Raw genomic sequence first — 136,977 nt, forward strand, 5'->3', positions numbered from 1 at the left:
CTGATTTGGGTTTGTAATAAACGACGCGGCCGCGCATCGCATGGCGCCTCTGTTGGTCCATTTAGGGATTTTCTTTACCGCGTCGCGCTTATGCTTCGGGCAGGGAGGGAGAGAAAAAGAGCGAGAGACAGAGAGAGAGAGAGAGAGAGAGAGAGAGAGAGGGGGGAGAGGAAAGGAGAAAGAGAGAAGAGGAAGATGAGTAGCTTGCGGATTATTGGACTTGGAAGTGGGAAAATTGCCTCGAATCAATTGGCAGATCGAACTCGTGAACTCGATCGAGAGATCGAGATGCACACATTTCGCTGTCTGCGTGAAAAGTCGCAGCGCAGAATTGAACGGCCGAAATGCAGATTTAAACGAGCAGAAGGCAGCGAAGATTTTGGAACACGTAATCTCTATTTTTAAGAATGTGGGCTTTTAGAACAGCTTGAAAGCAACTCTTCGGTTTGGTCGTGTATTTTCACGGAATCACGTCAACTCCCCGGTTGACATTGTTAAATTTATGTAACAAATTTCTCCTGCAGAAGCGTCTTTCGTTAATTTATTTGAGAATGATTCAGTCAAGTCGCTTCATCAATCATAAGTCGAACCGTTTGCAAGAACTCACCATTGTTCCACTCGGTATATTGTCTCCTCCGTATTTGTTTCAATCAGCAATCGTCTTGGCGCGAGAGTTCTGAAAAGAAACAATTAATAGGTGTCGTTATTAAATTATTCACGATTTTACACGAACCTGTCGCGTATTTTAGATCGGCATGCTGCCATCTAGGAAGGCTCCTTTGCGTCGTGGAGTGAAACCTATGCGAACTATTTTACCACCGCCGGGTCAGTAATAAAGCCTTTGAACAATAATATGAGAGTACAGATTGCAAGTAAATTCTTTTTCAAACTAGTAGTTTGATTTTGTCTCCTCATTCTTAATTCCCCTCCATGGATGATTTCCTCCTTTCCTTTTCATTAGAGAATTTTGTTGCGTCCTTTTGAAACCTTTTCATGTTAAATCTTACTAAATTCTAGGAATATCATTATCATAAATTGTTATGAAAAGCTACCGCGTCAACAAAATATATATGTCTTTGATTTTTTATCCAACTAGCAATTTATCATAGGAACTTTCCTCGTTCTCACGTCGAGCTGTTACTTGCTGAGCAAATCATAACAGATGTCCAGTCTTTATCTATTCAGTTCCCAAAGCGTAACCGTAGTTCGTTAAGCAAATATCACTCGTTTGATAAAAATGTCGCAAACTATACATCGATACTTTATCGCTCGCTAATAAAACATCAAACTAAGAAGATTGCAAACAAAAGTTATACCGTTACCTTTGCAATTTTAATCTCGGTAATAGAAATTTTTAATTCAGCATATATATATATATATATATATATAAGAATTTCAACCTAATTTCATATTTCAGTTCGATCGGTGACACCTAATGTTACGTGAGAAATTCAAATTCTAACGTCAATTTCAGCAACCTTCTTGTTAAGCGATCAATTTTACCGTTTGCTTTAAACAGATTTGCATTGGCAAGTGAAAGTGCGATATATGTAAGCGACTTGTAATATTAATCGATACAATGTCGATAATAATAGAACGATATCTTTCTCTAACAACAAACCTTTTTCTTTCCTCCGTCTGCATCATCAAGCCAGGTTTGTTTTACACAATCACGTGAGAAAAGAAATACGGGTTTCCCGAATAGCGGTAAAGTGCAATACCCTTTCAGAGCTTCCATTCGTATCCACGGCAACCTTTTCCAATTGCATGCCCACTGCGGAAAACCTGTGTTTAGCGCAACCCTTTACCCGCCCATTTACCCGAGCGCGATTGCACCCTGCTGCGTCAACAGCGATATCGCAACTTCGGGGTCATTTCGAACTGTGAGGCCAAAAGGGTCAATTATTCATTCAGTCAGCTGGCTAACTTTCCGCGCTCGAAAGCGCGCGTATTCAGGAACGTAGCGGTGGATTCACTGGAATTCACCTCGAAGCCTACGTGGCCTCGAGATTCTTTCCATCATGGACAGGATCTGTTTCGAGGATAACTACGAGGCGCGCGCTACTGTCGCAAACTCTCTTGACATCCCACTCGCAAGAGCGGCGGCTGTCATGCGGCACGCATGAGAACGAGAAGAGGAGACGGCGCGAGGCGCATTAAATCAGCAACGAATTTCAAATATTCATGACCGCGCGATCGCATCGAGAGAAACTTTGGATAATCGCCCGCACGAAAGCGCCTACGAATCGCGCAGGTGCGAATCCTACAGGTCTTCGGTCATCCTACCGTCCACGTCCACGAGCGCCCGTAATCTTTTCGTAAGCGTAAAGAAACACGACGTCCGCCTCGCATCGCCGATTTCGATCATTCCGACATCCGACCGAAAAGACCGACACATCGGTCGATCTTCGATCCAACGCGAGATCGAAAATGGCATCGGACAAGTCCTTCGCGAGTGTCATCCGCGTGAACATCGCGCTGCTGCGGCTGACAGACCTGGTGTCCTGCAGAGGACACGCGAGGAACTCTCAGCTATCGCGGACCCTGCGGAACGCCCTGAGCGTGACCTCTTATGGTTGTCTATTTATTAGAGATGTGCGAACTATTCGAATTCGAATCGAATCGAATCGAATCTAATGTAATTCGATTCGATTCGAATCTGAATCCTTATGATTCGAATCCGAATAATTCGAAAATTTCGAATCGAAGATTCAATTACGAATCAAATATATTAGCGTGCATTATATTTGCATGCATCAAGTACAAAACGAGACATCTGGGCCTGTATGTTTGAATCCTTAACTTGTAATTAACTTAACTTATAATTAATAACTTAATTATAAATTATTTTAAATATTTAAATATATATTTTACTTTAAGATGATATTACAATATCAATATCCCCTTTCATATTAAAACCTTCCATCATTATGTGCATGTTTAATAGTCATGTTAAATTTTTTAATGATTTGATTCGATTCGACATAAAAATTCTTGATTCGCACATCTCTACTATTTATCTACTTGCTCTTGTACATCAACGAATTTATCCTGTACACCGTCCACCTCGACACCTGGATAGACTCGTTGACGATGATCTTGTCTGTCCTAAGGGTATGAACACAAAGGAAGCAGGTTTTCTGCTTTCCGATAAGCAGTGCCGATAAGCGCGGGCTATTGGTGCACTTGAGAAGGGCACACTAGATGCGTGTTAGAGCAGGAAACCTGCCAATTTCTGAGTTGATGTCTTGCAGTAACGATGTCTTCATCCGATGAAGATCTTTTTTTATTGGATAATATTATACCAAAAATACAAAGAAACAGATTTGGTATACACGAAATAAATAAAAGCAGAAGAAATAATAGTGAATACCATAAATTTATTTGATGATCTCAAGAGAGACGAAGAAAAATTTTTCCACTACACAAGGATGACTCTGGAAACTTTTAATTGCTATGATTTTTACTTCTTTTATCCCAAATGGGAGATCTTACTACAAATATTGTTGAAATTAAATTATCGATGTCCAGCGTTGCAGCGTTTCAGGAGTCAGCTTACAATCGGAAAGAAGGGTACGAACACGAAGGAAGCAGGTTTTCTGCTTTCCGACAGCCAGCGCCGATAAGCGCCGATCGGCATTAAGAATGTATACGTGTCATCATATGAGACCGCGCATAATAAAAACAGATTCGGACTTGTACGCGCGTGTCATCGGCGCGAGCGAAATTTACCGGGACGAATTTTTAGTTCCTTCTTTCTCTTCGGTATTTATTCAGAATCAACCTCATCCATTGGTGTCGATGATCGGTTGGAAATTCAGGTCTCTGGAGAATTTTCAACCAAAGAATGTCTCATCTGGCTCCACTGTGCGCCGGCTACATCGTGCCATTATCCCTGCAAACTCTCGCATCCGTACGTACGTCTTTCCGCGCGAGCGAGTCAGCCGTCGAGCGGAAGACACTCTGCGACGATAAGCGATAAGACGTCATGTTCCAGATGGTGTCGACCGCGGGGCGTCCTTCTTCACCATGATGCGCAGCATGAATTAATGTTACCTTCTATCGACGTAGAACGCGACACTTTTGCACTCCGAGTCATTGTTACAGCGTTAATGTTTACAAACGTATTAAAGACAGCGCTCATCGAAAGTGAGTAACAACGAGCTACAAACGAGAGCTACAAACTCTAACGCAGTCTTTCCTTCGGCATTTCGTCTCCCTTGAGATTGCTCATGAAGGATTACACGTCGAAGGAGCACAGTACTACTCCTGAAAAAGACGGAGGATCACCGGCTAATTAATGCTCAACGACCGCACGTCAGCAAGGGAAAAGAAGAAGAAAAGGGAACACACAGTGAAACACACGACGAAAGCAGCAACGAAGAGCTCATCAGGCACGAGACCGGCTTTTTCCCGGATTAGCTTCGAACACTATACGGTATTCGTAACGTTGACAACGTCGGAAGATTTAGCCACGGAGAGACACTCCGCGGAGCTCTGCTACGATTGCTTAAAGTAACGAGGCAGGCGTTAACCTCCGTGGAAACTAATCCAAAGAAAATGTCGGAGAGAGAAAGGCTTTCGATGTAACTCTTGGCTTAAGCCGGGGGCATCGATCATTTCCTTTTTCCGTTGCACCCTCGGCTCGTACGTGTCGGGAGTCGCTACCTTGCCGCATCGCGAGAAATACGGCTAACAGAGCGCTGTCCATCGCCACGGCGAGAGCCACGTGGCGCAAGCATGAATTACGAATCCGAAGCTGGCACCGTCGAAAATGCTCTTGAAGACGCGTGTCCGCGTGGAAATGTGCGGTAAAGAAGAGAATAACGCGATGATGAAACGATTCGGCGGTTCAAAGTGTCCAAAGTATGGGAGTCGATTTGGGAGCGCGTTATTTTGCGATCGACTCGTGCCTTTACATGCACGAATGAGGCAAATCGCTAACAAAGTTACATCCCTTTATCGCTCGTACTGTTTCTTACGTTCACGTTGCTTGGTTGAGTTAAGGGGACTGGAGGGTCAGATTGCTGAAAAATCGTGCTTGTTTTTGACAATATTCTGCGATGAACTGAATAAATGTGCAAGAATGTAAATTTTAGGTATATTTATACAACATGTGAAGAGTAGAAAAATTTTGTTTATTAACAAATACTCGTATAAATATACGATATATATAGCTGAAATATACTCTCCTTTTTTTTTCAAGTTGTCGTTTTTGCGGTAATATCTCGGCTCTCGGTGGTCCGATCAGAGCGAATTTTAGCTAGAAATCTTAAGGAGGCTTATCATTATCCGGTGAAGCATTATGAAAAAAAAAATCGAACAAAATTAACAAAATAGCAGCTATTATTAGGAAAAAATTCAAATTTTTCAGTTCTTTTACAATAAAAACATTAATATCTCGAAATGAAATATTTTGACGGAGTTGTCTATGGTTCACCTGAGAGCCAGATGAACAAATATTGCTTTAAAATTTCAAATCGATACGAAGCTCAGTTTCGGAGAAATCACTGCAAAAAGTTGAACAATAAAATTTCGAGAGAAACGCGTTTAAAATTTAAGTGGACGTATATTGATATGAATATTTGTTAATAAACAAAATTTTTCTACTCTTCATATGTTATATAAATATATAAAAATTCTCATTCTTGCACATTTATTCAGTTCGTCACAAAGTATTATGAAAAAACAAGCACGATTTTTCAGTAATTTGACTCCTCCAGTCCCCTTAACGCGACGTTGAAAAACGGACCAAACGCCTTTTGTCGAAGGAGACGAGATTTCTGGTTCCTCGGATGGAATTTTCATAAGAGAGCCGGAGAATCTTTTTGTTTGTTTTTTGGACGAAAATGTCCGAAAATAAGTACAGGTCGACATGTAATCGGAGATTCACGAGGTCGTGATTATTCGCTACCCGAATGACAACCAAGTGCGAATGCCGGCCGAAATTTCGACTCGGTGTATCCCTGACACCGTAATCCCAGGCGCACGTATCGAGGACATCAACGCGCGGACATGAACGTGACATGAAAATCAGAAGGGCACGGCGTTGAAGATGCGTCAGGTAAGAAGGTCAACGTGTACTCTTCCACTCTTTTCTCTTCTCTCTTGTCTTTCTTTATATAAATTCGAAAATATTAAACGCGCGTCTCTCGCAGTGAAAGGACAGTCCTCGGCAGCTTGGCGAGGCTGGAGAGAGCCGGCGGAAGAAGGAAATACGTGATAGTCGATAGCGAGGGCAATCGAACGCCTTCGATGCAACATTATTGTACTAACGAGCGAGCCTAGCAACTTCTCGCAGGAACGTGGCTTCTTTACTTTTCGGCCAATGAGCCTTCCGTCTCTCTGTCGCACAGACAGCGAAACTTTCGGCTTATGTACGAAAAGTCATATATTTACAGGGAGAAATACAGCTCGATGCAGTATTCTATTTTTACTCTGGCATAAAGAGGAAATAAAGCCGACGGAAGGTGACGATCTCACACGCCGTATTTATTCCTGTGCCTTTTATATTCGCCGATCTTTCATTCATGTTTATTTCACGTGAAAGCGAGAGACGCTGTGTTGTGCGTTGTACTCGGCTGATTAAATAAGTCCACGAGGACGTGAACTAAAATCGCCGCTTGCGGGATCACGTGTGTGCAGTTGACCCCGCACTTTTCGAATTTTGTATTTTTTCGAATTGTCCTGCCACATTGTGTGCTATGTTTGTGTCGTATCGTGTCGCAATCCGCAATTCTGTAACTCAAGGTGTACTCAAGAAAATTAAGAAAAACTAAATTTTTGGTAGCCCCGCACTTTTCGAGTTTTGACGTTTTCTTTATTGTGCCGTATTGTGCTGTATATGTTTGTGCGCTGATTTGTGCTGACAACTTTCGAAGTTGCGAAAATGTGAAAAATTTTTTTTGCGTCACCAATTTTTGCAAATTTTTTTTGTAATCTGAGTAGTTTTCGATACATCTCTGTAGTGGTTTCTTATTCTTATGTACTCGATTAGCACAATTCAGCACAACTTGCAGATTTGCGATAAATGCATTGTAGAAAAAGTTATTTGTTAATTTTTATTTTAATTTTAACATTTTTTTCTACCGAACGAAAGGAGATACATTCAAACGGCACAATGCGGCTCAAATTAGTAGGAATTCACAAACAAAAATTGGGTTCATTCGGACAAAAGTGCGGGACTGGCAAATTTTCGTTTTTATTTTTTTTTCTCAAATGTCATTGAAGTTATCGGCCTCGCGTTTGCGACAAAAATCAGCACAGACATAGTACAATACGACACAATAAAGAAAAATTCGGAAAGTGCGGGGCTATAAAAAAAATTTAGTTTTTCTTAATTTTTTTGAATACGCTTTGAGTTATAGAGTTGCGAATTGCAGCACAATACGGCACAAACACAAGCACACTGCAGCACAATTCGAAAAAGAATACAAAATTCGAAAAGTGCGGGGCCAACTTCACACACATTGTGGAATCTTGCGACAGGACGATCCGAGATGGAAATGATGAAATATAAGTCCTTTTCCTAAAGAGAGAAAGAGAGAGAGAGAGGGAGAAGCAGCGGGTGGTGAGTGTCGACAAAAGCGGAGGAAGCAAAGGGAAAAAACGTGTGAAATGATGCGGTAGATAAACGACAGGACCGTAGATTCGCCGTAGGATATCGCACGGACTCATTGCCTTTCATGAAGGCGGCAAGAGTATTTCCAAGACCGATGGTCAATTCCGGATCTCATCCAATTCTTTTCGTAAAGTACACCGCCCCGAGCCCCGGACAGATTATAAATAAAGATGAGGAACAGAGGGAATAAATGTAACCGAGTGGCGATACGCTCTCGGAACTAGTTTCTTAATTTTCACCAAGCGCGACCTAGCGTCGGCTGATACGCAAGCAAACGGCGTCCCGTTGTAAACGTGGGGAGGAAAGTTTTGACCCCCAAAGAGCATGATCTCCATTGAGAACGATGCACGAATGCGTCGCGCGCGAGTGAAATTTAAATTCGGCGTGACGTTATTCTAATAGAGATTGAAGCTACTTCGGGTCCAACGTCGCTATTAGCCAACGATGAAACACGTCCACTTTTGCCAGTCGCTAGATAAGTGAGTTAGCTGGTGGTGAGACGAAAAGAATCATCAAATGAAGAAGCATAAGCAGCTGCCAGCCAGTAAATCCTAATCCACATGGCCGTAGCAAGCGTTTTGCTTTAAGCCTACTAACTATAACGTAATTTTCGACTAAAAGTGTTTCCCACTGTCCAAAGTCGTAATCCTTAAGCTTTAAGCGAGCTGATTTCAGCTTCTCTGAGATTGTTATGAAACAACGTAACCCCTTCATTTCGACTCGCTAAATAATTTTACAATGCTACTGGCAATATATGGCAGTTAGTTTCACAGCATAAATAGCGCCACCTACTCTGTCATATCTAATGTGTAATGGCTGGATCATATTGTACGCTTCGACCAGTCGATGGCAATCGGCCAGCGACGTCGAAATGATGTAACGAGCTGGAAAATTTATAATTTAGTCTAGCGTCTCTAGTTACTAGCTTTTCACTCCAGCCGATTAGTTACATCGCTGCTCGGACATTCTATATACCAAGGGCTCTGTCAAACTCTTCTGTCCCTTCGCACCCCTTACATCTCATCGCGCGCGGAAGAGCGACCTGGGGTCGCTAGGTTTCGCGCGAATTGAATAAACCTTACGACTGCGTTTCCAGGGGAGGTTCGCTTCCGTATTAATTATAGCGCAGGTTGAGAGCAGCATCTGCCGGTGACGGCATCGTCTCGTACGACGAGAAGGTGTGCGCAAGGAGATGGGGTGTCGGAAAAGGGCGAGAACGAGAAGGGGTAGAGGCAAAGGAAGTAGAAGATGCGGAAAAGCGCTTCTGGAGGAAGGATGGTAAGGAAGAGAGAGAGAGAGAGAGAGAGAGAGAGAGAGAGAGCGAGAGAGAGAGAGAGAGAGAGAGAGAGAGAGAGAGCCAGGACCCTCGATGCGGTGGCGCACAATAAAGAAATTCCACGATTTCCAGCGGGATGATACCGGACGCGAGCGCGTTGTCATCTTCGCATACCACCACCACCGTTCGGTCGCTCGCTCGCTCGTTCGCTCGTTCGACGTTCAACGAAATGCGAGCTCTTCGATTTAATGAAATCCATCGGCGCCAAGCCACCCCGGCGAATCGACATCATCTCGCGCGTGGGAGATACCCCGTTATCGCCTGAAAAATTAAAAATTGCCATCCGAAGCGCCTGTCTCTCTCTCTCTCTCTCTCTCTCTCTCTCTCTCTCTCTCTCTCTCTCTCTCTCTCTCTCTCCTCTCCCCTCTTCCTCTCTACCTTTCTTATACTCTCTTTTTTTCTACACCAAGCGAATCGAACTCGACCGAGCTCTCCTCAGGAAAGGCACTCACACGTGTGCGACAGCAAATTATATTTTGCCGAGAATACTCAGAAATCAGTTGATTCTCGCGTAAAAATCTCAAGAGACACGATCTTATTCCGATCCGCGATTCCGCAGATGAATTCGCGCTCGATATTGATCGAACTGCGAGCAGCGCGACAGACGCGACGATGGTGGATGATGGGGGGTTAATGATTTTGCGGGATGACGCGATTAAACGCGGCTGAAGCTTCTCGCGAGAGCACTTCGAGATCGATCGTCAGTTGCCACGAGCAACGTCGCTCGATCAGGCTAACTATTTCGAAAAAATCGCAGTGGGCGGAAGGTCGCGACGCGAGTCGAGCGGCCTGCGTCCACCCGGGCCGAAAAATAATCATGTCCTCGTGGTAAAACAAATTCTAATAATTCGTGGAGCACGACGACGATGTTCCTCGCGCGCGGCTAAGTCGCGCGCCATCGCTTCTTAATCCATTGCTCGCTCAGCTTTTCGGCGTCTGAGCGACGAGAGGACAACGAGACTCATAAAACTGATCGGCGTGAATGCGGAAAGGCGATTTGCGGAATCGCCGCGCTACAGAAGACGACGGCCGATATCGAGTTGGACTCGCGAGAGGGAGGCCTACGTCGGCGGGATGGAGAGAGCTTCCCTTGAACGAAAGACGAAGGAGAGATGCTGAAACGGACGAAGCCACCCCGTAGTTGCTACGTCGTCGCACGAATTAAATTGCGACTACCGAACGAAGCATGTCGACTGTCTTCGTGGCCTCGGCGAGAAGACGCCGCGCGCGACTCTGGCGAGAGAGACCGTGCGGGTCGTAACTCGCGACTCCCCCGTCGTATTTGCAGGTAGTGTTGACTCATTGAATTCTATTCATCGAGCATCCGAGTTGCGCGTCACTCAATTACGCGTTTTCTCAGCCTCGCGCTTTCTCTCTCTCTCTCTCTCTCTCTCTCTCTCTCTCTCTCTCTCTCTCTCTCTCTCTCTCTCTCTCTCTGTCTCTCTCTCTTTCGCTCCCTCTCTTGCCCTCTCTTGCTTCCTCTCTAGCTACGTATATTCGGGGGACGAGTCTTTCATGGCCCCTCGATTTCCGCACAATGCATGCTATTTGGCATCCTATTGTGCTCGCTGACTCGCTCGTACATCTGCGACACCGGTTATCAGAGATTATCGACATCTTTTTGCGACTTTAAAATCACGCTCGGTGAAACACTGGAATTCTTTTGTCCTTGTCGGAGCAAGCGAAAGCTCAAGTGCGTCGAAATTAATTCCTCCGATTTCACACCCGTGGTATTATCTAAGCGAAATTATTAATTATTAAATTATCTGAGCACATGGTATTATCTGGCGAATATCTAAGTTTTTACAATTACAAAACGTTAGAATTAAAATGCATCAGTAAAATTTCTGTTAGTATTGATTAATTGGTAAAATTAATATTTCTCTGTCTACAGATGTCATCTCTCTCGCGTGAAAGCGAGATTCGATCGTAAAACTCAGTCGCAAGCGGCAACAGGATGGACGCAATGAACATCAGGCAGGATTTCCATCGCCGACGGGATAACGATAAAGATATCCGAGGTGGCACGTGGGGAACATGGTCGTCCGCTCCTCGCCATCATTCATCGTGAAATTAGATCGTAACAAAGTGAAACCCTCCTAGAAGAAAACTTCAAGTTGATTATCAAGATTATCAAGTCAATAAACCCCAAAACGGAACAACTCCCAGGGGGCTTTAACTTCCTTTAACACTCTCCTCTACACATTAACTTGTACTCTTTTGGTCCTAAAAATCTTACAACGTACTCCCGGAAAAATGCTCCTTATCTCTTCTATTTCTCTCATATCTTAGTCACTAAACTCATGGAAATAAAAGAAGGAAAAAGAACACTCGCAGCAAGCGACTTTTAACGGCATATTATGCTCGACGTAATAACGCAACGAGCGATTACGTAAACGCCGATTAAGTCTAACGACGAGCGATTGATTCGCCTGGCCTCATCTAGTCGCAAGAATCGCTAATCAAAATAATCCGACCCGGATTGCCGATGAAGGGGCTGGCCCTGGGCGATCTCAACGCGACCTCTCCAGGTAACAACGCGTTGTCATCCCGATGATGAGCTTCGGGCCAGCTCTGTCCGGGCGTTACTCGGGCGCTAATCGTCCGTCGCGTGCGAGAAAAAGCCGCGCGGCTGAAACCGATTAGCGGCGACTCCTTTAGCAACAAGTTGCACCTCGTGTGTTTTCCCCGGAGTTTCCTAAAATCAACAAGTGAACTCGCTTCCTGCCTGGAATTTCTATATTGCTTTCTCGTTCGACTCCACAGGTGGCAAACTGGCAACCAGGACGACTTGCTGAGAAGCCGCGCGTCGCGTCGGTCCGTCGTTATTTGCCTGCCTCGGCGAGTCGTGACGGAGAACTCGCGTGACGGAGGAAACGCGCGCGTTCTATCTCTCTCTCTCTCTCTCCTGTTGCTGCACTCGGCCGTTGTCGAAAATTTCAGCGGGCCGATGTCGAGGGTAGCTGCGCGCCGCCACGCCCACGTAACCCGCGACGCGACAAAATGCACGGCGCTATCCTTATCCGCGGAATGTGTTAAGCGCCGTTTTAATAAAGAGCCGACGACCGAGCGATGAGGACTCATATAAAGAATTCTTCGCGATCTTTGCATTCCTGTGTAGCCTCGAAGTAAATTCCGCGTGGCTCCCGCGGATTCCTAGGTCGACCGTGGCCGGGGAATCTTGATTACGTTCGTGTGCGCCGTGTTAGACCGAAAATTACGAAACGACTCGGCTCTCATTCAGCATTTATGCCTCCCCGCGCGCACCTTGACTCGGCGCAGGACAGGCTCGAAGTGCAGGGCGGGGAATTGTCTCGATTTTCGCTCAGCACCGCGAGATCATTCGGACTCGAAGATTTCGGATTTCTAAGCGATTCTGGGGTATAGAGAAAAACGAACAGTCGCGAGTGACCAGTGCCGATTCTGCAGAAGATCGACCGATTCGTAAAAAGGGTTGAAAAGAAAGCCAGAGGGAGAGAGAGAGAGAGAGAGAGAGAGAGAGAGAGAGAGAGAGAGAGAGAGAGAGAGAGAGAGAGAGAGAGAGAGAGAGAGAGAGAGAGAGAGAGAGAGAGAGAGAGAGAGAGAGAGAGAGAGAGAGAAGAAAAAAAGAGAGTTGGCCAAAAAAGCGGTAGTAACAGAGGGCGTCGACTTGCAGCTCGATGAAGGGAGACAAACGGCCAGAATAATGTCGAAATGAACCGCGCGAAAGAGGAACTCCCTGACTGCCGGGTGGGGAACACCGAGAGGGGAAGAAACAACAAGCGGGGAGGTAGGGCGAAACGTTCATTAACTTATTCATTATTTTCAAGGGGAAAAAAGGAGGCGCGGTGACAAAGAGCGAGATGAAGGGGAGGGCAAGTACAAAACAGAAGTATCACATTGTTGTTACGTTATGTCAATGTGCGCGTTACGTGCGCGATGCGTACATGTGGGTGGGCGTGTATGCCTCTGTGTGTGTATGTGTGTGTGTCTGTGTGTGTGGGTATGTAGTCGCGTGTGTAATAGTCGTATGCGTATATGCGGAGAACAAAGAGAGACGGATAGAGAGAGCCGAGAGGATGGCGACAGGCAGCGCGAGAGGGAGGGAGGCAGCGGGAGCGAGAGAGCGAGGATAAGAGAGAGAGAGACAGAGAGAGAGAGAGAGGGGCGCAAAGTGCCGGGGTGAAAAGCGGGGAACCCAGTGACCATGCGCCCTGTGGCGGCTGGGGGCTTCTGGATCTTTTCGAGGATCAAGAAGAGGACGTCGAAGAAGCACGGGAGACGCAGACGGTGGTGGACAGAGAGAGCGACGGCTCCGGGCCGGTAGAGCGAGGTGAGATGCACCCTTATCGCCTTTATCGCTCTCAATCGTCCGTGCAGTTTCTATCGGGGTGCCCCGACGCTCCTCGCCAGCCGGGACGCGGCCTCGACGACTAGCAACGATAGCGGCGATACAGGAGGACCGGAGAACGCTCGCTCCGAGAGAACCGGCCGACACACCGGTGAGTATACCTTGACGGAAAAACGTTAACGTTACGCAGTGAGCGATCTCCCGGACCCGGAAGCGCGCGATAGTCTCGCGAAAATTCGAGCTGAGGAGGGCGTGTGACTTTCGGAAATGTTTTACCGGACGTCGCGGATGTCCGCCGCGGTGACAATCGCGATGCGTCGAACCGCGCGCCGAGAATGTTTTTACATTTATTTATCTGTGCATTTTCGCGTTATGTGCTGTGCCAGCGCCGATTAAACCTTTGCAATGTTGCACCTGTGACTAAAAATACAAGATGACGCTGAGAGAAAGAAGCTGAAGAAAATTCAGAGTACTTTTTACGTCGACGTTAAATCCTTCCGAAACGACGACAGTCGTTTCTGTTGATTTTGCACGGCTACTCAAAACAGCGTATATTATATGTATTTATTATGTACTCGTTCACAGACGTGTCGCATAGAGCAGCCTAATTGTTTCGAATGACAGAGGGCGGCGGGGGGAGGAGGTTAAACGGCCACATAGAAGAGTTACCACATTGTTAAATGTTAATAATTCGTGTTGCGGTACTGCGCGTTTAAATTGTTCGGTGGAAGTATTAGATTTGACTGAATTACCAATTACCAGATGATCAATAATTCTGACTTATAAATAACCCGCTGTGACAAATTACTTATTAATTAGAACGATGGTTATTGCGTGTAACGTAAATTTGATTGTAAAAGGCCAACTTGTACGCGCAAGCGGACGTCCTCATTTCCCGGGTTAAACGAGTGAACTTCAATTTTGGACCAATTTTCATATTCTCGAACAATAGTAAAAAAAAAAAAAAATATGTGTCTCGACGCAGTGCAAAAATATCTCTCCACACTCCATTTTCTGATAGCATAAATGTTACGATATTATTTGAAGGCAGAGTACCACATTGATTTAGCGTGTGTCAAATCTTGCTCATCTGAATCCATTCAATTAACGGTTCGAGGCACCCGTTTTAGGAAAAAACAACACCGAAACTCGCGCGTATCAAACGCAGCATGCGGATGTCGTGTACTGATTCCTTAACGATTCCTTAAGTCTTCTCTATGTAACTCAAATAACTCATTATTAAATATCAAAATAACATCGCGATTCTCTCGCTCCCCCCCTCTCTCTCTCTCTTTCTCTCATACTCATACACTTCCAGTACTTCAGCGTGACCGTTCAATTACGAGCTCGAATTATCCCGTCGCGAGGCTACCGTTCAGCAACGTTAGTCCGAACCAGGAATTCGGTAATCGCGCTTAGCGTTCAAGTCACCACGGTATTAATCGCGCTCTCGCACTCGGTACTCGACATACGTATGTGTTGTGCGCACGGGGTGTCTACGGGACACCGCTATTCATCCTGGCTGAATTTTCGCCAGTGTCTTTGACTCGTTGACACGTCTCCGAGGCACGACCGGGACACTCGTGCTGATCCCTTGGTCTCGTAAAACCGGATTTCCCGATCGCGATCCACGGCCGAGAACAAACGCTCTCATTTCCACGTGTCAGCCGCAGCCACGGGGCTGATCTTTCCCTTCGCGAGTTCACGTGAAAGCGTAGTCGAACGACCAAGCGCGGGAGGGTCGTCGACAGACGCGGAAGACGCGAGACGTCATCGCACCAACGGCTGCTTGGAGAGAGAGAGAGAGAGAGAGAGAGAGAGAGAGAGAGAGAGAGAGAGAGAGATCGTTCTTCCTCCGCAGACTGCACTAGCCCCGTCAGCCGCGTCTCGTTTCGCGGAGAGAAACGTTGTTTTCTCGATATCGCGGTACTTCGGGAGGTTGAATTTGATGAAGACGATCGCGGGGTAGGATAACGTTGCTCGGACAATGCTGATAACGAACAATGAAGTCTCGCGTCGCGTAAGTTGTCGTCAAGTTCAATCGTGCCATTTACACGGACTTGGGCAAGGTAGACTCTTTCGGGAAGCCTCGCTGGGACTTTGAGCAGGATGAGAAGGCGATTTTCGTCCCTTCATATCTTCTCGTTGCCGGCCGGCTCCTGAGACGGGAACACAGTGATAGAGAGTGAGTGTGTGCGTGAGAGGAAAGAAAGAGAGAGAGAGAGAGAGAGAGAGAGACAGAGAGACAGAGAGAGAGAGAGAGAGAGAGAGAGAGAGAGAGAGAGAGAAGAGGGTCGCTCCAACCTCGTAAGGTTAATAGAGTGATCGGTAACAAGGTTATAAAGCAATCTGCATAACCCTGTCCAGTACTTTACCCGACCTACGGGTTTCACGTTACTACGAGCGGTGTCGTAATTACCAGCTTTAATGCGATTACCGGATCGACAAGGCCGGTAACCGTGAAACTCCGTCAAGTCTCTCTCTCTCTCTCTCTCTCTCTCTCTGTGTCCCCCTCTTACCACCCGGTTTTTAATTACCTCGTTTTTTTCTCGTAATTAATTCTCGCGTGAGTCTCGCTAAAAATCTCAGTACGACAGAAAATACAAAGTGGTTCGAAGTATGACGTGTTCAGTCGTCTTCGTAGATTTTAACCCTTTCACATATTTTCACATACACACACACACACACATACACACATGCGCGCGCGTGCGCGCGCAAACGTAAAACTTCGTTTAGGAGAAAATAAAATTTGAGGGAAATCGACGGAGAAGCGCGGTGCGATTATTATTTCGGATCGGTATAACTGTAGCGATGCAACGAAACGCACGGCGTGCTTCGCTCCGCTCGCGTTTCGTGCGATCGGCAGAAACGCGTGAAGAAAGAGGCGATAGGCAGGACAGCGGCAAATTCGTTTACGCACGATCGAAGACGTAATTCTATTTCAGGATTGCGTGTCTGACCTAAAGTCTCGTTTCACGGCTATCCGAGTTTGATTTACACCCGATCCCTTCCTCGTAGTCGCGCGTTTCGACGCGCGAGAAGCGGAAGAAACGTAACGCATTGCCCGGACTCGAATGGCTTCTAATTTCGCGAACAACCCGGCGTGTGCTGAATTGAAATTTATCTATGAAGCCGAATGCGCGATATGGGGAGGAAAGTCTGCAGCGCTATTACAAACTGAGCGTAAACGGATGCGCCTCTTTCGCACACTATTCATACCCTGACGCTCCGAAATGCGTCGACATCCGATCGTAGAAATGTCTTCCGGAAACGAACGTGATTTTTGCATTCAGCGCGCGAAGGAGACTGATCGAGTTAACGTGACAACAAACGGACCGAACGCGTTCTGACCGAATGGAGGGGAATTTCTGGTTCGTGGAACCGAATTTACTTCGTAAGAACTTGAAATTCTGTCTCCCTCAAGCGGAACGCATTCGGCTCGTTTATTGCGACGTTAATTCAAGCAAAGCTTCTTCGCCGTGAGTGTTACGTTTAACAAACTTCTAATTTTCTACGCGGCTATCATAATAGCCGCGTGACACATAATGTCATAACGTAACAAAATACCGCGAGGTACGCGAGGAAATATTGTAATCGCGCTAATAAATATCTGACTCACGTCCTAGTCAAGATCTCATCGACCTTGGAGACGTAATCCTTATTTAGCTTCTGAAGACACGTATGTTATGCCTGAATGAAAGCGTATAGTTTAGAGAAAACAATGGTGCACACCATAGAGAAAGGCAACACACGTTCGTCACGAGTAACAAAATACTTCGCATGTACCGATTTGTACCTCGCAGCGTAATGTCGCTTCATTGAACGGCTGAAATACCTTCGTCCGGCGATCTATCCCAATCTGCTGTATCGAGCAGTTCGACTATATTTTTTCGTCGTGAGCTTCCGCCGAGCCATTTCGCCGATGGAAACGCACGGGGAGCGAGCCTAGTGTGTAAATATGTTTTTCATTTGATACGAAATTGTAGATCGTATACGCGCGTATGTCGTATAAATAAAAGTCGCGGACAAGAATAGCGTTTCTCCCGTCGAGTCGGTGCGACTTGATTTCTCCCTCCGAAGCAATGATCCAATATTCCGTGTGTCTCAATCGAGACATCGAATAAATCAATTCCATCGCGTCGCTGCGAGCTCAACTCTCGTTTTTCCCAAATTCGGATTGACTGGTAAAAAGAAATCACTCGATGACACGGGAAATTACTCGTAACGTAATTGCCAGCCAAGTCACGCACACGTTCGTGCGTGTAATCGGGACAAATTTACATTTAAAAAGAAGAAATTAGTCGCAGTGGCCGCGAAAGCGGTAAATTTCGACGAGAAAGATCACGACGTCAATAAATAGCTTTAACGACGCCGTGATTAAGATGCGAATTAACGAAAGCGAAAGAATATTTGATCGTATAGACTGTGCGGCGCCATGCAATCTCGTATAATAAGTATATACGGCGTGTCTCCTTTTAATTGCGTTCAAAACACGCTGAATTCCGCTCCGTTCTCAGAATAGCCTGGGGACGGAAATGTTGTCAATTTATCGGCACGTCCGCCTTCGTCCGGCAAAATTCACCAAGCGCCCGGGGAATAAACGGAGCTTCGAAATCGAGAGGACGAGCATCCCCGATTTTTCCTTCGCGGAACATCCCGTATAAAGGCATCGTTCTCCAATCATCTCGCGGCTCGACTTCTCCGCGTCTCGTACTGAGTTAATGAACAGATGGTGGCGTTATTATAATGTAGAGAGGACAGTAGTGCGTCGCGAGATAGCCGGCGGCGTGCACGCGGAACGTCGTCGCTGAAACGTTAACGTTAACGTACGATACCCTCCTCTACTTAATGTGTCGAAGCAAACTCGATTACTTGCGACAATGAAGACGCAAGTGTATCTCGTAATTCAAAATACCGAAATACGCGTAGCGCACGTGTCGTCGATTGCACGATCATTGACTGTAACGAGCGACGCGCGTCGGTTATTTTGTTTACTCAACGTGCTACATGTTGTATAATTTTTGTCTACCTGAACGTGTCGAGAGAAAGAGAGACAGAAAGAACTGAGCGTAGGAAAAGACTATTTGATATGTATCATTATTCATATCATCATGTATTATTATTTTTTGTTGCGTTCTCTCTCTCTCTCTCTCTCTCTCTCTCTCTCTCTCTCTCTCTCTCTCTCTCTCTCTCTCTCTGTCTGTCTGTCGTTGCAACGACAGACACGCAAGTTAATTCTGCACGAAGTTCGAGATATTCCCGAATCGAGACCATAGTGTCCCACGATCAGACTGACGACGACGGCGGCGGAACTTCGTAACACACTGATTTTATATAGAGGTAATGTGATTTCACGACGAGACGTAATTCGCTTATCATGCAATATCGCGCGACAAAGAGAGGAGTCGCCCCATCTACCGTCTTCGGCATAATTGCTCCGGGTTACGATAAAGCGTCATGTGAGGCACGACAGAGAGAATGACAGCGAGGATTAGCGCGTACGTTATGCATGCGTGCATCTATCTACATTGGAAAATAATCATGTTTTACATACAAATTTTACATACAAATTATTTACACCTAAAAAGTCAGTGGTATACTATACGAAACAGCCGTTTTCTACGTTCAGTTCTATCTGTCTCTCTTTCACTCGACACGAAAAAAAAAACAAAAACTGAGAATAATCTCAGCAAAGTGAGAGTTTTACTAATTTTAGAGGAATCTCACAAGAATTTATATATATTATTATTAGTATATATCATATTATTATTATATCGTTAATCTTCGTGTATATACATAAAATAAATAGCTAATAATTAATATAACAAACATTTACAAAGATAAAACCGATATGCCGCGCAGATATCTAGAAATTTGTTCTCCAAAACGATAAGTACCATTAGAAAAGAAAATGAACAAGTGAACGCGAAAAATTGTCCCTCGCGAAGCTTCACAACAGTAAAGACACCAAAATCTCCATTCAAGGTTTCGGTCATTGACCTACTTGTTGAGACCCAAAGCAACAGTTTGCCCTTTAAGCTATCTGCATCTCTCTCCCCTCACAGCGGCATCTCGTCTCTCCTTTCAAAGCTTCTTATCGATAGTCTCTCCCCATGTATTTTCTTATTCGTAATTAATCGGCTATTCTTAGGTACTCTTTTCCCTCCCTCCGGCCCCTACATGGAGATTTTATCATATAAAGAACTAAAATTACACGTATATCCTTACGCAAAGCCATTGATTATTGAAATGTATTATTATCGCAATATTAAAGCTTCTAACAATGATGTAAAATATTCAAATGTTTTCATGCAACTTCACGGAAACTTCCCATGCGACAGAATGGAGATACCAAAGGGAAAACTCGGTGACGCGGAACTATGTTTCTATTATTGCGATCGGAAATTCGCTTGAATATTTGGCTGCGTGAAACTCGCTTGAGATAATTGCGAACAATTGGTCGAATAAAAATCCGCTATAGGAATCTTCCTGTTCTTACAATCCCAGACAATAGAAAAATAGATTACGCAAATTGAGATTCTTCTCCCCCGAATGATCGAGCCTCTTTAATCAACGTCGTTCAACAGCGATATTGTCGAACGGAGATTCACGAGTGAGTGACAGACGATGACCTCACATTAACCAAGGGAAAAAGTCAGTTCCGAGCTCGTCAAAGAATCGGTGAATAATACGAACGACGATGGAAACGGTACAACGAGACGTGCAGCAACTGGAACTAATTGGTTCTTAAAGTAGGAACTAACCCTACGCGGACCGCAACTTCGTCTACGGAACAGCGACAGAAACTTAAAGGACACTTCCCTCCCATTCCTCCCGTCATCGCCTTGCCTATACCTTCGCTATTGTACGTATTGTACGAGAATCAACCTAATGTCCGTAATTAGGATCAAATAACGTAGTCGAATGCTCAATCACAACTAGCGAAACGCGATAATTAAAAAAGCGTGCGAGCATTATGTAGAAATTTCTATTCATAATATCAAATTTGTTAAATTCAGGGAGAGAGAGAGGGAGAGAGAAGGGAATATATATCAGTCCTCAGTATTAATTCAAATAATTTTCACTTCTGCGCGCACAGATTGTTTCGGGCAATGTTTTTTCAACAATAACGCGGAAATTTGCCCGAACGAGCTATCCACCGAATAATTAAATCGGATATAACGATTATTACGCTAATTACTACTCTACGGAAGCAACACTCCTGTCAATTTTCGCTTTTAATTACGTAATTTTAATTACGTAATTAAAATGTTAATTACGCGTAGCAAAAAATAATTTCTATCGACACCTCGCGCACCGAAACTCGTCTATATGAGAGACTCAATCGCCTGTTTTACTTTTAAACTGTTCGCAGTAGAGTAAACTCAATTTCGGAGCGTATTACTGCGTTCGGGAGAAAAAGAGAGGGGGAGGGGGGAGGGGGCGGCAGGATCGGCAGCACTTTCTATTTTCGTCATTATATGAAAAATCCTGACGATCGCGAGGCCGCGAGAGCGCGGAAACGGCCGGCTACGCGGAGTGGTCACGTTTTACAATAAATTTCGCTCGCTGACGGCGCGACACGGCTTTTCTATTAGCTCAAACGACAAAACTTTGGCCAGTTGATTTCGTGTAGGCGATACGAGCGTAATCTCATAACTCCCGTATATGTGTGTGTGTGTGTGTGTGTGTGTGTGTGCATGTGTGTACACACACGCGCGCGCATATCATCACACCGCTGCGCGGTGCCGCTTGACATAACGAGCGTCGATGAGTCGGCGGATCCGCGAGCCACTTCATCAAGCGGCGTTACCGAGGAGCTGTCAATCGCAAAACGATCACCCTGTCAAACCCTTTCAATGACTCGTGAACTCGCTTGTCAATGCCTCTCCAGAGCTTCGCGAGCTCGAGTCGCCGGCACCCATATCCTGTAGGCTTTACATCGCGCTTCAGTCGGTCTCCGAAATTCAAAGCTCGTCGTTGCGTAATTACGCGCCAGCGAGTCGAGTTTATTGGCTGTAACACAGCGTCGAGCGAGTGTCGCTGTCGGCGAGAGGGGATGCTAAAAAAGATACACTGTGTACATTCGCTATAAATATCTCGATCGTGCGATCGGAGCACCCCGATCCGGTTCACTTTTGAGCTTGTTCCAGCGCTACGAGGGAAAAATAGCGCGGATGCGATCGTAAAGAAACCCAAGTGTCTCTTTCCGTATTATGTTCTTCTCTTTTCCTCTCTTTTTCTTTTTTTCTTTTTGAGCAATCAACGGGAGAATGAGACGGCCGATTAAAAGAGTCGCGCAGTTCTGGGACGAAGAGGGATCAAGTCGAGTCGCTTGGGTGTGCACCTCGAGTGCCTCGACGCGCTTTCTACGCGAATCGACAATCACAGGCGGACGGATAACAAATTAGCGCGTGGTCGCGCGCGCACGAGGGAGAGAGAGAGAGAGAGAGAGGTCTTCGGAGGACCGCAATATTTAGCGCGACGCGATGTAGCTCGAGATCGATCGACGTTTCCGGAGGGAATAACCAGTTGCGGAGACGCGAAACGTCCGACATCCCGGCGAGTACGCATCGAGCACCGAAAGCTCCGGCACAAACAGAATCGCCTTGCGGTCATTCTTCGTCGTAATTACCGGCAAGATAAGAGAAAGAGAAGAAGAAGCAGAAGAACACGAGAGAAGGACGAAGAAGAAGAAGAAGAAGAAGAAGAGGGGTCGAGGGGGGAGGGAGTCGGAAGGGAGTCAGTCATGGCGGAAGGTAGCGGAGCTTATAAGTGGCACGAGTGGAAGCGGTCTTTCCCGAGAATAATGCGCGGACCCCGGGGAGTTGGCTTTCAGGGAAAATGCTGATTGCTTCCCCGCTCACGCTCCTTTTCCTTTCATACCAATTCTCCATCCGCCTATCCTAGCCGCCATCCCCCTCGCGTACGTATACCCTCTTCTGCCCCTTCCCCTCCTCGTCATCCTTCTGCGCGCCTCATCCTTCTCCTCCCATGCTATCAATCTTCGACTTCGTCAGCAGCGGAGACGTATATCGCCGTGTGGCCATCTCGCGCGTAATGCGTGCGTGTAGGCTTCGTACTCTCTTCTCTTACCGGACCTTAAACGTCTCTTATCTCGCGATACCAACCGCCTCGCTCTCTTTCTCTCCCTCTCGCTCTCTTTCTCTCCCTCTCTCTCTCTCTCTCTCTCTCTCTCTCTCTCTCTCTCTCTCTCTCTCTCTCTCTCTCTCTCTCGCTCTCTCTCTCTCTCTCTCTCTCTCTCTCTCTCTCTCTCTCTCTCTCTCGCTCTCTCGCTCTCTCTCTCGCTCTCTTGCTCTCTCGCTCTCTCTCTCTCGCTTTCTCGCTCTCTCGCTCTCTCGCTCTTTCTCTCCCTTTCTATCGTATGCGTGTCTCGTCGAAATCGGACGTAGGGGTGCGCTCGTCGGGCTTATCGTCTGATAATTTCTCTCGCTGTGAGACGCGCGATTATCCGTTTCGTCATTGCGTGCTCCACTTTGCAAATATTGCACGTCGCCTCTACAATTTTTACATACTGTTGACCGGACACAATCTTTTCTCGGCGAAGATGTCGCGGCCATTGCACCATATCAATTTCATGAGATTGATGTGTGATTTTCATTTCGTACACGGTATATATTTAGCTTAGTAATGGAATTTCTATCTATAGAATAGAACTCACGTGAAATTAACTTGAGGACGCAAATTCGTCGTCTCTGTCTTCCTCTGAAACTTCGCCCGCCAGGAGCCCCTCGCGAACAGGAAATCGAAGTCAAATATATGTACTTGAATCTTTTACTTAAATCACATCTACTTCGTTAATAAATTAAGCCAGGTACGCGACGGAGATGTGACGCGCTAAAATAACGTTTGAATTCGTCCCGGGGATTCCGTCGGATCCTTGCGCTCAGCTCTCCTTAATAAAAATAGGGCAGAGCAATAGCGAGCGCGAGACAGTGCTGAAAGTCGCAATAGCCTTTGATGCTTTGCCTTTTCAGAGGACGAGCGTGAAAATTAGGTGGGCTAAAAGCGTGGGGTAACCGAGTTATTACGAATAAAAGAGGAACAGGCATCGTGCGCGCGCGCACACCGAGCGTCGAGCGGGCGAGTGGCAGAGGGTGGTGGAGGCATTAAAAGCCTGTAATTAATGCGGTTAATTGTATTGCGCTAAACGAACGCCGAGTCGATAGCGAGCGTCAGCGAGACGAAACGGAAGCGACCTTTCTGAAAAACCTTGGCAATTAAGACTGCACTCGATACCATCGTCCGGCTGTCACGCGTTACCGAGGCTGTTTGAGGACTCGGCGTCAAAAGGATCGCGAGAACGGTAGAAATAGAAATCTAAGGAGTAATTTCGCCCCCGAGCACGAGAAATTACTTTCTGCGCTAGCGTTGTTACGCGCACAGCGTTTTATAATATTATTAAACTTTCCCGGATAGGTTCCTCTCTCGGACGAAACATGATCCGCCAGGAACAACTGTCTCTTTTTTTTCAACATTAACATCATGTCAAGTACTCGCCGATCTTGTAAAAGTAATGTCACATATGTATTCCCACGAGTACTTAATCCGGCGCAAGCTGGCATTACTCGGGGAAATTAGATTTTGTCTACAGCATCTTCCTCCCCTTCTAACCCGAAGAATTCTCTTATTCTTTCTCCCTCTTTCTCTCTCCCTGCCGTCTCAATAAGAAAGATATTTCTGTCCCAATAGAGAAAATCATGCGAGAGAATCAGAGTCAAAATTGCTGATATTAATGTCCCTGACGACACTGCCGAAATAAATGTGTCATAACGTCACTCGTTATCGTGTTATCGTGTAAAATTCACGGATAATGGCGTCACTTTTGGAACTTGCATGGCGTCTAGGAAAATACGCAGACGAATACGACGGAATCTGACGTTGTTTCGGTCAAAGATGATTCGGCGCAAGATAGTGGAGTGGAAGCGAAATTGCAAAGGAGAGTGGATCGTAATTCTGACCACTTTCCGCAATTGACAGTTTTCAGCGAGAGCGATTTTGCCTTCTGTTAAGGCAGATGCGCCCTCGCCGACGTTCAGACTATTTCCGCGCCATTCAAGATTTCTTCCAACGGAAGTGACTCGGTTCTATCCCAGAATGTTGCTTGTGACTCTTAGATGCGACAGTAATGGGGAGAAAGGACATTTTATCTCTCGCGGCAATTTTGTGTGTGTGTGTGTGTGTGATCGTCGAAAAGCGTCATTAGTTACTTTATAAATTACGCACGTGTGTCCCGAGTGGAAATTTAAAAGCTCGTCATCACATGGCAATTTCTGGTTATTCGTTTCACGCGTTTAATTAACGAACCAAAACGTTCACTCGGGGCGTCTCTCGACATTTTGAGCATCTGCAGAATGCAATTAGGACTTACGAGGTGTCTCGGTTAAAGAACACGCTTTCCTCTTCTAGTCGCGATCGACGTTTAGTCGGTGTTTAACGAAAACCCGATCAAGGAGAGCCTCCTCGTGGTGCGCGAACACGCGCGGTCAAGTGTTGACGCAGCGCGACCCGATTCTTCGTCCTCGCAAAGGGAGCTTTTCACCGAAGAAGTCACCACGGGTGGCTTCGCGTAATTTCTGTTTGTCCGTCGTAATTTCTGCCGCGGAAACGACGTCAATGAAAAAGGCGGCGCGATGGCGAGTGCGTGTGTGTAAGTGTGTGTGTGTGTGTGTGTGTGTGTGTGTTTATCCGTGTGTGTGCTCAACCGCGCGAAATGTTTGTCCACGCGATGTCGACTTCGCACGAATTTAACGAGACGAAGTAACCGATCGATTGTCTCGTCGATTATGTCGTAGAACATCAACGGTGGGATAAAATTCGAGGATGGGAGGCGGGGAATGGAGCGGTTGGTTGCAACGATGCCGGGAATCCCGTAGGCTGGTCCTCATCATCGTTGCCATCGCACTGCTGCTGGACAATATGCTGCTGACGACTGTGGGTAAGTGCTTGTCTTTGCCAAATGCCACGGCACTGATTAAAACTAAGCGCAGTATTAATTAGCCATCCGTCGCGTTCATACCTTGACGATCAATAAAGGTGATAATGTCGGCTTGTTGCTTCGCTGATTTTAATGCGGCGAACGCAGCTTCACAGCAAGCGTATTGATTACAATAGTTTCAATAATTTCTCTCTCTCTCTCTCTCTCTCTCTCTCTCTCTCTCTCTCTCTCTCTCTCTCTCTCTCATATTGAAATTATAAATATAATTTCTTATATCTCAGGTATATTCCTTCCTGAGTTCTGGCGCGTCAACCTCGTATGGAAAAAGTTGAAGGTTGAACCAACGTGACGATAAACGAAACAAGCGCCTTTTGATCGAAAGAAATTTCTTACAAACCGAATTCGCGAGGAATAAAAAATTGTGTCTTCTTCAAGCGTTTGTTTCATATTAATTCAACAAATCCTTCTTCTCTATACAGGAATTTGTCGATAGTTTTTTTTCGTAATAATTGCACGATCTGAGCCACAATGAGACAACGCATGTTCATTACTGTTACTTATTCCTATTTGTATCACACAGCGTTAGATTGAAGTTAGATATCGTGTTCTCTGGCAATTCCTTTTCAGCCGAGTCGCGGAGCTGCCTCTTTAGGCTTACAACTTTAAGTTCCAGTGGGTCAAGTAGCGAGAACTATTAGCTTCATCACTTTCTCTCGACCGTCACGTGTGGTCGTAAGATCGACGGCTTTTAGAAGTTAAATCATCATCAGGACGAAAGATCCTTTGCGCAGTTTCGATCAACTTACCGAACGAATCAGATTATTCACTTCCCGAAGTTAACGCGCGAGGAAACGCGCGAGGAAACGCGCGAACGATCGACGCGTGCAAAATACAGAGATGGTATTTCGCGGGGACTTTTATCGTACCTCGGACATTTGACGTTTAATCCGTATTATCGCGCGGTTAACTCAGCTTTTAACACCCTCGCCATTCCGCCGGCATCCTATCGACAGCCGCCACCTCTCTGCGATCGTGCGAGATCTTATGTTTAATTCAGAAAACGTTCGTTTATCGCGCCAAGTCCGGTCTCGGAATCTCGGTGGAACGTATGGACCTCCGTGTATCGCGCCGCCAATCCGGATAAGTGGTCATGCATTTATGCAGCATCCTGTAGACCCGTGTGATCGTAACGTACAAACTCGCGCAAACGTCGCCCGCGCTTATCGAACAAATCGCGAGAGATCCACTTTCAATCGTTACCTGCATCGGTCTAAATGAATAAAATCCACACACACACACACACACACACACACACACACACACACATACACACACACACAAATACATACATACATATGTGGGACGCTACCATAAATTCTCGTGAAACGCGCGTCCTACTTTATACATGCTCACGAAACAAAAAGTTCATAAATCCTCATAAAATTCTCTAAATTCGGCCATTTTTAACGTTTAGCATAACGATTACTTGAGTTTCCCACGGTTTTATCGGGGTCAAAACGTATACCATGGTATGTATGTATTTTCATAAATAATTCGCCAATCGAATTTAAGATCGCGAAAGTATGAGTCTTAATGATGATAATTCTCAAGACGTTGGAGGAAGCATCGCGGCGAGAAAAAAAAATTAGGGTTGGAGGTGCTGGGATTTGAACCCAGGACTTTCAGCATGCGAAGCAGACACTCTACCACTGAGTTACACCCCCTGTTGGTAAAGAGTGTTTCAAATTTACTCTAGAATGATTAGAATATACTATCCTTAAATTTATTAATAATTTATTATTCATCTCCTACTACGATATTATGCAAAATAAGATGGCGTGTTATCGTCCATCATTGAAAGTCCGACTTACAGTGACTGGATAGGAGATTTAGTTTCAACGAAAATTTTTCCCCGCGGCAGAAATAAAAATTCTCTAGTAAATTAATCTCGGATCGCTTCTTCAATTTACACACACACGTTACTTGGATTTTTACAGTCCCAATAATACCGGAATTTCTCTATGACATCAAACACCCCAACGCAACGCTGGACAAAGACCTGGAAGGAAGCGCACCTCGTCAAACTACAGTCGCCACTACCGTCTCACCGACAACTACAACGACAGAAACGGCAATGTCAACGACGCCAAAATGCCCCTGCGCCCCGAACATATCAGTTCCTAACGGATTAATATTTCGACAACCCACCACGATAGACAACCCCGCAATAGACTTAGGTGAGGCATCCCTCGTTATTGATCTATTGTATTAACCTATTCATGTCGCAGTTATATACGTTTACACGAAATGTTTGCGGAGAGAGACAAGTCTTTTTTTTCTTTTCTACCTTTCTCACGCAACAATACGTTCTCTATGTTCGTTATTTTTAATTTCAGAAACTACTACGGCCAATCTCACGTTGTCAGAAATAAAGAAAAAAGAGCAGAGACACCGGGAATTACTGGAGGAAACTGTGGCAGTGGGAATGATGTTCGCTTCCAAGGCCTTTGTCCAATTGTTGGCTAACCCTATAGTTGGGCCGTTGACCCACAAGTAAGCCCTCTCATTTGTCAAATATACGAGGATACTTTTCAGTCCTCGAATGTATCAGATTGGCGTAAAAAAAAAATTCACCTAAATTCAAATAAAATTGGAAACGAAGTGACTCATGTCGGTCAAAGTAATTCTTATTGATCAAAACATAAAATATTGACGAAGCATTTTATAAGAAAGTGTGACTAAAGTAAGAATTTTATTAGAATCACTGACTTTTTTATGTTTCTATAAAATCACCAGGGACTTGATGAAAACATCAGTCGATTACTTTCCATAGCTATATGATTATACATAGATATATGACGTAAAGATCTACGTGTTTGCTTTCAGGATTGGTTACAGTATACCTATGTTTACCGGATTCATCATTATGTTCTTATCCACGCTGATCTTCGCTTTCGGACGAAGCTACGGTATACTTTTTTTAGCACGAGCTCTTCAAGGTATCGGGTCGTCATGTTCTAGTGTTTCCGGTAATTATATCGATATTGCTTCGTATTAACTTAAGTATTGTGACGCTGACAACATTATCTAATCAATTACTTCGAAACATTTTTTAATCAAATTGATGCAGACACATTGTCTCTCAACGCATATAAAAATAAGTATCATCAAATAAATGTATCTATCTTCTTTAGACAATAATAAGCTTTTTACTATAGTAACGTCGCTATTGACTTCAGAATCATTATTTCGAAAAGTTTAAGGGATTTGTTATAAATTTTCCACACAACACATACCTCTATTTCCCACGTATTACCACAAGCATCGGTGGTTCAGTGGTAGAATGCTCGCCTGCCACGCGGGCGGCCCGGGTTCGATTCCCGGCCGATGCAGCTTTATTTTTTGTTCTGCCCTCTTATTTGTTAAACTTATCAAAATTTTATTTTTAACAAACTGCTTTGTCAGCAGTTTTTTTTATTTATATCCTAAATAAATGCCCACATGCATAAAATTGTTCTGTTGTATTGCAAATGGACAAAATAAAAGATTACCGTCACTTTGTTTATATAATTAATTTTCTATAAATAAACAAAATTAAAAAAAAACTGCATCGGCCGGGAATCGAACCCGGGCCGCCCGCGTGGCAGGCGAGCATTCTACCACTGAACCACCGATGCTGTTGAGAACGTAGGAGAAATTCAAGGATAAGTGTGGTGAATATACATTTATGAACTAATATGAAAAATTAGAATGAATAATGATATAAGTGATAAAAAGGTGTACTATTTTTCTTCTATTGTCAATACGAAAGTCACTGCTTCGTCTATTTTCTGTAATCTAGTAGTCTTGAAAATCATGTCAAAATTCCCGGGATTAAAAATGTTTTCATTTATCTCCAGGTATGGGCATGTTGGCGGAGAGATATCAGGACGATAAAGAACGCGGTAATGCTATGGGCATCGCATTAGGTGGCTTGGCTCTTGGTGTACTCATCGGTCCTCCGTTTGGCGGAGTTATGTACCAATTTGTTGGAAAATCTGCCCCATTTTTAGTCCTTTCCGCGTTAGCTCTCGGTGATGGATGTAAGTGTAAACTCGCGACACACCGAATGAACGAAGCGTGATAATTATTCACGTTCTCTCTTCGAGATAGAATCGTATTGTCGCTTAAGAACGAAGATCATAGTTTGAGATTTGGTTTCGCCTGACACAACTTAATAACTTCTCGTAAAATCTTCAAGTATTGCAGCTCCTGATGCTTCAACCGTCGGTCGTATATACGGAAGCGGAACCGCCATCGTTGAAATCCCTCATCACCGATCCCTATATCGTTATAGCCGCCGGTATGAGAAACAATGATGAGAACTGCGACCTCAAAATATCGTGAATTTCGAGCGAGTTACGTAGGACGTATTTTGTCCTTGCATTTAACCCGCTCGAAATTTACAATTTCGGGGTAGACAGTGATATAAGACACGGCCGAAACGTGTCTCAAACGAGATTTGTATTTAGCATTCTGCTTTTTAATGTTCCAGGCGCGATCACGTTTGCGAATATGGGTATCGCTATGTTGGAACCGAGTCTGCCGATTTGGATGATGGACACAATGGGCGCGGACCGTTGGAAACAAGGAGTCACTTTTCTTCCTGCGAGCATAAGCTACCTGATCGGCACAAACCTTTTCGGACCGTTGGGACATAAAATGGGCAGGTGGGCCAGCCTCTAGCCTCTAGTAAACACACACATACAGGGTGTGCCGTAATTCGAGTAATCTCTAACATAGAATCACTATAATGGTGGTAGGACTGGTAGGACCAGGATGTCATATCGCCCGGATAGCTCAGTCGGTAGAGCATCAGACTTTTAATCTGAGGGTCCAGGGTTCGAGTCCCTGTTCGGGCGAGAACTTATCTTTTTGTAAAAAAAAAATATACTCGCTCTCATATATCTTTCACGGTGTGCGCTTATGTGCTTACAGGTGGTTAGCGTCGCTGATAGGACTCGTCGTTATTGGCCTCTGCTTGATGTGCGTAAGTACGCTACATTTATCATGTTGAAATAATCGACTTCTCCTCTCACCTGTGTACTCACTTCCTGCGGTGTACACCGGAGAAATTGCTTCACGATCGATTGGCCGCGTATTAATTGACGATAACGTGGGGCCGTGAAGCAATATGCACCGCGGTCAATGCTTTATCTCTTTTTGATGTATATCTGTAGATGTCTTCGACACACCTTATGTGTTTCCGCTTGAATGTTTGCCTCGTCGTATTATATAACAATCTGTAACTATCTGTGACTAAATTACAGATGCGTTCGTTTTGACGAGATACGATTTATTAATCTCAACTTTGTAACAAATCTGCGGCTATAAAAATGAGAAGTAGCCTTCATTCATTTGATTTCACGTCATGAAACAATTTTTTTCGTAGATTCCGCTGGCGAGGAGTATCGGCCACTTGATTATACCAAATGCAGGTTTAGGATTTGCTATTGGTATGGTGGACAGTTCGATGATGCCTGAGCTCGGTTATCTAGTGGACATAAGACATACCGCCGTCTACGGAAGCGTTTATGCCATCGGCGACGTAGCATTTTGTCTAGGCTTTGCTATAGGTACGTGATGTATACAATCAAATTGTATTCAACAATAATATATAAAAATAAAAAGAAAATTTCTCTTATACATATGCCGAACTACGCAATTATACATATGCTAAATTACGCAAGCTAGAAACGAGGAGAAAGCATCACTGTAATTTGCTACGAACTTTTAATTTAAGTTTTTCGAAAGCAAAGTCTCGTTCGCAAAATCTACGCTCGATATTTTCAAATATTCCTGTGACATAGAGTTATTCTCTCCAGTTGTATTACCAGTAACAGATTATTCTCTCTAGCATTTATTCTTCTGCATAATAATGATAATAAAGGGTATGCACCTTGTAATCATTGTTACAAGGACATCTCATGAGAGACACATTGGTGTTTAAAAATTAAAAAGAGTACTATTAAAAAAGTACAAAAAATCAAATCGCGTCGGTCGAGGATCGAGAATCCTGGCTGTTCTCGTAGAAGGCTAATCTCCCAACCACCGAACGACCGACGCTTCCGGAATCCTGTGGATTTTACTATCATCATATAGTCAATCATAATTGCTATATTCTGCATAAATATTTATATGATACATGACAAGGACATATTTGTGTAATTGCCCTGTTTGTTATAATCTCCTCATTTAAAATCTCTGCCAATTATATATAAATTATTCAACATCTGCTCAAAATGCATATTCTATTGCATCGTGTACGTGCTGTGTTACTGTGTGTTATTCAACAAAATATCGCTCTTGTAGGTCCTGCATTGAGCGGAACTTTGGTCAACAGTATTGGATTCGAATGGATGCTTTTCGGGATAGCCATATTAAACTTCATTTATGCGCCTCTCATGTACTTCTTAAAAGCACCGCCGACCAAAGAAGAGAAAACGGTAAAGTCTACTTGTATAAAATATTTTTTCTTAATAAATTTTGTTGAATCCGAAGAAATCTAATCATTGTAGTAGCCCAAACTAATTTTTGAAGCAGCAACTAGAATTGATAAATTTTTCAAAATATTGCTCAGTGCAGAAAAATGAAAATGATGTTTCGTACAAGATTATACTGTTTCAAATGAACGAAGCAAATCAGATAAAATTAGAATACTGGTACCAGAAAAGCTTTTTCTCCGTGTAATATTGTAAATTTCTTAATATTTATATTTCAGAGAAAATTTGTCGCTAATTATGAAATATGTTGAATTACAGTCGTTAATAATCGGTGAAAAATCGTCCGTACGATACGTCACGTACCAGAACGAGGAAGAGGACCAATGAACAGTAATCTTAAACGTTTTCGATACATTCCTGTTTCATTCCTCCTTTTTATTCAACACGTAATTAAAAAATAATTCGCTATATGCTATTATTCTTTATATATATATATATTTTTTTTTGTAATTTCTATAATATTGTTAGAAGAGAGTATTCTCAACATTTTCTATAATTCTAATTTTACTTTTACTTTTATTACTATTAGAATTACGACAACTTCATTTTATTTTCTCTCTTACTTTATGTCGATATACGAATATACTTGTACTTTTAATTTCATAAATAATAAGGAGCTACAAACATCGACAATAAGCACAACCGTTGACACGCACTTGATAACGTTTGGAAAAATGCGATAAAGATGATGTAAATGTAAAATCATTTGTAATCGAGTAACGTTTTCACAAATAGTCTGTCGTCACCACCGGTGAGGAAAATGCGAACGACCCTCTCATATAAACAGATTCGAAGAAGTCGCACAACACGCTTGGTGTTTATAAAAAAAAAAAATAATATATTCTGTAAGCACACAAGTCGCGCTCTCTGTAAACGTTCGAAGGCAGACTCGACAGATCTCTCACGTTCTCGAATGCTTCTGGATAAATCCAAGCTGGATATAATATGGAGTGTATGTTCGTGTATTGTATGTAATAGACAAATAATCGATAGATGAAAACGCCCGAGCGACTCTAGGTAGTCGCGAGAGAAAGCAGAAGGAAACAATCTCGTTATATCGTAGCGTGCGATAGATAGATATATATCCGCATATTAAATCGTGTTTCGAGAATACATAATAGAGGAGGAGGCCAAATACGACGCGGCAGTTACTAATTATTACAACGCAAGAAGCTTTTAGGTTCCCGTAAGTGTCACGCGTTTCGGATATAAAGAGCGAAATCGACCGAGGCAAATCAAAGTCGAGTTCGCCCTTTGCATTCGGAACGCCCGAAAAGCCCTCACAGGATACCGTAAGGGTCATCGTATAAAAAAAAAAAAGAGGAGAAACACAAGGAAAAAGAAAAAAAAAAGAAAACAAAAAGATATATCTAAGATAACAGATGCAAGAAAACATACCGAAGACATGACTCTACGCGCGAAGAAATTACAGCATCGGAAGATTATACGTAATATTATAAATAATATACGATTGTTCCAAAGAATATAGAGATAAGAATTATATCGACGTGCAAGGACGAGGAACGAAGACGAGTCGCGACGGTAATCGCTCGCGCTCGGTAAACCGCACGAGAACGCCCGGCGCGTTCCTCATGGCGTGACGACGAAATTTTACGATAAATTTAGTCTCATTAAGAGAACCGCCCGATTTGGTCTCCCTGAATGGCTGCAGGAAGACCGGCGACAATCGGGTGCCATGAAGAGTTTCTCGCAAGTTTTGCATACGGCAACCGCACATTCGCTCTTTCGTCGCGAAACGACGCGACTTTTTTCACGCGAGGCGCTCTGGCGCGTGCGATTTACCGAGAATTCGCGAGATCTCATCGTCGCAGGTGAGAATAAAGAAAGGGAGAGAGAGAGAGAGAGAGAGAGAGAGTGAGAGAGGGCGGAGGAAAAGTAAGCCGTGAAAACAAAACGGTCCGAGCTTACGCACGCGAATGCAAATTCCGGCGTCTCTCCGGACTAAATTCTTCGACGTTAAAATTTTCGTTTCTCCCCGATTTTTCGCACACTCTCAGAAGAATTTACGGAGAACGTCGTGAAATTTGTCGCGACGGAGAATAGTATCTAAGCCTATGTTAAGAAAAGGAAAGAGAAGGAGAAGGAGAGGGAGGGGGAGAGAGAGAGAGAGAGAGAGAGAGAGAGAAAGAGAGGCAAATAGAAGACGGGATGCACGAAGCGTTCGCGGGATTTGCGAATCATATGATAAACTCTATGAGGATTCGCCGCGGGAAACTCTAGTAGTGATGATTTATTTGTTACTGAGCTACACAGCTTCGGGAATGAGAAGGAGCATGAAAATCGCGCGCGACCGGACCCCGAAGAAAATAGAACGTTCGTAGAAGCAATATAGAGAATAGCGTAGCTTATATATACATTATATATATGTGTGTGTGTGTATCGTTACTCGCGCACGAACGTACGCGATCCGTCTATCCGTGTCATTCTATCTGTGTGATGTATCTTCGTATAAATGTGATTGCTCGGAAAACGCGCAAAAAGATAAAAAAAAAAAAAGAAAAAGAGGAAAAAGAATTGTCGTGTATTTATTGCAGACGGCGCATCTCGCTGCTGTTCGTGTGTACAACCGAGTGTACCTTGTACGTATAGGCAAGCCGGGTATAAACACTTGTTGAGATCCTAAGCTACTAGGCTACTTTCGCGGGAGGTATTCGCCGAGTCGATGATCCAAACTAGTAGTAATTATACGTAAGAGACGTACGTGATTATAGCGCGTTTGCTTGTGTGAATATATATACGGTGTTACCAAGAGCGCACAGTTGTGTGATCGAGGATTAATTACACGCAGAGTTTGGAGTTTTTTGTTGATCAAGGGTGTCCGGTTCTTGTTCTTGTATAATTGAACAAATAATACAATAATACAAAAGGGGTCCGTGATAAGTGCGCACGGGAAAGAGTTAGAAGCAACGAGCGCCCGATTGCGGTTTATTTTGTGGGATTAGACTACAGCTTTCCACTGCGGATTCCGAAACACACAGGGCCGTAAAAGTCTTTTTACGCACCTACTCCCGGTACGAAGCGCGAGTCAATTCGATTCGCGAATTCCTTGCCAACGCTCGTCCTGTCGATATACATATATAAATATTTAAGAATGTCGTAAGGATATCTAAAGGGAGAGAGGAGAGCGAGGGAAAGTACGACAACGAGAGAAAGGACGAAGTGATAAGAGGGAAAAGAGAGAAACCAAGTAATGTGAGAAAAGCGAACGAGCCGAAATTGTGACGATTTTTCGAGCCGCGCGAATTAGGACTCTATTTTTCGTCCGATAAAATCGAGTTTTGTTCTATTCGTTCTTCGCGTTTATCTTGCGTCTCTTTCTGCCGTTTGCATATTTTACGGCACCGTTGTGCCATTGTTATTAGTTTTACATGTGACGTTATTATTATCTCTCATTACGTAAGAATAACAATAACAGTAACAGCATTCTCCACTACTCGTGATTCGATGTTGTACTATATGGCATAGCTATATCGCACAGTATATTTCACCAATCTCGTTCCCTTGTGTGTAAATATAGTAAAACTAACGAACGAATCGAACGTTGTCGCCGCTGAGATACCTTGAAGGATGTTGCACCACCGACTCTCTGCGGATCTCGGTGGATCTTCTCACATTTCAAAATTTACTCTCCTGCGCAATATCTACGCGTGCGTATGTCTGTATATGCGTATGGTATGTGTGTACGCGCACGTGTGTGTGTGTATGTGTGTGTGTGTGTGGGTATGTATGTGTGAACATTCGCGGTTATAATTGTTTCAACGATTGAGCTCGAAGAGGAGAGAGCTTATTTTTGTCCACATATGTTACGTGACAAAATTTATCATCACGAGTGTTCTACGCTCTTCCCGGAAAAATAACCGATGTGAAGGATCATTTGACGGTTGAACATAAAGTTCCATTTAGAAAAAAAGAGCCACCAAAAATCCGACTTTTCTCTGAAATTTGCGCGCGAGAAGGATAAGTTGTATCTACAACACGCGGTTACACGTCGTTAATCTCTTGCGTTGGAATTTAATGGGCAACCGTGCACGCTTGAGCAATGTGAATTAGCGACGTGCAGTCAACACGACGATAACATATCTTCTATTAGAAGAAGATAACATATCAACGGCTCGCCCTCTTAATGCGTGTTGCGCGATAAATTAGGTGTAATGATGTATTAAAGCCCAACTCTCTCGACGGCTTGGAAATAAGAATTCCTTCGATCGTGGAGAATCTCGTTCTTGGAGCAAATCGGCCTTAAAACACATATTTATACATTAAATAACCTCTTTTCTGTTATCAAGAATATCAAGTCACATTTGTAATACTTTTTTCTCAAGAAGCTTTAGAACGCGTTTATCTCCTGAGAAAATTATTGAAAAGAAAAGATATTCTCCTATCCACCAGTCTGATTATATATATTTCTTATTTGCATTTGTTGAAATAATCTGAAAAGTTACCTACACTGTAGGTACAGCGTTAATAGAAATGACACGTTATACTTAAATCATCAATGTTGAAAGGACTAAAACACGCACAATTGATATTGCGCGATGCGTGGGTTACGACGAATTCAGATCCCGGACTCCAACGCAAGAGTTTAACCCGTAATAACGCGAGTTACCTTCTCAATAGCACAATACGAGTCCACCGGCTTTCGAGAGAAACAGCGAGAAACGACTCGAGCGCAACGGCACTCTCGTTTTCCGATCGGAAACTACGAAAAAGTATGTACGACATTCGCGATAATTATTCGTGTAAGTCTCTCGTGTGTAACTCTATTCAGCCCGACTCATATCGACTACTCGGCCGGCGGCCGAGCAGGCTTAATCGTACGAATTGCAGATGCAATCAACGTGACTGTGTTGTTAATCGAAGCGAGAATCGTAAGGAGAGAATCTGTGTAAAACGCACCGCGCGGATACGCTATACGCTACGAGCCTCGTCGATCACACGCGGCCACGTGCTTCCGGCAATGAAATTACGCGAAATAACGCGATCGCACCGATCGCGCCGCAACTGTTAACGTACAACTACTACCACATACCTGACAAACGAATCGTGATATCGAAATTTGGCTGCTACTTGGGCGTCGCGGCAGGTACGGTACAATTCGCACAGTCGTTGGCACTGTCGATTCTCACAGGAGGAAAAAAGTTCTGTAAAGAGATGAGCGAATTGAGAAAACGGATCGCAAATTTTCCTAATCACTTTTTTGAGAACGGAGATCATATGACGCGAGAGGATTTCTTTTTCTGCACTCTTGTACTCATTCGGGGAAATTTTCTGCAGAGCCTTACAGAGCTACAGTTAAATAATTCGTTGATCCAGATATAACGAAACTATATAGTTGTTTCATAGCATAAATTAACTATATTGTATTTTATTTCACGGGAAGCACGGATGAAATTACTCGACTGCTAGTGACACATGTGAGACGACAAGTTGCTAAAGGCAAGCGGAAATAAAACGGAATTAAAATAATATTAAATTCATCCTTATAATCTTGAGGATGTAAAATGTTAATTAATTTCATAGATGAGTTTTTGACAATTTCTGACGATTTTTAATTTTTGCAAAAAAAGCACAGTGAACAGTCTTGTGAAAAGTAAAAACACGTGAATCAAATTGAGCTGCAAGTATTCGTCGTGCGTTATTCGGTTGCCATCGCCTGCAACGATGCTTCCGCATTGAATGTGTTATAGAAAAAAAAAAAAAAGAAAAAAAAATGAAAGGCGAAGAGGAAAGAGAGGAAAGGATGACGCAAATTAGCGAACTATTCGTCGGCCGCTGCTATTGTGAACAGACAATAAGCAATGAAAAAAAAGTGCAAAACCTTCCCTGCATTCGACAAATTCATAGGATCGATCGATCGGTCGGTTTTTGTCTCGTTGAAAAATCCGTCTACCAAGAAGGACATTGGCGAATATCGAAATCGACCGCGCGTAAAAAAGAGCAATGAGAGATACGGGGAAACTAGGCGTTCGATCGGTTACTCAGAAAAAAAAGAAAGAAAAAAAAAAGAAAAGAAAAATCACCGAGAAATTTCTTCATTAGGAAGGTATTGGACGACGCTTGTCTATGTATTTGTCGTTGTATTATAGTTTCGGCAGCAGCCTATCGCACTCGTTGTAAAATCGCAGTCTGTAAGTCTGTACCTATTTAACGTTGTCGTCGTATCGTCATATCGTAGATATCTTAACAAGCTGGTGTATGGGTCCGACTTTCATGCCTGTGTAGTAATCGAGAAAAAAAAAGAAGAAGAAGAAGAGGAAGAAGTGAGAGATTTAACGACAGACTTATATTAGAGCCTTGTTCCTTGCTTTTAGGTGTTATCATGCGCGTATAGTGCGGTTAAAATCACTGGAGATCAAACAACTCGACATAAAATCTGTCTCTACGAGCAAAGACAGTGAAGGGGGAGAGGGCCGCACTATTTTCCACATATATAATATACGTATATATAAATACACAGATATATATTTGTTTTTGCGTACTCGAACGCGCAACGCCGGCACTGAGAATCGCCAGTCGAATTTCGCTTTGAGATTGTATTCGGATTGTGAGGAAATTTATGCGAGATTTACGCGACGCGATTGCAACCAAACGACTTCTATATTATAAGCGTTAAGAAAATCACAGAATAAATATGGTCACAAGGTATATTATATATATATACATATATATATATTATTGGTGGGTCGTATGAATTAACGATAGAGATAAGAGATATTCAACGTCAACAGAGTAACGAATTCGTTGTTAACTATTTAATGTTTATTCTGACGTCTATATGTGTATAACGTGTCTATGTGTACATGAGAAGATATGTTGTGTCGAATAAATAAGCTGAATGATCTCTAAGACATCTAAATATACCGTCACAGTGTCTCTAAGGTCCAGTTCTACAACTTGCTTTAAACGGAGTTTAAAGCAAGTTGTGGAACTGGGCCTGAGATACCTAAATATCCTGTTAACGCAATTTAACTGCTGCGATTATCGTTTCTCTCATAAATATCAGGCATTTCAAACACAATAATATCGTCGTAACTTCAGCTCTTAAGTTCAGATTTCGATGCAACAGGTACGCGAAAATGATCTTTATCTTGTTTGTGGTTATGGAGAAAAACCATGATTCGAACATAACCATCTTTATGCTTATAATATCGAAAATTAAATTCAATTCGAAGTTATACCGATTCTTAGCCGTATTCGAACGAATTTGCAGAAATTATATCGATTTTATTTTCAACTAACCTGTCGTTCTCTTTATCGCATAATATCGAACATTGTGTTGGCATTATTTTGAAACTGAATGAGCGTATTACGTTGCTTACGTCATGTAGCTTTTCAAATCTCTTAATCTAGACTTTGTTGTTTCTTAAATGACAGGTAACGTTACAATATTGCTTACCTTAGTATCAACGTTGCATCATTAACAGAGCCTCAGGATCTCAATATCTCAATATAAACGACGGGTAAGATTCAAAATATTTAAACGAGCTCTTCCAAACTAGTGGCGACGTACAGCGGAGATTTTCGTTACCATTGACTTCGTAAGAGCTGATTTACATGACCTGTGACAACGCGACTAACGGTCCACCTGGCGCCATCTAACGATGTGATCCTACGGGGCGCTAGCATTTCTATCGACAAATTGAGGAATACGACTCAACGGCAGATCAGAGGAATCGTCATTTTTCAAGTAGTGCAGCTCGACGACAAAACTAACGGACTTTTGCATTCAAATAGTATCAGAGAAAAACCTGCGAGCGGCTACCGGGCCGATTACGCCGGGACGCTTTTGCTCGTGATTGAGATCGTAGGTCTGTTTGTTTTCGCTGCACTGCTGAACTAGTGCAATAAGTTAGAGTGAGAAAATCTATATTTGTCTCACTTTAACTTATTGCACCAATTCAACAGTGCAACGAAAACGAACAGACCTTGTATCTCCTTTTGCAACACGTACGCTCATCGGTGGCGCGACAAAGATAGAGAGCGATTGATCGTCTATGCTTTTCTATCTTACTATCTTCCATAAAGAAGTAAAGTAAGGAAGAACAAAAACCTTTGCACACTTTGCCGTTATCGTCAAACGGGCGTAGTGTGCACACATTTTTTCAGGGGAGCGTCGGAAGAAGCGTTTCAACCCGGTGGCCGCTCTCAGGTTTCTCTCTGATAGCAGAGCTGATAGTATCTGGAGAATGGCGTATGGGTACACCCTTCTACCTAAAGCCATATACCGAACTGAACTGAGAGCTGATAGTATATAGCGGAAAAATAATTATTTAATTTAATAACGTAAATTGAAGTGTATTATTATAGAGATTAATGGAATTTGAAAACATCAAGAGGATAATTATTTGTTTTGTATAAAGAAAGAACAAAACTTATCCGTCTATCTGTCAAAGATTGTTGTATCTTCACTTCGATATATGCACGATGTACGTGTTGACAGCTGCTTAACCTTGTGGAGACTTTCTTTTTGTTGGGTATTATTCACCATTATCAATAGTGGACGGACAACAAGAATATACAACAGTGATAAAGCTTTGCTTCATAACACAACAGGGAAATATAATGCGAGCTATTACACTGGAAACTAGTCGGGAATATGGAACATAACCTTGCGCAAACCAATGACAGTACGTTTTGAGCTTAGTAATAGGATTACTATAAGGTCGAATAACGAGCGTTGATTCCAACGTTGATAAACATGATTAAGGCAATTTTGGTTTTTAATAACCATGGGAAACCTCGCCTTTCCAAGTTTTACCAGTACTTTGTAAGTATACACCATTGCTATTCGCTTAGACCTTTCTTCTTCAGTGTTTATAAGATGTACAATCATTTCTGAATTCCTTCAAAATAATTGGATTTAAATTGAGTACAACGTATCACTGTAATTTACAGCTTTATATCGAAATACCCAAAAGTAAATTGCAATGCTGTAAAAGAATAATACAATGCAGCAAACATTTATATAGATTTACATGATAAGTACTTTTTCTGCTTCAGAATGAGGATATGCAGCAACAGATAATAAAAGAAACGTTCCAACTTGTGTCAAAGAGAGACGATAATGTATGCAATTTCTTGGAAGGTGGTAGTTTGATCGGTGGATCCGACTACAAACTGATCTACCGACACTATGCCACACTTTACTTTGTGTTCTGTGTTGATAGTTCAGAATCAGAATTAGGAATCTTAGATCTAATACAAGTCTTTGTTGAAACCTTAGACAAATGTTTTGAGAATGTGTGCGAACTTGATCTCATTTTTCATGTGGACAAAGTTCATTATATACTTAATGAATTGGTAATGGGTGGTATGGTTCTCGAGACCAACATGACTGAAATTCTCACAAGGATTGAAGATCAAAATAAATTAGAAAAGCAAGAGGTAAGTACACCTTACAATGTTGTGTCCCAGAACTTTCTTAATCGTGATCTACTCATTTATTTCAAACTTCTCTTAAATATATTTCTCTCTGATGTATCTTCTTGATTAAATATTTTACAACTATAAATATATCACAACACAATAATGGATCACAGTTAGGATCGTCAACCTACGTCTATAGTGAATAAATTTTACAAGTTTTTATGCTTAAATTCATCAAATCCCACTTCATTAAATAAGAATGCTAGCGATACGCGTTTTGACCTAGTGCGGCCAACTTTGCAAATGTGTTCACTTTTTCACTCGGCTTGAAAATATTGACTGCTCAAAGCAGTCTGTTGGACGCTAGCTGTGCATGCTATAGGAACGATCTGTAGAGCAAACTTGATGTAGTTGCTAGATAGGACTGATCGACGTAACATCAATTTTAGGGGACTTACAAATCCGGACGATCTTGCTCACCCCGTCCGTTTGTCCTTCTGGGGCCCCCTCCTTAAGTAAATCGGCAGTAGAAAATTGGGCCACTTTGTACAATTTCATTTTTGCATATAATGTGATTCGCTCGTTTTTTCTTTCTTTATTTTACAAAAAAACTCGAAAATATATCAAAGTCCTTGGTAGCTTCGCAAAGCAGTATGAGAGCGTTCGTAACACGCATGGTGACGCAATTAATGTTTGTAAATGTCCGCTCCATTAATGAGTGCCTTGATAATGTATACGTATCGCAATGCTCTGTGAAAATAATAAATATCGTCATATTGTGTAGCTACCCGTCATTTGCCTTCGCTCCCAAGCTAATCGAACTAGCATTCACTAAATCCTCCTGTATTTGTCCGTTTTCCGCTTCTTCCATCCGTATGTGGTGTGTGCAGGCGGGAATCACAGCAGCGCCGGCGCGTGCTGTCTCGGCAGTGAAGAATATGAATATACCGCAACAAATAAAGGATATGAAGCTGCCTGACTTGCCGCAAGCCATAAAAGACCTCAAATTCTGACCAGCCGTTACTTCGTTGGCTCCCAGCTGACTGGTCTCTTCTGTCATCCCGAACGTAACCGACACCACCACCGCGCCGAGGACACTTTTCCCTTCCCTTCGAGCAAACGAGAATGCACCATTGCTGCCTACTACCTCCGTATATCCCGTCACAGCGATACCAGAGTTAGAGACCACAGATAAATCACTGTTTGATGCTGTCATTCTTGAAATATAATTTATACGAATAGAAAAGTAAATTGGAGAGAGAGAGAGAGAGGAAAAGCGAAGGAATACTTGTATAAGTTGAGAATACTTGTATAAATCCTAAGAAAATTTATATGTACAAAAGAAAAAGATCAGGCAATTGTGAGGATGGTTCTTACCATTTTATACGTAAACGAATGCTAGAAAATATATATGTAAAGAAAAGATATCGAATTCATACGATTTCAACTGTGACATCAGTTTTTCCAAAATAGTCTAGCAATTTATCTTGTGTGAGAAGCATATTTGTCAGAAATACAAAGCACCAATATGTTAAGTTGTAATGAAAATATATTTAATGCAAAAGCTAGCAATGCGTATTATTTTCCGCTTCTTAAAATTACTTCCATTTTATATACAATAATGCTGTATAGACTAATCTTTTCCTATACTGTACTATTATAGTTTAAACTGTGTATCTGAAATCTAGTTTCTAGCTCGGTTGATTGTTTAACTAAGACTCGATACTACAAAATATATAATATATACATATAAAATTATACAAAATATCTTTGTTATATCAGTACTTTGACAAAAGTTTATAGTTCTATTATTAAAAATACTGCTAATTATAAGACACTGAACTAAAAATAATTTTGCAAAAGTTTTGTCAGTATTACAGAAAGTAATTTTATAGACTAAATTTAAGGCAAAATCAGATACTATAGTTCTAACATGACCTCATCATTACTTTCACTTTTTAGATATAGCCATTTCGTTTCTAAGAGTTGTCCATATATAACCCATTCCTTTTTCTGTAAGCGGTGGTGGATAAGGCGTGTTCCTCAGTTTATAATAATCCGATGGAGCATGCATCACAAATTCCATGCACTCTAATTTTCGTGGTAAGTCCTCTTCTGGTCCAATTATATATGTTTCAGGAACAAATCCTTCCTCTGGTGGAGGGCTGCAAAAAGATATCACTCAATGTTAATAAATATGTTCACATACGCAACAAAGAATTGTACAAAGGATATTGAAATGAAACTTGACAAGATAAAAAAAAATTACCTCGTTGTGGTAGGTAATAACCAAGTGATAGCGGCACTTTTTTCACAATATTGATCTATCAATAAGCCACGTATCTGAGCATAATAAATACCCCCATCTATATCTTGCATAGATACTATATCACCGACTTGAAAATATGTACCTTTGTAGAATACAAAATTACTAGTAACTGGAGTTGCAGTAGCTGTAGGTGCTTTTATAGGCTGTAAGCAAATTTAATTTTATGCATAGAAAAAATATAATCTACTAAAGCTTCAAAAATTTTAGCCCTTTTAGGTACATCAAGAACTAGACTGTTTAGAGCAACTGGGAAGTTCACGCACAGTTTTCTTGAACAAGTTCCTGCGACCTTTGCCTTTAGGCACCACCTTGTGATGTCCGGCAGACTTGGAGTTGCAGTATCTTGTTATCCTCGTGCTTCTCCTGGTGGGTTTCAGTGTGTTGCCGCTTTTATCTTCCTCGTCTGTTTTGGGACACGCGTTTGCCTCGGCATTACGTTCGTCTTCCAGGCAGGCGTTGCACAGGTTACCGGCTTCGGTGGAATGCCAGAGCGGAGTCTCGCGGGTCCCGCATTTCGTACATTCTGGCTTATTACCGAGTGGCATCTGACAATTCTCGCTGTTTGTACTGATGAGAGGTTCACGAAGAGCAGAATCAAGCGACTCCAAACTCCGCTGTCAGTCACAACATTCCAACCTTACTATTATCTTACTTACGAGCATGCATTGACGTGCGACTCGCCATTTTACAACTGCTGATTGACAATTGTCAATTTTCGCACGTGTTTGTTAATTTTGGCACGTGCCAACAATATCGCGGATATTCTAGTGAATTTTTATTATTTTAGATACACTTGCATTTGAATTTTATCTCTCTTCTCTTTCGTCTTTTTCCTAGACAGTTGGACTTGGACTATATTTACACTTGCAACACTTTTAACGCAAAAAGTGCACTTGTAGCAGTGCAACTAAAATGAACAGACCTTACGACTCGAATGTGTTGCGTCTGATATAAACTCCAGCAAATTTTATATAAACAAATAAATATATATATATATACGTATAATATTTTAAAAATGATAACCCAAGTAAATTAATAAAATAATTATTCACCTTTTGCACGTTTCGCGTAAGATTCGGATAAGATGTAATACTTACCGTAATTGGACTATGAACTTTGCAATAATAATTTGTTATTTTTTATTGAGTCACGAAATTTCTTATTTCTTACATCCTCCAGAATCTCAGCAACATTTGTCTACTTGAAATAAATATAACTTAAATTTTTCATCGCATTCGATACGTTACAAGCAGTTTGTAGCTAGAAAAATTCATCATATCATTTTTCTAAAAACAAAATATTCAGCATCACACACCCGTTCAATTTCGCCGTTTATAAATAGATTTATAATTCTGAGAAAATAGTAAAATTGATATATCTCACATTACACGTATCAAAAGCAATGTACTCGTGTAATCGCGAGTTGGTGAGTCAAAATGTAAAACGCAACAAACTGTTATTATTATATAATACCCCTATCACTCCTAGCGCGATGACAAAAAAAAATTTACAACATCCGAGCCTGTTACGACAAGCGCAACCGCATAATTGCAAAGATATTGTGCTCCGCTCCAGCGGGATTGTGAAAAAAAAAAGGCAAAAAATAAACGTTAACGCTGCATTCTCCAGGCAGCGCCGTTTATATCTCGCGTTACGCCTCTGTAATATCGATCTGGTCGGCCAGTGGACATGCGTTTAGCGCCTTTAACTTCATTGTGACAGGTGCCCTGTCCGGGGTATCCTGTTCGAAGTGTCTCGTCGGCAGAGGAGCACTACAATCGTAATAAATAATGTGACATCACTGCTACGCGACGTGTAGCTCAGAATTACGGCCGACCGACGCGAAATCATGTACTCTGCGCATATTTGCCGATAAGAACAACGAAGCACTGTGAGAGCTGTCTACTAGTGTCTGGAACATGTGCCTTTGCTACGAGTGAGTACTAGAGAGAGAGAGAGAGAGAGAGGAAGAGGAAGAGGAAGAGAAAGAGAGAGAGAGACAGTAATATACACGCACAGTAAATGCACAGTAAAACGAAACGCGAGAAATTCGCAAGAATTACGCAACTCGTGCTCCCTACGTCGTGTGTAAACGTGAAAGAATAGAATTGGCGAGCGATTAAACCATGACAAAAAGTCGTCGCGATTTAGTGAGTGCGTAACTAGCGAGAGCGACCGACACGAGAGCGGCGGCGACTCGTGCACGCTTGATTTATCCTTCATTTACCGCTCAGTCACACAGAGAGGCTCATTGGCTCGTTAACGGGTTAGATGTAACGGCGACGATCCCACGCAAAGTGTAACGGATGAATTGTTATGAAATAGCTATTTTCGTGCCGGACGATTAATACGGGGAGATATTAATAGATATGTACGTACATTTCCGAGTCATTCAACCCCGCGGTTCGACCTGACGCGGTTTGTTTTCGAATTCGCGATTGCGAATGTGCGAATTCTAGTTTGGCGAATATATTGATTAGCGCCAAACCCGGCAGTGCACCTAGAGTGATATCCTTAATTTTCTGTACATTTCTTATCATGTGTACATGTTTATCGCGTGTATAATTTCGGATAGACACCCGTATGTTTTAATATCGCGTATTGCGAGAGATTATGATATATATATATATATATATATACATATATATATATGTTATCTACGAAATATTAAAAGATAGCCGAATTGACGGTAATATACTTCACATATTCGTCACAACAATATACGTTTATGGATGTAAAATTATACGCGATGACCATCGCGCGTTTAATATCTCCCGTGACGCATCTAGCGATTATTGCAGCTTGCACACTCGCGCATAAAATGTGTAACATCGTACGCGTCACCGCAGTCTCTCCTTATCGCATCATGTTGCTTTGAACACGTCGTTGTGCGGTTGCGTGGGTCGGACAAACTGTTTATCTGATTGTTAATGCTACACGTCTCACGGGTAAACTTCAACGACGAGTCCTTTTTGATATCCAGGCTAGCGATCGCGAACGAGGTAATAATGTTTATTACGTCCATTCCGTGCAGATAAAGCAGATAAATACAATCGATAGCCCTAATGTACACGTCAGCGTTGGCGATGGAACTATGCTACCGCGCTACCGCCAAGTCGGGGGCGTTTTATTTATTCCCCCGCAAACGGCGTCGATAATTGGGATTAATTTCCGCGCGTGTGGGAGTTCCGCGGTTTCCGCCGCGAACTGAACAACAACTCTGGAAATTAAAAAACCGGGCCTTTGCGCGATGACGCGATGGTGTAGCTACTCCTGATAGCGACGCTGATAATTGAACAACAAGATCACGGTAAATACTTGACGAACACGGCGATGCGTTCTGTCTCGATTCCGGGGGGTCGCCAATTACGCCAGATAGCGAGGAAATTAATGCAAATCGACCGAGAGAATGAGAATACACGAGGACATATAGCGATTGTCAATGCCAAGGCTGCCTGACTTTTAGAAACTTAGAGACCTGCTGCCTTACGTGTGCCCACCTGTAGAACAGTTAGTCGATTCGGAACACAATATATTATTGAGAAACGCGTGCCTACGTTTGCGAGCGCTCTGGGAGCGAAGGTTAAAGCGAAGGTACCTACCGACCTGCGGCTCATTACCCGGCACGACATTGCTGTGTGTGACAACTAGGACCGAGATATGCCTCTGACGACGGAACACATGAAATATGTCCACGACCAGTCATGATAATTTGATATCATCGAACCGCGGCGGAATATAGTCATCGTTATTCCGACGCACAAGACCGCCCGGCCTCGGTTTCCTAATCAGTGATCATTCCACTCACGACAGCGATATCAATGCGATCGCTCCTTATAGTAGTACGTTGACTTGGGAGAGGCACGGACGCTTAAAGTCCGACGCTTAAAGAGCGACAGACGCGACAGACACTCTCTCGTAGGGCGATTGACACCGACAAGAGCGAAAACAGCTGATTAATCGTTAAACGTGTCTTTACAGCTAAGAACCCCGTTAATCTGAAGAAAAACAGCCATGACTGCCATAGGCGACGTGCAAGTCTTGCAGACTCTCACAGTTTACACCAGCGATATAAACAGCGTCGACTTCGCCGGCGATTGCGTGCTGGTAACGGGATCCGGGTAAATATCGGTTATCGATAGGCAATTTCGCGGTACGACGACGTCGAGCCGCGAGCTCACTCCTCTTCAACATGCAGGGACAAACGCGTCCGAGTTTGGGAATGGCAACCCGGCACTGGCTACGTGGAGGCTTACTTTTCGCCGCTGATGGGTCACAAGTACGGCGTTACCGCGGTCAAAATCAGCCCCCAATCCACCATGCTAGCCACGTCCAGCATAGACGGTACCACGTTGCTTTGGAATTTACGTGTAAGTTGAAGAAGTCACGCGGAAGAACGCGTCTCACGATTACACGGGAAAGTTCCTGTGTGTAATTCTTCCGAAGAAGGTGGAGGAGAAAGAGATAGATTCCACCTCAAGATTCGTACAGAATTCGTATAGAAATTCATATAGAAATTCCTTTCGTCTCGAAGACGGGGACGAAGATACACGCCATGGTTCAAGTGGGCGGCGAAGCGGTGAGGGTATGCAGATTCTCGCCAGATTCGACGTTACTCGCGACCGCCGGAGATAACGGCCAAGTCTGCATCTGGGATCTGGTTCACCGCAATTTAATCAGGTGAGATCGCAACGCACGCAGATGCGACGCCTTGCTCTTTTTTTATAGAAGAGGCTTTGATGAAAGTTACAGTAGAAAAGATGTCGAGCGTGACGATATGACCGTGGATTTCGCTCTACCGGTTCTCTTCACCGATCACCTTTGATCACCTTCGTTTCTGGTCTGCAGGTGCTTTCAGAAGCACGAGGGTGCCGTGCAGAGCGTGGCCTTCTCGCCGGACTCCTGCTGGCTCATCACCACGTGCACGCTGGGCGTCCTCAAGCTATTCTCCACTGCCGAACTGATCGACACTTGTACCTCTAGCAATCAAGACGTCACGGAACTTGCTTCGATCGACGATGCTCACGACATGGGTGTGGTTTGCTGCGACTTCTCGAGTTTTCAGGAAGTCACGTGTACGCAAACATCGCGATATAGATCGATAGAGATATTTTTCTAACGTCCCCCAGAGATGTGTTACGCAAAACTGATTTCACACACACACACACACGGGGGAAGGGCTTTCTTCAATAGCGCGTTCTGGTCAATTAGGTTCGAGGGAATGCGCTACTTCAGATCGCGCGCATCAGATATTTTTTTAATCTTATAGATAAATTAGTTTTTTATAACTCATCCACTCGTTGGACAGCGATAGATGATTGCGCTTGCAGGTAACGAGCCGTACACCAAGCTTTATCAGCTGGTAACGTGCGGCAACGATCACGATGTGAAACTGTGGGAAGTCACGGTGAGCCAGAACAAATGCGAGGCCCAGCCTTCTACTGCCACTGTACAGCTTTGCAGAGTGATGGAAAAGCACAGCAGTGCCTTAACTTGCGTCCGTTTCAGCAGCAACGGATTATACATTGCCAGCTGTAGCCTCGATAAAACGGCAGTAATTTGGGAGACGGTGAGTAACGCGACGCGTAGATTCCCTGACTCCCGATATACCGTATACAGAGAGACAATAACACGTGGTGATCTCCGATTGAATCTTAGAGCTCGGGAAAAATTGCATCGATACTGTCCGGTCACAATAGATACGTCGCTTGCTGCGCTTTTTCACGCGACGGCAACTTGTTGGCGACAGGTAATACCTCTCTCTCTCTGCTCTTCGAGAAGAGCGTCGAGTGTCCTCTCCAGACGTCTGACTCTTCGTACAATTGCACAGGCTCCAATGACAAATCGGTGATCGTGTGGGACCTGACGGGAAACCTGAATATCGATTCCGAGCTCTCGAGAATTGGCGCCAAGTGGTTCGTGAGTGATCCTGAAAAGGTAAGCTGATGAGAGGCGAAATGACGCTCTCCGGAAGTGCTCGCATTAACGACATTGTTCATCGCCACAGAGCGCTATGCACGAGCAAGACGTGATGAGGAACGTCGAAACTTTCGCTAACGAGGTGAGACTGATCCAAAGACTGGAGGAGCACAACGGGGCGGTGAACAGCGTTGCCTTCTATGGGAACAATCTTTTAGCTTCAGCTTCAGGGTTGGTCTCCGAGAATCCATCACGAGGCTAGCGAGACGGTCGAATAAATAAACGCGATCTCCTGTCGTTCTCAGGGATAAACTAGTGCGCATATGGAGCGTGGAGACGGAAGAGGAGGACGGGCAGGAGGTGATCAAGATACAGGAGAAGCCCTTCAGTCCGCTCGATGCTCACACCTACAGTGTCAACTACGTGGAGTTCAGTCCGTGCGGCACGATGCTCGCTTCCTGTTCGCTCGATGGCACGACTCTGGTTTGGAACACGGAGGTAAGTTTCCAGACAGCACAATGTCCGAAACTGGGACATAAGACGTCTTTAAGACGTCTTTCAGACACCTTAAACTTAAAGACGACTTAAAGACGTCTGAAAAACCTCTTATGTCCCGGTTTTGGACATTAGTGCTGTCTGGGTTGCCATAACTACGTATAACAGCGCGTGATCAGAGCTTTAATCTCGTCCTCTCCATGACAATTCCTTCCGGCAGATCGGCGGTCAGGCAAAGTCCTCATTCGTCAATTCTGGGACCGGCATCCGGGTGTGCCGCTGGTCACCGGATGGCGTGAAGATCGCCACTGCCGGCGACGACGAGAAGACCACGTTATGGGACGTGGAGACCATGGACGAGCTGCAGTACGTACAGTCGACGAGAAAAAAATAGAGTAAATCAATATTGGGGCATCATGACATAGTTTATAAATAGGGGATGACTCCTCGTGCGATAAATAGCCCGACCACGAAATCTATCCTATAATCCCGCAATCTAAATCGTAGTGCCAAGCTCGAATTATGAATCATTGCATCACGTAAGCAGTCTCGGCTTCTGTTGCTATTAACAATAACAATAATCGCTAGGCCGTGTTACAGTGTCTTCGAAGGACACGCTGACGCGATATCGGCTATTGCGTTCACGCACGACTCTCGGTACTTGGTAACCGCGTGTAACGAGGGCACCTGGCGGCTGTTCGACACCCTGGACGAGAAGAACGGCAGCGAGGCGTTGATGGTTTGCGACGCCAGCCACGATCTGGGTGTTCAGGGATGCGACTTCAGCCCCACTTCGAGCTCCACGATGTGTAGTGCGTGTAGAACAGAAGTCCCCCTCTAAGAATCACCATTTCACGACGACGCAGAGCAAAGAAATTGCATCAATTTTTTTACTCGTTAGACGTATCGTCGAGAAACTGTTCATTTCTCGGAAATGAATTCCCGCCCGCCGATAATCGACGACCAATGTACCGATTGTTTGCAGCCAGAAACTCGGACATGAACGTCGACCAGCAAATGTATCTCTTGGCGACGTGTGGCAACGACTCGCTGGTCAAACTGTGGCATGTAATCATATCGAACGAGCCACCAGCCGATCCGGACAGCATCGGAACGAGCGAGTCTGGGACGCGTTACAAGGAGAAGAAATCCTTGGCCGGGCACGGCGGCAACGTCATGTGCGTCCGTTTCTCGCCCATTCACGGGGAAGTCCTGGGTAGCGTCGCGACGGACAGGACAGCTCGTATATGGAGCGTGGTGAGCGACAAAGACGATTGCTTTCGGCGACAACTATGAGCACGACACGTACACGTACACGTATGAGACCCGACGTGTTTTCAGTTTTCCGGAAGTTGCCTGTACGTCTTGGAGGATCACGACAGTCTCGTCACGTCGTGCGCATTTTCCGAAGATACGACTCTCTTCGCCACAGGTCTCGAAACTTTCACTGATTGACTCGCTTCGACTATCGCGAGAAGCTACCGATGCAAAATTACACTGTACTTCGCTTTCTTCTGTCCCTGTCATATCTTCCATCCTAAGGCTTTTCGTTTCCTCGCTGCAGCCATCTTGAATGATGACGTGGAAAACAAGGATATGCATGCGAAACATTCCTACGGATTGCTATTAAACCAATTAAAAAGATGTATCCGTGAAATAACATTTGCGAATACTTAACGGCAATATTTCCAGGTGCGTTGGACAAGACCGTTCTGGTTTGGAAGGTGCCGCAGCAATTAGTGTCACAAAGCAATCTGATGGACAGCCTGAGAAACAAGAAGAAGAGGGTCGGTCTCGTATACAAATGTGCGAAATGACGAGTGATACTTAATTAGACAAGGCTTTGTTTATTCAGGTGACGGACTGGAATGTGCACGACACTTTGAAATGGCTAAACGACATCGAGCTATCCAGACTGGCCAGGAGAGTGCTTCCTCTGAGATTGACTGGACGACACTTGCTCTCCATATCGGAAAACGAACTAATATCTAAACTAGACATCAAGGACGACGAAGAGGTAGAGTATACAATATTGAGATTATTTTATTACTTATCTATCCGTTTTTAATGATACGTCAATGATCCTTACAGGCGGTGGAGATACTGAAGAGGCAATTATATTGGCTAAAGCGTGAGGACTTCAATGTCACGGAGAGTATAGACGAGTCTGAGATTCCCCATGAATACCTGTGTCCCATAACGCACGAGATAATGAAAGAACCTGTGCAATGTTCAGGTAAAATATTGTAAAACAGCGAAATCTTCTCTCGCGAATAATTCTTTACAAAAGCTAGATAATTCAAGGTTTTTTTACAGAACATCAGTCTCGGTTGCAAAAAAATTTGTTTGATTTTTGTTATCTCACTGTGGCCAACAACGATCATCGTCAAATCATTTGTTTGAACATACGTTTTTTTTTTTTTTAGCAAAACAGCATGAGACGAAAGTATACTTGAAATTTGATCGACGATTGTTTCCAGACGGATTTACCTACGAGAGAGCGGCTATAAACGAGTGGTTCCTGTGCGGTAAATACACGAGCCCGATGACGAACGAGCCGTTGCACGACACTTCCTTCACTTCGAATATCGCTCTCAGAAACGCTATACTCACCCTACTGCACGGTGAAGGGCCGCAATAATGATCGAAATTTGCGCGTCACATTGCGATACGAGAAGAGAAAAGCAGAGAATACTACACGCACGTGTCGGCAACTCGCCGAATGCACGAGAAACGACTTTACTCCGCGGTAAGTTCGAGCGGCTCAAAGTTCAGCGGCTTTGACGCAGTGATATTCACTCCCAAGAATCAGAAGGTACTTCGAACGTCGGACGTAGATATGACCGACTAAGATCAATTAGACGCTTGCAAAAATACGAGAGATGTAGCGGTGACCTTACAAAAGGTACGGCTTATGAAGAGACGTTGCGATTCCCAAATTTTGCGCAATTCGCCGAGATTCTAACATCACCCCATTCTAAGGATACTGCATATCCTCTTAATATCAGAATGGCTCTGATCTGACCATCGATCTGGGAGAAAGGGAAGAAGAGAAAGAGAAGACCAGTGTCTAGAAACGAATATTGCTGAAAGAATTCCGAATACATTCGACGATACGGCGCGTGTACTATACTCTAACAATCCAGATACCTGATGCAAAGCAACAGTACAAGTTAACGCAAATTTATTGACAATCCTTGAGATTACGGATAGTGGGAGTGCTGGTCTAAGTATCGATATTACGGAATAGTCGAACGTACATACGTACATGTAGATAGATAGAGAGAGATAGAGAGAGAGAGAGAGAGAGAGAGGGAGGGAGGGAGGGAGAGAGAGAGAGAGAGGTATCGAAGATACCTCGGATTTTATATTAGTTCTACACGTACAAGCGGGATTTCGGCCGAATCGGCGTGCACCATCTCGCAAGTGCGGCGTGCGTCTTTGCTACTCTCCAGCATCTCGCATCTCTTTCAAATCTTTTATAATTCCAGTAACTCGTTCTCCCGTTAAACACTCGACTGCTCCCCGTAGGGGAGTTTACCGACCGAATTTTATAAGACCTTCTCCTCGGAGTACCGATATATCAAGTAGAACTAATTTCGGATCTCTAAGATTGTAACGACAGGGTCAACTTTGCAGGCGGGAAGGAGAATTTTAGAGGACCGTCTTCTAGTGTCGAGGAAAGTGATTTCCGTAGAAGGTTGTTGAGCATTACTCTAGATGTTACTAAACGAGCCGAAATACCATTTTTACAATGGCGCGGAGTTGCAAAGTTTTTATCCCATCTCACGGTATTGAGACTTTTCAATTGAAAGCAGCTGAAAACCAAGTTTTCAGTTTAGAATAATTAATGAATGATAAAAAAAGACTAATGAAAAAGGAAAAAAGAAAAGTAAACTTGCGCGTTATAAACACGTTTTAGAGAATGGATATGCTACTTAGTAGTATAGAGGAATATTTGTGCCTAATGTATAAGATTATACGGCGAGGAATTATCGTATTTCTCGGAATACTGAAGATATATCTCGATTTTCTAATCCCTAGCATCTCTCATCGCGTTTTAACGTGCATTCATTCTCTTTATTATATACTTTGAGGTTCGTACAGACGTATTTTAATTGTCGCGCGTAGTTTTGCGTGTGACACAACGGTGGTACATTGCTTTGTTCACAACTCTTGAAATGTATATCAGTTTTTGGATATTTTTTATTAGTGGCACCGCGACATATTTATATATACGTAGGAGTCTCCCTTTCTAACGCGTCAATTGTTATTCTAACATTGCGAGCACAGAATTATTTACTAGTATTAGTAGTGTTGTAAATGCTATCTCGACGTTCCTTTTGTTATATACACTTGTTAGATCGGCGATATAAACGTGTCGGGGATAGCGAGTATCAGTTGTGACAGATGGGATGCGACAACTCATTTTACTATCACACGATATTAACTCTAACATTAATCGTAAATACTATAAACAAAAGTCGTTAAACGGAAGTCGTATATAATTGTAAACAACGTGAAAGGAGACCGCGCTATACTTACATGTGCGCGTCATTCGGAGGAACGCGAATCGTCGATTTATCTTTCTTTGCGAGAGTTCACCCGAGAATCCCCGAGGTGATTTTACAGCTCGAAGCTGTCGATCGTTTCTAATTCTAACGTTTACGCACAGATTTCTACGTGTTTTGTACGAGTTTTCCCGATCACACCCGGATTACACACCCGGGACACAGTTTTGTAATTGTGCGTCTTCAAGCTGTCTCACTCGAGTATCAAAGTCTGTATTTCTGTGATATAATTGAGAAATCGTTTGAGAAATCCTGCTGTATGTCGAAGGTGGATCTTAGAGTATAAGCAGGCGCGATCGAGATCGAGAGTAATTCGTCGATCGCGCCGATCGAGCAAAGTCCGACGCAATCGAGCTTGAGCGTTAAGCGATTTTACAGTTATAAGCGTGATCTTTTTCTGTATAACTATATGTACGAGAATAAAGAAGGATAATAAAAATGATCATTACGACAACAACTGCCGTGCGTTCCTTCCGAAATCGCGCGCACAATTCGACACTTCAACTGCAACTTACCGGATGCGTCATTGCGACTTTTCGAACCTCCTCCCGATTGCCACGATTTGAAACTTTGAGATCACGTGCCACCCGGGACCGAATTCAAACTATTCACAGAGAAGAGAGAAAGCCACGCGACTCGCAGTGCCGTCGCCGGGTGCGCCGCGCGGCGACGTCGAAGATGCCCGACAGATGGCGCGCATGGCTCCGAAATTTCACCAGCCGTCAGGCGTAATCGCGAGAAAATCGCAACACGCCGTCAGCATATCGCGATGACGGAGTTTCTTTAACGCTCGCTCGATCGCGCGCGTCAATCGCCCTCGGGCACTTTCGCGATCGGATCCGCGGCGACTTGAAAGCGAGAAAGAAAGAAAGAAAGAAAGAAAAAAAGAAAGAACGTACGAACACACACGAGGAAGGAGAACGAGAGAACAACGACGGGCGGGAGCAACAAAAAAAGAGGGAGAGAGAGAGAGAGAGAGAGAGAAAGATCCATCTCCCAATCAGTCGTGACTCACTTCCGCTGTGCTACGTCACCGCAGTGGAGCGGTGTTCGCTCGTTCGCAACAGCTCGCGGGGCACCGTCTGTTACGTGAGTTCGCATTGTGTCGTCTGTCACTGGTCGCTGTTGGGATTACCGGAAGTACTCACGATGGTGAGTACACGACGAGGTAGCAGCCGTCGACGGCTGGAGTCGGGACGCGCGAGGCGCGTCGTCGATTCGGCGTGTTGCCGAGCATGCGTCTAAACGAGTCGCTACGTGTGTATGTTCGCAGGCGTCTTACTCCGAGGATCAGCTGGCGGGTAAGTGAAGGCACCGTGGCGGATCGAGAAAGGTCTGCATGAGCGAGCGAGCGAGCGAGCGAACGAAAGAACGAGCGAGCGAGCGAGCGAGCGAGGGGGGCTCGGCGTTGCGCTGCGCCGCGCCGCGCTCGTTTTCCTCCTCGGGTTCTCACAATTCAGGTCAAGAGTATTATCGCCTTTTTAGACGCATCGCCCGGTGTAAAGAGCGGTATACCGCGAATCGGGGATCGCCTTTTATGGCTCGGTATTTGAAAGCAAGCCGCCGCCGCAACTTGTCGACTTAATCGCCGCGCTCCTGCCTCCTCCCGCGGCCGAGCTTGCTCCGTCGACCGATCACTCTCGCTTCGTGGTACATGTGCTCCGCCGACACGCCGAGGAATTAGGGGATCGGTCGCTACGGTGACGTGTGTTCTTGACGTTATCGCGTGTGACAGTGCCGCTGATAAGTCTTATCTTTGAGGGAAAGAAAATGTATGTCTACAGCTACCAAGAGCTCTCTCACAGGATGATGTCATCCATGGAGGGTAAATAATCCTGTTGCTGATTTAGCGGAACGGTGATTTTAATTACGGCGCGCATCAGCACGAATGTCGAGGATGGCAGGAAAAAAAAAGCGGAAAGATGATCCCGATGACTTAGATAGAGTATCATGTCTTGCTTACCAGTTGTATCGCTGTAGAATTCCAGGAGGCGTTTCAGTTGTTTGACAGCCGTGGCGATGGGAAAATTCACGTGGCCCAAATTGGAGACGCGCTGCGCGCTCTGGGACAAAACCCGACCGAGTCTGACGTGAAGAAGTTCACTCATCAGCACAAGCCGGACGAGCGCATCAGCTTCGAGGTGTTCTTGCCCATCTACCAGGCGATCAGTAAGGCCCGCACCTCGGACACAGCGGACGACTTCATCGAAGGTCTACGTCACTTTGATAAAGATGGGAATGGCTTCATATCCTCTGCAGAGCTGCGACATCTTCTGACGACGCTCGGTATGCGTTTGATTTTCCTGAAAAGCACATGACGATCATCATCGATGCGTGAGATTATTGTCGTGTGTATCGTTGCAGGTGAGAAGCTCAGTGACGAGGAGGTGGAAACGTTATTAGCAGGTCACGAAGATTCACAGGGTAATATCAATTACGAAGACTTTGTCCGCCAGGTGATGTGCGGCTGAGTAGCTACTTAACTGCGTACAAGAGAGAGTATTATTATTATTATTATCATCATCATATCGTCGTCCTTTACTTTACCACTGTAATCTGCCGAGTCTGTTGAAGCGTTTACTTTTGGAGGATTATCATATCATAGCATGTGTACCTATACGGCGATTTATCTCGAGGAGATCCTAACGCGAACACTCTATTTTGTTATGTATGTGGGAAGAAGAGATTAACCCTCTCTATATAAGGATCTAAATTAGTTAACCAATGGTAGGTAAAGAACAATCTAGCGCATTGTGCCTTGACGTACTCCGACTTACGAGCATTTAGCGATATTGATAGTAAGCCACTCTTTAGCAAGAGATCCGAATTTCGCGGACATTCCAAATTTTTGAGATAGACTTAATGAAGAACCGAGATTATACGCGGGCTCTTCTCCAAGGCGAAGACCGAGCATTTTGATTCACGCTGGTAACCCTTAATCGTGTTTTCTTGTCTGCCTATCCCTTCCTCTCTCCATCCTTCTCTCTTTCCCTCTCCTCTCTCTCTCTCTCTCTCTCTGTCTGTCTGTGTCTCTCTCTGTCTCTCTCTCTCTCTCTCTCTCTCTCTCTCTCTCTCTCTCTCTCTCTCTATCGAGTTCAATATACCTTCTGTGTGGTTAGAATGTATGTGCAAGAATCTTCCATCTACCTTCCACGCGCTCTAGAAAAATGCATCGCGGCGTATACGAGCAATATCCATTTTATTTATTTATGCATGAGCGTATTTATGTCCTCAAGACGCGTGTGTGCAAAGCAAGAAATATTGTACGTCGCGATGAATAAAAGATGGCTCTAAGAACTGGATGTGAGGCAGTGTTGAATGTTTCTTTCTAGAAATAAAACAGAACGGTTTGTACATACATGATATACTTTTCAGTCAAGCCGGTCTGTTCTTTGCAGCTGCGCTGCTGAGTTGGTGCAATAAGCTAGAGTGAGAAAACCTATATTTGTCTCACTCTAACTTATTGCACCAGTTCAAACAGTGCAGCTACAAAGAATAGATCAAGTATCTCGCGTGTCGTCGGTCGTCGGGATCGTCACCGTTAGAATCCATCTGCCGATCGATCGATCATTGCTGCTGCCACGGAGCAGTGCATTTCCGCCTATATTTATGCCAGAGAGAAAGAAAAAACAACAAGAAAGATGTCTCGAGAGGCAAAATCGCGACGTCTCGAAAAGTCTGCGACGCAACGTGAGAGTATCGCAAAAACGACAAAGCGCACGGCGGACGGCTACTGGATCGTTCGATCATTCGCGTTTAAAGGCAACTGTGTACGGCGCATGTGCGTACACGTGGGAATCCGCCGACGAGTCTGATTCGCGGGTGGATCTAGGCTGACGTCACGTGGGACGTGGGGCGCTACACCGTGCTGCTGCATACGTCTGGTGGTAGGTCGGCGTCGGTCGCGCTGCCAGCAGTATTGCTGTAAACGCCGCGAAGAATACTTCTGTCTTTCACACGCCTTTAGATAGCGAACGCCGCCGTCGTCGCAGTTTGTCGATCGCTACTCCAGCGAACATTTCGTTGTGGAGCAGTGCACTTAAAGCCGCCAAAATTTTACGAAGAAAGAAGTATGAATATTAATTCCAGTCTGTCGTTAAGTAATAGTGAAAGTAGTAAAAAGGGCGCGATAATGCCGAGTTTAATTTCCAGTAATTGGTGAGTAGGAGTTGCGGCGCGACAGCACGCAACGTTAACTACGCCATTTTTGTCCTCGCCTTCCCTGCGAGTCGCCATCTTGCATCTCGCGTCCTGATCCGTGTATGTGCCTTATTTTTTTTTCTCTTTAATTCCTCTCGCGATCCTCGTCTCTGTCTTGCTCTCTCTCTCTCCCCCCCTCCTCTCTCTCTGTCGCCATTGCCGTCTCTTTGTCTTTTTCTCTCTCTCTCTCTCTCTGTTTATGAACTGCCAGATCTTGTCGCGTGAGAATATTATCGCGCGATAATGCCTCGTCAGACGATCGAAACGCGAGATAGAGCGATCGTCGTATCGGTATATCGCGTCCACTCTCGACGCTGCTCTTCGTCATTATAGTCATTGCGGAAAAATGCGGCTCGACGATACGCGATATTCGATGGTCTCTCGATGATATCAGCGCTCTTATCCGCGCGAGAGAGAGAGAGAGAGAGAGAGAGTGAAGAGGACTCGCGTCTCCGCGAGGAAGAGTCGCCGAGGAATGCCCGTGACTTACGCGGAATTCTCGCAAACACATCTCGCGTGCGTTAGATCGATCGTTCGTCCACGCGACCACGTGACGGCCCCGCTAAAAAAAATCTATTACGGAGCGCATTACGGTATATCGTCGGTAGCGTTGCGCTTTATCAGCTGTTCCGTTAGACGCCGGAGCGGTCGCCCATCTGCCTTGCTCAGCGGGACATGCTTCGACGCGGCTGAGTCAGGCATATCCTCGGCATTTTTCAAACAACAATCGTTTCTAGGTATTTATCGTATAACTTGCAAGTATATTCATAATTCGAACAAGGGAAAACATGTTATCTTTAACCCTCTCTTTTTTTTGTCCCGGCAATGTTGAGTAGTCGAGTCGGTCGTCAAAAGATAATGATATCGCGCTGATAATTGCTGTGTGCATTGATAATTGTCGTGGTGTGAATGGTTCTCTTATCTCCTGAAACTGAAGTGCCAAGTAGGCTTCTCTCGGAGGCAGGGCTCCGCACGTCGGAGGGCGGCCCGGTTTTGCCTCGGAATCTCACCTGCCACGTACGTGCGCACGAGCGTGTGTGCTCTTTGTTATCTATTCTTTGTTATCTATTCTGGAAATATCCGTGGGAAAAGAAACAAAGGATAAAAAAGGTGGAAGTGCACCCTCTTGCCCAACACTCCACCACATGAAACTTTAGATATCGCCCTGGCGATGAATGCGACGAGTGTAAGGTGATCCAAGCGATCGATGTCGATCGCTGCAGCGGGCGAGCGAGAAATCGGCTGTGTTTAGCTGGAAGCGTATCCCTTTGTTTCTTGCGAGTACGTTCCCTCCGAGAGAGAACGACTTCAATTACACGGGACAGCTCTTATCTCGGCGCGTCGCGCAGCGTGCAACGTGAGACTTCGAGGTCGCATAGCCAAGAGACTCGAAGAGTGCATCAAACGAGCTTCTCTCTCTCTCTCTCTCTCTCTCTCTCTCTCTTTCTCTCGTGCGCGCGCGCGCGCGTGCTTGTCGAATGCGCAACGCATCGTCGCGCTATTGTTACATTCATCTGGTATATGAGACCGAGGGTACAGTTATTGTGCAGCGCGTTATCAATTATCTAATCAGCGGTGTCCTGTTTGGAGTGAGGAGAGAGCAAATGCATCGGAGAAGTATATGTCCGCGTTGCGCCGTAAGAGAGAGAGAGAGAGAGAGAGAGAGAGAGAGAGAGAGAGAGAGAGAGAGAGAGTTACAAATTCTCGAGCCAATGGACGAATGGATCGATCCGCGACTGTGCGTGTGCGTGCGTGTGTGCGTGACCCGGCAAATACTTTTAGATTGAACCGTGTATTCATTACCACCACCTGGACGCGCGTAGTATCGGCGATAAGCCTCGCCTCGCCTCGCCTCGCCGTATAATAATTGGCAGTAAACCGAGCGTGACGCAATAGTTCCTTCGACAAGCATTCGTACGCGATGCAGAAGCGTGTGCGTGCGCGAGAATTCCTTCGCACCAGCCGAAGCGAGTCGCATACCATGAGAACAAGTATATTCGTTATACTGGATGAACTGCGTCGTAACTCGCTTGTCCTTGTTATCCTGTTTAACAGGGGGGCAGCGGGAGGGAAACGATCGAGAGATATCCTGGGAGAAAGACGCTCGCGTCGATTCGCTCGCGCTTTCTCTCTCTCTCTCTCTCTCTCTCTTTCTCTCTCTCTCTCTCTCTCTCTCTCTCTCTCTCTCCACCAAAGTTCTCCGAATCAAACTGTACGAAACAACAAAGATTTAGATCGTTCCATTAGCGACGAAAACAAGCAAAGACGCTCGCTCGAGAGCCCGTGGAAACGGAGTTTCCAGCCTGCAGCCTGCGCGATCTCGCGCTGTTCCTTTCGCACGAAACGCCGCGCGCGAACAGCAACATTGACTTTGTTTTCTCTCGCAAACGGCGAGTCGGTTCGTGTCTCGGCCAATCGATATACAGTCAGCAATGCAGCGTTATTTCACGACCGTATCTCTCTCTCTCTCTCTCTCTCTCTCTCTCTCTCTCTCTCTCTCTCTCCCCCCCCCCCTCTCTCTCCCTCGACACTTCGTGATATTTTCTTTCTTTCCGCTCCTTCTCCAGTCGGCTCGATCTTGGAGAACTCAATCTTCACGCCACCGTAAAAGTACGATAAGCGTTTGGAAAATCGCGCTCCAAATCCAACAGTCTTAGCTTAAGGTCGAGAGGACCCGAGGAGAAAGAGAAAAAGAAGCGCAGGAGTAGTTTCCTCCGGTCGCGTTTCTCAGACGCGACGATAGAGCATGCGTAATTCCCGGTAGAGAATGTTCATCGTGCGACACGGACCGCGGAATGAAATTTCGCCGCGCAAGTCGATTTAATTACTTCTTCTCGTCTATCGTCGCATACACTCCGAGTATCGTGTATCTATTTTCAGCCGCGTTATCGTCATCCGCGGTTCTACGCGATAAACAACGGGCGCGCATCTTTAGCGCTACACACACACTTGCAATGCCCATTTAATATAGCTTCTCGCTATAGCGCGCTCGTTTCTTACGTAATTCTCGCTACATCAGCGAATTATACGCGATTCGTCTTATTGGATGATAGCTGCGAGAGAAGAAGCGAGCCACCTTTTGTTCGCACTGTAACAACCGCACTGGGCATGACGCGAGCGCGAATAAGTGGCTTTCAGGAACGTCACATGCAGCCGTATCTCTCGGCTGGCTAATTTCAAGCGGAAAACGCATTCGACATACGGTAATCGTCGCGGAATATACCGGATGCGATACAACCGCGCTTTTCTTCCCGAGGTCGACTCCCGAAAATTAGCCGTACAGGCTTGAGTTAAAGGGAAACGAACTTCGCGTACGACATGCATGCTCATTATCGCGATTAAGCCGGGGGTTAATTCGCCGATCGATTTCGCAAGAAAGAAAGAATAAGGACATTGCGTGCCGATGAGAGAAAGCCGCACGCTGCGTTCGGCGCTATTTAGCGTTACGGTCTATCCGCTGAACTAGAAAATAACGCTAAAAAACACGCGCACTAATGGTCGCGTCGTACGTCATAATTACGCGCTATTCTTCCCGAGGTATTGCGTTTGTAGACGCTAAATAGCGTCTGCCCGAACGCCTAGCCGAGCGATATCATCGCGCACGAAAACGTTCGTCCTGTGGAAGACTACAATTGGTCCGAATGTATTCCGCTTGAATGGCCGTAATTAAATTTGTCCATCGACTCCGAGAAGCTTCCAGAGAGAGAGAGAGAGAGAGAGAGAGATTGATAAAGCGAGAGACGGCTGCGCAGGAACGCGCAAGGCCGTTCGTTCGCGCGTGGAGAATGTCGAGGAACAAAGGCAATAAAATTATTCCGATCGCGGTCGGATCCCCCCTCCCCTCCTCCTCCGCGACGACGACGAGTGGCTTCTCTTATTCCGGGCGGTCTTATTTCTTTTTCCTTCTTACTTTTTCTGAAACTTTTATTCTCTTTCGCGTGAGAGAAAAAGAGAAAGCGTGGAGGTGGGAGGGGGGGGGAGGCAGACCAGTCTTTCCGCCGTGTTTCTGCGCGTTATAATCGCCAATTATAGCACGCGTAACCGCATAGTTTTATCGTGCACTCCGGGGGACGCGTGTGGCGACGCACATTATCGCGCTGTCTGAAACGTTTGAACGTAAATAGATGACCTATTGTCACGCAACGCATGTGCCGATAACATTTGAACTTGGAGAGCGGATTTCAAGCGTGTCTCCAAATCGCGTTAGAAACCGCGACGGTGTTCTCCGCGCTAGTCGCGATCAAGCGGACTCGTAGAGTCCAGTTTCGCGATTTCAGGTCAGACCGTGTGTGTGTGCTCCTCGTGTCTGTGTCCGTGTCCGTGTACAAGAACGACACAAACGGAACATCCCACACGATCGATACGATATCTGGGATCTATTTCAGTAATCGCTCACTTCGCCGAGATAAATGTGCCGCGGGATCCTCGCTCGCGTCGATCAGATCGCGAGTCCGCTATTATCGTCCGGAATAAAATATTGCGATACGAATCTTTGGCGATCCTAGACTGAACGATAATCTCATTCTTATTCTTTTCTTTTCTTTCTGCGCACGTCGACACGGAAATCAAAATATTTGGAGGACCCGAGGTAGACGAGGACGGTGCATCGACACGTTCGAGACGCGGCGATAATTTACGCTGAAACGCCGATATCAAAAGAACGCTGCGTAAGCGCAATTATTTGTCTTGCGAAATTCGCCCGAGACGAATATTTGCCATCCGCGTGTCGCGGAGACGTTGGCAAAGCGCGGGCTGCAAATATCCATGGCGCGTCCACAAAGGTGAATACGATCGCGTTACCGGTCTGAGATGCGCTCGCTTTGGCGCTAATGCTGCTTCAAAATTGACTATTCGCGTTACATGTTGCACCGCGACGCAAACGCAGCGGCAAAACATTTATAAATTGTCGCGCGGCGCACGGACGCGCACGCAATTAGACATTATTCATTTGTGAGAAGGAGCGCCGCGCCGCTCGCTCGTCCTTACGTAAGCTCGAAATTTCCCAACATCACGGTTACTATATGCCCAAACCGTTACATTTAACGCGCATCTTGACTTGACAAAACGTCCGGCCAAAAATTGGCGATGAAAAGCGACGAGAATTGCGCGCGTTTTCTCCCTTTCTCTCTCTCTCGCTCGCATTCTTCCTCGGCGCGCAACGCGCGAAGACGCTTATTTGTTTGGCGCGACGCCCGCTTTAATGACGTCTGCCGACAATGTATGCCCGCTGCATTATACCCGGTATCGCGTATAAATCGCGCCGGCCGACCGCCCGCGGTGGCAGTCGCCGATTTGCCCGTTAACCGCGAGAATACACCGCGACAGTTTTTCGCGAGGTGTGCGCTTTTTTGATCCGGTAATCGCTCGGCTTCTCGCGGCGGCGTGACGCGCGACGCGAGACGTCCACAACGTCGTCGTCGTCGCACCACACCACCGCCGTGTGCGCACGCGTTTCGCAGCGAAAACTCCCGGCCGCCCGCTACATATCCCGCCCGAATGGCTCGAAGGCCAAGGTAGATGCGTCTTTGCTGTTTTTATTTCTTTTTTTTTTCTCGCTCCGTCTAATGGACGATTGCGCGACAGCGAACTCTCCCGAAGGCGACCCGTGCGGATCGCCGTCGATGACTTTTCTTTTCTCTCTCCCTCAGCGTCGCGACGATGCGTCTCGCGCGGTTTATCACGGTTCGCGTCCCGATAGCTGTGAAGACGAACAAATAGCGCGTGGCTCGCGATACCAACCATCCACCTCTCAGGACGTGAGGTCGGCTCTCCTGCGGTCTGGAGCGAGACAGACGCGTCTTGAACTTATATAAGCGCTCCATCGGGAACTTGAAGATTCTTGGCAGTGTCTTGTGTTTATTCGCATACATCATCCTCTTGTTCGAAGAACTCCCGTTTCAAGTCGGCCGAAACACGTGATAACGACGCACGTCTGTGCGTTCGCGCGTAAATTTATTGCCCTCTTTTCTCTCTCTCTCTCTCTCTCTCTCTCTCTCTCTCTCTCTCTCTCCCCCTCTCCCTCTTTCTCTTCTCCTCTTTCTCCTCGTGTACTGTTACAATCGCACGTTCTCGTATCCCTATGCGCTTGTAATCTTCACCACCTGCGTATCCCTCTAGTCGTAGAACGTGGCAGACATTGTTATTTATATGAGAAATGATAAATCAAACTTAAACTCGCGAACGCGTCGTCCATCCATATGAGAGTCGCACGAGTCTCACGACCTTCCTAATCGTCGAATGCATGTTTCAGTGAAATGTCTAGTAAGTGCATGGACGAAAGCCTGGAGGAAGGCTCTAGGCTGCAACAGCACTACTGTATAACGCTGGGCGTGGGGCCTCTGTGGTGGTCCTGATGTGCCCCATGCCGCATTGTCTGTATCTACAGTCAACACAGAGAGCCGCGGCGTGGGGATCAAGCAGAGTCAGCTCTCTGTGAGCTCCCGCATTGTGCAAGTACGTATCTTTCTTCATGTTCCGAGTGACTGATCAGCCGGATTCGCGCTGTAACTTACGCGCGCGTACAGCTCTTGTATCGTCCCAAACGGGCCAAAAAGCTAATCCCGACACGTTTGCTTGCATGTTGACGCATACAGGAGGATGAATTGTTGAAAGCTGTGAGAAGCAACGAACCATTGCGTCTAACGTTCACCCTCCACTTGACCGAGAGTACGTCCGTCGAGTGGGAGACCGTAGCGTGGCGCCGTTGTCTATACATTCGCGTACCGAGCTGCCTTCTGCCCGAAGGATCAAAAGAGGGCTTTGTCTCCCTTCTGGAATACGCCGAGGAAACGTTGCGCTGCACCAATATCATCGTATGCCTGCGTAAAGATAGATCTGACCGAGGTACTTGTCGCTTGCCGTTTTTCGGTACGAACGAAGACTTTTGCGTGGAAAAAGACTCACCCGCTAAATCGTTCTGTTGTTATGGTCTAGCAATGCTGGTTCGTACCTTCATGTTCTTGGGCTTCACGGTCCTGCCGCCGACTCATGCCTTGGTACCGCCAGGCAGTGACGCGGGCAATCTCTACATGCTCTATGCCATCGAGTAATCGGCAAGCAGCTCGGCACCTCTCAAATTTAACGCGCAGGTATTGACGCAAAAGGGGAAAGGGAAATTTACGTTGCGGTTTCTTTCTGCCAATTGGTTGAGACGGCGCTTTATATCGACCATTTTCCGTTCGCTACTTCCGCGCTTCCTTTTTCTCTATCTCTCTCTCTTTCTCTCTCTCTCTTTCTCTCTCTCTCTCTCTCTCTCTCTCTCTCTCTCTCTCTCTCGTTTTCGTGAGTTTATTATTATGATTTCATATTTAATTATTTGGATTTCTCTTAATTTTATTTCAGGTACAGTCACATAAACGGGTTTAAGGTAAAGTTCTGGAGAGGGCACGCCTGTGGACAGGGAAACGCGATTGATTCAATGCACTTCTCTTTTATATTTTAAGTTTTTCTGTATATTTGTGTTTTTATTGGATATGTGAAGAAAATTGTCTTTTTTTTTTATTTTGATACGGTTTTTTACAAGAAGAAATATCGAGGACCTTTAACGACGCGAGGAAAGAACTCACACGTCATCAAGCCGATCACATCGAAAAACACCTTTGCGTTAAATTTCAGAGGCATAACGGCGAAACAAAGAAAAATATAGTCGCGAATACGTAGAGAACGCGTACATAAAAGGCTTTCGATGGGTATATCGATTCATTCTCTTGAACACAATGTTAATAACTCTTGTAAGAGCATATAAGTTGCTGACAAAGCTTCCCACGTGAAGGAATTTGACGGAATTTGTTACTATGCATTAAGAACTGTATGTAGTGACAAACCGTCAAATTTTAGAGAAAATTTATTATCGACAAATCTCAATGTTAATTGTGGCAGATTGGGTATCACCGTATTATTATTAATTTTATTATTATTATTGTTCTCATTATTATTATTATTAGTGATATAGTATATTTCTTTACATTATTTGTAAGTATTATCGATATGTATACCATATAACTACATTTTATATTTGTTGTGCGGATGTCGATGAGATTCACCCAGTGAGTTTAATCGCTCTTTCCAGCCTTCCATTAAAGATTGCATTATTGAAGACATATCAGTTGACTCGTACGCTTCGTGAAAAAATGGCGTAATTTTCTTTTTCTTCCTAGTAGTTATATATCGTACTTCAATAATTTACAACAGAGTCCGCGGATTAAAATATTGCAAAAACAGCGGGTGAAAATAGAATATTGTTCATCGAGATTCATAGGGTCGCACCGGTTCAAACCGTATACGTCACAAATATCACTCTTATATCGTTAACCGTATATGCAGAATAATATATTTCGTGCAAATATCTCAGCAATTCATAATCGGAAGGTATTAGATTATTATAAAACTTATTTATCGTTATAATCCTTCATTACAGTTATTGTCTTATTAACTCTGTTAATGATAGATTCCTTAGATATAAGTTAGAGTATCTGGTAATCCCCAATCAGTTAACATTGGAGAGATCTTGCTAATAAATGCGTTCTTTAGTGTTGACTCGATAACAGACAACATGAAAAATATAAAAATACAAAAAAAAAAGGTGAAAAATGTCAGAAAAGAAACAAAAAAGTGTTAATAGCTTATTAGGGAATAGGTAAAGATAAGTACAGAGTGACGGACTATTGTATGTTAACTTCACGCAAATAATTATCAACTTGCCTCAAGTTTTTAAATTGATAAATAATTCCGTGCGTTTTATCCCGTCAGTTAGTATTATATATTCATACCTCTGACCACACATAAAAAATGGATATGTATGCTACGTTTCTTATTCATACATGAAGACATAATTGCTAAATAAACATTTAATAAAACCCTTCATATTGTTACTCCTTGTTTACCAGAGATATTTATTTTGGACGTTATTCGATTAAACGTTAAATTTTAGGTGATGGAAATAAAACACGCAGTATGCAAGCACTTTTGTTTAAATAATATCCTTACGCACAGAATATGCAAATCGACACGCTATTGATACTACACAGTTATTTTTAACATAAAGTGCATTAGTTTACTGCTAATTACATAATATAAAACACTTGGCTTTGCTTTATACATAATTCCTATGTACAAAATTAATCGCAGATTTTTTTAATTTGTCACAATTACATTTTTTTTATTAGAATATTAACATATAAAATAATATTGAATAATTATTTATATCTTGCTCCAAATGCATACAATATTTTTTTATATATAGAATATAAAATTGAGGATACAAGCAGAGGCAATTGTTATGTAAAAATAAGCCGAGAATTCAGATTTCTTCTCAGAACTTTTTTTAAGTTTTTGTATCAATTTGTAAAAGAACTATACTAAATACTGAATACTAAGAGATGAATAACACGAGGTGTATTTTTTATAAAAGACTTTCCTCCTTTTTCTATTTATAGCACCTCAGCTTTATTATATTTTATATATTATGATGAGAAAGAAATATATTTACTATCATGTTATCGTTTAATATTTTTCATTTGAGGATTTCAAGAAATGTACACTTGTATGAATTCAACACATAACACATAATAATAACAGCAATGATATAATTGATGAGATATGAATTAATAAAATTTCAGATTTTGTTCGATTGTGAAAAGCAATTTAAAGTTTAAAAAAGTATTTATGTGATCTGTTTAACCAATTAAACGATACAAAGTTCAAAAATTATTTTTGAAATATATATATATATGCATATACATATATATATATATATGCATATACATACATATATATATATATATGTGCATATATATATATATATATGTGTGTGTGTGTGTGTGTGTGTGTGTGTGTGTGTGTATATATATATGCGTATATATATACACATACATATATACATTTATATATTTTAATTCAAACAGATCATACATGTGTTTTTTTTATAACTTCACATATTTCTACGCAGTATTATTGGGTGAATTGCGTGTCACATCTAACTGCGTGAATTAGATTTCTCACATACATCAGCTTCCTATAATCAATTTAAAGAATGAAGGAATTAGACGATTGGAAAAGTAAAACATTATTATTAGATGCTTGAAATTCTCGCTGTTTCTTGCAATAAAAACTCATATTTATTTCAAAAGAACGGTACATTATATTTTATTCAAAATATTATTGTCATTCGGAAGCTAAAACCTTTCCCATTTTTCGGTTAACGTTGATTAAACATTCGCAATGGTTCTTTCTTTCAATTCGTGTATCAATTATTAATTCGGACCCATTTTCCTTGTTTCTGGATCATTCCCATTGTTTTTAAACGTTTACTAATGGTTGACTCCTCGACATTTAGTACTTTCGATAATTCTTTGTGCGTCTGACACGAACCTTCTTTCAGTAATGCCTCCAATTCTCTATTTTCAAACTTTTTCGGCTGACCAGGGCGTTCTTTGTCATTCATGTCAAAATCATCATCTTTGAATCGTCTAAACCAATTTCTGCAAGTTGCACCACATAGAACATCCTGCCCATAAGCCTTCATTAGCAAACGATGACTTTCAGCAGCAGATTTCTTGAGATGAAAGCAGAAAAGTAATGCTGCCCGCAAATGCTCTTTGTTTGGTTCGAAATCCGATATCTTCAATGCAATAAAAAATTGTGTTCTTTGCATTCCGATCTAATGTCACACACTGATTATTAAAGCCTATTGAGAGTATTTATATATATATATATATCAATGGTCACTTTTGATCATGTTGAAATAACCCAACTACTGACCTCTATTAGTCAACAGCGAGAAATTAATTCAAGCACCTAATATATAAACACAAATATATTGAACGTACCTCAGAAGCAGTTTTTGGAACTAATCCTAAACTGTCCAGCATACCAGACCGCGAAGAGTTTTCTACCGGATATGCCGATATCCTTTTACATTTTATTAAATGAGTTGCTGCAAAATAATGTGGATGTAAATTAATTTCTACTCTATTAATCTGTACTCTCCCCACGATCACACAATACCTAAATGATTGCCATCGGTCGACGTATAACCACATGGGCACTGTAATTTCTTTTCCAGCGGGATATTGATCAGAGGAGACGGCACCACTAAACTAGTCTTCGGCCTCTCATTATGAATTTGTTGTTGATGCTCTTTGAAAGCGCGCCAACAGCAAGTGACATAACGACATTGCGAACATTGCTGTTCACCTCTGTTGATGAAATAATTGTTGTAATATCCGCGAGAATGTCAGCTGAAATCGACCATTATACTTACGGATAATGATCTTCCTCATCAATATCCTCTTCACATTCCTGACATGGTAAATGGCTGACAGAGCTGTACACTGTAATTGGCCCAGTACTCCATTTTTGTATTTTTTCATCCGGTGGTAATTCCGGAATTGGACTATCTACATCGAATCGCATCGTCTCTGGCCGTTCCTTCGAGATCATTATCCCACTATTGCCAGCCGTGTACGGTATCACTTCTGTGTGCATATTTATTTCAATGTTAAATTTATCAGAATTTGTGCTTCTCACGCAACATGTTACAAGCATGAGCATTCATGAGAGAGGATTATAGAACAGAAACAACGAAGAACATGTTCCGCTTGAATTAGCCTTTCTAAGCTTTCTTTTTAAATATTTCCGAAGCGACATATATGTATATTTTACCAAGCGTTTAATTAAATATATATTGTGTCGCTGCGAGACATACAGCATATGTTTAAATATATATTTACTTGAATTGGACACATAGTCGTGTAACTCTCGCTGATGCATCGTCAACAAGCTTTTTTGGTTGAACCAAAGGCAACATCTCGAACATTTGTTACCTCTCCCTTGGTCCCTTCTTACAACGTGTCTTTGCATGTGCGACAAATAAGCGTAAACGCTGGACGCGCTCGGGTTGCCTTCGCTCGCAAATTGTATCACCTATTCGTGACGACGATATGCGTTCATTAATGCGTAAATTACATTAATCTAAAAAATTTTTTTTTCTTCTCACATCTTTACCTTTAAGCAATAAGGGCATTGCAATCCTTCGCCCTTTTCGTGGACTTTGCAGTAATGATCTATGACGTCCTTATGGCTAGATGTCCGGTAACCACAACTTTCGCATCGATATGGCATTTCGGAAGGATAATGCATCGAGGACAGATGGTCGATTAACGACTTACTTTTTCCTGGGGAAGGAAAATACACAAATGGAAACCTTGTCGAATTCGTTTTTTTTTAAGTTACGAGTAATTCAACAGCGAGAATAGTAAGAGTGATTAGAGGTGTACGCCTACCGAATTTTTCCTCGCAAATGGCACAAACCACCATGACGCCGTCAGAATGACCGAAATTGCTGTGCGTTTCCGCCACGTGAGTGAGCATCTGATGTTGTGACGAAAGGGCGGTGCAACAGTATCGACAAACTGACAATTCCGATTGACCGGGTACTTGAGGAGGTACATGGCTGACCATATGCTCCATCACCTCTATGTTAGAGTTCATTACCGTTGCGCACAGGAAACACTAAACCGGAAAAACATATATTTCTCATCAATACATCTCATCGGCGACAGTGACGGTGAGCTTCAAACAAACCTTGAAACATAGCGAAGACTTGTGTTCCTTCAAAATCAAATCCTTATCACCTTCCATCGTGGCGTAATACAATTCTTGAAGCTGAATTTGTTCTTTCGGTTCTTTCTCGACTCTATTCTCTTTCTCCTTTTCTTTGTTACTCTTCGGTTCGATCGCAGTCCTTTTCGGCTCGAGTTCAGAGCTCGGTAGGGAATGAATACGCTTCCTTCCTCGTCTAGCAGGTTTTAACAATAGTAGCTCGGTGGTATTTGTAGTATTTGCAACTTGAGGTGACACATCAGTCGTCGGAAGTGAATCGTTTGGCAAGGCCGGTGGTGTAACAGCTCGTGAATTCGTGTAAGACCAGTCATGAAATGGATTAGCGGCTACCTTCGCCAGACGGTCCAACAAGGAACTGCCTAAAATCATACGCAATCTCTTTATTCGGCAATATAAAATTGAGTATGTAATAGAAAAAGTGAATTGTTGCAATATTTGTATACAATACTAGTCTACCACTCTACCACTCACTGTAATCGAGTTTGGTTTGCTCTGCGATGTGCAGAATGATATTGTTAAATGCACGTGCCGGTGTAGCGCCATACATTTCTCTCCAAACCAATTCATCGAGAAATTGCTGTATCATTTGCCTACTCAGTAAACTGAGCGTATTCTGGAACATTCTGGGCACAATTCTCCTGAGATATTCCATGATGTAGTAATTGCTCATGAGATTTCTTGGATCTTGTTCGGAAAATGTGGACTGTATCACATGTTTGTAACCCATATCGTGCAAGGTACTTTTATCTACGGTGAAATCCGTCATAATCTGGGAATCTGTGTGAACCCATTCTTTCAACGGATGCAGGATATTGTTAAATCGACGTTTGTACGATCTTTCTCCGTCGTGTATCGGCTCGCAAGCGCGTAACCGTAAGTCTGATGTAGACGGATCTAACACACCCAGGACCTCGACTTTCACCTAAAAGAAATAAAAACAAAACCAACTTTTGATCTTCAACTTTCAAGCAAACAAATTTCTCCGCCTTGGCAGCACATCAAGAAGACATATTTTACCTGCCGTAGGTGTCCGTCTTGTGACGTGGTACCTAAACTAATCACACCAACTTGTATTACGGAATTTCTGCCTCCCATCTTATTAGTCTTATCCCAAACCGCTGCTGTGCAAATGCTACGTAGATTAGTATAGAAATTTTTTAGATACAGATTTGTTACTTTCACCCAAGAGACTACATTTTGTATGTTGGTCTGACATGCCCAATGATAAATTAACTTCAGCAGAACTGTGGGTGTGTAAGGAGCTCCCTGAAAGATGGAGCCAGAAAAGACAGAAACGTATCTATCGGGGCAACAGTTGGATATCCAAACGTAACCACCAGAATACGGAAATGTCCCCTGGTCACTGTACATTCCCAGCTTTAACTTAATCTTCTGATGGTTTGTGCTGTGTATCATGCAATACTGTTCAGATCTTACTAGGCCTTGCTGGATTAACCATTCGGCAAATTTCGTGGCGTTAAACATGAGTACGCTTTTGACTCTAACATCTAAAAAATATTGTCAACATTTCAATCGGCTCAATACTGTACAATATATTCAATGGATTGTAGTACAATCAATAAAATGAGATAATTTCTTATAACAAGAAATAAAAAACAAATTTGAAATGCATATTCAAATGTTATTCTTAAACACTATCCATTTATATCTTTGAAATGGTCTCTTATTGAGTTACAATTTATTAGATAAGGCGCCTTGTCTTATCATATACTGGAATATATGAAAGTAGGATACGAAGGATACCTAATTCCGATCTTTCCTTTTGTGTAATCTGTGGACTGACATCTTTGTTGTGTAAATTTGGCCTTGCTACTACTACTAGAGACGGAAAAGTTCGGCCACCAGCTGTTTTGTTAAACGTGAATTCTCTGCCATCAGGCTGATTCTTTTTAGTGTCATCAATTTGATCAGCTATAAAACATTTTATAATGAAATAATTAGTTGCATTACCATTATTAAAAATATACATATTGCTTTCTATTCTATTTCTATTTTTACCCGTAGCTTTACAACCAACAGCTATTCCTCCTATACTAGTGTGCTCTGCAGGTTTGACAGTTGATTGACTTGCTATTTGTTGCTTACTGACAGTCTTAATCCTGAGATTTGTTACACCTTGCGGTGTGGTAGTAGCTGCAAGACCAATATTGGTTTTTTTTGTTAGTTAAAAATGTCAGATGAGATGTAAAAACTTAAAAATGTAAATATATGTCCTAAGTTCTGTTTTATTGCGGTAATAAATTAACTTTGAAAGTGCTCTAAATTTCTTTTAAATTTTTATTATTCTTACTTGGTGTAACAACATGTGTCGCTGGTCCAGCCTTTGGTCTCACACGAGTGATTGTTGAAGTCTGTAAAAGTAAGATAATATATATAATTTACTGATAGAGCAACAGAAATTATGCATGTATCCAAGTAACCTCTCTTATAAACAAATTGGGTAGAATATACCTCCTCCATAATTTCAGGTTGTTGTACTTGAAGAACTTTTGTCTTACGCCCAGACCTGGTATATTTGTACTGAAAAAAATTAATGTATGACTAATATTTAATGTAAATTATTAATTTTGCAAGAAAAAAAATAAAAATGCAATTGACAATACATTATCTTGTTGGGCCTGTGTCGTGGTTGAAGATGTGGTAGTGGTTGTAGTAGCTTCACCTAAAATTATACTTATTTGAACTAGTCACTAGCAAAGCTTCACTTTAGTTAGAAATAATATGCAATTTACTTGCCTTGAGACTGTGTAACAGATCCTAGAAAGACTCCCATTCGTGGATCAACAACTAGTTGAATATTTCCTTGAGATGAATTTGTGTTACCAATATTCAGTTTAATTTGCTGATTCTTGTTTTGAGTCTACAAACAAAAATTATATATAATTTTTTCCTTTTATTATATTTTATATTATATGTTGTCTTTTCTGTAATACTTACAACATTTAAAAGTTGAGAATTATTTTGAATTACTGTTGATGCTGCTGATGTAGGTCTATAAATAAATTCAAATATAAATCAATCGAGCATATATTTTGTACCAATTATTTTAGGATTAAGTACTTACAATGTAAACTGATAAGCATTAACAACTCCAGCTTGACACACTAATTTACCACCATGAACTGCAACTAAATCATCCAAGGTAGCCATAACCTGACAAAGAGAAATAATATATAATTTTCATATCAATATGAAATTAACAAGGAAATTAACAAAGAAAATTACCCTATCAACATTTTCCTTGAGTTTTGTTTTTAACACCAGCTGAGCTTCACTTAGAGGCTCCTCGGAACATTCCAAATTCAGTGTCATATTGATTGGACGAGTGTTTGTAACTGAACGTGTAAACATCCGTGTTTTTGGCATTTTAGCCTGTTTTCCTATAGGTCGTTCCTATTTTCCCTGGTTTTGGCTACCGATATCAAGGATCAATATATTAGAGATTGATCAATAAGTCCAGTTTTGCTTCCAGGAGCACACATGAGATACATGAATAATAATATTAAGAGTGCAAAAATGCATGTACTAAATACTGTGTGTGATATTTTATAGATATTTCCTCAATTATCATGCAGAGAATTGTAAAAAGTAAATAACCAAAAAGGGGAATGATCTATCGCAATGTAAATTGTTATTTAAAACAGAATTTTGCATATGTGGGTTGAGGTTGAATGTTCCCACCATATATAAAAAGATACATCTTGCTACAGAATGATCCCCACCATTAGCCTGCCAACGTCGCTACTGTCTGTCCCAAAAAGAAACGACCCGCGCTATCCGGCGTCGATTGACGCATGGCAGAAGAGAGCATTGGTTATCGTATATTCTACACACCTAGTTTTATCTATCGCATCTATGTACGCAATGTAGTACTTTTCTATGTCGACAACATGAAAACCTGATAATGTATGATATTAATCTTTCAATAGACTAACCTGCTAACACCCGGCAGCAAAGTGACAAACCGAGCGACGCTCGCGCGACTCGCTGTGATCGGACTAGATGGCGATACCAGCGATGTATGATCACTAACCGCTTGTTCCAGGCTTTATCTCGATAAATCAACTGATCGTGTAATACAGGCATTCAAACGTGTATATAACTGATGTTAGGGTTGTCAGATGCAAAATGACTATTTCCAGGACATATTTTGGGTTGAAAAGTAGGTTGTTAAAGAATTTTAGTTAAAATTCTCCTTTCTTTTTCCTTTCTCTTTTTTGTTTTTTTTTTAATGGCTTTACATCAATTTTCTCAGGTGGCACGTTAAATTTTTTGATCTTATAAATCGTGATAACTGCTCTCAGATTTCTCTCTAGTATCAGTTATAAACATGGATATTATGATTATAATTTTGTTGAAATTCTAATTTTCCGGGACAAGACTCAAATTCTAGGACACGGGACAAAAGCTTAAAAATCCCAAAACAATCCTGAAAATCCTAGCTATCTGGCACCCCTAGTAGGGAATAATGTCGTGATATAGATATTATTTAAATATTAAGACATTTTGTTTAACACATTTTATATTTTCTAGAAGTTTATTTGAAAACAAAGTTTTAGACAAAGACGAAAAATACAAGTAACTTATATTAAAAAAAAAAGCAGTATCCGTTACTATGCAACTTTTTGTAACCATTTCTTCAATTCGTCAATATCCACTTCTACATTAGGATCCTTGTTAAAAACATAGGAATTTGCAAACTCTATTTGTGAATCCAGATGCGAAAATTCAAAATCTTTGCCCTGCTTTCCAAGGAAGACATTAACTGATGATGCATCAGTAGTCTCTAGCTGACTAGACTTTGTCATTCGTAATAAATTCATCTCCTTTTCTAATAATGTCTTTATCACTGCACATCCTTTGGCCATGACCTGATCTTGTTTGTTGCATAATATAAGAACTGGAATGTTCTTTTGCATGTAAGGATCTGACAATAAGTTGTACAAGTACCTGCAAGAATATAAAAATTATACAAAAGATATAAAATTAAATATTTAGAGACTAAAATTTATATAAGCTATATTATTGACAATTTCAAATTGTTCTTCTCAAATTTTACTCACTCTGCCACATCCCTAATTTCTTTTTGAATAGTCACAGAGTCAATTACATAGACCAGTCCCTTAGCAGATGATTTATACTTATCAAAATATTTATTGCGAAGTCGTTCATCCCCAGGAATATCTACTATTCTCAAGGAACTCTAAAGCATATACATCTATAAAAATATATACAACCAAATAGCAAATATATCTTATACATGATATATTATAAAACTTACATTATTAACTGTGATGTTTCCTATATTTTCCTTAACAGATGTATATGTCTTCACAAATTGAGAACATATTAACCTTGCATAGATTAATGTTTTTCCGGTATCACTAAGACCTGTTAAGAGGATACCTTGACCTGTAGATTTTCTCCTACGCCAAACCACGAACAAGACTGCAGATATAATTATATTAAAAGTTGATACAGAGAGAAAGACCAATATATAATAGAATAATTTATTGATGAAAATATTTTGACTCCCTATGCTATTTGTTAGTAGTAACATCGAAACTGTTCATGAAACAAAATATATGTGTGAAAAGAATCAAGACAGGTTTATTATTCTATGAATTACGAAGTCATGAGAGAATCTGAAGATATCTTAAAATATAATACCATCTGGTATATCTAAACACATGGTAAAGTACTGAAATATCATAAATTCATGATTTAAACGTTGTACTGAAAATTCAATACGGTCTGATAACCCTCAAACAAAATGAGCTTCTACCTAACGTTAAGATAATAGCAAAAACAGCAGCTAATATTCCTAATAGCTGGGCATTGCTATTTTGTTCTAGTAATGGCTTTATCTGCTTCTCCATGATCGTAACTCCCTGGCAGGTGAGTATTCTACCACCGATCTCCTGGTGTCCCAAGTCCCACGCTCCCTCGTGGGTAGTAGTTTGAAATTTCTTTGCTGCCTCCGGACTGCATTCAGCTTTGTCCATACGCCATTTTCCAGTGCTTCCTCGTGGATATATGGACATGGACAGCTAGAGATGGGTGCGTATCTATTCGACACAGCACGATTGGACACAAAGTAAATGATTGGTTGGATCTAATTCACCAGATACGGCCTAGCTTAAGGTCATTCTACAATACGTGTCGTAAGTTGTAAGCCGTAAGAACTGACCAATTATAGCCGATTATTTTTGTAATAATCGATTGCGATTCGCCAATTCTTACGGCTTGCAACTTACGACACTTATTGTAGACCAGACCTTACAATACGTGTCGTAAGTTGTAAGCCGTAAGAATTGGCGAATCACAGTCGATTATTATAAAAATAATCGGCTATAATTGGTCAGTTTTTACGGCTTACAGCTTACACATATATACGAGCCTAAAGCGTGGTCTACAATGGTCGCAAGCAGTAAGAAGTAAGCATGAACAGTAAGAAATGGACCAATCACAGTTGATTATTTTTGTCACAATCGATTGTGATTGGTTTATTTCTTACCGCTTACGCGTACTTCTTACTACTTACTGCCATTGTAGACCACGCTTTATACTTCGCATCAGTTGGTTGTGTCGAATCGTGCTGTGTCGAATTGGGTACTTCCCGCTGGAACGATTTTACCTCGATTATTTTGACATCAACTATCTTTATCTTATAAAATCGATTATCATATGATATTTTCTTACCTTGATTATTCCCTAAACGATAGTTTCTTGTTCAATGTTACTAGAATTGATATTAAAGGTACAGTCATGGAGTTCAAAACAGCGGAAAAGAGAAACGGAAAAGGCAAATTTCACCGTGAAACAACAGGATAGAATTGCTCTAGGCCCTTATTTTCGAAAATATGTGAAAAACATCGTACACGACGGGCCCTGATTCTTCGGAAATCGCTGCCATATATATATATATATATATATTCGAACAAATTAACCAATTATAGTTGAGAACGGGAGCAGTCATCGTTAACGTTTCACTTATGATTGGTTGATTTGCTTACTGGTTACGTTATTCTACATGTCATGTTCCATGGTGCATACAACTCAACGATAAATAAAACATATTTTTATTGTTAATTAAACTAAACAATTAATTAGACGTTCTTTTATTTTTTATCTTTATAATTTGATAGTAACTTCGGAAACTTTCTCAATCTAAAATTTTACGCGTAATAGCTAATTAAAAAACTTTATTTTCATATAATTTGATTTAATATTACGGCTAAACACATTTTATACTGTGCACAAAAAATGAATAATTATTCTTTTTACTTATAAAATAGGTAAAATTCAACAGATTTTAACTTAGGCATGGTGATATGTTTGATTGGGTGGTATATAGTGTAGAAGAAATGAACATTTCGATGAAATAGTTAAACATCTTTTGAATTTGACCTATCTACTGAAATCTTGATGAAAAGTATAGGAAAAAAGAGAAATTGGAGAGAAAGGTGTAGTTATAATATATGTAGCCCCTTTTCTTAAGATATTCGACAAATTGCCCGTAGATGGTTCTCATGTCGGTTAAAGAATCGCGTCCGCGTCCGCATTCTGCTTCTGTAGCTCGTAGTAGCGAATAAAGTCATCGCGAGAAAAGATGGTGGTGACGGTGGCTTCAGTACGTCAACAACTCACAAATTTGGCTCATTCCGGCGGTTCCCACAAAGACCAGGCCGAGAAGTAAGCGTATGAAGTATAATTGATATCTAATTTATCTGTTCACGCGCGAATAAACGATCCCTTGTTTAGATATCGCGGAACTTTGGATCAGATATTGTTGTCTTCCGGCGAAGAACTGGTTGATGCCTTGAAAACGTTCATCGAAGCAAGTATGTTATTTTTATCCCGCAAGCAACTTTGATGTCTTAACACACTTGAAACATTTGAATGGGTCTACTATCTTTTTCCGAAATTTGTGCAACTTAATTTCGCTATCAGGTTATACAAAGTCTTGAAAACATTTGTATGTACAATATCCCAATCTCAAAGTACATGTATGATGCATATTAAGATATATTGTTTTGTCTCTTGAATTGAATATGTTATAACGCTGAACTATTATATATAGTTATATCATCTAAAAAATCAGTCATCTAAAAAAATGATCATGAACTATATTATAAACAAATAATTTAAAAAAAAAAGATATATATACATATTATTTAGACTTTATACATATATATGTATGTATATATATATATATATATATATATATATATATATATATATATATATATATGTATAAAGTCTAGGTAATCAATATTTCTAGAAAAATTTTTATTGCAGTTGTAAATGAGAATGTAAGCTTGGTGATTTCAAGGCAAGTTCTAACTGATGTGAGCAGTCGTTTACTTTATTTACCAGATGAAATATCAAAAGCTGTTTCGCATTACACATTAGATAAGGTAAGACATTATTAATTTAATCATGAAGTACACAAAAATGGATATAATTTTAATACTAAATAGTTGAATATTAAATTAAGTTTCTAAACAAAATAACTTGATTATGATCCAGGTTCAGCCCCGTGTAATTTCCTTTGAAGAACAGGTAGCTAGTATAAGGCAACACTTAGCTGAAATTTACGAACGTAATCAGAATTGGCGAGAAGCAGCAAATGTTTTAGTTGGCATACCGTTGGAAACAGGACAAAAGTATTCTTATATACACTTATGGCAATTAAATCTATTGACATAATTCCCTGTACATTAATTATATTAATAAAATTGACTGTTTCAGGCAATATACTGTTGATTACAAACTCGAGACTTATCTTAAAATTGCCAGATTGTACTTGGAAGATGATGATCCAGTCCAAGCTGAAGCATTTATTAATCGAGCGTCGCTTTTGCAGGTGATTATTCTTTCTCTTTATCATTAACATATTTTTTGTACAAATTGTGTATTCTTTTAATTTCTTCTGTTGTTGTTTGGCAGGCTGAGTCGAAAAATGAACAGTTACAAATTTATTACAAAGTGTGCTATGCCAGGGTATTAGATTATAGGAGAAAATTCATAGAGGCAGCCCAGAGGTACAATGAATTATCATACAGGACTATTATTCATGAGGATGAGCGCATGACAGCTCTTAGAAACGCATTGATTTGCACAGTATTGGCTTCTGCAGGCAAGGAATTAATTGATTACCGCATGGCTCCATTTGATCTCACGATCTTATTGTTTGGATTGCCTAACTAGTCTTTGTTTCGTTACAGGACAGCAAAGAAGTCGGATGTTGGCAACGTTGTTTAAAGACGAACGCTGCCAGCAATTACCGGCTTACTCGATTCTTGAGAAAATGTATTTGGATCGTATTATACGACGTTCCGAATTGCAAGAATTTGAGGCGTTACTGCAGCCTCACCAGAAAGCGTGCACTATAGACGGATTAGGCTCCACCATACTCGATCGTGCTGTTATTGAACACAATTTGCTGTCCGCTAGTAAATTGTACAATAACATTACATTCGAAGAATTAGGTGCATTACTGGATATCCCGCCTACCAAAGCGGAGAAAATTGCTAGCCAAATGATCACCGAAGGTAGAATGAATGGATACATAGATCAGATTGATTCTATAGTACACTTTGAAAGTAAGTAATTCGCCTCAAACATCTTTGAGCTTCATCATTCATATTACTCTTCGATCGTGGAACTTACATATCTTCGGCAAATGCGAAGCAGAATGCAGACGATGGTGCGAGCAATGAGAGCCACTGGTGTTCTTCGCGTTTGCCTTGGTCAGTCCTTAATCCTTTCCTCTGCATTTTGTATTTACATAAATTGTTCCTTGATGCAGCACGTGAGACCTTACCAACGTGGGACAAGCAAATACAATCGCTCTGTTATCAAGTGAATCAAATAATCGAGAAGATCGCTCAGACGGAGCCGGAGTGGATCGCGAAAGTTATGGAAGATCAAATGGTGCATTAATATAGGTCTTGTTTATAATACGAAGAGAAAACCGATCGCGCAGAATCGCGGAAATCGCTTGTAACATGTATATGATAACGGAACCAGCCAAAATCAGTAAAACACATAGCTCACTGCTGAAACGCGAGTATTGCCCAACGCACGTCATGTGTAACATACACTTTATTCGGTTACCTTCCGCAATGGCATCATGTAAAATCTTTCGTTAATAATTTCCCAGAGATATATTTATGTTTTCTTCTTTTTCTAACCATCAATAGGCAGTATTACGTTTTCTTAAATGCATATTGCGTTGTGAAAACTACAATGTCAATCCTAATATCTCTTAGCACGCTTGCTAAAGAAGAGAAAAAATTAGAACTAAAACATGGATTCAAATTTGTTGCTATGAACATTACAAACCGATGAACTCAGAGGGAACTGTTAAGGACACATGTCGTCTCTCATTTCTAAAATCTGATTCCGCTATAAAATTTAGACAAGATCATTGTAGATGGAAAAGCAATGTAAGTTCTTCTTGTAAATAAATCACATTCATACTTCGTACAATGTTCTTTCCTAGACAAATAACCAACCGTCGAGGAAAATAAAAACCGTTCTCCTCCTTTCACAAACATAATTATATATTTCCTATATAAAATAAAGCGGAGTGGAATTACATGTATAGCTATGCGCAATTATTCACTGTGTCCTTTGAAAATATGATCGTTACTTATCATATATGTGGCTGTATATGTGTGTATAATTCAAATGTGGAAATTCTACAAAGAAACTTGACGGTCTGATAATATTTGAGACAAACATTTCACTAATTTTTAGCCAACGTGGCAGTATTCCTTTAAATCGGGAACAGATAGTCGATGCATCTATTCCTCGTAATATGAAAATGGCATACATAGCTGCCGATAATTATAATTTATACATATATACGCATTTATGCCTTATTTATATGCTTAAGAGAAGGCATCGTGTTCTCATATCGATGTGTGACAGTACTAAACGATTGAAATGCACGTACATTTATCAAACACTCATATTAATACTTTCCGACTGCACACAAGTGCATACATCTAAAGATAAAATCGAAAGTTCAATATATGTCCATGAATTTCCAATCAATACGATATTTAGAGATATTCTTCAATTAAAATTAATAGGAGAAATAAAAGGGTACAATACTGAATGTTCGTAAAGTGAAAATAATTAATTTGCGCTGTTAAAGATTCGAAAGTATCCTGCGGCGTTCGCAAAATTGTATGATTCATAAACGAGTCAATACGATAAACTACTGATTGAATGTATGACAATTCGAGAACTGTAATAACTGCAATATAATGCAGATAATATAAGATTACACATGCACATTCTACCATGAAGCAAATGGTCAAAAAATTTTTACACCCCTATGAATGTTTCTTTTCGTTTTTATTCAACTTTATTAATTCGACTATCGATACTGTCTTTCGTATCATTGCATTATCCCTTTTTATATAGCCCGACTTTATGTCATTTTCAATATCTACGGAAAGATTTTAAACAGGAACCGAGATAAGGTTTCCACGCACGTCAGATGTCGTTGAACGATAACGGAATTAAAGAGTTACAAACTTGACGTAAAAACTCGCCTTGTTCAAATGCGCGGTATTGCATCGTTCATAAAAAGATAACGCTATTTCACAACTGCGTATAATATATGCTCCCTTCAACTAATTGCAAATGATACATGATACCTTGCGGTATTTATTTTGGGATCAACCTATCTACGCATTTATAGGCAATACTTTATTTGAAGCATGTACTGTCACGCCGATTTTATGACACAAGGGTCATAAATATTTATTGATACGGGATAAATTTGCCTCAGCTTTTTCGCAACACGTGTTACGTGTTTAAGCCTCAAGGTCTAATGCAATACCGTATTTGTGGCCACCAGTGTTGAAGTTCTTTCCATCGATGCTGGTAGATAGTGTCAGAGTCACACCTACAAACGGATATGTAATTATTGCGGCGACATAACACAGCATGTATGTGTATACTTTATACAAATTTAACATGTGATTCTTATATATAGATTTTTATCTGCTCGATATAACAACATATTTCATATGTTGCCATATGCAAACTTGTAGCTATTGTAAAATTGCTATTCTGCCAGAAGCTTATTCTGTATTTAGCATATCTATGAGCATCAGCTATTAATAGACTGTTGTCCACCAACACTGCGAACGAAAAATTCATTTGTATGTTTCTCTGATTAGACTTGTTATCGCTCACTGAACATTTCTAAATTCACTAATAAGTTTATTTATAAGAAATTCACATGTCAGAACACTTGCGCAATCATGAAGAAAACCTTCAAGAATTTATTTAGAGATAAATTATCTTTCAAAAAGAAATTATTTACCATCATGAAGTTTTTGTTGATACCCCAAACCTATTTGAAGGTGAGAATTCACCTTGGCTCTAATACTAGCATCTTTGTCAAGGTTATACTTTGCTCCAATGCCAAACTGTGTTACATTATTGCCGGAATTCCATGCCAAATTGATTCCTCCTTCCAAATCTGGTCTCACCTTGTGATAAATTGAGCTATTAAACTCACGTCCATTCTCCCTAAAAATTGTCATGGGACATTAGATATTATGTTTAAATTTGTTTGAATATTGTAAAGTATTGTTTTACAAATATGTTATAGCAAATAATACTTACACAGCAGTATGGAGAGCAAAATCAGAAGCGGTAAATCCAAGAGCAAAGTTGTTCTTTGTAAGTTTATTCCTTTGCGTATCAAAAGATCCCTGATAGCCAGCCAACCATCCTGCAAAACACAGCAATGTATTAATTCAACTGGATAATACATATGCTAGTTTCTTTATAATAAAATAATATATATTATCAAGTTTTAGTACCATTAAGAAATAGATAATAATTTTCTCAAATATTATTGAGCATTGATATTAAAAAAGTATTTAAATATTCTACTTAAATTTACCTTGATAGCCGATAACAGCTGAGGCATGAATTAGTGGCCCAGCAGATAGGTTAAGATCAAAGTCAGTAGTTGCGGTAACATTCTCATGTTTGTAGGTTGTCTTCAACTTCCCAGTTTTAGAACTGTAAATAGTAAAAATTTAAACACTAAAAAAGTTGCAGTTTAATCTATCTTCAAAGATTAAATTTGCTCAAAATCACAAGGTATTATATAACAAATTATTAGACTCTCAAAAAGTTACAGATTTATCTTTCTAGGAATTGCAGAATTTATCTTAATATCAATGAAATATCTTACCCGGTTTGTGGAGAAAAGGTACAACTATAACCAAGCGTGAGTCCTTTAACCAATTTATCACAAATAGAAACATCAGTTGCAAGAGTATTGTCGGTATTCCATTTCTCACTGAATGACAATCCATACTCCTTGATCTTATATTTAGTTTCTAAGGTACCAAATACCTTTCCTGTATCATGGTTAGACACACCACCACAGGAAAACTCAACGTCAGAGCTGGTCTTGGTTTTCACATCTAGTTTGCATAGACCAAAATGATAGCCCTGCCCGAATACATCACGGGCACTCCTTCCCAAGTCGCTGTACGTCGGAGGAGCCATGTTCTGCAAAGAGAGAAATAATGCTATTATAAATTAATAACTAATAAATTGAAACTAAAATCTACGATTCTCTTTATACCTCATTCTCAATAAACAAATTTGCTCAGCTGAAGGCGAATAGAAAAAGAACAATACAATCAATAATAACAAAACAGTGGTTAAATTTAACTCAAAGTACATGCCAAGAATGTACTCTGTCCTACGTGGTAATTATATATACATGTACATTAAGCCGAGTGAATGAATGAAAACCACATACGAAACACTTTCACGCGTTTATGGCGAAAACTTCATCCACTACAGAGCTATTCTTATGAATCAAAAAAAAAGTGAAAGGAAGAGAGAACTTATCCCAGAATCACAAGAACCGATAAGTCATCGTCGCGTATTCCTAAACATGTGCTAAATTCGCGATAATACGGTATCACAGAGCATAATCGCCGACCTTTCCACGATCTAAAGGGAATGGTATTGACCTGGCGCAGGTATTACATAAGGCGCAGAGAGCTCGGTCAAACGATATTCACCACCGTGTGATTCTAACTTAGAATCAACTTCGTACACGACGCAACGCCAAGCAAACGTCCTTTCCCGTTCGACAACGTCGTACATTTGAAAGTTCCGGTCCTGCTCGATAGATTACAGGCGCAAGAGAGCCCATCGACCGATCGCGGTAATCGACATGACGAGGCAACGTAAAGTTCGTGCCGGTTCATCAGAGAGAGGCTCGTATCCAGATTTATTTCTCGCGTTGAACATCCCGTTCAAGTCTGATTTCGTTTACGAGAGTTTCGCGATGCGTGGGATCTTTTTCCGGGAGTAATTTCCCGATGGGCAATTTTGTACTCACAGTTTTACGTTAGGAGGCGTGCGGCGGAAAAATGCGCAACTTTGTCGTACGTCTTCGTGAGAGGCGACGGAGCGGCGAGGAGAGTACCAAGAGAGAGAGAGCCACGACCCACGCTGTCGGCGCGTGCGCAATAGCAAGGCGCTTGAAAAAAAAAGATATTCAACCTATTTCTGCGCAAGCATAATGCAACGTAATATTCCGCCACGTTTGAATCATCGTTATCATAGAGTTCCTCGTAAAAATGTAATTAAAATTTTAAAAAGTATTTTAAAATTTTAAAGTAATTTTAAAAAGTACAGAAAAAGATACTGACAAATAAAAGATACAAGATATTGATACGCAAGTAAAACTTCACTTACAAAATGATGCATCATTAAAATCTCTTCGTTTCTGAATACGTTCGCTTCCCTTTTCTTCTCTTTCCGGCGAAATTTTGTATTTCTTTGTAATTCTTCTCTTTCTGTTATCGTTTCGCAGTGAAACGCGACACCAGGAATTAGAATTTCAGTTTCAATTAAAAAATCAGGTGTTTTGTATTGTAACTTGGGAATCCTATATGTATTGTATTATTTTCACTCAATTATAAAAATGATGTAGACAACGAGACGTGCGTTAGAAGATGGCAATCGCTATACAGCTTGCGCACTTTTGCTTACGCGCAAAAACGATAGAAGCTTTTGGATCTTCCTGTACGTTAGAAGCTCCAAAAATACATCAGTCAGGCATGGTAATGACGACACGCAACGTGTCCGATCACAACGCGTCTCGTCCGAAGCGCCGCGACGCGAACGTCTCGTCTAGTACAATCTAGATTATACCATTGGCAGAGCTGAGAGATGCGGTATTTTTAAGAAGCCGTGGATATAAATCGCGCAGTAAGCGAGGTCTTTATTCAGTGCAAATACGAACGTTTCGATCGCCACAATATCGTCCGCTCTGATGTGAGAAAAGAAAATCGGCAAGTTTCACCGGCGAGAGTATCCGATTTTCGATCAAAATGTCGCAGAAATCGGTAAGTGTGTCCTTCGTCGTCCATCATTTATATTATCTCTACAAATATTTGCGAAGTTCTCGTGACAAGATAGTGTAACGTTTCGCCGTATATATTTTGGCTTGAGCAAAAGTAAAAAGAAAAAAATTAAGTAAATAGGTAATAAGTAATTTCGGGCATTCCGATAGATTTTCTCAAGAGAAATTACTTGTCACACGGTCCGATAATTACTTCAGCCACAGGTATAGTTTCTTAGTATCAGCGGTGTATGAATGTTACAGGGAAGTAGCGGCGCCGCGGAAGCGGAATCCACGTCGCAGGCGTACAAGGTGCTCCGGAGCGATCAAGTTGGCAGGTAAGCGGAGCGGCTGAACCGTCTGAAGAAGTATGAGAAAGAGACGCATGTTAGTTTCAAGCTACGAGAAACGCTTCGGAAAGAAGTTAATTTACTCGAGTAGAAATCGCACGTTAACGTCAAGCATTCTCCTCAAGTGAGCTACCTGAAATGCTGGGATAGATAAATCACGGTAGTTCACACAATAGGTATCTCCCAATTGCTCTAACGCAGTGAAAGATGATATCGTGGAAAACAAGATAGCACGATCCGAATATAGTCGCTTTAATTGCCCGTGATGCAATTAACGTTTATTTGTGTAGCACACAGTCACATCATGTTTTCAGATACATGGTCGCGAGCAGAGAACTGCAGGCTGGCGAGGAGATCATGACGGAGATGCCATTCGTCGTCGGCCCAAAAGCATGCACCTATCCCTTGTGCCTCGCCTGCTATACACCCTGGCCGCCTAGTCCAGATGACAAACCGCTGTGCTCCAAGTGCGGTTGGCCAGTTTGCGGCGAGGAATGCGAGAATTCGCTGCAACATAAAGATTACGAGTGTCAGGTAAATGCGAATAACGGAATGTAGAATGCGAGAAATGCGAATATCGCTCGTGCAGGGTCAATGCAATGAGAGGGAGAGAGAGAGAGAGACCGGTGAAGTTCAAGCGCGATTAAACGCACGGCAAAACATCTGGCGTGTTTTTGTCTTTTCTTCTTTCTTATATCTGTCATGTTAATTAGTAGTATTCTTTGTTGTATTTAAAGTTATTGGGCTTAATTGCAAATTGCTGTAATATCCCAGCCGCGAATGCGGCTTTGTGCGTAACTGTGTCTCGCGTATGCAAGGATCAATTTTCCGCCGGCAGGTGTTCGTGCAGGCGAACGAGAAGTTCAACGTAACCGCCGCGCTGGATGAGAACAATGAAAATGGCGTGCCACAATTAGAATGTATAACGCCGTTGAGGCTTCTGTTAGAGTCGGAAAAGAGTGTCGAGAGATGGAACAGCGAAGTGAGGGACATGGAGGCGCATACTAAGATAAGATGTCAAAAGTCGCAATGGAAGTCGGATCACGTCAACATCGTCGAGTACCTGAGGAAGCGACTTAAACTCGACAGGTATAAATTAACAATATCTATTCGCGCGATTGTCGTTGATGGATAAATTCTGGATAAATTCTGATGAATTTTCGTGGGTGTAGATTCTCGGAGGAGTGCATACAAATGGCATGCGGAATTCTGGAGATTAACACGTTCGAAATTCGGACGGCGAAAGGATACAGCGCGCGGGCTCTTTATCCGACGGTCGCCATGATGAACCACTCGTGCGTCTCAAACATGTCCCATACCATATCGCCGATCGATTACAGGTGCGATATTTCGGTTTTCACGTAACTTAATACTGGTTCTGATTCAAATTCCGACACTGTAGACACTGTAGCGAGAACGTCTATCTCTTATCTCGTTAGTCTTTAACGCTAGAATTACCGATTCACGATGACTCCAAAATGACCTTAAAATGACGGGAAAAAGAGATGTAAATGTAAATTTCCAAGCAGAATAGAAAATCATGACATCAAAATGACGAGAAAATGACCAAATCATGATGAAAAAATTGAATTTTTATACAAATAAATATTACTGGTTCTATTGAATATTAAATATTAATTTTATATTAGATATTCCGCTACTTAATCGAATATTTAACAAATTAATATTCAATAGTATTATTAAATAAAATTTCGAGATGGCATCAACGTTATATTATGATTTTCTATCTTACCTGAGTGTTCGTTAGTTCTATTGTTAACCGTGAAAATGAAAGGACGGCGGATAAACACAACTTCTCGGTCGCGCCGGAAATTGAACTTCGACGAAACTCGACCGTTCGTCTGGATCCTCAGACGCGATGTTGACTTTATCCGAGGGAAAAAAAGTCTCCTCCGCTCCTTGCATAATATCTCTTAAGCCGTCTGCGCTTTTACCTACGCACACGCGTACACGCCTTCCTCAATTAATGCCCGCATCCTCGTCGGGAAATCTCACGTCGTTCATTATGCTGATGAGGATACGCTCCTATCGTACGAATGGCATAATTACGCGCGCGGTTTTTGCACCTACAGGATACGACTGCGCACCACGCTCAAAATCCCGGCGGCCGGTGAACTTTACGCGAGTTACACGCACTCGTTGCTTCCGACGCTGCTGCGGCGCGAACACCTGCTCGAGGGCAAACACTTCGCCTGCGCTTGCCCGCGATGCTCAGATCCCACGGAATTGGCCACCCACATGTCCTCGCTCAAGTGCAACAAATGCGACAACGGAATCGTCCTGCCGCTGGATTCCTTAGGTACGGCGATACACACATCGACCGGATGTATCGATCTCTTACCCAGAGTTCAGAGCCAAACCTGAAGCAGATTTTGTGCAGTTGTAAATTGTGTCGGTAGCTTGCTGGTAGAGGTAAAACAGGATTTGCCAGTAGCGTATGATGACAAATTGGCTGCTAATACATTTTACTCATTAGGATATAATTTCTGCTAATGATCGAAATCGATGTTACTTCATAATACGTCAGGTCTCTAAATTCAAGCGAAATATTAACACTCGATCACGTACCTGTACGGTTTTTAGATGCGGAAAGCGCGTGGAAGTGTACGCATTGCGAGTACTCCATCAACGGGCAAGCGGTGCGCAAAGTCTTCCGGATCATCCAAGCGGAAGTAGATAACGTTGAGGCCATCAGCGGGGCTGACGGAGCCGATGCGATTCACGAGAGAGAGACCGTTCTGAGGAAGTATCGATCAGTTCTGCATCCTCGTCACGCTTTCCTCACGATACTGAGGTACGTAGTGCGTAGTTGCGTCGAAAACTAGTGCTGTCTATTTGGATATCACCTGGGAAAAAGAGTCACGTTGAAGTAACTAGGAAATTGGACATCGGAACGTTATCCCACAAGAATATTGCGTCAGTCAAAAGTTTCGTTCGATTTTCCGTTCTTCTTCGACAGTGGAAACCGGTCCACGGTTCCAGAACGTCGACCCAGAAGGTCAGACAAGAACAACTCGAGTACTCGGTCGATGAAGAATCCCGAATCTTTCGACTCTGACTCAATAAAATAAAATAAAATAACAAGCCTTAAATAATCAATCTTATTGGTTTAGATAATTTATTGTCGATAAAATAGTTTACGTGAGATACCAAAAGTAGAATATGAAATCGCGAGTACATCAAAATGATGACCGAAATGACGAGAAAATGATGAAAAAGTGAATTTTTACAATTGTTCCCTCGTCATCGTAAGTTGTTCTTTTTTCTTTTGCGAGTTTGTTATCCGAGATGATCGGATGACAAACAATGAATACAGGTCAAAGGAATGAGTACTTATGATATATCGTGTTTGACAGGCATTCGTTGACTCAAATGTACGGCCGAGTTGACGAGTATTTATTGGACGATCTGCCGGACGTCGTGTTGGAGCACAAAGTCGACATGTGTCGTTTGTTACTTCAGATATTGGACGTGGTGGAGCCCGGATACAGTCGTATAAGAGGTACGCACATGCCTGCGCGCCCAGACGTGTAGATAATTAATTACCTCATCTTTTTTCGACAGGTATGACGTTATACGAGCTGCACGCACCGTTACTCTTCCTAGCTAAAGGCCAATGGAATGCCGATGTCATCGACGAAGCCGGTCTAAAGTCCAAGATGACGGAAGCCGCAAACATCCTAAAAGAGGCGGCCACGATATTAACATTGGAATCGCCGGAGACGGCAGAGGGGCAGATAGGACTCGTCGCCAAGGAGTCCCTGATCCAATTGGAAGAATCCATAAATAATTTATAAATATATTCGTTGTGTAAATATATTCTTACTTGTGCGAACTTGTTTACCAATAAACTCACACCTTTACGTATTTTCTCTTTTCATCGTCCTCAACGGACGCAGATCCCAAAATTTGGCGACGTTAATACCGAATTCCGCAACTCTCGTCGTCGATTGCTCAACGTGACCTTGTGAGGCGGCCGAATCGACGAAGAATTGCGCAGGAGTCATTCGCATCTTAATCCTCTCTGGTAATATCGCAAGTCATAATTGCACGGCGCTGGTCATCTCAACGCGGGGCAATTAATTAGATTCGCGATCGTCGTGAGATAGTGCATCTCGGATTTGACAGCGATTTGATTGCGCCATAAAGCTGTAACCGTGTGCATCACCTTGTATCGCGCAGAGTGTAGCGCGCGCGATTCCACCGGTGTCTAATAATACAGTGCGTCGCGTGTGTACCGGAGGAAGACGGTTCATATTACTGGCGTCCGCTTCCCCATGCCAGTTACGGGTCGACAATCGCAAACTCGAAGGAAGTAATTCGGATAAATTATGGCGCCCATTCCGAAGTATAAAGTTACGCATTCGGGAAGACTTGGCAGGTACGACTACCGTGTAATTAAGCACGTCGCTAATAAGCATGATTTACGTCTCGGTTGTACATCACCGCGCGCGTGTAAACAAAAATTGCGCTCTGTTAATACACGACAATGCATTCGCGATTAGTCACACGATCTTTATCCGCCGAATAACCGTCGGTCGTTAAACGCACGCGTGCTGCTTCTTGACACGAGTTGCGAGTTTTCGCAAGGAGAAAAAGACAACTCGCGTGCAGGACGCTATCTTTGACGGTAAATTTAGCGCCTTCTCGATCGAAATAGACACCATCTCGCAATTGTATCGAGGAGGAGCAAGTCGTGTACGTGTATCTATCACTGCGCGATCGACAGCTCACGCTGCACTCATACTTCTTTGCTGTCACCAGATACCTCGTAGCAGCTAAAAATATAGCGGCAGGAGAAGTCATCATTCGCGAGGAACCGATCGCGGTCGGTCCGATGACGTACAGGAAGGACCGCTTGTGCTTTGCATGCCTGCGCTCGTTATCGAAGATCGGAAGACAATACGTTTGCTCTAGATGTAACCTCGCGCCGCTGTGCAGCGTAGCGTGCGAGGTAGTATATGCCAGAATACATTACATACCGGCGATTCTCAAAGTTCTAGGATATTCGTGTGAGAAATGCGCGACTGTGCGGAGCAAGGAAACACGCATTCGCCAGCAGTCCGGACGCGTTTAACGCGAGCGACGGTCGTTTGGGGAAGATACGTGCGCAACTGGTGTCAGCACGCGCCGCGCAATTTCGCTCACCTAATAAAGAAAGCTCCAGCGAGAGAGTTTGAGAACCGCCGCATTGCGGAACGCAACGTATCGAAATATAACGCTTCTTCTCCTCGCTATCTTTCAAGACGCGGACGAAGCATCATACGAGCGACGAGTGCTTGATACTCGGGGAGAATCGAGATCTCCTGGCGAAGAACGGAATCGACGCGACGGGGATTTTGTTGGCGCTGCGATTATGGCTGATAAAATGTAGGAATCCGGCTGTGTGGGAACAGGTAGACCACATGGAGGACCATCTGCACGAGAGGATGGGTACGCCCGTCTGGAAGGACAGAGAAGTCAATGTGGTGAATGTGAGTCGCCAGTGAACGAAATTATGCGCGCTAAATGTTCGACGTGGATCCCCACCTTCGGCGCGAAGCGAGCCGCAAATAATTCGGAAGCTTCTGCTTCATACGTGTTCTTACATAGATAGTTCTTACATAGATTTTTGTACAGATGAGATAATTCAATCGATATTTCGCAAGTACTTCAAGTTTCAAACCGTCAATCTCTTGCACAAAACCGATCGCTTCCTCTGATGATTTATTTTGAGGATTTGATTAAAAATTACCTCATGGAAAATTTCTCTTCTATCATCGTCGTACTTTTCGTTTCTTTGAGTCACGCAAGAGTCTCTCCCGCTTCCCTCTTTTACTTGAAGAACGTCGGAGGTATTCAGACGCTCTCATTAAGCCGCAACACTCAATATGTGGATGATGTATGTACGTATGTATGTATGTATGTATAGGTGATTCGAATGCTCCGCGTACCTGATGGAATCGAGCCACCCAGTGCGGAATTAATGCAGAAATTGTGCGGCATTTTAGACGTGAATACCTTCGAGCTGCGATCACCCGGTGCTCTCGATGGTCTTCTTCTTCGGGGTTTATATGTTGAGGCAGCCCTGATGGCTCACGACTGCAGAGGCAACACTCATCTCACCGTGGACGATGATTTCCGGTTGACCGTTTATGCGAGCGTGGCAATCGGGGAAAACGAGCCTATTCTTTTCAATTACACTTCGTCGCTGCTGGTCAGTTCATTGTTTCGTAAACATGAACCTAACTGAGAGTGATATATCTGTCATTCGCTGTTCGAAGCACATTTCCCACTTTTCTTTGTCCCACGTTTCTTATTAAAAGAAGCTACTTGTCATTGCTCTGCCGATAACGAAGCTGTGCTGAGTGAAGAAGCTCCAAGCTTAAAGAAGAAATTGTTTTATTCTGTAACAATAGGCTTGTTCTTTTTTTAAGAATTTCTGAACTAGTGCAATAAGTTAGAGTGAAACAAATATATTTTCTCTCACCCTAATTTATCGCATTACTTCAGAAGTTCTTCAAAAAAGAACAGACCCATTATTTATACATTATTTATACTTGTTAATCAGGGCACAGCCGACAGAAGAGAGCATCTTCGCGAGGGCAAGTACTTCGAATGCGAATGCGATTTGTGTAAGGACTCTTGCGAGTTGCAGTCGCACTTGAGCAGTTTGCTGTGCCCACGTTGCAAGAAGGGATTCATAGAAATGCAAGATACTTCAATCGTCGACCCGTATGCGCGGGAGAGTCGATGGCAGTGTCAGACATGCAAGCGGACCTACGGCGGCCGTCTTATCAGAGCTACGCTGAATATCTGTAGGACGCTCATCGAGGAGTGCGAGGACATCGATATAAAAGTTCGCGATGATTGACTTTTAAAACACATTTAGCTCTTACATTTTTCCCCACGTAACCTTTGCCGTGACCTGGTGATTTGCAGAGTCTAGATGGCTTGCTTAAAAAATTATCCCGATCGTTGCACACCAATCACTTCCTGATGCTGTCCTTGAAGCAGAAGTTACTGGCGACATGCAGGAAAGAGATGACATCTCCAAATCCTCAGAAGAAGATTATACAAAAGATGTTGGACACGTGTAAAGAAATCTACAGCGTATTGGATATAGTGGAGCCGGGCATATCGCGTTTGAAAGGTACGAGCACGCATAATCTCATTGCGCGTTTTCTTAGAATTTTATCTGTGGCTGTATCTTTTATTTGTATCCTGTGGCTCGTGATAAGCCCAATTTTTTCAAGTAGAATACAAGCATCTGGAAAACATCAGAAACATTTCAGTAATACTCTAACAACAATATCTTACGTGTCTGTAATAACAATATTCTATTATCATCAAGTCGTATATGATTATGTGATTATCGTGAGTACCAATTTTTCAGGCATAATGTTATACGAAATGCATTTGCCCATGATAATATTGGCGAATCGATCATACTCCGCTCGCGAGATTTCGTCCACACAATTGGCGTGTCAACTAGAAGAGGCCAGAGATCTTCTAAAGAAAGCTCTGACTATGCTTCTCTTGGAGCCTGCAACAACTCCGGAAGGGAAATTGGCTAAGCGAGCGCTGGAAGAATTACGAACGCTAAATCAGAACATAGGCGATGTGAAATCTCTACCACCGGAAGAAACGAAAGTCCATGTGCGTAGAGCGAAAGAGAACCACAAGAAGATCAAGTAACATGTCACGATGAACGGGATATTTCTCTTTATAAGTTATTATTATTATTATTATTATTATTGTTAATATATGATAATTACTCAATTGTCGTGTAATGACATACTGTCGTGAGAAAAAAAATTATCTGTTACTGCGTAATAATAATAACAAACAGGAGAATAAGTCGTATACTTATACTGTATTTACGATGTATTCATCTGTATAGATTTAATAAATAGATATAGGTATACAAAAGAAATTTAATTCCACACGTCACAGTTAATTCGGAGGAACAGGTAACACACTCGCCTTGAAGATATAGTCGCACGTCACTGTAAGTTGTAAACAGTTTGAAGCTCTCCACAGAAACTTTGCACTCACATGTCCTGAGAGTATTGACTGCTTCGGCTAATAAAATCAACCATTTCATTCCATATATTAATATGATGTGTGTGATCAATGAAACAGGGTCCGGATTATCTGTTGTTCATGACTTATTTTCGACATTTGCGCTGGTGACAGAACTGGAATCGTGCGCACAATCTCCATAGGCGAACATTTTTGGAATGTCATGCCCGTAATATATCTTCGCGTTATGTGCCAAAGATTCGTACTTCTTTAGTTCTAGAAATTCTTTAGACAATAATAGTTGATTCGCCTCAGCTTGCATCTTCATCTGGTAGAACTCAGCATCCGAACGGCTCTTCTGTCTTGCTAAATGCATCTTATCTTCAATTGCTGCCATTTGTTGCAGCGATTCCTTCTCCATAATCTTTTGATTGTACTGAATCTTTGCAACTTGTGCTTCCTTCTCTGCTTCAATGACTGCCTTCTTGCGATCAGTCTCTGCATCTTTTTCTACTACTTTTTGATGTTGCGTGGATATTAGCAGCTTTGTCTTCTCTGCTTCCCTAAAACATAAAATGTGAGATAAGTTAATATAAAATATAAAAATATGTCAGAAATGAGATTTGAAGAAAATTGAATTGAAAATTAATGAAATAATTACTTACATTAATTCGTAATTTTTCCTGATTGTCTCAGGAATCTTTGGTTTTGTCACTCTGACAGCTTGTATATTAAGACCAGGTGCTAATTCATTCAAATCCTTTTGAAGCGCAGTCTTGAGGTTCTCATCGATTTGGTCAAATAAGTCGATGTATACTTCATGCAATGTGTGCACAGAACAAAACTGATTTAACTCATGATGTACTTTATTGAAAATTAATGTACGGTCATAATCCGCTGTGAAGTTTCTCACCATGTTGTATACTGCAAAAACAAATATATGTTATAGCATGGGAATATAAACAATAGTTTTATGAAGTATTAAGGGATTGAATTGCTCGAAAAGACTCACCACTATTTGCATCTAATATGTTCACAACTTCTATACGATCGAAATAGATCATTACACCACCACTAGTTCCACATGGCACATTCTTTACTTCATCTGTCTGCAGAGTTACTTGAACTGAACGATAAGTTGTTAATAATGGTATCATCATGTGAAAACCTGGATTGCTCACTTGAGGTAACAATGCACCTCCCTGATAAAAATTCACGAAATAGCTGAGGAATACTGTATGATTTTGGATGCAATAGAAAAAATATTATAATTAAAACTTACCCTAAAGTACACCCCAACATGACCCTCCTCGATTCGATGAAGAGAAAAATTAAATACTATTGCGAAACACACGAGGAAGCAAATTGCTATAATTCTTTGATTGAACATACTTGTCTGTTTATAGTATACTGAAAATCAAATAAAACGGTCAACCTAAGAAATGTATACATGTGTTGTGTGGAACACTTAGGTTATATAGTGTACACAAGGTGAGTCACGTTCGATTGAAATAACAGTATTGTATCTAGCTCGAAACTGTAATAGTTACATAACGCGTAAATATAAAGCGATAATTATATCAAGAGCGCAATTATAGCAAATCCATCCAGCTCGCTGGCTCGATTCCCAAAATTTTGAATGCCATAAAGAGAGGTTATTTTCGTACGTGTCAGCGACAAATGAATAATACCTGATGCAAAAAACGACAATTATTTGCGTTACAATATAACGGACACGTAATTATAATTAGAAATTACAATACAGTCTGTTAATTTCATCTTATGAAATAAGTTGCTCGCGATTTCAACTAGTGGCCATACCGCTTCCTCCTGATACTTTTTTTGTTATAGATATCGGCTTAAGGTAATGTACGGCCCATCGGGAACAACGGAAACTGTATTGCTTTTTGCATTAATACTTCTACTTTTATATTCTAGTATCAACAAAAGAAATATAAAGTGAATCCATATATATATTTGCCTCTTTATCCCTTTATTTACATAGATTCAACGATTAAATTGCAAAAAGAATTTACCTTAAAGATCTTTTATATAGAAATAACGAGTGAATTTAATTAATCAAGTGAATATCTACAATAAATAAAAATTATGTATAGTAAATTTGAATAATTCTTATGAGAGAATGAAAGAAGAGATTTTACATTTAAAATTATATATCGAGTTTACTTTCGATTACTTCGATTAATCGACTATTCATTCCAGCTACTATTAAGCCAGCGGCACACGGTGCTTGTTTTCGTGCCGGATTGCTTGCTGGATGAAAACAAGCACCGTGTGCCGCTGATTTAAGGTTAGGTTCCAGGAATGGCGTAGGGGAAGTCTTAAGCCCGTATCGTCGTCGTCGTCGTCGTAAAAATTGTTCTGCGATACCCTATATACAATGTATCTCCTAACAATTGTTGCAGAGCTCGTGGAGACATAAAGCGGGTTAATACTAATATAAAAGTCCCATACTGTTTTGCGATATTCTTAATAGTTTAGCAATTATTAATTACAGAAATTTTAACGAGTAAGCGCACGCCGGGATAAATGATTGGAGAAGCGTCGCAGCCGTTCGGATCACAGCGTAGCCTAATCGATTCAATAACTGCTGGCTATTTGTTGCTATTTGTATGTATTATCTTGAGCGTAGCTAAAGCAGTCGGTATTATTATTGCTCTTCAATTACCTCCGGGCTCTTCGGGCCCCCTTGGTTGATACGAAAATTTACCCAGGACTATCAGTCTTTATATTACCTCGTCGGTGCCTGTAGTCACATTGAGAGAGAGAGAGAGAGAGAGAGAAAGAGAGGGTGAGAGGGAAAGAGAGAGAGAGAGAGAAAGAGGGAGTAAGGTTAGGTTAGGTTTCTAAAGTGACAGATGTCTGATGCAGAATATTTTAAATACTGCAAGGATATCAAGTGTCTGGTTCATTGATTCCGTAATTTATTTGGAAAATGGAAGTTAAAGCAAAAAGTGAACATTTACTAGCTTTAAAAGGCAATATATTTGGATACAATAAAAATTTAGTATCTTTAAATTTATTAGAAATACATTAAAATTATTAATATTAGATGATATATAAAAATTATCTCTATAAGAGTCACATAAAAGTTACTTTTTACAGTAATGAGATTGACAAGACCCACTCTAGCAAGTCCTGTAGTTGTTACGTGTGATTCAACAGATTTACCAGGTAATACACTAAATAACGAACTCAAAAATGATTGCACAGCTTTGCAAGGTATGGAAGCACTTGCTATAGGACAATTTATGGTACTACCTCAGAGTTTTGGGTATGTCTCTACCAATATTATTTTGTGTTCATCCGTAGGAAACAAAAGTGTTTTATGATATTGTACAAGTGATATTTATCATTTCAGAAACATATATCTAGGAGAAATATTTTCCAGTTATCTATGTGTACATAATGGTAGCAATCAAGTTGTAAAAAATGTTATTGTAAAAGTAAGTTTATTATGTAAGTTTCAATTGTATGTTGCAATTATTTCAAAATAATAACTTCCTTATTTTATTCACTTGTATAACATGTTTTTTGGTATACTGTCAGATTTTAATATCACTTCTAAACTCCATAGGCAGATTTACAAACAAGCACACAGATAATTTCTCTTTCTGGTAATAATCTAGAAGGGAAAGAATTAGCACCTGATAGTACAGTAGATGAAGTAATTCATCATGAAGTGAAGGAAATAGGTACACATATGTAAGTATCTTAAAATCTTCCATATAACTATATTTTTATACATAAATAAAAAAACCACTTTTTTTATATTTTTTAGATTGGTTTGTGAAGTGTCTTATATCTGTGCAAATCAAGTCGGACCTCCATTGTCATTTAGAAAATATTTCAAATTTCAAGTGGTCAAGCCATTAGATGTAAAAACTAAATTTTATAATGCTGAGGTAACGCTTATGTATCATTGTACCGTTATTATTACACGCAAATATTTTTTACCATATAAATTATTATCCTCAGAATAACATTACTCTTTTGTAGTCAGATGAGGTATATCTTGAGGCACAAATTCAGAATCTAACAGCTGGGCCAATTTGTTTAGAGAAAGTTGCTCTGGAATCATCTCATTTATTTAGCGGTAATCTCTCATTGGTTTCATGATATTAATCGATAGTCTTGCATATTGTATTACATTTTGCATAACATTTTAGTGACCACATTAAATACGAACGATGAAGAAAAATCTATCTACGGAAGCGTGAATCTACTGGATACAAGCTGTAGCAGACAATATCTGTATTGTTTAAAACCGCAGCCGAGCTTACTGAAAGATCCCAAAATGATGCAGAATGCCACAAATATCGGTAAATTGGATATCGTGTGGCGGAGTAATCTGGGAGAGAGAGGAAGGTTGCAGACAAGTCAGTTGCAAAGGATGGTACGTCACGCATCACCTACTGAGGAGCGAGAATACATTAACATGTGTTAATAAGTGTACAATGCTGTTCTAGGCACCTGAGTACGGAGATTTAAGGGTCACTTTAAAAGACATTCCTTTGAAAGTCTATCTGGAAGAACCAGTGAATTGCAAATGTCATATAATAAATACCTCGTAAGTTGCAATTACGATTTGAAAGTGTACACGATTGTAATCGCTGCAGGATTGTTAGTGATAGTCCTTTCACCTGCTTGCAGAGAAAGAAGTATGGATCTGTTGTTGAGTTTAGAATCGAACAATTCTATAGCTTGGTGTGGAATGTCGGATATGACAATCGGTACTCTGAAACCTGGAGCTTCTATAGACATACCTCTCTGCTTAATCACGCTGGACACAGGTATCATTGTGAGTAGCTTGTTTATAGAAATGTTGAAAATATATATATGTATCACTGCAGAAATAAATAACAAATCTTACAGACCGTTTCCGGCCTAAAACTGACGGACACATTCCTAAAGAGAGTTTATGAATATGACGACTTGGCGCAGATATTCGTCAATCAATTGGATTGAGAGGTACATGCACGACAAGAATATTTTTGTCAGCTTTGTGGCATTTGTTGTTTATAGATATGATACACAGTGCATCAAAATATTGTTATATAATGACAAATGTAACGGCGATTTATGTATTAAATGAGAAATAAGCGTAAGTTAAATTTCAAAATTAAAGAATTGAAATGAAAAATATTTTCATAAATATTCATCCAATGTCGACGTTTTCTCGGTTTCACTGATGGCCCCAACTGCATATGCGAGTAGCGTTTGAACATCTTGCGGCTCGTTACCACCGTAAATATATCCGTTAGCTTTGTCCACGGCATTTTTCACTTTCAATAACATTGCTTTGTTGGAAATATCTAGTGGTACGAAACTAACAAGACTGTAGTCTTCAATTATTGATACCAATGCTGCGTTTAATTTTTTATACCTGTAAAAGGTTACACATGCGATTTGCAAAGTATTTTATAAATTAGTAAGAGATTCGCAATATCCAGTTAGATACATGATGTTTAATTTACTTTGAAGTTGAGGGATCTTCATCCAATTTCTCCAAAAGATAATTCAGGTCCAGTACTTCCGTATAAAAATCTACATTAAAAGCTAAGCAATTGCTAAATTTTGTCATTTCATCAAACTTTGTCATAACATTTATATGAGGCAAACCTAGCTGTAACATTGTTGTTGTGCAAAGAATCAGAGACGACAGATATTTTCCTGTAAATCACATATCAACAGTTACGCAATTATTTATTTAACATGACCAAAGTAAATGCATGTGCATTAATTTTTACCAGGATCACTGCAATGATGAGAATCTACAAGATGTACACTACACAATCTCATTACATTCTGATTCAATTTTTCTGCTATCTGGCTCATTGATTTGTGATGTGTGTATAACTCAACCTGTTATTTTTTATTTTTAAATATTAAATAAAGATTATACATCGAGCAGTATTATATAGATTATAAGAAACAACCTTAAACAGCATTGTCACAACTCACCTGACCTGGGCAGTCAAATATGATGTAGTAATCTTTCAAATTCAAAATTTTGGCAATCAGCCACTGTACATTAGTTTCTAAAAACTCCATACAGTAAATTAAAGCGCCATTTGGTCCAAGGCCAAAGTGTGTCATGACTTCTTCATGTTGGATTAATTCAGAGATATCTACAGTTGGGGTATACTCCATGTTTTCATTTGCTGGATCTGAAGAATATGATTATTTGTACTTAGCCAGCAAAAAAGAACCATTAGAATATAACATGTATTCACCAATATTAATAACAGCCACTTTTCTGCCAATGGATTCCAAAAACTTGGACATTGCACTACAGTATGTTGTTTTCCCACTGCCAGGTGGGCCAATAACCAGTTGACCAAAAATTATGCTCATGGCGATAAGATTGTAGTGTTTTATCTAACTTTTTTTAATTACCACGGTTTTATCTGATTTATGGCAGTGACAATAGCTTTTAGAGTCTCTATGTTATAATCCTTTAATGCTATTGACAAGAATAATGGCTTCTCAATGTCAATTCGTTGTGCTATGTATCTGGCAGCTACGTGAACGTCATTGTTATCACTACCAAAATGTGTCCTGCAAATTTCAACAAGATCAGTAACACTGAATATCCTTAATCATTATAGCACATTATCACTTACTTTATTGTAAATACATCGCTATTAGTATTTAGAGGTACATCATCTACAGATGCACCGTTAATAGATGAATCACGGTTTATCGTCAATAATGTTCCAAACTTTTTGAAGTGCGTTATAATCAACAGCGTTCGATTACTATAAGTAAATATTGATACAAAAATATAACAAGAGAGATACAAAAAAAAATAACATATAATCAAATTGTTTTTAGAAGAAATATGTAAAAATTGCTTCTACCTGTACGGTATCAAAACGATATCCGTATGATTACCGTTTGTAACGAGAGCACACGCGCGTTCATTCATATTTTTTTACACATACCTGTGAAAATTCACAGAACGATATCGGAACCAAGAGCCTAACCTAATTTTGCGATGATCAGCATGATGACACAAAGCAGTTTGCGCGTTTCTGCGACAAGCGCCATCTAGTAGATAAATAAAGAAACCACTAAGGCGCTTAGGATAATTGTGATCATATTTTTCAGTGCGCATATTATACTTGATAAATATTTACAGAGTACAGTGTATATATTCTATTATATAATTCTACTTTACTAAGAATTTCTTTAATCGTTGAAGATTAATGATACTTATTTAAAGTTGTTTTGAAAAAGAAAAATTTAATAGTAAAAAAAATGACAAATAAAAGCCCTACCACAGTTGTTAGTATACCATCTTCATATGTAACAAATATTAAACATTTTGATCATTTTAGGTAACTCTTTTCAATGGTTTCAATGGTAAATGTCAATTAGTATCAAACTCAAAATTTAAAAAGACACTTAGGTATAATACTATGCATGCGTACAAGTTGGTGCAAACCTTAATCATTTAGCATTAATAAATTACAAAATGTGGTAGAAATCTTACTTGCCATTTGTTTCACGTTGAATAATGTTTCACTTATTATTAGTAATTACACATCTACTTATATTAATGATATTTATAGTTTTAATGTCTTAATAAATCAACTGTGTAATGCCAGTGCTATATCGGGCGTAAAGAGGAAATAATGGATTGTAAAAGCGAAGCGTGACTTGAAGTAAATTTTATTGAAACAAGGAATCTGTACCAGACAGAACTAAAATTACCGTTGAATTTGATACTACCGGGGTTCACGTATCGTATATGCCTGCGTAGTCACTTATCGCGCTTCTCTTTTTTTTATTGTATAAGTAGTCTGAATATTTATAAGTACAGAAACAATATTCGAAGGTACGCGCACAGTCTATCTTGAAAGTTCTAAAGCTAAGAGAAAAGGATTCTCCCTCTCTAAATAGACCTGTATTTTTTTAATTTCATGGGTAATAGAGGGGGCGAGTTGGGAGAGGATTTCCGCTTCTTTTTATCTATGTACAAGTGATAACTCAAAGATTTGTATACCCTACGAGCCGTTCTCGCGCGCTCCGCCCGTCTATCGAGCGAAGCGTAAAGTGTTCCATCCGGCTATTTACAATTTTTACAAGACACTCTCAATATACAGCGGTACATTATTACAATTTAAATGTTGTTTCGTTCTCCTTCGCCTCGATGATTACAACAAAATCTAGATTTAGTCGTACACAAATGGCCCCGCTTTGGAGAAAATCCCGTTTCTTCATCATCAAGGATGGGACCAAGTTTAATTATGTACTCGTAAGTTTCAATTAATTGCATAACATTTCACTGAAATCAGATGGTTTAAAAATAATGGATTCATACACACACGCGAGCGCACACATACGTAGACATACCATCACATTTCAGGTACTTGTAAAGAACTAACTGTAATCAAATATAAAATGAAGTACACACCCAATAATATTGATACGAAATATAAACGAAACTTTATGAGATATGGTGAACATAATAGCATTTTTTATGTCCTTTTACTCGATAACATCAATATACATACACATACATTTTGCGACCGTAACTTTGATACATTTTCTTATTGCAAATAAAGGTGAGAATCCTGCTGAGAAAATGTTGAGGTAACAATTTCGAACAGTAACATTTAAATCAGAAGGCTCAAAGTAGGAAGATCAATATTATAAGATGATGGAGGGCCGGTTTCTGTACGACATTCTGTACTCGAACACGAGTCATTTAAAAAGTTAAAGTAGTATAATTAAAGTTACAGCAGCGAATTGTAAAACATTGTTACTGTATGCATATATAAGATACATTAATTTTTTTGTATTTTAAAGTAAAAGGTCTGAAAATGCTGCAGATAATATTGACATTATTTTGAGTACACTTGATCCCACCCCTATCCAATGCTCAATCACAAAACTTGTCTGATTTTACGAGACTCCTGTGTGCAAATTCATCGGATATACATTGGAGGGGAAAAACTACTGATTTTATGCTAACGCAAGATATTGTATAACGTGATTTCGAATACCAAAATCGCAATTTTCAGATGGGACACATCCACATACGCAGTCTAATTACGACTATACTAAGAGCGTAAAAATCTAAAAATTTTTGTATTAATCATAATAAATAAGCAACATACATATATAAATTTAATTCTATATAATATGGATTCATTTCAGGATTTTACTGAAAAAGAGCGCGCGAAATGCACAGAGTGTTGCAGCATCACTAAAAATTGATTACATCTGAGGGAGCAGCGTGTAAGCTTCAAATACGTATTTAAAATTTGGCTTTTGTACCGAATTCGTGCTTCGGGACGTTCCTTCGTCACCTACGACCTACGAAAATTCGGCGGTGTTCCGCGATTAAAATATATAAATAAGATGGATTTACTAAAAAAAAAAAAAAAACGCGATGCATTTGCGCGGTTGAATGCACTACTGCGCACTGCACTAAAAGTTGTCCCACGCAAATATACGAAACACATGTAATTTCGATTAGCGAGATACTTATTTATGCCGTCGTATTGTTTAATATAAAACGTATATTCAACATCTTATTAATCAAAGTTTTATATCTACATTTTATTGGCGTATTAAACTTTTCACAACGGCCGTCGTCAATAATCTTCTTCATCTACAGTTTACACAATTTTCTATCGAATGTGTGATGTTCGAAGAATGTGTCTCTGAATAGTGCTCGATGGTACGATAGCAGTAAATCTTTGAAGAAAGTTAAATACAAGGGTAAAATTTAACAAGTTATATAATATCGAGGCGAATGAAGGCATTCTGTACACTCAAATCAGCCAATATACAACCGTCTATACTAGTGCGCATTAGTGCGTCCAAACGTTCACGAGACTGTCGTGGGACTGATTTGCGCAATTGTCTCCTACACTAAATAGAAAATACTCGATTATATTCGAGGTAAGAAAGCTTTCCGTGTAAGTTGTAAACACCTTTGAACGAAATATTCGACGACGCGGAAATGCATTTCTCGGCAAACGATATCGTGTCGATTAGCTTCTCATAACGAAATCGAGAACCGAAGAGACACGTTGCAAATTATTAAAAATACTGTCAAATTCTTCGAGTATACGAGTACATGCACTCGTTTTTCTTTTCGCGACATCTCATCCTTCGGTGAATAAGATTTTATCGATAGAGTACGACATCGTAATGTTTGGAAACTATCTCCTCCCTTTTATCTTTCTCCCCAGAAAACTCGGAATATTTCTCCGCGAATTGCTTTAGCCAAGCAGTTTCGATATTCTAAAAACGAATTAGAAAAATACTTTTTGTTCTTTTTCTAAGTATATATCTCGTAATATCTCGTATATGTATATATCTCGTGGTAAAAACGAAAGTTGAACAATTTTATTTATAGCATTTCCTTAGCGAAGTTCCCTAATACAAGCAAACAATAAAATTAACTAAAAGATGTAGTATCCCCTAACAAGTTTCCAGATCTTCAGCGGTGTTAAAATCTATCAAGCATTTTTAAAATATACAATATATATATCGCGATACGACGCGTGGGTCGATAGTAAATTCGCCGTACCAACGACATGTCATCACCGATGTCTTTACAAATGATTTACACCTAGCCCGCAGTTCAATTTGCAGTTTGGAAAAAAGATTTCTCACAGCGATTGATGGGAAACGATTCACTCCAACGTTCACTCCAGATTACCGTTAATTCGTAGCAGATCTCCACGTGATATCCGATATCCGTCCTCGTTGACACTGCGACTTTGTCCTCCGTTCATAAAGTTTAATCCTTAGCTGATTACAGCATGCGGTTTAATAACCGATGTGTGAAAATAATTTATATATACACGGGTACAAGATACAACTTGGAGAGTTGTAGGCGACACTTCTTCCTCCTCCTTCTCCTTCTCCTCCTACTCCTACTCCTCCTCCTCCGACGCTCACGCACTGAATAGCCAGATAGCAGGACCGTTAATAGATATTATCGTTCTTGGGATCTCTCTCGCGAAAGAAACCCTTTTCAGTCTTGCACTCCCTGATGGTAACGGTCTTCAGATTGACGGTAACGTCCGTGATGAACACTTGATCCGCCACGGGATTTCTCGCGTGCCAGTAATCCGTGTCGGGACTCGAGAGTGGCACGTAGATAGTCTCCGACTTGGGGATCTCGGTTTGTTTCACACTCGGCGCATTGTTGTTGTTATTGTTGTTGTTGTTGTTGTTGTTATTGTTATTGTTGTGACTGTGGTGACCGTTGACAACGGTGGATAACCTGTTGTTGTTGGTGTAGGAGTCTGTGGGGCTGGGAGACTTGTGACCGTTCGTGTCGACCGCGACCGCGCCGTTCGACTTCTCCTGCTTCTGCTCCAGATGCCTCTTCTTCGCCGGCGGCTCCTCCAGAGGCGTGTCTATCTGGGGCGACGATGGGGCAGACGGTGTGCGCGGCAACGAAGGCGGAGGGCCGTGAGGTACGTCGGCTTCTGGACGTTTCTTATCCTGCACTGCAGGCGCCGGTGTCGTCGGCAGCGCTGGTAGCGGCTCCTCTGGTGTCGATTTCACGCTGGAGGACGACGGCCTTTTACCGTTGAACTTGTGACCCTGCAACGAAAAGTTCCCTGTATTCTTCATGTGCATCCGCATTAGACGCGACAACAAAATGCCAGGGGAGGATCTCATTATGCAGGATGTCCTAAATTAATTGTGCTTATCATTGCATTTACAGAGGAATCCTGTCGTAAAAGAATTGGACAAGCAGGGAGTAATTTCCTGTGATTATGACAAATATGTTTGTACGCGACAATGTTTTTAACACCTCGAGAGAGTGCGTGTTCATCAATTGCATACACATATCTCGTCTTCAGCGTCGCACGGCACAATCCATGTACACGAGTTGTACTATATGAACTTTATGATTGAATGTACGGTTCCTCGGTGCAGTATTAGCTTATTCTGTGCTAAACAATCTCGTCATGTCACATATTCCCTTTTCGATAGCATCGAATATCTACTCTTTTAAAGTAGATGTGTACAAGTACATAGGAAGGTTTATCAAAGTCATACAAGACTATGAAACTTAATCGTACAAGGCTGCGAAAAAATATAAAGAAGCAACCAACGCCTCTGAAACGTCCAAACTGAATTTCGTCGCGACGATGACTATTTCTACTTTTTTGTGCCGATCGACACTTACATAAGACGGCGACGCGGAGTTGTTTTTCAAAGGCAATAACCGAGGAACCTTGTTTGGTGGCGGGCTACCACTGCCGCTACTGGGACTGCTCGTGGTAATGGTCACGCCGATCTTGCCGGACTCCTTGCTGAGCACCTCCGCCTTCCTCTTAGTACCCGCGAGTTCTCTTCTAGGTAACAAGGGAATGTCCATGCTACTGCTGGAACTCTCGGAATCGACGGGAAATGCCGATGACAGCTCCGGCGGCGTCGGCGACTCATGACCATCCAAGGAACTCGGCAATGTGTCTTCATCGGGTGCTACTGGGTTTAAACGAGGCGCGGATGTACTACCCGTAGTCGATTCGTCCTGGCTATCTTCGCCCACCCTTTCATCCCCGCCAGGTTCCTCTTCCACGACGAGATTAGCCAGCGCCTGCTCCTGAAGGTGATATAGTTGTCGTCGATTAAATGGCATGCATGAAGCACGTATCAAATCCACAACTTCATTATCCTCTTAACTCTGCTTTTCTAAGTTCAGAACACTGTCCTACTAAATGAAAAAAAGTTTCGCGAATAGTTCTGTATTCGCGCTCACCGAGGAACACCGTAAAGTTCGTCGAGACGCTAAGCTATTAAAGCGATTCAGTGTAATGCGCAAGTGATGGATGGTCCGTGTGCCTTCGTAATCGAATATATACAATGTAGCAATAACTCTGCGAGACGTTATAGCATTTATCTACGTATTACGGAGGGGAGAGAGAGAGAGAGAGAGAGAGAGAGAGAGAGCGAGCATCTCTTTAAAAATAATTTATTACGCTTCTCGAGTGTTCTCCTATTTTCCCCACTTTTATCATGATGTAAAATCGATGGGTGCATTTGTTACAGAAATATCAATCTGTGCCATTTGTGGGTGCGTAGTCATCAACGTCTTCCTCCGCCAAGTTCAGTTTTTCACACCATTTATCAAACCAGATACCATAACTTCCTCGATATTGTGAAAAATATATTAATATTAGAGGGAAAATATCGTTTGCTCTTACACTATATCTAGTATCCCTTCGCCTTGGCCTTCTGGTGGATACATCTCCGCCTCTTTGACTTTCTTCATACAGTTCGATTAACCTGACGTCCAAGATATTCTCTTCTGGCTCCCATGTGTTGTATCTAAAATACACACAAAGGCAATTAAAAAAAAATATATATATATACATATATATTCTCTATTCACAAGCGTTACACAAGTCGTGTCCAATGATAAATCCTTGTACTCACTTTTTACTCCATCCTTTCCATTTGACAAAGTACTCGACCTTACCCTGAAATAAAGAATAAACGTCACGGTAAACATAAGTAAGTAATCAACAACGATTAACGAACGTGGAAACGCAAACATTTCACGAAAACATTTCACGATTACGTGCTTCAATGAATGATCGAGGATTTGCGCCAAGTGATGGATTATGCTGTAAAAATTTACGAATGTTGGAGCAAATCGAAACATAAGAGAATGAAGATAAATTATCGAATCATTTAATATAATCACGCATCGACAGCAAATACAACGAATAACACTGCATCGAATGAAATGTGAAAGAGCGCATACGAGAGCTGTCATTCCATTATTCTTAATTATCGTTGCGCCACCACATGGATATCTATTTGTGCCACCCCAATCACCACGACAAATTAATTGGTGAACGTTTCAAAAAAAAAAAGAAAAAAAAAAAGAAAAAAAAATGCAGCATCGTTACGAGAGTCATGGTGAGGTGATTAACGGATGCAAAAACGGCGATAATACTTGACATAGTGATGGAGAAGGAAATGGCGATTTTCCGCGCTTTGTATACATCAGTGAGAGTGAGAGAAGAGAAAGAGAGAGAGAGATAGAGAGAGAGAGAGAGAGAGGGGGGAGAGAGAGAGAATGTTCCGAAAGGAAGACGATTATATTCCTGGCTCGTCTATGTCTCTTTTTATATCTACTATCGCATTATGTTTATGTACCGTAAATTACAGTGTTTTACGATACCTACGCTGAGACGCCAATCTTTGAATAACTACCCTGCAAGCAATCGCCATCGATAAAGCGCGTAATCGCGTATTAATCACTTTCACATTTACTCATAATTAGATCTATCATTATCTTACGCTGACTGCATTAACGTCAGAATTATTACACCATTACGTCCACGTGTTACGCGCGCGCGTCTCGCTCGTATCGCGCCCGTCCAACCGATCATTTGCTGATAAGATCTGCCAATCGGTGAAAGCCGATTCACTTATCAGTGTATGCGTTATTATAGCTATCATCGCGCGATAATTAATTCGACGCGGACGCGGCGCTCGTTGTATTACGTCGTTCGTCCTGGCGAGGAATTTTCTACGTCTCGTCGACCATCGTGGCGCAGATAGAATCGGCCGATCGGTGAAAGCCATTGGCGCCGTTAGCCGCCTGTCAATCGGTGGTTACACTGTAAAATCTGACTTATCGTGCGCGCGCGTAGATAAACAGACAAATCGTGTCCATTTATATGCCGAGATCGAGGGATCTCTGGAGAAGCGAGGCGTGCGAAAGAGTAGAAAATACCAGCTCTGATCGTCAACAATCAAACAACCAACGCGCACGATAAGAGCCTGGTCTTTCCTGGTCTGCGTACTTTGGAAAATAAATCCGAACCAATTCGGCCTCGCCTTCGAAATTATAAGATTCGAGTTTTCTCGCCCGTTTTCTCAATGTCGCACCTAAGAGCGAACTAAATCGAGGTACCGCGGTGAATGCTCCAGGAATCTCTTACAGAGAATTCTGCTACGTGGAATCGGACAAAGATTCGTGTGACGATAGCGCTCGTATTTCTAAAGAAAGAAAGAAAGAAAGAAAGAAAGAAAGAGAGATGGAGAGTCGGTTTTCGGAGGCGTGGTGGAGAAAACGCGTGTGACTTTCCGAATTCATCTCGCGGTCGCGATAGCACGACCGGCTGGTGTCGTCGATGTCCATTGGCCCTGGGCCAACGGCAGAAACGGCACTCGCCGGCTCATCGCGATTCACACACAGGCCGTCCGTCCGATGTGACAGTTGGAAAACAATGACACGCGCGATACGTCACGGGCGGCGAGAACGAAAGCCGCGTCGATCGAGGCGATCGCCTCGCGATAACGCGGCCGCGCGCCGCCTGTCATCCTTTCGGGAGTCGCGCGCCGGCGAGAGAGCCGGCCGATATTGTTACGTGTCGATAGTGCGTGCGCGCGTAACAATCGTGTGTCATCGATTCGCGAGGCATGAATGCACTCTGCCGCTCGACACGTGTGTCATCTCGCGGGCGCGCGCGCGCTTTGTCGATTTGTCGATTTGCGGAGCCGGCCGGGTGTAATTTCGAGCGCGAGACTCCAAGAGTATTCTCATACTCCGCGTACTCCTATCGCCTTCGGCTGTCGAACGCGAACATCTCAGCTCTCTTCATGGAGTATCATTCTACGCTGAGAGTCCAAGTACTCGCACTTAGCGTGGCGAGTAAGCGTCCAAAGTTGTCGGTTGCTCGGAGCCTAACCTCGGCGTTACTGGAGCGCGTCGCGCGCAGAGCACGAGAGCGACTCCGAGCAGCAGAATCGCTTAATAAATCACCGGCTGATCTGTTAGCGGCAACTGTAAGTTCGTTAACGTCGCGATGACTAATCGCCTCGATGCCGAGTGCCCTCGCCTGTCGGAGAAGAGCGCGTTCCTCGGGCGGCTTCGCGCGCGGAGTTACAGCGGCGCATCTCGCGCATCGGCGGTATCCTGCAGTCGCAAAATCGCGCCCCACGACACTACGAGTCTTATGAACCTATGCACGAAGCAAGATCGACGACGAGCTTCGCGTGAGTCTCTTCGCGTGGACGATTTCGGGAGAGTCGCGCGCGTTCGCCAAGTTCCGTGTCGTAGAACACGCTCGCTACCAGTTGATCGCCATACGGAACCTTTCTCCCATCAGTCAGCGATTGTTCGCTGCCGCGGACTCCCGTTAACCCAGGATTGTACACAGGACAGCTGAGACACTCTTCGGCGGTTAAGCTGCCTCGAGAGTCTGTTCCCGTTGACGCGTCCGACGTGTCAAACGCATTATCGCATTCGCCGCTAGACGCGACAAGATGCTCATCTTGAAAACACGACGAGCGCGTTACATCGCGCGCGCGCGCGCTTTACGCACCAGTCCATTCGTAACGGTCGAAACGGAGTTCCTCGACCGAGCGAAGGAGAGAACGTGAGAACGCGACGGCGAATTTTCGCATTTTCCTTCGCGTTCCGCCGTTTCCTGCGAAGTTACGCGACAGAGTAATCGCATTCCGTATTGCGTAACCGCGAAAGAATTGATTTTGCGTCCGGCGGGGGGACACGCGCGAATGCGAATCCCTCATGGGACGCGGACGGTCTATTTAAAGAGGATTACGATACGGCGTTATATTTCTCTCAAAACTGCGTCTACAATGTTGTAGATCCCCGCGAGAGAACGGAAGGAAATAACAGGGGAGTACGCAATAATTGGCGTCGCTCCAAAAGTCGAGCATCGACGCGCTCCTCCGAAGGAGAATCCAGTCGTCTCGTGCGAGGAAAGTTCTCATATTTACATTTTACTCTCTCTCTTTTTCTCGTACGGCGTACACCTCGACACACATTCAACGTGACAAATAGCATATGTTTCGGGGCGGGGCGCGGGGGGGGGGGGGGCAGGGGGGACACACGCCGTCAGTCTAGCCGCGTATGATTGATGCCGGTGCGTATCGGCGAAATCGCCTGCACGGCGTTTTGTAACGAGGCCGAATCGATAATCTCGCCGACGGCAACACGTGTGTGAAAACCGGTCGATCCGTAAACTCCATGTCCATGTCCGTGCTTCCGGATTCGATAAGTACACACGGGCGACACGAACGTGCGTCCGAGCTGAACAGACCCGTATACCTGTTGGCACTTAAATGCCTCGAGTCTACAAGCGCGGCATAAATTGTCGCGGTAGAGGAGGTGGCCGCGCGTGAGAAGCCGGCTGTCGTAGGGAGAAGGGGGAAGAGGGAGGGAGGGAGGGAGAGAGAGAGAGAGAGAGAGAGAGAGGAGAGAGAAAGAGATGAGATACGAGAAAAAAGTCGACCAGGCGAAAGATAGAGACGAGAACGAGGTACGAGGCATGCGGGGCCGAGAGGGCGGAAAGAGGCGGTAACAGCGCGCGGACGGATTCCATCCGGTGGCGCCACCTGAACGTGGCTGTCGGCGACACTCACCCGTTTCTCCCTCTTCTTCGTGATCCGCTCCGCGGCGTAGACCCTGTCACCCAGATCCATGGTTCCCTCGTCGAGCGATTCTTAATCCACGTATTGCAGATTCCGGCCGCAGGGACTGCTGATTAATCCGTGTCTGCGCGTCACTTCGTGAAACACCATATGTACCACCGGCACACCTGCGTAACAAGATCGATCACGGACAAGTCGAGCGAGCGAGCGAGCGACGCAGTTTTAGAGAGAGAGAGAGAGAGAGAGAGTGAGTGAGAGAGGCAGGCAAAAAGAGACAGAGTTCGGCACACTGGCGCGTACGTAAGCAGGTAGGTTAGGTAATGTACAATCGCGCGAGACACGTCGAGACGACGACGACGACGTTGTCGTCGTCGTCGTCGGCTTCGCGTCGTCCGGTCACTCTTGAGACGCGATGCGCCCAACACCAACACGTATCGCGTGACGAGTGTGAGACACGTGCGCGATTACCACGTGGCGTGTTCGCGTGATCTACGATCTTGCGCGATTAGTCAGAGTTCAATCCTCGGCCTGGCGTCGTCGCCTGCTGCTCGTGTCTCGACGCACGACGACACAACGCTGCGCTACTACGCATCGTTCGATGCTCCGCTCTCCGGCAACGGTCGGCGATCGGAAGAGAACGAGCGCGAGTGGCGAGTGGCGAGGTGCCGCCGCCCGGTGTTTAAAGGGATGCTATTTCAACGTTGCGACGACATAGGCGGAGGCGGAGAAGCGAGAGTAGGAGGTGGAAATGCGCACGATGTTTTTGGAAAGGCCAGTAGTCGCGGCAGAACCGGCGAGCACAGTGAGCAGCAAAGTCGATCCCATCGGAAGAGGAGCCAACTTCACGCTCAGGCGGCGTGCGGTGCACCGCGAGTGTTCGTGCGGCTTCGTACACACCGACGACGACGACACGACAGGCAAGTCTCCCTTCTTCTCGTCTCGATTGTGTCGCGCTCCGGTTACGACGATGACAATAATGATGATGATGACGACGACGACGACGGACGACGACGATACTGCGATTCCTCACGTTGTTGTGCGCGAGCGCGAGTCGTGTATATCGGTTGCGCCGCCGCCGGTACAGCACGACACGACAACGCTAGACACGTTTTCTGTCGTTGCTGGTGCTGCTGTCGTTCGTCCCGTCGTTCGTGCAGTCGTCGCTCCGTTCGGGCAAGATCGGCCGTCCGAATCGTCGTGACGTCAACGATCCCCCCTCACGTCGTAAACACCAAACATGGCCGTCGCACGGATATACGCTGGTCGAGTGCGTCCAAATCGAACGCGTAAACTGGCAGCGGTAAGGACCGCCGCGGATCCCGGCAATGCACAAGTAACGCGTTACGGCTCCCGCAAACGCCGCGACGTACGTGCTACGTTCACGGGTCGTGAGTATACGGTAACCGGAGCGATCGACTCGCGGCGTCTAACGCATTCTGCGGATCGAGGCCGACTAGGGCCGAGGTCTGCCGAGCTCCCCTTCGCAAGCCCGATGGACTCGTCCGATCCGCTCGAGGTTAGGAGAGGAGAGGGGGTAGAGAGGCAGAGAAAGACCGCGGCAGGGGAAGGGAGAGACTCTCAACGGTACGTGCGGCGTGAACGCGAAGGGAAGACTGAAAGAGAAAGAGAGAGAGAGAGAGAGAGAAAAAGAAAATGAGAGAGAGAGAGAGAGGAACAGAGACGGATGATAGAGAGGGAGGCAGAGAGAAAGGGAGAGAACGATTCAGCCGACCGAGGACGAGGGAGGTAGCGAGGGGTTGAGGGAGAGGAAGAGTAAGCGCAATGGAGGTAGAAAAGAGAGGACGGCACGACCAGGAGCGCCGTCCTCGGAACAAGAAAGCTGTCTCTGCCTGCCTGCTTGTTTGTCTGCCTGCCTGGCTGCCTGCCTGCCCTGCTTGCTTGCCCGCTAGCTAAGCCTGCCTGCCTGCCTGTGTGCCTGCCTGCTTTACCAGCCAGCTAGCCAACCAGCCAGCCACCCCAAGTTCCCTTCTAGGTACGTGTATGCGCGCGCGCACGCGTGTGTGAGTTTGCGTGTATGTGGCGAGAGAGCAGTCGATGCGACGTTGCCAAGTCAGTTTCGTCGATAGCACCGCACACCGCAAATGTCACTGGCGTACAACACCGTTCTACGATGATCAGAATTCGTTCACAGCGACAACGACGACGATGACGGCAACGGCGGCGGTAGCAACGCCAGCAACGTCGACATACGCTTGCGATTTTCCACCTCCGGCCGCGAGTCGAAATCGATCGACGCCGCGCACACTCCCTCTGTCTCTGTCACTCTTTCTTCCCGTCGGAGCGTGGACGCGCGCTCGCTCACTCGCTCGCTCGCTCGCGCGCGCGCGCGTGCGCGTCTACTACTACTCCTCCTCCTCCTCCTCCTCCTTCTCTTCAGCGACCTCACCGTGTTACAGCCGTGTACGCGTATTCGCGCCTACGACATCCGGCAACGTCGCATCCTCCTGCGACGTACTGTCACACACTGTAGCCCGAGTACACACAGCGCGGCGCACGACTAAACCTATCGTAGTACGCGCCGCATCCCATGAGCGGCGAACACGAAAAAATCACGAAGTACACTCAATCGAGCCTCGTCATCCGGAGGAGCACGTACCTGTGAGAGAGCACAAGAGAGCGCGATGTATGACGAGAATGACGACGACGATGACGGCGACGATGCACCCGACACTAGACTCGGCGGACACTCTTGTCGCGGTCTCGTGGAAACGCGTGCAACCTCAACGGATCCCGAAACGAGAGTGTCCTCTCCTGCGCCGACGAGCCACACAGGAGAGCGCGTGCGAGCAAGACGGCGCGCGCGTACCGTCCGGGTGCGAGGGAGACAACGCGGCACACCGGACGGGGGAACCGTTCTTCTCCGTCCTCGGCGTAAATAGCAGGATAAAAATGCCACGACGGGAGCGCCCGATTGGCAGAGCCCTCGAGGCGCCACCGATGTCCCGAGCCCCACTCGCCGGGGCGCCCAATCGCCGTCTGGCACAACCCATGTAGGTTCCCCTCGACGCAACGCGAAGGCGGGCATTACCGACGAGCCCGTCGGCCGCACTCGGGCTTCTGCTGCTTGCCCCCCCGCCCCCTCTCACCCTTGCCCACTACTTACCACCCCTCGGACCCGCCACACACCACGGAGTCTCTGTGTTTCTTGGTGTGTGTGAGAGAGAGAGAGACAGAGAGAGAGAGCGTTCCCCCTCCGCGCGAGCGCGCGCGCGCCCCGAAGAGAGATAGAGGCAGAACCCGTTCCCTTCACGCTCCTACCCCTCGCGCAGGAAACCCGAATAGCGGAGCGCGCTACCGTGCCACCGGGGCCTCTCTTCTCGTCGTCGAACGACCGTGTAAAGCCGTACGACGCGAACCGTGTATATCGCGCCGCGAAGGGCGGGCACGTAGACGAGGGGACGCGGGTGGGTAACGGGAGGGAGGAGGGGACTATATACCGTCGGATGTATACGTGCGACTCGCGTATACATAGGCGCGCGAGCGAGTGAGAGAGAGAGAGAGAGAGAGAGAGAGTGTGTGTCTCACACACACACACACACGGACAACGCGGACACATGGACGTACACACGACATACCTATCGCCGCACCGCGCCGTCGTCGTTGTCGTCGTCGTCATTCTCCCCTTCCCCGTACGGCCCCACGTCGGTGGCCGACCACCGCCGGTATTGAAATATCCTGGCCCTGGAGAGCCAAGTAGCCGTGCGGCGATGCCGCTTCTCTCTACATAACTACTACTGCGCGCGCGATTTTCTTCTTCTCCCGCGCGCGCTCTCGCTCTCTCTTCCTGCGCGGTCCCTCTCTTTCGCTCGTCCCGTCTCTCGTCTCTTCCCCCTTTCGCCTTCTCTTTGTATTCGCGTCTTCTTGGCCCCTTCGTCGCAATCCCTCCCTCCGCTTTCACCCTCTGTGCGGCGCACCCGCTGTTTGTCATCTCTGTCGCTCCCGTCGTTCGCGTTCTCGCGCAAATCTCGCGTACCCTCTTTCGGGGTCCCCCCCATAGCGCTCTTTCTCTCTCTCTCTCGCTCGCTCGCTCTCGCTCTCCCTGTCTCTCAATCTCCCCTTTACGCCCGCTCCTCCTACTCGACTCCCAACGGCACAAGGCTTGCCTCCCCCTTCGGGCGCAATCAATCGCCATGCATACGAAACACTCTGCGCTACCCCGCGAGTGGTGCGTAAATGGGAAAATGCGGGCGCAATGCGCGTTATCAAGCGCACACGGCCACGCGTGACGAGCGGCATTGCGTTGCGCAACCCTGGAATACACACGGAGTAGTCCACATAGATGGCGTATCGTGGGTACGAGCGATCGCCTTCTCCCCTTCCCCACCTTTATCCGGACCGGCCGATGTCCTCCTTTGTTCCTTCGACGCCCGCCACCACCACCACCACCACCGCCGCCGTCACCGTCGCCGTCGCCGTCGTCCTTGCTCGTCATTAATCGCAGTTTTTACTATGTAACTCTACTTCGCTACGGGCCTATCGCGATGTTACGTGCGCCAGGAATGTCGAGCTGTTGACGCGGAGGCAACGTGCGAAGGCGTGGACGAGGTTCCACGCGCGGATGCAATCAACTTTGCCCTATCGAATATTCCAATCGACGCGGAATATGGAGAACAGCAGGATGCATTCGGGGCGAGTCCGAAACATGCGATGACTCTCGGTGTCGTATCGAGTCCAGCGTTGATTGAACTCGCATCATTGGAGGCATTCATTAAATATAAGTGGACCGTTGATTTCACCCGGATACATAATTATCCCGCGCGCGAAAATATCGAGTGCAACGTATATCGATATCTGGATGGGACACGTTTGTGTTCTCTATCAAGCTGGAAACGTCAACGTAACAATCGCGCAGAAAAATGAAGATGTTCCCCGCGAGCGACGTTAGTCGGCTCGGGATTGTACGTTTCGTCAGATAAAGTCACACTTTCCGATGACGTGTCAATGTCTCTTCGCTCGACCGCTGAAATTCGCGCGCGGCGAAAGGATCCCGTAAAATCGCCATCGCGCTTGTATCAACCGGGCGAGCGTCGAGATTCGCGTCGAGTTGCGTCGTCGAACAGCTACGCGCGTTCGTTCGCAAAAGTTTACTTTCATTCCGCAGCGACCGGTCGAGCAAGCGATCGTGAAACGGCGAAAGCAAAACGAACAGGTTAAAGTTCCGAAACACGGTAAATACAAACGAGAATCATCCACGGCAACACCCCTCGATTTAGTCCAGATTCGCTTCCGTCAAACTCACCGACAGCTTTCCCAAACGTATCGTTTCATGCCGGACCAAGATTTATCGCGTAGTGGGCCATTTTCTTTTTTGCGACGGATCGACGGTAGACCGTCGAATTTCGACGAGACGAGCTGACACGGTATCGCGCGCGAATCGCGCGCGTATAGCGTAGATTCGCCACAAAGGCCGACGCTCTCGCGTTGGCAGCGAGAGGCCCTGACACGCTTCTGCCGCGAGAAGCGACGTCGATGGCGCTCGCGCTGCCCTGCCGCGCAGCGGCCTATGCCGCTCTCGCCAAAAACGGCTATTTAATATCTCACGAACGGCAAGGGATATCGGGACGAAACCTTCACCGGACGATTCTACGGCATTTGTTATGCCCACTTATTTGGGCTCCGGCCCGATCGCGCCGCTGATTGCCGCGTGGCGGGCGTTTTAAGGTTCGCGCTCCGGCAGCGGGCGCATGCGTGTTGCGGCGAAGCTAACGGCGGATTTTCGCCAGATTTTTAGTAGACGGCTCGTTAGGAGCGAGCGATCGTACCGAGCCGGTATTTTCCGAGAATACGGTAAGTATGTGATTAGCATTCGCACGATTGTGCGTACGCATCGCGTTACTCGCGTGAGAACGGGCGAGAGATTCGGCGCGATTTACGATTCGATAACGTCGAGGAGGATTGTCTCCAGCAAGCCTGTCGGAGATGAATACATTCGTGTGTGATTACACGCGCGGTTTCTGAGCTTGTTGCACGTCCGCGTTTTCACGATCAAAATTGATCGTGAAAGGGACGGATCTTCCGATTCGGTTTCATTTATAATGCCGCGTGTGTATGAAGGGTATAAAGGTCTGTTGCGGAAAACGGGACGGTTTGCTTGGCCGTCCCGCTGCATCTAAAAGCGTGATATCCGTGCCTGTTATGAGGATACTAATTTGCATCTCGCACATCCGACGCGAGTCACGGAGACGAATAATGACTTTACCGTTCAAATGAGAGTTCGTCATGAAAGTAGGGGAAGTTCGGCAGAGTTGAGCCACGTTTTACGATTTTTTATTTATGCCAAAGTAAAGCCTTATTATATGGCTACAATTTGTGGACTTTGTAAACTCAATAAGTTTATAAACATAAGTATTATATTGATTAAGAAAAGAGAAAAAAAACGAGATTTGGTTCATCTCTGCCCAACAAGTGAAGAGACATGTGACCTATCGTAGATAAGAATATTTTATCGTAATAAATTCATGGAAAGGAGAAAAACACATTTTGACCTCAGCATATATTAAGAACTCAAAATTTTAAACATTAGAGTCATATCTAATGTCTTAACTGAGTTTTTTGAACGAAAGAGACAAGGAAAGATAAAAACTGAACTAAACATCTGTGCCTTCATTAATTTTCACAACAAAAGATAGAAATTCTGAAACATTTAAATTAACTAAAAGCAATCATTTTGAGATCAAAAATTAAACAGTTCAAACATTTACATAACTAAAAACTTGTCTAATTAGACTCTATCATACTTTCGTACTCTTTCATATCTTATCCTTAAGAACTAAAAAAAAAAGAGTTACGATCAGAATGATAGAAATCTTCATGGACAAAGAAGGGAGCCACTAGCCGAGAGAGTTGACCTTACTAGTCATCTTTCTCCATTTCGGGTGATTTAAATCTCCTACCTGGTACCTTCTTGGCTTCGAGATAGTTCTGCAGAAAAAGTAAAAACGAAATAGGATAAAATACTAACACCATCTCAAACTACGACAAAATATGGCGTAAATAACGTATAATGTTTTTTTACCTTTTGCAAACCTCGACACATATAAACTTATGATAAAATAAAATAAAAATATTTCTCTCACTCCGAGCATGTTAAAACACGCGTTTGTCTCACTCACAGTCGAAACGCACTACTGCCGAGCGCCATATTGTCACGTGACATAATAGCGGTGAATGACTCGTATGTCGCAGCTTGACAAGCGCGGACTTGGCGTGAAATTTGAACGAGATATTTCAAGTGGTTCAACACTCCCGGACTCCCCCTGTCGCTCGTATGCCGAGCGACTCCCTCCTCGATGTGACGAAGCACGCGTGATTACTTGCTCACGAGACTGTACCAGTACCAGCTACACGAGCTGCTCGAAGAGAAATAAACGAAACTCACCGACAGCTATACACCTTCGGCCGCTTCAACCTATGCTTTTCCAACGAATTATCGATTTATCGTCAGATCCTTCTCGCTCTCGTGCGAACTCGTGCTTTCATGTCGCCGTGTGTGTCGGATCGTCCTGAAACCTTTCCGTCGTGCGCGCGTCACGAAATCATGCAGCCTCTTCGTGCGACTGCAGACGCGTCGAGAGGCGTCAAATTTATTATTATGACAAAAAACAAACGGTCAAATGGCTATTCTTTTTTTTTCCAGCGGGTCGCTGCATGATAAAATTATGGCTAAATCGGGGGGAGCAGAAATATTCTCTCTGGTTAACTATTCCGTCGCGATCATTCTTCGCTTCGACGACGCGTGCGCGCGCGCGCGCGCGCGAGAGAGAGAAGGCGCGTCTAAATTTATCCGTTCAGAGACAAATAATCTCTTCAACGATCAGCGTTGCAAAGTATCCGTCATTCCGCGTCTATTCTTACTCCATCGACTGTACTAGTCATTTCTTTCCAAAAATGCCTACCAATTCTTTCTCGAGCCATTAAAGAGATCGACTGTGGGAATACTTCATATTTTTTTCGTAATATCTCCAGTGACAACCGTGCGCGTGCAAAAGACAAAAGGGAGATCGTGACAGTGTAGTTGCGAAGAATTCGTCAAGTCAGTGCGACGTCGCAATCATCAGTCCGTCAGTTCCAGATCCTTGCGAAGTGTCCGTGATTGACGACCGTCGTTCGCTTCCATGTAGATCGTGATCGCGGTGTCAACGTCAGCGGTCGTCGATCCAGCTGGAGATGCGTTGCGTCTTAATAACGCAGGGCGATCTTGCTCGCCGGGTCGGGCTGTGCAGCGGCGGCATAACGCGTATCGACACAGCGCTACCTGCGTATCGCGCGAAGCGGACGCACCAGGACGAGGAGAGGATCTCTCGGGGCCCGATCGGCGCTCTGTCATGCTCCATAGATCCGAGATATTTCCGTATCCGCGGATCTCCCCGGGCACGACGCGACTCGGTAACGTCGGCCGCATTAGCATGCGGCCCCGCACTCCGGTATTTGTGGGCTCGGTTATCGTCCCTGCCCTCCGGGGCCGTATCGGGCACTCCGAGGGACCGAACAGGCATGCCGCGCGCGCGAACGAGCACTCTCTGCTCCCTCCTCTCCTCCCTGTCTCCCTGTCGGCACCCCTCCCTCTCGCCCCTTTGTCAGTGTCTGCGCCTTTCTCCCTTCGCCGCCTTCGCGCTTCCCTCTTTCTCACCTGGTCTCTTCCTCCCGGTCCCGAGGTGTACCTTATCGCTTCGTTCGGCCGAGCGTTTTGTTCCTCGGCACCGAAGTGGACTGCTTAGAGCGTTAGATGCGCTCGTCGATGCCGCGAGTCGAATCCTTATCGAACGCGCGTCCCGCGATAATGCGTATACGGGAAGAATGCGTAAAGTGTTTCCTCTCCAGCGGCGAGAGTGACGCGCGCGCGCGCACACAACGCGCGTGTGATTCCCCCCGTGTGGAAACGGTTTGTCTGTAAATCTACCTGCTGCGAGACTTGCGAAAATGTATCGTTATGCTTCCTGATTTCGACACTGGGAAATTCCGAACGCGCCACTGCACGACGCAACACCGGTTCCCATTTTGTGACACATGTGTCGCGTAATATTATTTTATACCGCGAGACTCGCGAGAGTGCGCCATAGTGAACCGATAATATCTTCCGCATTTACACGTAATTCGACGAATATTTTATTGTTCTCTTTGGTCGCTCTCGAGATAAATACTTTGCGCTCAATCGAAAATCGTGTCGCGAATGAAATTTATCTTCCGCGTGATAGAAAGAGGGAAATCGTCTCGACATTACCGATTAAGTGGTTTTTTGATCGTATCACTTTTGGAAAATTAAATTTACATAGACTGTCCGTTGTTGTTTAACGTTTTGCTCCTACTTTCGAGTTTAATTATTGCTTTGGAATTTAAACAAGTCTGATGGAAAAGAAGCTACGGCAAAGGAAATAAGTAGATTAAAACAGTCGCTTTGGAACGGACATCGCGAAACAACATGGCCGATACGTTTCACACAGAATGCTCAAAGTCATTCAGAACTGGTCTCAGTAAAAAGTAAGACGCGAGTAATAGCAGCCGCAGTGAATTAAATAACGCGATGCCATGTTTCGTTTAACGCGCCTTACGGAGAACGAAAGCAGGTTGTTTGCAGGACCGATCTTCGCGAACAAAACATCCACTAAATAACATTGCCACTCTCGATCTTAGAAACAAATAGAAGACGCAGAGTTGCCGATTCGTTTTCCGCTTTTAAAGTACTTTTTCTCCTTCCTACCGATCTCTATTATTGACTGGTTTTTAACGTGCTGCTCGTTCAATGCTCGAGAAGACAATTTCAGGACGCGCGAAACGCGTCTGACTCTCTCTCTCTCTCTTGTCTCTTCCATCGACGATAAAACCTCGAAAGATGTCGAGTCGCACTTTTCCGACACTTGCGCGGGTCTTTTTCTCCAGGATTATCGTCACGATTTATCGATTCAGGACTTATGCCTTTTCTCCTTCCTGCCAGTCTCTATTATTGATTGCTTTTTAACGCGCTGCTGGTCCTCGAGTAACGCTCGAGGAGACAATTTCATGACGCACGAAACACACGTCCGACTCTCTATCTTGTCTCTTTCGCCGACAATAAAACCTCGAATGATGTTGAGTCACGCAGTTTTTCGACTTGTGGAGCCCTTTTTTCCTTCGAGATTATCGGCACGATTTATCGGCAAATGCGTGCAGCGCGCTGACACTTGATGCATTGCACCGCTTTAGGCGACGCAATGTTAACGCGCATATATGCCGCGTTTATGCGCGACTCGTCATACGTATTACACACATCCGCGTGTGTGCGTGCGTGCTTGCGTCTGTTTATAACACGGCCGCGACTCGACGTCGTCGCGTTATCGGACCGGCGTTATCGCGTGGGCTCGCCTCGCGGTATTTAAGCACACTTGCCGCGCGACGTATAACGACGAGTCGCGACACTCGCGTAGTTCGTCGAGGAAGGCCTCGGGAGGAAAGTCTCGAGAAATTCACTCCGGCCATCAAAATTTCCGATCGCCCCGATAAACGGAAGAGTTTATGTTTCGCAGCGACCATCTTCTTTCGGTGAATAGAGAAGAGATATGGAGGACACGTTTTTCGTCTAGGAAGTTATCGGGCAATCGGGAACGATAAAGAAACACGGCTTAGAGAATCGAATTGTTTTGTATCCTAGCGATGACAGTCCACAGAAACAACGCTGTTTCCTGGAAAGAAGAGAACCCAAATGGAAAATTCGATTGCAGGGACTGAAAGTTTTTGATCAGATGTTGTCAGTCACTCTCAGTCGAGTTTCGATACGGATGAGTGTTTGGGCAAGTTTTTTCGCTTGTGACGACAGAAGTATCAGTTTTCGTCATCGAATTCTGTATTTCGCGGTATTTGATTTCCGTTCGGTTGCACGGATTGAGGTCTTGTTTTTTCCGTGAGTGAGATCAACTTAAAATGGAAAAGATGTTTCTGCGCATTCTCGCGCATATCGCGAAAGTTATGCGTGCTTCGATGAATGTTTTATTATTCGTGTTACTCGCAATTAACGTTTTCGCATTTAATCGAGGAAAAAGAAACATACAGAATTCGAATCTGTGTTAAAAATGTATCTTGGTTATTCGTAAAATATTTACGGATAATACGATACAATAGCCGTGACAGATTATCAAACTAACTTGACGAATTCTGTCGGTCAATTTCTCATCGTTACCATTGTAAAAAAATGACGAAGGTGCTTCAGTTTGTTGGCGATCTTCACTGATTATAATCAGATTTCATTTCGTATCGAATTGTTGTAAAATCCTACATTTCTAAAGTTTTTCTTTTTTTGCGAGGCGAGGTTTAGTTAGGTATTAGTGTAGCACGTAGTGAGCAGTGAGCAACTTGGGATAAATCAGTTAGTCACTCAGGTCAGGGCCGGTCTGTGTTCAATATCGCATTGTGGAGTTACCTTTACAATAGATTCCACCATTTTGTTGGGATATTTTAAGCGTGTCGCTTAGGTAGCGGTATGGCACAAAGCTGACCTACAGTAAGGCGACACGTCTTTGTCTTTTGGAGGTATCGCTTGTGAATCATTTTTCTTAAATTTATCTTTTCCTCTACCTAAGAAATTTCTAAAGCCGGTGATCATTTCCGTTGTTCCGATAATTCTCTTTTTAACATTTCCGACACGTATCGCAAAACACAAATGGTTCGGGAACAATCGAACCTTTTTAGGAACGGAGACAGTTTAAACGAGAGAATTAACACGGTAACAAAGGACATTTTATTCCACTTTGTAAAATTTTCGCGCACGTTTTTATTCACTGTATTGGAATATAACGCAACGAACTTGTATCGTGAGTTCAAGGCTGTAAATTTATGCAACATCACGGATATTATTTCATCCTCGTTTCCGATAATATTCGGTATTATTTTCGCGATAGCAAGCTACGACTAGCGTTTCTAGTCATAACTCAACTCGACTAAAAGTTCACGAATTGATAATTTCCGACAAACATCGTAATTCGACGCGAGTACGAGTACGAAAAGCGGATTCCAGAAATCGGCTGTAATACAGCTTCCAGCCGCGCGATCGGCACGAGATTTAAACGGTACAGCCGCGAAATGGTATAGAATCGTATGCAAAAGAAACAAAGTCGCTATCACGCGCCGGAGTCGAGATATAAATTGGTGATTTTTCGCCTGCGCGCCAACAGTCGAATTCACGTACCGCGCCGCGCATGCTGCCTGCCTCTCTCGAGCGACTGGAACTTTCCACGGCACAAGACCCGACGACCTCGGCACCGGTATCGATATCTCGAGGTCAGATCATCCGTTCGGTCTTTCCCTCCTGGGAGTGCTCGCCAAAATTTGCCAATTTTCGTCATTGTCGCATTTCGGAGTTTCCAAAGTCGTAAAGTCCTAACACGGAGGAATTAGCGTGTGGCCAAGTTCCAGAATCCAAAAGATCAGTGACAAACGTCGCTGCGAAGTGGGTGGAAGTTCGTTTGGCAGACCAGAGCCGAGACCTCGATAATTATTTCGCGAAAGAAACTGTTATTATTCCGCATGAGCGGAACGTCAACGGGCAGGTTTACGCAGGTCGCGAAGTACACACACCGAAGGCGTGGAAAAAGATACTTCAATTCAACCGCAGGTTGTTCGATTATTCGTGGTGGCATTTCCACTCTGGCTTTAATCCGCACTCATTTTATCATAATTAATCAAACGCGTTTCTCGAGTTTCTCATAGCGATTGCAAGTTATTCTCGCCGCGAATATTTATATCGCATCAATAATCGCTTTTTCGTTCACGGCAACGGCCGCGGCGCGGCGCGTTATCGGCAACGGACCTCGCTATGAAAATGCGAGCTAATACGTCAGCGTAATCGCGAAAGTCGAGTAGATTGGCGCGGAATGAATTACGCGCTCCGGAAAGCACCGGCAAGAAAAGTTCCTCGACATTTATTCCTCTTCGTATATTCGTGTCACATGAATATGAAAATGCGCTTGCTGATGCAACGAATTCACGCGTGCCGGTGTAAGACCTCCGTTCTCCCTCTCCCTCCCTCCCTCTCCCTCCTTCTCTCTCTCTCTCTCTCTCTCTCTCTCTCTCTCTCTCTCTCTCTCTCTCGCATTTCCCCGCGCACTTATCTTTATCCTTTAGCCCCAACGAAGCTCCGAAGCGCGTATTTATTTCAACCCGCAGAGCGCAGAAAGAGCGTAACGATGACACATGGCTGAAGGAGCGCGTGCAACCTCCGCTTCCCTCGTGAAGAGATTCACGTGAAGATCGCGATGGAGGACGAATTCATCGAGGTTCCCCGACGGAGAACTCGCACTCGTCGTCGAAGGCAACGACCCGGAAGATGCAACGAGTCGCGTTAACTGCGGCTTCGACGACGCTCTTTGTCGAACCGGTCGATCTCACAGCGAAGTAGATGAATGCGACACTTTGGCGATCATTAGCAGCTCGGATTTCAAGTAATAAGCCGTCCTTTGGCGAAGCCCAGCGATTCTTCGTCTGAAAGCATTGTGCTGGGACAAAGCGGAGCTGATCGCGCTTTCGTCAGCGGACGCTGATTCGCAAAGCAGGCGAGAAGAAAAAACCGTACGTACGCGTACTGTTGTCGTTTCATCGATCGATCATCCCGGTCATAAACAATCGACTCGTCTCGATTTTTCCTCACCATCTCGCCTCGCTTCGCCACGCGCCCCGTTTCCGTGTTTTCGCGTCTCGACGAGTCTGCATCTGCCGCGGAATGCGCAGATACACCGTGCCGATCGCGTAGCAATGGATATAATGCCAATAATCGAGCTTAACGCGAATATTACATCGGGTGAACTAAGGATCGCGCTCCATGTTCTGTTCCTTCGAAAATGCTCCCGGGGATGTTTAATTACCGATTACTCTTCAACGCGCGCTCTCGCTCTCTCTCTCTCTCTCTCTCTTTCTCTCATGATGATGGGGCTTTCAAATTGCGTCATATGCGAGACAGTAAAGATATTTACTCGATATTAACGAGACGAAACACTGACGGAGAAGAGATTAATACACCGAGTACCGTGTGCTAATAGGAAGATAACCTCGAGTCAAGTTAATGAAACGTCGGTGTATTCGGCTGCAATCGGCCGGCTGCGAACGACGAAGCCCAGTTATCGGGACCTGAGTCATCCAACATTCCTCCCATTTCCCGGAATCGCGCTCGCGGATCGAATTCCTCGAGTGGCCGCGAATCCCCGCGAGAAGAGGAAGAAGAAGCCCTCGGCGGCGGCGGCGGCGGCGGCGGTGTACCGATTCGCGACACTCCTCCCCGGCCTCCCTCTGATCGACGGGAAAAGAAACGGGGGAACCGTCGGCGTCGCCGAGGACCGGGCGGCGGAGTCAGCGTCGCAAAATCAGAAGTTCAGCGCGGAAAGAAAGAGAGAGAAGAGCTGGTCCCGAGAAAGAGAAGCGACACCGGGGAAGAGCGCGGGGTGCCCCCTCGTGTGCGGCAAGCCACCCCTGCCTGCCGGTAATTCCCGTCGCCATGGAAACACCCCCGAGGCGTCCCCGTGCGCCAGCCACCCCCGCACCCCCACAAACACCACCGTCGCTCTCTCGTTCTCCTCAGTGTTTACCCACACCCACACACCCACACATTTTCTCTCTCCCCTCCTCCCCTTTCGTCCCATCCTCCTCGCCGCTTCTTCCACCCCGTGTCTCCCCTGCCGAAGCCCCCCTTCGCGCGAGTCCACCAGGAACCCGTATCGATCCGCGGACGAGTTCGAGGTCCTACGTATTCTACGGGGAGTGCTACTGACAACGAGATCGTCTGCTATCACCCTCTCGCGTTCTCTCCCGCTCTTCCTCCGCCCTCCTACCCCCATCATTTTTCGCGCATTTTTCCTTCCAACCTAATGCCCGTGCCTGCGCCCCTCGGTTCCTTCGCCGCCCCCGACCTTCTTCACCGCACCGCTGCCTATCCCATTCGCCATCGGGAATCACGCGTTATTGGATCTCCGTTTGTTTTCGTTGTCCTTCGCCGTTTATACGGGACTTGCTGCCGTGCTGCTCGGCGTCGCACGCTAAGCGAGCAGCACCGGAGACGTTTCCTGTGACCCACGAGGGTGAAGTTAGGGGGACTGTGATCCTGGTCTCACTCTCTCTCTCTCTCTCTCATTCTCCTTTTTGCTGCTTGGTGCGAATACGCAACTGCGCTACCGTACGTGAAGACTATATCTGTATCGCGAGCTTCATTACAGTCATGTGATTCACAAGAAGTCTTGTAGACGCGGTTACGTGAGGCAAACAGAGCGTGAGAGGCTCTCTCGGACACGGCGAGATTTCGACAAATTTTTGGCAACCTAACTTAACCTAACCGCGAGCGTCGCGGATCAACGATTTTCGGGACTGAACGATGTTCAGCGTGTGGTGCTTGAACCAATCTGCGAAATCGGCGGGTTCTAAATCGTCAGACTCTGAAGACCGGGTCAAGAGGTAACTCTACCTCACGGCGAAGCGAACATTTTCGGACGCTCCACGCTCCACGAATTCGCTCGTGAACTTCCCTCCTACGCTCCTCTCGCGGACGTGAACAAAGTGTTCGATTTTCCGTTCGCGGGCCTCTCCTCTTTTTTCTCCTCTTTTTTCCCGTCTCGCGGAAGATACGCTCCGTACAAAGTGTCCCTTTCATTCTCTACCCAGCTCGGCAATCGCGGTCGATATGCCTTCGTGTTTTCCAGACGTCTACTACTTCGCCTCGGTCATGACTTCGGCCCCGGCTTCTCTCGGCTGCATCGTAAGCCACGAGGTGCACGGCGTAATAAGATCTAACCTCCTCTCCTACCTCCCGCTTTTCCCACCTCTTCTTCCTCGCCCCCCGTCGGAACCTTCTCTCTCGACGGCGGCGGCGGTGGCGGCGGCGGCGGCGGCGGCGGCGGCGGCAGCGGCGGCGACGGCAGCGGCGGCGGCTCGCTCGCGTTGCTCTCGTTCTATTTCACTGTCTCTCGCTCTTTCTCGCCCATTTTCGCGTCTCTCTCCGGCTAGCGGAATTCTAACGGAGCCGCCGCGGTCGTCGCTCGTTGTTGCGTTTGGTGCAGATTCAAGGACTTCCTCGGTCGGACGCGCGCGCGCGCGAGCGCGATGCCTCTCGCAAAAATTTACTCGCCCCGGAAACATTCTCTTGTTTCTCCGTTTTTCTCCCGGTGCGGTCTCGGGAGGAGACGCACGACTCGGGAGAAGAAACATTCAACGCGACGGACGGGACGGGAGACGCCGGACAGGTTCGATTTGCATTGTAAGGTGGTAAAACGTCAGCGACGTCGGTTGTCTCGTGCGCTTGACAGCGGTGCTTAAGCAGCTGCGAGGGACGTTATCAAACGATGGCTGCGTCGCGGTTTCGCGATAGCGCGCTACGTGCTGCGTAGCGGGAGGGAGATGGCAATATAAAATGCCACGTGTTCTCCGACACATTTGTAGCCGTAAAACCGTAATAGCTTTCGTTGCGTACAGAAAGCTGAGAAAGTCGCGAGATATACAAAAGACCTGTCGCGAGATATAGTTTCATCGAAATCGTACCTGTGAAGCGAACATAGCTCGGATACAAACATCCAACAGGATGGGACCGTGGCACGTTGCGTGGCCGATTCTTAGCGTCTTGTGAAAGGGATCATTGTTACAAGAGAAATAACGAGTTCTATATGTAATGGCCGGCGAGAGATGTGCATGTGCTTTCGCACGTTACAATCTCTCACGTGTGTGTTTCGCGAGGGACGGGAGGACGCAAATCGAGCGGATTATCGGAGGCTCCTCCGTCTCAGGGAGGAAATTTCCATTGGAAATATTCCCCTCCCTCCCTTCCCCGCCGATGAGAGAACCCAACGCGCGCGACGTACACTTCGTCTCTCGGCTCCTCAAGTTTCTCCAATTCCCATCCTGTCTCACAGGCCGCACTTGCTTCGCGTGCAAAACGGCCACGAAGTAGGATAACTCTTTCATCTTAAAATTCCGAAGGGGGGTGGGATATCGATACCGTGGCGCGAGCCAAGATGTAACGTAAAGTGCAGCGCAGAAAGTTTAGGAAACAACGCGGCGCGTATCGCGAGCGAGCGAGCGAGCGAGCGAACGGCGCAAGACAGCAGAGGCAGCTTTACGATATTCCACGGGTCTCTAAGCGTCAGCGCTTCCACTGCGCATACATACGCGCGCGCGCACGCATCACACACACACACACACACATCGGCACCGAGCGGCTCGGTGTGGCGCGCGTATTATCTGTCTGCAGCTACGCCAAGAGAGCGCGAGACCTTCGGCTCTTTTGCCAGCCCTCTCGGCTCTCTCTCGTATTACGTTCGCTCCTCTGTTTCACTTTACCCGTGCCGGCCATCTCCTTCTACTCCACTCTGTTCTCTCTCTCTCTCTCTCGCTTCCTTGCCAGCGGTAAGTTTCTTTCTCCCGTTCGCGTCTCTTGCCCCCTTTTCGACCGTCCCTCTCGAATCGCTGTCTCTCGCTTTCTTTCTCTTTTGCTCATCACACTGTATATGTAGGAGTCTCTTTCTCTTCCTCTCCCCTCCTCCTCTCTCTCTCTCTTTTGTATATTGCGCGCCGAGGCTTTGGAATAATCTTTCGGATGAAGTCGGTAATACACCTTCTGCGCCTCCGCGGTAGTCCGCAGGAAAGTTGCGGACGAGACGTTACTCAAAATAGCCGGATAATTAATTTCGCTGGTGCTATCGTGGTGTGTATCATTGTGTCCGATATCGGGCACAGTTGTCGAAGAATACGCGTGCGCTTTTCTTGTTTACGTGGTAATGCCGGCACGATAATTGGTTCATTATGTAATGCGGGCGCTATCGATTAAAGCCGCGTTACACGAGGCGCATCAACTATTCATGTATACTCTTTTATTATGTACGTAGCTATTTATGCCGTCAATCTGATTCCCACAGCCTATTAATAAACCGCATCTCTTCCTTCCTTCTGCCCCCCTCGCGTCTCTTGCGCGTGCGCGCGACCGCGATCGAGGAAAACCCATTCTCTTTCTTCCATTGTTATTTTTACATCGGCCGAGCGCAAATATTACTTATGCCTCGCTATTACGTGTCCTCGCTAAATCTCACATGTGCCACGGCTCCGCCCCGGCACTTCGTCGTCCGCGATTAAGCACTTTGAATCGCGAGATTAACCTTTCTCTCTCTCCTTCCCGTTCGCTTTTCCCCGAAATATATTTTCCCCGAAAATCTCGCGCGTTTTTCCCGTTTTCGCGCACAAGCGCGTTTCTTCGCTCCGCTCTTTCTCCGCTCGCGCTCGGCGCTTGGTTCCGCCGCGCTAAAGAAACTCTTGTTTCAGTCTCGCTCGCTCGCTCAGCTGTCTCTCCTTCGCTTTCACCGCGATGAGCTCCGTTTGTTGCAGGGATCCACGGGCCGAGCGGCACCGACGTGCAGCAACGGCGCCGCGGAGCGTTCGGCTCCGTAACGCGAATGTCGAAACGGGAGAGCCCGAGAGCTCTCTCGCGGCTAATGCTCGTGTGTAGGTGTGTGCATGTGTGTGTGTGTGTGTGTGGGTGTGTATATGACCGCCGCTCATTAGATATGCGAGGTTTGCGGGCGCCCGCGAAGAAAGTCAGTCAACTGCGAGCCGCTAAATCGCGCCAACCCGAACTTTGTACTCTTATTTTTAGCCGGCGTCTAGCGCGCCGGACCGAGGATCGCGTTTGCGTGCGAAATACTTTCCATCGACCCACTAATCTTGTCGACGGCGAATTCGAACATCTCGCGCTCCATTGGCCGTACTTTAAGCTCTTGCGATCTCTCTCTCTCTCTCTCTCTCTTTCTCTCTCTCTCTCTCTCACTCTCGGGCCACCGATTTTTCTTCCTTCTTTTTTACGCTACTACTACTGCTACTACTCCGCGACATACATTTCCGCGGCCCCGAAGAGCGAAGGAAGAACATTCTCGCCGAGATTTAATTCGACAAACCTCTGAGATACCGCGCTCTGCGGGCGCGATTGCGTTTTGGAATTTAAATCCGGGTTACGGTCGAGTTTCTCTCTCGTCTCTTTACTCGGAGCGCGATTTATCGAACGTCCGGAGCGATAAAAAAATCCGCGCCAGGGGATCCACGAGCGTGGACTCCATCTTCCTTTTACGCGTGCGGGAACTTTACGGCCATATTTCGAGCTTTCCGATACCTCGTAGTTCGCAGAAGTTTCGCGTCTCACGTCTTTCGCGGCTTTTTATGCGAGGCGCGGAGACGCGGAGTCGAAAGCAGCAGGGATTGCGCCGCCGACGAGATGTGTGCGCTTCGAATTGTTTTACTGTAAATTCTAATAGACTTCGACGCCTATATAGAAACGGTTCGGCGATGGTATTCCGCTTGGAAACTCCTCTGACAGGAGCGTTGAGGCGTAGGCAGTGTCTGTGTTAAATACCGCTCGGTACCGCATTACAATAAACAAAGCCACGCAGTAAACCGCGCCTGTAATCGATCACTTGTTCGCGCGTTCGATCTCTTCGGCTCTTCGACGTCTGCGTTTAACGCCACGTTGCGCGAGTAACGCCTGCGCGAGTAACTCGCCTTTTAACAATTATTCCGAGGTGAATTGTTTCCCGTTTAATTGACACGCATACCTGCCATCGTCGCAACGCGACGATGCACGATCATTCGTACATTGCTGATAATTGAGCGAGATGCAAGGCCTTTAACAACCATGTGCGAAACGAAAGCGTAACTCGCAGGCGGAAATGCAAGTGCGATTTGCGTAAGCTTGTTGTGGGAGTCAGAAGAGAGTTCTGTTTTACAATTGTTACATATTAACGACGTCTCGATGTTAACTGATCTCTGCGAATATTGCGATGTTCGAGGCGCTGCCACAGCTCGAGTCGTAATAATTTCGCGTTGCGAAATCGCCGCTCGTCTTGACTTTTCAGGAATCGCAGGAAGAGACATTTGTACACACACGCGCAAACACACACACACACACACACACACACACACATTCAAGAGGCGTATCGATCGATCGCACGAGAGAACTATCGGCATGAGAAGAGGAAATCTCTCGGGCAGGGGTTTCAGACACAATCGCTTATCGTGAGAAGTTGAAGTTGCGATAGAAGATTGTTTTTGAGGTGCCTGCTTGCTTACACACCTGTGCGCAAGGTGCTCGACGTCTGTACGTGCAAGAAGACCGCATTGACCCAGCTCAAACACAGGACTTCCGAAACTCTCGTTAATTGTTGTGCGAAAGTACTCCGCTGGGGAAAATTTGCCCGGAACGAAACCGACGTGGCTTGAGAGCCAAAAAGGTCGCTCGGACGCAGCAAGACGAAGACCACCGCATGCGAGTATTCCGTGTGCGAGAAGAACGAAAACTTGATTAGCGGCGAATCGGGAAAAGATCGAGAACAAGCCCACCGAGTCGATGCCGCTAATCCCGCGGGAACGATTCGTCATGATCGTCAGTCGGTCGTCTGGTTGGTTGAGCCGGCATGGAAAGCCATTGTTACGCTCCTATGAGTGGCACGGCGGCCGTATCTCCCTCTCTCTTTATCTCTCTTCCGCGGCTCCCCCATCGACACAGTCGCGTGCGGGACAAAGAGAGGACGAGGAGAACGGGCGACGAACAAACGGAGAGAGAGAGGAGAGCGCAAGACGCGAGAGGAGAGACAAAGATGGTTATAATTACCTAGCTTTTATGTACGCAAGCAGGGGCTGTAGCTCGCGCGCATCTTTCTTTCTCCAATCTCTGCGTTTCGCTCGCTTACTTTCTTCACGGTGCTCTCTTTTTCTTCGTCTCCCTCTCCAATCCCTCCTCCTCTCTCTCTCTCTCTCTCTTCTCCCTTCCCCTTTATCTTTATCCTCCCTTCCTCCCGTTCGCTCTCGCACTCACGGCCTCGCGCGCGTTATTCTCTTTTCTCTTTTTCCCTCTCCTTCTTTCTCTTTTTTTTTGCACTCGACCCTCTTGCTCTCGCGACTGGAGCTGCAACGTCGCTCGCGTACACACATACACACGGCGAACACGAACACAAATACGAACATGACACGAACGGACGGACGGACGGACGGACGGACACGCGCGCATGCATACCGGAAAGCCGAAACGAAGTGCACGCGAGTGAACGAGAGAGTTAAGTGACCCGACTCGCTCACGTGACCTCCTCGTGCAATGAGCCGCGCGCTCGTTCCAGCCTCGTAACTCCGATACATTTCTGTCATTTTCTCGCGCTTTTTCCCCCGGATACTGTCCCCCGTCCTTCCCGCCGTCGGTCTCCCCTCCTCGCGCCCCTCTTACGCTCTGGCCGCTGGTTGTTTTTTGCCGATATGTATAAAATTCAGTCGGTCGCGTTTTGTGCGTTGCTAGCGTGCGTTTTAAAGGGGGTTTCCGCATTAGCATCGGCCGAGGTACGAGGCGCGCATATATTTTTTACCGAGCTTTTTTTTGCACTTTTCAACGCGCGGAGCTGTTAAATGCGTTCAGAGACGACGACGATGACGACGACGACGACGACGACGACGACGACGACGACGACGACGACGACGACGACGACGACGACGACGACGACGACGACGACGACGACGACGACGACGACACGGTGCGGCGGGGATAATCGCGCGAGCGTCGAACGATGCGGTTTTAATTGTGTTCGCGATAATAGGTGTGCTCGCGCGACGACGAGTACGACGGGTACAGAGAGACCCGCTGTCGATACCGTCCCGTAAAGCCCGGTTTCCAAGGTTATTTCGCTTCGTCAAGACACGGGCTTCCTTCACGGCACCGGCATACCGCGTCGAGCGCCGTATCGCTTAATGGAATGATGAGACAGACGGTCTGTCTGCGGTTTCGCCGACAGACAGTCACAGCCCGACTGACTTGGCTCACGAGCTGTGCGCACGGGGACCACCGGAAGTGGCCCATCACCGCCCCACATTCTCGACTTCCGCTCTCGCGCTCTTGTCCGCTCGAATTCCCCGAGACTCCTTCTTACGCCTCTCCTTACTACTGCCTTTGTCGAGGGCGGCGTGAATTAAGTAATACCTGTTTTACGGCGCGATCGCGACTACGATGCAAATTACCGCGAGGCATTTTTTTCGCCGATGAGAAATTCCGAGACTCTTAACGTTCAAGCCTGTCTATCGTCGTCTCGGTTTATCAAAGAACGAGTTGCTCGCAAACATTTCGCGCCAAGTTTGTCAGTTTTGCCAGCCGGCGAAACTATACACACACAGGTTAGACCAGGTTGGAAGCCAACACAGAATTGCAGAAACACTCGTGCTGTGAGGAATCCGGGCCGTTTTCTAAGCGAAAACGTCCCAAGGATTCGAACGGTCAGGGGCATTTTTCTATGTGTGAGGGTTGGGTCACGTAAGTCAAGTTTCGTGAATAAAAGTTCACGATAGAGATCTGAGCCTTTCGGTCGGTCTCTCCCCAACGAACGGCAATTCTTTACAACGCCGAAAGTAAATATCAAAAGCCGAATTTGCCGAAAACGTTTAAGCGTTCCGACCTAGGTCGGAAAGAAAAAAAGAAGAACGCGTCTCAGATCTTCAGCTCGTCCGACGGACGAGCGCGTTTGCGCCGCAGACGAGCGAAAAGGATTACGACGAATACGAGGCGAGGTGCGAGCGCGCGATATCCCGAAAAAATGGCGACCCACGCGCGCGGCGGCGACTCCCACGCTTGGACCGCTCGTGTCGAAAATCCGACTCGGCCGGCGCGGCTTCGTCCTAACAATGTCACGTCACGTCACGTCACGCCACGGCGGGATGTGCGAACGAGCGTCTCTTGGAACGTCTCCAGGTGCGGTCGCAGCGCGCCTCCCCGCTCAGCCGGCCGTGGCGACGCGGACAAAAAAGGCTCTCTAATTCGGGAACGCCACGTTCCACGCGCGCAATGCCGCCGAGAATAATAAAGTATTCTCGTGCGCGGGAATCGTGCGTGCGTATCGCGTAAGCCCGAGCTCTCGCGCGCGCGTCAGCAGTTCCGACCTGCTCTCTTTCGACTTGGTTAGTCGTCTCGGGAAGAAAACGCGCGCGGCCTCCGCGCGTCGTCGTAGCCGTGCATGAAGAACATGGCCGGAGTCGGCTCGACTCGAAGAGAAACATTCGGATACTTCAGTCGCGCTCTCGGTGTCGTAAGGTCGAAAATATGTCACGATTAGTCTCGCCGCTATTTTTGCGACTTTTCTCTCGTGTTCTTCGAAGGACTCGCGGCTTGCGGTCGCACGCTTATTAAGAGCTCCCCACTCCTCCACGGGTTAATATACCGCAAACTTAATAATTTCTACACTTGGATAGCTCGAACTCGAGCTTACTCCACTCGATGATATCTCGAGCGCGTTTGGGCTGGTACTTGGTGTGATAAATTAGCGAAAAATACCGCTAACCACGGCGTCGAGTCGATGTATCGCGAGTACGATCGACGCGCGCAGGCGCACGGCGATCCGGTCCAGTCGTTATCATTGTCATCATTACGCCTCGCTCGTTTCGCGATGATTAATTAACATAACAGCGATACAGCGAGCAGATTTCCCTCCGAAACGGCGCGGGTCCGGGGCCCGTTTTCGCAAATTACGCGTATCACAGGATCTCTCTCTCTCTCTCTCTCTCTCTCTCTCTCTCTTTCTCTCTGAATGATCTATTAAACTTACGGCCGGTCCGCCTTCCAATCATGACGCGAAGTGGCGCGTCTTAATGGCGCATTATCGCAGGTTCGGCCGCGGTATCGAGCGCGATCTCCGGCCGAGCCCCGCCGGAGTCCGTAAAGATGGCGACGTCGGTGGGCGAGATTAACGAGCTGTGGCCCGGGGTGAAATACCTGAAGGCGAGAGAGGCCGCGCGCCGGCTCACACAATAGCGTCGGGGAAAGCCTCGGGCCTGCACATCGCGCGAGCAGGTGTACCCTGCGCGCTGCCCGGCTGGGCTGCTTGCCTGCCTGGCCTGCCTGGCCTGCCTGGCCTGCCGGCTAACCGGTCGATAGCTCGCTCCGATTATAGAGGAGCGGCCGACACTGAATTCTGCATGAGGCTTTTGTTCCGCTCTCTTTCGCCACGGCCAATCGGATTTTCTATTTTCGCGCCCTGCTACCCGGGAGACAATCGTCCGTCCTCTCCCTCACCCCCCCCCGCCCGCCCGCCTCTTGGGCTTTAATCACGGACACGCGAAAGTTAATTGCGCGCGAGTTAAACGCGCGCGCAAAAAGCGACGTGTTTTCCCGCATCGACCGAGTTTCGCACGCGTGCGCACGTGCGCGCGATGTGACTGAGTCAAATCGCAAAACAAATAAAAGAGAAGGGGAAAAAAAGCAGGGCGGCAAAGTGTGTCAAATTTTTAATCGGCGACGCTTCGAGCGGCGAGCGAGGTCTGATGTGCGTATTTTACCGGGTTTTTATTCGGACCGATGTGCGCGAGACGAAGGAGGAAAATTTTGTAAATGTCACTGGAATTATAGTATCTCCTTTTAGCCCCGACGGTATATCTTCGTGCTATTATAACCAAAATGTAGCAGTATGC

The 136,977-nt window shown here is 44.1% G+C and overlaps 17 protein-coding genes, 1 long non-coding RNA gene and 4 other non-coding genes across 44 annotated transcripts; 11 read left to right on the forward strand and 11 right to left on the reverse strand.

Annotated features, from left to right (window-relative positions):
• Positions 1–13,181: 13,181 nt before the first annotated feature.
• Positions 13,182–32,195, forward strand: Vmat (Vesicular monoamine transporter). The gene is made up of 12 exons (XM_011149065.2): positions 13,182–13,438; positions 25,104–25,246; positions 27,244–27,483; positions 27,643–27,799; positions 28,133–28,275; positions 29,146–29,328; positions 29,487–29,588; positions 29,781–29,955; positions 30,224–30,275; positions 30,678–30,861; positions 31,598–31,731; positions 32,047–32,195. Exons 2-12 carry the CDS (start codon positions 25,132–25,134, stop codon positions 32,113–32,115), a joined length of 1,554 nt encoding a protein of 517 aa, XP_011147367.1. The 5' UTR covers positions 13,182–13,438; positions 25,104–25,131; the 3' UTR covers positions 32,116–32,195.
• TRNAA-CGC (transfer RNA alanine (anticodon CGC)) lies at positions 26,899–26,970 on the reverse strand. The gene has a single exon. It is a non-coding gene; the product is annotated as a tRNA-Ala (tRNA).
• TRNAG-GCC (transfer RNA glycine (anticodon GCC)) lies at positions 28,568–28,638 on the forward strand. Its single transcript has one exon. It is a non-coding gene; the product is annotated as a tRNA-Gly (tRNA).
• Positions 28,853–28,923, reverse strand: TRNAG-GCC (transfer RNA glycine (anticodon GCC)). The gene has a single exon. It is a non-coding gene; the product is annotated as a tRNA-Gly (tRNA).
• On the forward strand, positions 30,075–30,147 carry TRNAK-UUU (transfer RNA lysine (anticodon UUU)). The gene has a single exon. It is a non-coding gene; the product is annotated as a tRNA-Lys (tRNA).
• A 7,633-nt stretch (positions 32,196–39,828) lies between the features above and the next one.
• On the forward strand, positions 39,829–42,250 carry or (AP-3 complex subunit sigma-2 or). 3 transcript variants are annotated; one of them, XM_011149050.3, is made up of 4 exons: positions 39,855–40,283; positions 40,363–40,576; positions 40,810–41,193; positions 42,066–42,250. In XM_011149050.3, exons 2-4 carry the CDS (start codon positions 40,508–40,510, stop codon positions 42,186–42,188), a joined length of 576 nt encoding a protein of 191 aa, XP_011147352.1. In that variant the 5' UTR covers positions 39,855–40,283; positions 40,363–40,507; the 3' UTR covers positions 42,189–42,250. The 3 variants fall into 3 exon arrangements, with proteins under 3 accessions (XP_019699041.1, XP_011147352.1, XP_011147353.1); XM_011149051.3 differs by having other exon boundaries at positions 39,855–40,235; XM_019843482.2 differs by lacking the exon at positions 42,066–42,250 and adding an exon at positions 41,625–41,958 and having other exon boundaries at positions 39,829–40,576.
• A 254-nt stretch (positions 42,251–42,504) lies between these two features.
• LOC105187911 (GATA zinc finger domain-containing protein 1) lies at positions 42,505–56,617 on the reverse strand. 2 transcript variants are annotated; one of them, XM_011149053.3, is made up of 4 exons: positions 56,453–56,617; positions 43,768–44,118; positions 43,445–43,647; positions 42,505–43,340 (listed from the first exon to the last, which is right to left on the reverse strand). In XM_011149053.3, the coding sequence occupies exons 2-4, from the start codon at positions 44,047–44,049 to the stop codon at positions 43,127–43,129; spliced, it is 699 nt and encodes a 232-aa protein (XP_011147355.1). In that variant the 5' UTR covers positions 44,050–44,118; positions 56,453–56,617; the 3' UTR covers positions 42,505–43,126. The 2 variants fall into 2 exon arrangements, with proteins under 2 accessions (XP_011147355.1, XP_025159691.1); XM_025303906.1 differs by lacking the exon at positions 56,453–56,617 and adding an exon at positions 55,005–55,196.
• LOC105187908 (WD repeat, SAM and U-box domain-containing protein 1) lies at positions 45,104–54,940 on the forward strand. 4 transcript variants are annotated; one of them, XM_019843481.2, is made up of 18 exons: positions 45,104–45,440; positions 47,486–47,625; positions 47,703–47,874; positions 48,039–48,184; positions 48,353–48,579; positions 48,835–49,073; positions 49,163–49,253; positions 49,335–49,441; positions 49,512–49,654; positions 49,729–49,921; positions 50,139–50,284; positions 50,507–50,730; positions 50,904–51,175; positions 51,260–51,350; positions 51,611–51,705; positions 51,774–51,935; positions 52,010–52,154; positions 52,399–54,940. In XM_019843481.2, the coding sequence occupies exons 2-18, from the start codon at positions 47,519–47,521 to the stop codon at positions 52,557–52,559; spliced, it is 2,721 nt and encodes a 906-aa protein (XP_019699040.1). In that variant the 5' UTR covers positions 45,104–45,440; positions 47,486–47,518; the 3' UTR covers positions 52,560–54,940. The 4 variants fall into 4 exon arrangements, with proteins under 4 accessions (XP_019699040.1, XP_011147345.1, XP_025159690.1 ...); XM_011149043.3 differs by having other exon boundaries at positions 45,105–45,440; positions 50,519–50,730; XM_025303905.1 differs by lacking the exon at positions 45,104–45,440 and adding an exon at positions 45,484–45,875.
• Mlc-c (Myosin light chain cytoplasmic) lies at positions 55,390–57,444 on the forward strand. 2 transcript variants are annotated; one of them, XM_011149048.3, is made up of 4 exons: positions 55,390–55,641; positions 55,763–55,790; positions 56,470–56,775; positions 56,854–57,444. In XM_011149048.3, the coding sequence occupies exons 1-4, from the start codon at positions 55,639–55,641 to the stop codon at positions 56,958–56,960; spliced, it is 444 nt and encodes a 147-aa protein (XP_011147350.1). In that variant the 5' UTR covers positions 55,390–55,638; the 3' UTR covers positions 56,961–57,444. The 2 variants fall into 2 exon arrangements, with proteins under 2 accessions (XP_011147350.1, XP_011147349.1); XM_011149047.3 differs by lacking the exons at positions 55,390–55,641; positions 55,763–55,790 and adding an exon at positions 55,872–56,314.
• A 7,499-nt stretch (positions 57,445–64,943) lies between these two features.
• Oda (Ornithine decarboxylase antizyme) lies at positions 64,944–67,551 on the forward strand. The gene is made up of 5 exons (XM_011149042.3): positions 64,944–65,004; positions 65,075–65,142; positions 65,283–65,532; positions 65,623–65,777; positions 66,031–67,551. Exons 1-4 carry the CDS (start codon positions 64,944–64,946, stop codon positions 65,736–65,738), a joined length of 495 nt encoding a protein of 164 aa, XP_011147344.2. The 3' UTR covers positions 65,739–65,777; positions 66,031–67,551.
• Positions 67,552–68,521: 970 nt separating this feature from the next.
• On the reverse strand, positions 68,522–75,346 carry row (relative of woc). 9 transcript variants are annotated; one of them, XM_025303880.1, is made up of 21 exons: positions 75,267–75,333; positions 75,054–75,104; positions 74,557–74,743; positions 74,396–74,484; positions 74,269–74,323; positions 74,068–74,191; positions 73,935–73,993; positions 73,783–73,851; positions 73,622–73,682; positions 73,330–73,473; positions 73,075–73,242; positions 72,328–72,818; positions 71,782–72,232; positions 71,272–71,669; positions 70,971–71,199; positions 70,693–70,862; positions 70,419–70,611; positions 69,950–70,163; positions 69,694–69,884; positions 69,516–69,622; positions 68,758–69,307 (listed from the first exon to the last, which is right to left on the reverse strand). In XM_025303880.1, the coding sequence occupies exons 3-21, from the start codon at positions 74,695–74,697 to the stop codon at positions 68,933–68,935; spliced, it is 3,729 nt and encodes a 1,242-aa protein (XP_025159665.1). In that variant the 5' UTR covers positions 74,698–74,743; positions 75,054–75,104; positions 75,267–75,333; the 3' UTR covers positions 68,758–68,932. The 9 variants fall into 9 exon arrangements, with proteins under 9 accessions (XP_025159668.1, XP_025159665.1, XP_025159666.1 ...); XM_025303881.1 differs by having other exon boundaries at positions 75,013–75,104; positions 75,267–75,328; XM_025303883.1 differs by lacking the exons at positions 68,758–69,307; positions 75,267–75,333 and adding an exon at positions 68,522–68,701 and having other exon boundaries at positions 75,054–75,233.
• A 503-nt stretch (positions 75,347–75,849) lies between these two features.
• SrpRbeta (signal recognition particle receptor beta) lies at positions 75,850–77,412 on the reverse strand. The gene is made up of 4 exons (XM_011149032.3): positions 77,117–77,412; positions 76,613–76,779; positions 76,395–76,534; positions 75,850–76,281 (listed from the first exon to the last, which is right to left on the reverse strand). Exons 1-4 carry the CDS (start codon positions 77,373–77,375, stop codon positions 75,945–75,947), a joined length of 903 nt encoding a protein of 300 aa, XP_011147334.1. The 5' UTR covers positions 77,376–77,412; the 3' UTR covers positions 75,850–75,944.
• A 1,451-nt stretch (positions 77,413–78,863) lies between these two features.
• Positions 78,864–81,821, forward strand: CSN4 (COP9 signalosome subunit 4). The gene is made up of 8 exons (XM_011149029.3): positions 78,864–79,026; positions 79,096–79,175; positions 79,633–79,751; positions 79,864–80,000; positions 80,086–80,200; positions 80,284–80,473; positions 80,562–80,939; positions 81,146–81,821. Exons 1-8 carry the CDS (start codon positions 78,944–78,946, stop codon positions 81,277–81,279), a joined length of 1,236 nt encoding a protein of 411 aa, XP_011147331.1. The 5' UTR covers positions 78,864–78,943; the 3' UTR covers positions 81,280–81,821.
• A 63-nt stretch (positions 81,822–81,884) lies between these two features.
• LOC105187903 (voltage-dependent anion-selective channel) lies at positions 81,885–85,874 on the reverse strand. Its single transcript, XM_011149030.3, has 6 exons — positions 85,739–85,874; positions 84,569–84,891; positions 84,272–84,393; positions 83,989–84,097; positions 83,684–83,892; positions 81,885–83,260 (listed from the first exon to the last, which is right to left on the reverse strand). Exons 2-6 carry the CDS (start codon positions 84,886–84,888, stop codon positions 83,169–83,171), a joined length of 852 nt encoding a protein of 283 aa, XP_011147332.1. The 5' UTR covers positions 84,889–84,891; positions 85,739–85,874; the 3' UTR covers positions 81,885–83,168.
• A 617-nt stretch (positions 85,875–86,491) lies between these two features.
• LOC105187896 (SET and MYND domain containing, arthropod-specific, member 3) lies at positions 86,492–90,984 on the forward strand. Its single transcript, XM_011149021.3, has 9 exons — positions 86,492–86,750; positions 87,011–87,084; positions 87,411–87,630; positions 87,935–88,185; positions 88,269–88,436; positions 89,190–89,416; positions 89,701–89,911; positions 90,474–90,619; positions 90,682–90,984. The coding sequence occupies exons 1-9, from the start codon at positions 86,736–86,738 to the stop codon at positions 90,912–90,914; spliced, it is 1,545 nt and encodes a 514-aa protein (XP_011147323.1). The 5' UTR covers positions 86,492–86,735; the 3' UTR covers positions 90,915–90,984.
• On the reverse strand, positions 87,053–90,806 carry LOC112589674 (uncharacterized). The gene is made up of 5 exons (XR_003113696.1): positions 90,664–90,806; positions 89,686–89,963; positions 89,254–89,477; positions 87,230–87,603; positions 87,053–87,106 (listed from the first exon to the last, which is right to left on the reverse strand). It is a non-coding gene; the product is annotated as an uncharacterized LOC112589674 (long non-coding RNA).
• A 74-nt stretch (positions 90,985–91,058) lies between the features above and the next one.
• On the forward strand, positions 91,059–94,943 carry LOC105187897 (SET domain-containing protein SmydA-8). Its single transcript, XM_011149022.2, has 7 exons — positions 91,059–91,498; positions 91,882–92,071; positions 92,364–92,591; positions 93,029–93,313; positions 93,668–93,955; positions 94,039–94,249; positions 94,493–94,943. The coding sequence occupies exons 1-7, from the start codon at positions 91,449–91,451 to the stop codon at positions 94,792–94,794; spliced, it is 1,554 nt and encodes a 517-aa protein (XP_011147324.1). The 5' UTR covers positions 91,059–91,448; the 3' UTR covers positions 94,795–94,943.
• A 10-nt stretch (positions 94,944–94,953) lies between these two features.
• On the reverse strand, positions 94,954–96,961 carry LOC105187898 (erlin-2). 2 transcript variants are annotated; one of them, XM_011149023.3, is made up of 5 exons: positions 96,813–96,961; positions 96,404–96,531; positions 96,134–96,323; positions 95,787–96,045; positions 94,954–95,684 (listed from the first exon to the last, which is right to left on the reverse strand). In XM_011149023.3, exons 2-5 carry the CDS (start codon positions 96,509–96,511, stop codon positions 95,261–95,263), a joined length of 981 nt encoding a protein of 326 aa, XP_011147325.1. In that variant the 5' UTR covers positions 96,512–96,531; positions 96,813–96,961; the 3' UTR covers positions 94,954–95,260. The 2 variants fall into 2 exon arrangements, with proteins under 2 accessions (XP_011147325.1, XP_025159673.1); XM_025303888.1 differs by lacking the exon at positions 96,813–96,961 and having other exon boundaries at positions 96,404–96,804.
• A 1,008-nt stretch (positions 96,962–97,969) lies between these two features.
• On the forward strand, positions 97,970–100,201 carry LOC105187899 (trafficking protein particle complex subunit 13). The gene is made up of 10 exons (XM_011149024.2): positions 97,970–98,120; positions 98,248–98,416; positions 98,504–98,588; positions 98,720–98,847; positions 98,924–99,047; positions 99,142–99,238; positions 99,312–99,538; positions 99,612–99,712; positions 99,796–99,943; positions 100,018–100,201. The coding sequence occupies exons 1-10, from the start codon at positions 98,078–98,080 to the stop codon at positions 100,108–100,110; spliced, it is 1,215 nt and encodes a 404-aa protein (XP_011147326.1). The 5' UTR covers positions 97,970–98,077; the 3' UTR covers positions 100,111–100,201.
• On the reverse strand, positions 100,134–102,254 carry LOC105187901 (GPN-loop GTPase 2). Of its 2 annotated transcripts, none has more exons than XM_025303805.1 (7): positions 102,006–102,254; positions 101,769–101,903; positions 101,542–101,703; positions 101,107–101,312; positions 100,893–101,007; positions 100,620–100,815; positions 100,134–100,528 (listed from the first exon to the last, which is right to left on the reverse strand). In XM_025303805.1, exons 4-7 carry the CDS (start codon positions 101,293–101,295, stop codon positions 100,291–100,293), a joined length of 738 nt encoding a protein of 245 aa, XP_025159590.1. In that variant the 5' UTR covers positions 101,296–101,312; positions 101,542–101,703; positions 101,769–101,903; positions 102,006–102,254; the 3' UTR covers positions 100,134–100,290. The 2 variants fall into 2 exon arrangements, with proteins under 2 accessions (XP_025159590.1, XP_011147329.1); XM_011149027.3 differs by having other exon boundaries at positions 101,379–101,703; positions 102,006–102,247.
• On the reverse strand, positions 101,538–102,262 carry LOC112589672 (proteasome assembly chaperone 3-like). The gene is made up of 3 exons (XM_025303862.1): positions 102,090–102,262; positions 101,769–101,903; positions 101,538–101,703 (listed from the first exon to the last, which is right to left on the reverse strand). The coding sequence occupies exons 1-3, from the start codon at positions 102,260–102,262 to the stop codon at positions 101,538–101,540; spliced, it is 474 nt and encodes a 157-aa protein (XP_025159647.1).
• A 541-nt stretch (positions 102,263–102,803) lies between these two features.
• On the reverse strand, positions 102,804–115,545 carry LOC105187895 (polycomb group protein Pc). 6 transcript variants are annotated; one of them, XM_025303801.1, is made up of 6 exons: positions 115,163–115,545; positions 112,537–112,712; positions 108,568–108,611; positions 108,336–108,459; positions 107,315–107,734; positions 102,804–106,722 (listed from the first exon to the last, which is right to left on the reverse strand). In XM_025303801.1, exons 2-6 carry the CDS (start codon positions 112,594–112,596, stop codon positions 106,096–106,098), a joined length of 1,275 nt encoding a protein of 424 aa, XP_025159586.1. In that variant the 5' UTR covers positions 112,597–112,712; positions 115,163–115,545; the 3' UTR covers positions 102,804–106,095. The 6 variants fall into 6 exon arrangements, with proteins under 6 accessions (XP_025159586.1, XP_025159585.1, XP_025159588.1 ...); XM_025303800.1 differs by having other exon boundaries at positions 114,953–115,545; XM_025303803.1 differs by lacking the exon at positions 115,163–115,545 and adding an exon at positions 113,443–114,181.
• Between the last annotated feature and the right edge of the window lie 21,432 nt (positions 115,546–136,977).

The sequence above is a fragment of the Harpegnathos saltator genome, unplaced genomic scaffold (genome assembly GCF_003227715.2).
Source record: "Harpegnathos saltator strain DR-91 unplaced genomic scaffold, Hsal_v8.6 scaffold58, whole genome shotgun sequence".
Taxonomy (NCBI): Eukaryota; Metazoa; Arthropoda; class Insecta; order Hymenoptera; family Formicidae; genus Harpegnathos; species Harpegnathos saltator.

Coding starts and splice junctions, on each gene's coding strand:
- LOC105187896 (XM_011149021.3), top strand. Junction 88,437..89,189: donor ATATCGCCGATCGATTACAG/GTGCGATATTTC, acceptor TTGCACCTACAG/GATACGACTGCGCACCACGC. Junction 90,620..90,681: donor CGGATACAGTCGTATAAGAG/GTACGCACATGC, acceptor TTTTTTCGACAG/GTATGACGTTATACGAGCTG.
- LOC105187903 (XM_011149030.3), bottom strand. CDS start 84,888: ATGGCTCCTCCGACGTACAGCGACTTGGGAAGGAGTGCCCGTGATGTA. Junction 84,394..84,568: donor ACCTTTTCTCCACAAACCGG/GTAAGATATTTC, acceptor TACTATTTACAG/TTCTAAAACTGGGAAGTTGA. Junction 83,893..83,988: donor TTTGCTCTCCATACTGCTGT/GTAAGTATTATT, acceptor GACAATTTTTAG/GGAGAATGGACGTGAGTTTA.
- LOC105187901 (XM_011149027.3), bottom strand. CDS start 101,499: ATGAGCATAATTTTTGGTCAACTGGTTATTGGCCCACCTGGCAGTGGG. Junction 101,313..101,378: donor AGTGGCTGTTATTAATATTG/GTGAATACATGT, acceptor CATATTCTTCAG/ATCCAGCAAATGAAAACATG. Junction 100,529..100,619: donor GAAGATCCCTCAACTTCAAA/GTAAATTAAACA, acceptor AACCTTTTACAG/GTATAAAAAATTAAACGCAG.
- LOC105187898 (XM_011149023.3), bottom strand. CDS start 96,511: ATGTTCAATCAAAGAATTATAGCAATTTGCTTCCTCGTGTGTTTCGCA. Junction 96,324..96,403: donor ATGTTGGGGTGTACTTTAGG/GTAAGTTTTAAT, acceptor AATTTTTATCAG/GGAGGTGCATTGTTACCTCA. Junction 95,685..95,786: donor AGGAAAAATTACGAATTAAT/GTAAGTAATTAT, acceptor TTTATGTTTTAG/GGAAGCAGAGAAGACAAAGC.
- LOC105187908 (XM_019843481.2), top strand. CDS start 47,519: ATGACTGCCATAGGCGACGTGCAAGTCTTGCAGACTCTCACAGTTTAC. Junction 47,626..47,702: donor GTGCTGGTAACGGGATCCGG/GTAAATATCGGT, acceptor TTCAACATGCAG/GGACAAACGCGTCCGAGTTT. Junction 52,155..52,398: donor AGAACCTGTGCAATGTTCAG/GTAAAATATTGT, acceptor GATTGTTTCCAG/ACGGATTTACCTACGAGAGA.
- LOC105187899 (XM_011149024.2), top strand. CDS start 98,078: ATGGAAGTTAAAGCAAAAAGTGAACATTTACTAGCTTTAAAAG. Junction 98,121..98,247: donor ACATTTACTAGCTTTAAAAG/GCAATATATTTG, acceptor TACTTTTTACAG/TAATGAGATTGACAAGACCC. Junction 99,539..99,611: donor CAAGTCAGTTGCAAAGGATG/GTACGTCACGCA, acceptor ATGCTGTTCTAG/GCACCTGAGTACGGAGATTT.
- or (XM_011149050.3), top strand. CDS start 40,508: ATGATTAAGGCAATTTTGGTTTTTAATAACCATGGGAAACCTCGCCTT. Junction 40,577..40,809: donor CCAAGTTTTACCAGTACTTT/GTAAGTATACAC, acceptor TTTCTGCTTCAG/AATGAGGATATGCAGCAACA. Junction 41,194..42,065: donor ATAAATTAGAAAAGCAAGAG/GTAAGTACACCT, acceptor TGGTGTGTGCAG/GCGGGAATCACAGCAGCGCC.
- row (XM_011149034.3), bottom strand. CDS start 74,697: ATGCCAAAAACACGGATGTTTACACGTTCAGTTACAAACACTCGTCCA. Junction 71,670..71,781: donor GCAAACCAAACTCGATTACA/GTGAGTGGTAGA, acceptor GTATGATTTTAG/GCAGTTCCTTGTTGGACCGT. Junction 71,200..71,271: donor AGTCTTCGCTATGTTTCAAG/GTTTGTTTGAAG, acceptor TTTCCGGTTTAG/TGTTTCCTGTGCGCAACGGT.
- Oda (XM_011149042.3), top strand. CDS start 64,944: ATGTCTAGTAAGTGCATGGACGAAAGCCTGGAGGAAGGCTCTAGGCTG. Junction 65,005..65,074: donor TAGGCTGCAACAGCACTACT/GTATAACGCTGG, acceptor CTGTATCTACAG/TCAACACAGAGAGCCGCGGC. Junction 65,143..65,282: donor TGAGCTCCCGCATTGTGCAA/GTACGTATCTTT, acceptor TGACGCATACAG/GAGGATGAATTGTTGAAAGC.
- LOC112589672 (XM_025303862.1), bottom strand. CDS start 102,262: ATGCGCACTGAAAAATATGATCACAATTATCCTAAGCGCCTTAGTGGT. Junction 101,904..102,089: donor CGTTCTGTGAATTTTCACAG/GTATGTGTAAAA, acceptor ATTTACTTATAG/TAATCGAACGCTGTTGATTA. Junction 101,704..101,768: donor AGCGATGTATTTACAATAAA/GTAAGTGATAAT, acceptor TGAAATTTGCAG/GACACATTTTGGTAGTGATA.
- Mlc-c (XM_011149047.3), top strand. CDS start 56,260: ATGTATGTCTACAGCTACCAAGAGCTCTCTCACAGGATGATGTCATCC. Junction 56,315..56,469: donor GATGATGTCATCCATGGAGG/GTAAATAATCCT, acceptor GTATCGCTGTAG/AATTCCAGGAGGCGTTTCAG. Junction 56,776..56,853: donor ACATCTTCTGACGACGCTCG/GTATGCGTTTGA, acceptor GTATCGTTGCAG/GTGAGAAGCTCAGTGACGAG.
- SrpRbeta (XM_011149032.3), bottom strand. CDS start 77,375: ATGTCCATATATCCACGAGGAAGCACTGGAAAATGGCGTATGGACAAA. Junction 76,780..77,116: donor TGCTATTATCTTAACGTTAG/GTAGAAGCTCAT, acceptor TTATATCTGCAG/TCTTGTTCGTGGTTTGGCGT. Junction 76,282..76,394: donor GAAATTAGGGATGTGGCAGA/GTGAGTAAAATT, acceptor ATATTCTTGCAG/GTACTTGTACAACTTATTGT.
- LOC105187897 (XM_011149022.2), top strand. CDS start 91,449: ATGGCGCCCATTCCGAAGTATAAAGTTACGCATTCGGGAAGACTTGGC. Junction 92,592..93,028: donor GAGAAGTCAATGTGGTGAAT/GTGAGTCGCCAG, acceptor ATGTATGTATAG/GTGATTCGAATGCTCCGCGT. Junction 93,956..94,038: donor GCGAGGACATCGATATAAAA/GTTCGCGATGAT, acceptor GGTGATTTGCAG/AGTCTAGATGGCTTGCTTAA.
- Vmat (XM_011149065.2), top strand. CDS start 25,132: ATGGGAGGCGGGGAATGGAGCGGTTGGTTGCAACGATGCCGGGAATCC. Junction 25,247..27,243: donor TATGCTGCTGACGACTGTGG/GTAAGTGCTTGT, acceptor GGATTTTTACAG/TCCCAATAATACCGGAATTT. Junction 27,800..28,132: donor GTTGGGCCGTTGACCCACAA/GTAAGCCCTCTC, acceptor GTTTGCTTTCAG/GATTGGTTACAGTATACCTA.
- LOC105187895 (XM_025303801.1), bottom strand. CDS start 112,596: ATGGATCTGGGTGACAGGGTCTACGCCGCGGAGCGGATCACGAAGAAG. Junction 108,612..112,536: donor CGAAGAAGAGGGAGAAACGG/GTGAGTGTCGCC, acceptor TCTTTATTTCAG/GGTAAGGTCGAGTACTTTGT. Junction 108,460..108,567: donor TGGAAAGGATGGAGTAAAAA/GTGAGTACAAGG, acceptor TGTGTATTTTAG/ATACAACACATGGGAGCCAG.
- LOC105187911 (XM_025303906.1), bottom strand. Junction 43,648..43,767: donor GGAACTTGTTCAAGAAAACT/GTGCGTGAACTT, acceptor ATTTGCTTACAG/CCTATAAAAGCACCTACAGC. Junction 43,341..43,444: donor TTATTACCTACCACAACGAG/GTAATTTTTTTT, acceptor ATCTTTTTGCAG/CCCTCCACCAGAGGAAGGAT.
- CSN4 (XM_011149029.3), top strand. CDS start 78,944: ATGGTGGTGACGGTGGCTTCAGTACGTCAACAACTCACAAATTTGGCT. Junction 80,201..80,283: donor ATCGAGCGTCGCTTTTGCAG/GTGATTATTCTT, acceptor GTTGTTTGGCAG/GCTGAGTCGAAAAATGAACA. Junction 80,474..80,561: donor CACAGTATTGGCTTCTGCAG/GCAAGGAATTAA, acceptor GTTTCGTTACAG/GACAGCAAAGAAGTCGGATG.